Source organism: Rhineura floridana, chromosome 3 (genome assembly GCF_030035675.1).
Source record: "Rhineura floridana isolate rRhiFlo1 chromosome 3, rRhiFlo1.hap2, whole genome shotgun sequence".
Classification (NCBI taxonomy): domain Eukaryota; kingdom Metazoa; phylum Chordata; class Lepidosauria; order Squamata; family Rhineuridae; genus Rhineura; species Rhineura floridana.
In genome coordinates this window covers 226,632,772-226,736,725 of record NC_084482.1, presented here as the reverse complement: position 1 = coordinate 226,736,725, position 103,954 = coordinate 226,632,772, and the positions used below count along the sequence as shown (strand labels likewise).

Here is a 103,954-nt window from a genome sequence, read left to right as displayed (position 1 = left end):
ATAGTGAGACCGCTCCTAAAAAAGCCCTCCTTGGACCCTGATAACTTTAACAACTATAGGCCGGTAGCAAATGTTCCATTTCTGGGCAAGGTTCTAGAGCGCGTGGTTGCTCGCCAACTCCAGGCTCTCTTGGATGAAACTGATTATCTGGATCCATTTCAATCCAGCTTTCGGCCGGGGTTTGGTACAGAAACAGCCTTGGTTGCCCTGTATGATGACCTCTGTCGGGAGAATGACAGAGGGAGTGTAACTCTGTTGGTTCTCCTTGATCTCTCGGCGGCTTTTGATACCATCGACCATGGTATCCTTCTGGGGCGACTCGCAGATTTAGGAGTTGGAGGCACTGCTTGGCGGTGGCTGTGCTCCTATCTTGGGAATCGTCTCCAGAAGGTGATGCTTGGGGAACATTACTCGAGTCCCTGGGTGCTCCAGTATGGGGTCCCGCAGGGCTCAGTTCTGTCCCCCATGCTTTTTAATATCTATATGAAGCCGCTGGGTGAGGTCATCAGGAGTTATGGAGTGCGTTTCCAGCAATATGCTGATGATACGCAGCTCTATTTCTCCTTTTCATCTTCTTCAGGTGAGGCTGTTGCTGTACTGAACCGCTGCCTGGCTGCGATAATGGACTGGATGAGAGCGAACAAACTAAAACTCAATCCTGACAAGACTGAGATGCTGTTAGTTGGAGGGCCCTCTGCTCAGATGGTTGATGTCAGACCTGCCCTAGATGGGGTTACACTCCCCCTAAAGGAACAGGTCCATAGTTTGGGGATCTTATTAGATCCGCTTCTGTCACTTGAGGCTCAGGTAGCCTCGGTGGCACGAAATGCGTTTTACCAGCTTCGGCTGGTAGCCCAACTACGACCCTATCTGGACAGGGAGAACCTAGCCTCAGTTATTCATGCTCTGGTAACCTCTAGATTGGATTACTGTAATGCTCTCTACATAGGGTTACCTTTGAAAATGATTCGGAAACTTCAGCTAGTGCAGAATACTGCGGCCAGAGTTCTTACTGGGATGAAGAAATTCGACCACATAACACCTATTCTGGCCCAACTGCACTGGCTTCCAATATGTTTCCGGGCCAGATTCAAAGTGTTGGTCCTTACCTATAAAGCCCTTAATGGCACTGGACCGCAATATCTGATGGAACGCCTCTCTCGCTATGTTCCTACCCGTTCACTCCGCTCGACGTCTAAGGCCCTTCTCCGGGTCCCAACCCATACAGAGGCCCGGAGAACAGTAACAAGATCTAGGGCCTTTTCGGTGGTGGCCCCCGAATTATGGAATGCCCTCCCAGATGAGATACGCCTGGCGCCTTCCCTGTCATCTTTCTGGCGCCAGGTAAAAACCCACCTCTTCACCCAGGCATTTTAATGTATTTTATGCTTTTAATCTTACTTATTTTATTTCTAGTTTTCTTTTACTTTGTTTATATAATGTTTTATATTGTTTGCGCAATACACACTTGCTGTATTTTAAATATTGTGGTTTTATCATGTTGTACACCGCCCTGGGAGCTGCTAGCTATAGGGCGGTTTAGAAATGCAACTAAATTAATTAATTAATTAATTAACATTGCAATGCTGTATTTAGTGTGAGACCAAGGATGGCATTGCAGATGGAGGAGGTCAAAGTGATTTAAGATTTACTGCATTGTTTTGATGATGATTTATTTCTTTATTATTATTTTTCCTGCATTGGATTCCTGCACTGAGCAGGTGGTTGGACTCAATGGGCCTATAAGGTGATTGTATGATTTATTCCACAGCCTACCCTACCTCCCACGGGAAGATCAGAGCAGCAAACAAGTGATAAAAACACTAACAACATATTCTTTAAAAACATCTTTTTGAAAATAATTTTTAAATTAAAACAAAATAATTCCAACACAGATGCAGAGTGGTATGAGATCTTTCGTTAAGAAGGCTTGTTAAAAAAGGAAGGTCTTCAGTAAGGGCCAAAAAGACAACAGAGATGGCAACCTGACTTATATTTAAAAATGTAAACGTACTGCCTTCAAGTCGATTCTGACTTATGGTGACCCTATGAAGAGGGTTTTCATGAGGCTGAGAGGCAGTGACTGGCCCAAGGTCACCCAGTGAGCTTCATGGCTGTGTGGGGATTCGAACCCTGGTCTCCCAGGTCGTAGTCCAACACCTTAACTGACTCTCCTATATACTATATTTAAGGAGAGTGAATTCCAAAGGGTACGTGCCATCTTCCTTTCATCCAAAAACCTTCTGTTAGCTTGTGGGTGCCTGGTAAATGAGAACAATTGGAAATTGACTCTCCTCAAAGCCCACGTTGGGAAAACAAATACTTGCATAATCAAGCAAACCATGAGTACCCAGGCCTTCAAACACAGCCTTACTTTGCCCTCAGGTCCTGCTTGCCGGCTTCCCGTTGAGGCGTCTGGGTGGCCACTGTGAGAAAAGACAGCTGGACTAGATGGGCCTGATCCACCAGGGGTCTTCTTTTGGTCTTACTTCATTGCAACATGACTGAGGGAAAAGCTCCTCCTGGTAGCGAGAAATGGAAGAGAACAGGAGCCAAATCGGGCCCAAAAGCACTAACTTAACCCATTGGCATAAACAACAACGCCATGGTCTCATTTCTAGTCAGTCATTGCCAGTTCAGGCCCCTATTTCGGTATATGTGAAAGTAGGATTCTATTTCTTTATTTTGCTTCAGTGTGCATTGCTTCACACTTGATTATGGCGAACCAGATTTTGATGCCCATTTACCCACTTTGAAGAGATCCATGTTTCTGTCTGGTTCATTGATCTGAAAGTATTCTGCCTTATTGCATCTGGTCCTAAGCCACCCACAGCCACTGGAATAATATTCCTTTGAACTGCTTCGGGCCTTTAAGAACATAGGAATATGGCCTGACAACAAATCAGACCATGGGTCCATCTAGCTTGGCATGTGGTCAAAATGGCCACCTGGATAGAGTTTGGGGAACGGAGTTTAGAGGAAGGGGTGGAGCCCAGTGGTAGAGCATCTGTGCTGATAGATAGGAAAATGGAAATGTATGGGGCTAGCTCCACCCACCAGATGATGCTGTGTGTGTGCCTCCCATGTTCCCCAGCCAATACATGATTGATATTAGTCTGAAGGGAGCAACTTTCCATGTGCATAAGTAGGTTTTCCACCCTTGCTTGGTCAGGGCTCTCTTCCCCACGTGTGAAATTGCCCTTTTTCAAACTAAGACCAATGATAGTCAGGACCATGGCCAATGCATATGGTGCCACAGAGTGGTAGGGCAAGACCCCATGGCCTCAAAGAGAATCCCCAAGCAGGGGGGCAGCTATCAAAAGAGCATCATGGAGACCACGTTGCTATGGTTCTCCCCAGTCGCATCCCCTCCTGGTCTGGAAAAGACACAATATTCTCCCACATATTTTCCAATACAAGAGGTCAACTTGAAGTGACCTTGGAAGTGGTCCAGAGGTGTGGGGAGGAATCCAGCTATGGATGTTCAAGAGCTCCTGCCTCAGGGCTTTTTAACTGAGCTTGTTGTACTACCCAATCCAGATGCTGTACACCATCAGGAGAAACTTAGACGAAAGGTGGGACAAAATAATGATGATGACCTAGCTTTGTATGGACCCAGTGTTAATTGTGCTATAAATGCAAAGAAAGGAATCTCTGCCCACCTTACAAACTCGGCAGAATTGTTGCACCATTATCAATGCTCTGTTAAAGTCTTGGTTGGACCAGAGCATTAGTGGGTAAACCTCAGGGGTGGCGGCCAAATTTGGCCCTTGAGACTCTGCCTAGGCCACTCTCCCTTCCCAGCTGCACCCCTTCTCCACAGGACATGCCCCTCGCTGGCCTTACTCTGAGGGCCCCCCTAGTGATTTTTGCCTGCCTGAAATGTGTCCTGGAACTGTCTTAATTCCTCTGGCTTGCCCGGATGGGGGATGGAGAGAGAGAGTGTGTGTTTTTGCCACCTCTGTCATTGGAAGATGTCCCCAGATTGCTCATGAGGTAATCTGGCCCTCCAGATGAAAAAGGTCCTCACTCCTGGACAACAGCAACATGTTGTGCATGGGGTCACCCTTGAAGACAGGTTGGAAACTACAGCGAGTACTGGATGTGGCTACAAGACTGTTAACTAGGACAGATGGCAAGAAATACCTGTCAGCGAGACTGAAATGTCCTGTGGTTTCTGAGACCAATACATGTTGCTGGTGCTGCTGCTCAGGGCCCTAGATGGTTTGAACCCAAGGCCAAAAGCAGTGGTGCCATTAGAGATAGACTATGGGGCAGGAAAGGGGACAAGGGGTATTCAGCCTTTACAGGTACAGACCACAAGAGCCTCCACCCATGCAAGTTTGTTGGCCCATTAAGCCTTAGACAATATGAACCAAGACCTTGGGAGGGGGCAGCCTTGTTTGACCCCTTTGCCCATCCATGTGGCAGAGGGGAACATGTGCTGTTTCCTGCACTGGGCCAAGGAAGCATGAGCAAAGCTGGTGATTAATTATGTGGAAACAACCAGGAGACAACACTCTTAGCAAAGCCATGGAAAGATTGTTTTTCTATGTCACCCTCCTCTTGAGGGAGACAGAGAGAAAGAGCATTTTCTGAAAGGGCTACAAGATTGACAACAGGCCTCCGCCACAGCAAGTGCAGGTGTGCAACAGTTCAGATATATCTTAAAACAGGCAGAAAATGGGATCCAGCTGGTGGGCCTGATCCTTGTCTCCCATGGGCCATGTGTGACGAGTGAGCAAGGTCAACAACCTATCAATCACATGAGGGCACAATGGCACAATGGAACGATGCAATTCCCAGTCCGAGCCCTGTCAATCATCCGGTTGTGGGTGCATGCAAAACGGTGCGGATATCAGTTTGAAAATGTGAGAAATCAGCTTCTTGGTGGTGCCTGCAAACCCCTTTCTGCCCAAGTGCATCTTTACCTGATCCACACCTATATATGGCATCAGATGTAGGATACACGAGCTTTGGTTGGCCAAAACAGCCCTGTGGGCCAAATAGAAAGATCTGGTGGGCCTAATTTGACCCAAGGGCCAGAGATGCCCCACTACTGTCCTTAAAGGAAATCTTGATCCTGTGAAGATGTTTTTCCACTAAGTTTAGAGATGCTCAGCTGCCCCCTCCATTCTTCATCTCAGAGCTCAGAGCCACATCTGGAGCTTTTTGCAAACATGTTTTTCTCCAGCTGAGCACCTGAGTATGGAGCCAAGTGAAGAGTTCAGGATGTTGCAAAGGCAATGCTATCTCTTATAATTATCCAAATCACAGTGATTTTTCCCCATCTTTTTTTACCAAAGCTCCAGGGATTTGTCCAAAGATTGCCTTTAAACCCACCAAAATAAACATGAGAATGAAGAATAACATAATGCAACATCTTGCATTTGAGCCCCAAAAGACTCGCCTCCTGTGCCAATGAGAGTTTGGGCTGAGATTTAGGCCAGGCGAAGAGGACAGTGTGAGGTTGACTTCCATCCCCTTCAGCAGTGAAGTCTTGGCTGGGCTCCATCAACTTCAGGAAAGCCACTGAACCTTGCAAAATGGTCAGGTGTCATCGAATGATTGTTCTGATTAGTTGAGTGGAGCAGCCTCAAGGTACGTGGCTCTTCCAGCCAGAGAATGGCCTTGCTGCTCCTTTTCCTGCTTCTGTTATTGCTTCTGCTGCCATATGCGGGCTGTGGGATGCTCAAGGCGAAATGCCCCTTGACTCTGGTGAGGGATCGGATAGACCCTTTCAACTACTACACGCCAGGAGACCACCTCCTCGGTGGGGTCATCTCTGCCACAAGAGCTTTATTTCATCCACACATCTTCAACGAGCCCCCCTCTACCAGCTTTTCCCAGTAAGTCCTTGTTGTGAGGATGGAGTTATCCCAACTGGCCAGGCTCTCTCCTGCTCCTGATAAATCCCTGCCCTTCTCTGCCTTTGTGGAGTGATTTTAGGGATTCATCGGTGCTAAGGCAACATCAACTACGTAATCTGTGCTTTCAGATGCTGAACCTGGTGACGCCCCTTTTCAAGTGTCAAGGATAGTAACATGGGACAATGACATGATTCTATGATTCTATGACATAACGTTTACAGAACAAATGTTGACTTTTCTTTTACGTTCTATGAACACACACAGGCCTGTGGCTAAAGAGCTCCTTTCCTGGTTTTGTAAGTGGAGAAGGCCAAATCACCCTCCCCTTTGATGTCGCTACTTGATTCCCCCCCCCCCAGAGCTGCCTATTAAGTCACTAAATATTGCCAAAATGAAGCTTTTCTGTTGTAAAGCTGGACTAAATCCAGTATGAAATTCAGCATCCTACCAGCTGTTCACAAGTTTTCAAAGAAATAAACTATTACAGACCACTTGTAGTCAGGCTTCCTGTTAATTCAGCATTCATTCTAATTTGTTTGCATTATATGACATCACATTAAGCAATTGTTACCCTACATTTCCAGTGCATTTTCACATCACTTTCCTTTGCAGTTTTGATGTGTCTTTTTGTTCAAGAGACCACATTCACATCAATTTTGCAGCTTGTGGGAAATGAATCACTTGAGAAATAATCAGCCAGCGAAAATAGCAAAAGGGGAGGCAGCCCAGAGAAGCAGCAAACCTTGGTTGGAGAATTGGGGGGGGGGGGTTAGATATAATTTCAACTATTGGAGATGGGAGGCCTCTGATTTCAGTCTCTCTCTGTATTCGCAGGTGAAGTGCATCTGCATGTGAGTATAGCTGCAATAACATCACTTGATCTCTACTCTGTGATACCAGATTGCATTTAAAGCCCCACTTACCCAATTTGCACTATATGCAAACAAAAACACAGCCATCTTTCAAAATTTACACCTCTTGGATTTTTTGCAGTGCAGTTTTCCTGCCAAATAATGTGTACAGAAATGCATATACTAGGGTAAAGTGCATAGGCTCATAAAAACAACATGCAGAGGTCCATCCGTCGTAGAAGGGAAAGAGCTTTGCAGAAGTGTGGGTATATAATTTGGCCTGCCACGCCATCTTCCCTGAACCACATCCACCCTCATGAGCTGACATCACTAGTGAACATAGGTAGGTTCAGCAGTGAGGGATGGAGAAATCTTTCAATTTCCATTTCTCTCAGTTTTCATTTTTCCAATCTAAAATTCAGTTCTCTGTGTCTCCAAGTAATCTGCACATGCTCTCTCCCCCTCTGTCTCGCACACACACACACACACACACACACACAAATACATCAAGGAGGACTTGTAGCTTTGGCTCTTGATCAGAGTTAGCATACATAAATTAAATCCAGAGCTCATATTGTTAAAGAAACAAGAATTGAATCTATTTATCTTGATTGAAGGTAGGATGATGCTGATGATGCGATATGTGTATTTTTTTGCAGGAAATTACTGACAAAGTACTGGCAGCTCCTCTCCTTCTTGTTTGGCATTCAGGAGATCAACAGGAATCCCAGGCTCTTGCCCAACATCACCTTGGGCTACAGCATCCATGAGAACCTTTTAAATGGAAGGGTTACTTATGATGCTTTGTTAGACTTGCTGTCTACTTGGGAAGTAAGTGTTCCAAACTACAACTGCAGAGGACAGAATAACTTACTGGCTGTTCTTGAAGGATCCGACTCTGAAATCTCCATCCAAATTTCAGACTTATTAGGCATCTATAAGAACCCACAGGTAGGAATGGAGAGGTTTGGGGCATTTGCTGGCTGAGCTTAATTTCTCTTTGCAACCTCTCCCGGGAATTTGAAAAAATGGTTGGGTGGATGTCCAAAATGAGACTGGACTAGGGTTGCCAGGTTTCTGGCCTGAGACTGATCCTCTATCTTTAGGAGAAGAGAAAGTGATTATCCAGACAATGTCACAAGGGACACACTGTCCCCAGCAGAGATGCTTGCAATAGAAGGGACTTAGGCAGGTCCGGATTAAGCTGAGGAGGGCCCCTAGGCTGATTCTGAGCCGCCCGCCATCCCGTCCCATTTCATCCCATCCCATCCCCCCCGATTCACCTACCTTCCCTGGTATTTTGCAGCTGCGCGCACTGCGCGCACAGGTTTGCCATCAATCAAAATGGCAGCCGAGGTTTCCCTAAGGGGCTGAAGCCTCTGCCACCATCTTGGTTGATGGCAGCAATGTGCACGCGTGCCATCAACCAAGATGGTGGCAGAGGCTTCAGCCCCTTAGGGAAATCTCGGCCGCCATCTTGATTGATGGCAAACCGCAAAAAACAGCGGCGAAAAAGGTAAGTGAAGCGGGGGGATGGCGGTTCAGAAGCTCTTGTCCCGCGATCCGCGGCTCCTGTCCTGCTTCTGCAGATCGCAGGCCCCCAAGAGCTCCGGGCCCCTAGGCTTCAGCCTACTAAGCCTAATGTATGATCCAGCCCTGGACTTAGGGATGGACACTTTCTCATTCTTCCAATCTAGAATTCAGTTTTCCACACTCTGTAGTAATTTGTGATTATTATTTTTTAAAAGCCTCAAGACAATTCATCAGCATCTTAGCGAGCCTTACTCCTAATATACACATTTTTGCAAGCAATTTTCTCTGTTACGATATATAGCACATGTTGCATGTTGTCTTCACACTTGTGTGCATTTGTGTCTGCATCTTCCCCTAATACACATTGTACACATATTCATGTACATTGTTCATAGAACTGCATCACAAGATTTGGAGAAGGGTAATTGTGTTTTTCTTCAAAAAGGGTATATTAGGTTGTTTCTTATTCCCCTGTCCCTAATAGGACCGCCATCCTTCATAATGGTCAGAATCTTTCCCATCCTCATTCATCATAATGGGATAAGGAATATTTGTGCTTTGATCCAAAGGAAACCACCACAAACTTTCTTTTCCTCACTCAGGTCAGTTATGCTTTTGTTTCTCCTGTTCTGAGCGACAAGGAGCAGTTCCCTTTTTTTTACCGGATGGTCCCCAAAGAAGAATCCCAGTACCCAGGGATTGTCAAGCTGCTCCTGCACTTCAGGTGGACGTTCATTGGCCTTGTCACTCCAGACACTGAGAACGGAGCAAGGTTCATGAAGACCTTGACGCCTGCCCTCCTCAGGAGTGGCATTTGTGTTGCCATTTCAAAAAGCATACGGGGACTGAGTACATATGAAATAAAGATCAGTCTTCTTCCATTCTTCAAGTGGCGACAGGTCCATGTGTTTATTTACTATGCAGAGACTACTTATGTCTTAGAGGGAATGATAATTATGCAACTATTACTTGACAAGGTGATCAAACCCACTATAGGGAAAGTCTGGATTACAACGGTTATGTGGGACATCACCATTGAATTAAAGTATGGCAGCTTACCTTTCCAACACATCCATGGATTATTTTCCTTCTTTATTGAGACAAATAAAAGGAAAACATATAATGATTTTTGGCCCTTTTTCTCTGCTATCGAGCAGTTGGCAGAGAATGCTTTTCTTTGTTCCTATTCAAAGGACGTTATGTCAGTAAAAGGCTGGACAAGGTGCAGAAAGAGGGAGAATCTGGAGGTGCTGCCCCAAGAAGATCTAGAAATAATGCTCTCTCTAGACAGCTACACGATTTACAACACTGTCCAAGCTGTGGCAGGGGCCTTACATGCTGCGTATTCATCTAGATCTAAGCAGAGGGTGACGGACCAGCTGGAAGTTCAAAGGCTACAGCCATGGCAGGTACTTCTTAGAAAGCCATGCTGGTTTCATTTCTTTTTTGCCCACTTACACTCGTCTTGGAGGACAAAGCCCCTCTGGCAACAGCCCCCATCACTGGCCTAACTCCTCCTTTGCCTGCAGTGCCCCAATTGGAGGCAGACCCTCTGCCCTCTAAATTGGAGTTCCCTTCGGCAGAGGGGATTGAGTTGCACCACCTCTCCATACGCCTTCTCCCCTCCTGATGGGGGTGCTACTTGGGCACCTGCCTAGGTCCACTAAGCGCCAGCCTTGATCCAAAAGAGTGTGTGTGTGTTGGGAGAGCCTGTGTTAAGGGTCTGGGTAGCCCATGAAGTTAACCTTTGATATACACGCACATTTCTCATATTTCTGGTATCTTAATATAGTCATTAACAGTGTTATAGTATTGCGGGGCTGGGAGGTGGCGTTGCACAGGCTCTCCCTAATCCATCTTCCCCCATGCTACTTTGGTAGAGAGAGAGGAGAGTTGGGCTGGGACAGTTCCCATGTTTGAAACCTTGCAGAGCTACTGCCAGTCAGTGCTGACTATTTGAAGCTCAATGGACCAATGAGTGTAGAAGAGTTCAGTCCCCAATGGCAGCATCTTCAGCTTGGGCTGGGAGAGATCCCATGTTTGAAACCTTGCAGAGCTGCTTCCAGTCAGTGTTGACTATATGAAGCTCAATGGACCAATGGTCTAACTCGGCGTAAGCCAGCTTCCCATGTTCCTGTGAGCCTGGGCTAAGCGCCTGGGTGGCTCCTGTGCTTGTTATGATAAAGTTGGGCATTTGGAATATTGGTGGTGTCTTAATATAGTTGCCCTGTTTAGAGGCATTAAAAGTATCATTTGACTTTTTATGTAGCAAAGCTATATAGCAAAGTTTCTTGCATTAATTTTCATAGAGAGCAAAACAGTTGAATGACAAGAACACTTTTAATCATGTTGCACAATTAGATGCTATGGGAAGAAAGCCAGACGTCTCTCCCAAATACATCATAAAAATATATTTTGCAATACTGCTCTCTGCATTGCTAGCCGGAAGTCCAATGAAATTCATACTCTCCCATATGTGTGTTCAGGATGGCAGCCGTAGGCTTACTTCCCTGGGAGTCAGTCCCACCGGGAGCAAGTCTCAACGTACCAAACATTTTAAAAGACCGACGGCTACTTGGGTCTGCAGCCAGTCCTGAGTCAGAGGAGAGATCCAAGCATGAAATGGACAGAGTTGGATAGCTAGTGTGGTGACCCATATTATAATGATGCTGTTTTCTCTGCCAATCTAGCTCCACCCTTTCCTACAAAGCCCCCAGTTTTATAATTCTTCCATGGACGGAGTATATTTAGATGAGAAGGGGGAACTAGCTGCTGACTTGGACATTGTGAACTGGGTGAAGTTTCCCAATAAGTCCCTCCTTAGGGTGAAGTTTGGGAGTTTACGCAGACAGGGATCCCCAGACCTACAGCTCACCATTAACCAGGATGCCATTGTTTGGCTCAAATGGCTCAACCAGGTGGGGAGAATCAAGTCTTTCATTTCATTGCATTTCCCAGAATTTAAGCTCTTATAAGGGTATCACAGTCTGGGTGGGGCTGCCTTCAAATGCCTTTCAGCTACAACATTCAGCATTCCTTCGAGATCTGGTAGTAGGTCCCTCAGAAAGTGCTCTTCAGCTGTTTTGGAGGGGTCATATTTCCCCTTTTCAAAGCAGTTGCTTATTTGATAGCAGCTTGTTTTGTAAAGTACTTAGAGGTTTTATTATGATCAATCTGTACATTAATTCTGATCTTAAAAATTAAACTAATAACTTAGATGAGGTGGCCAGGAACTTCCCCACCACCTGTCATATTTAAACTGTTTTTAAAAAAATCCTCATATCTGCGATATGAACCTTCCAGGAGCCTCCTCCTGGCTGGGAATATTTTCTGAAGTTGTCCTGAAAATAAATATTGTAGGAAGTTATTTCCCAGCAACATTCCAAGAACAGCGGGAACAGTTTTATGTGTTTGGATGGAGGTTGGCCCTCCTCAGCAAACCCCTTCAAGGAAATTAAACCGCCCACCAAACTTTGAGGATATTTCATCTCTGGAATGCCCTCCCCAGTGAGGTCTGCCTGGTACCTTCATAGACATCCTTTCAGCACCAAGTAAAGACTTATCTTTTTTTCCCCAGGCATTTGATTGATTGCTATGGTGTTGTTTGTATTATCGCGCTGACAAAACTTTCAGTGGCTGGATGGGTTATTATTGTTTTATAGTTTTTATGGCATGGTATGGTTTCAAAATAAGAAAATACTATTTTATTAATAGAAATACACACTTGATAGGAAGGCGCTAGTTCTAGCTAGCTGACTTAGTTGACCCTCCGTGGCACAGAGTGGTAAGTGGCGGTAACACAACCGAAGCTCTGCTCATGGCCGGAGTTTGATTCCAACGGAAGGAGGAAGTCGAATCTCCGGTGAAAGGGGTCGAGGTCCACTCAGCCTTCCATCCATCCGTGGTCGGTAAAATGAGTACCCGGCACATGCTGGGGGATAAAGAAAGGCCGGGGAAGGAACTGGCAATCCCACCCCATATAAACGGTCTGCCTAGTAAACGTCGCAAGAAGCCACCCTGAGTCGGAAACGACTCGCACTGTAAATGCAGGGACATCTTTACCTTTAACTTAGTTGGAGGCACAATGGCCCGGCTTGGACATCGCCCTCATGCTTCAGGGGAGAGAGACAAAAGGAAGATGCCTGCTCTCCCTCAGCTGGTCCAAGAAGAAGAAGGAAGGAGGGGATGGAAGTGAGGCCAGCTTCCTGAGAGTGTCAGTTTACAATGGAAGGAAGACAGGCAGCGGAGCACAGGAAAGATGAGGCAGTCTAGCCAGCTGGAGGACCCGCTCTCTATCTCCCCTTAGGAATGCAAAGAGAACCAAACAAGAGTTGCTCTTGACACACTGCTAACAGGAAACATCCTCCCATTTCGGTTCTCTCAGTTTCTCGTTTTTCCAGTCTTAAAATTAGTTCTCCACATTTCTGAAGCAATTTGTGATTTTTTAAAAAAACTATCCTCATGAAAATTCTCCATCATTTCCGTGCAAATTTCTCCTAAGAAATACATTTTTTGTAGGCAGGTTTGACTACTGTGCACATTTCTGCCAGCAATATCTTGACATATAAGTGCATTTGTAATGTTATTTTTATTCATATATTCATTTTAATGCACAATTTCTCCTGGCATGTGCATTTTTGTAATTATTGTTTGGGTTGGTTGCATTGCAAAATTCAAATATCTGCACATTTTAAAGGATGTCTGTTTCAGTTCTCGTATGGCTTCAAAAGATGGAAATTTCTCACCCATTCCTAATCCATAGTGATATGTGATCTATTTGGCTGCCCCACACCGAATAGCCTGGCACTTGCATTTTGAACCAGTTGCAGCTTCTGGACAGTCTTAAAGGGTAGCCCTATGCAGATCATGTTGCAAAACTGTAATCATAAGCTTACTGGAGCATGGATAAGTGAGGCCAGGCTAACTCTGTTCAGGAACAGCCACAGCTGGTGAATCTGCCAGAGCTGGAAAGAGGCACTCCAAGCCATTCAGGCCACCTAGGGCCCAAGCTACAATGTGGTTGTTTCAGGTTTGCAGATTAGATACAAGCTTCAAATAAACCTGAGGCTAGAGGTCCCTTTGGGTTTTTTCAAACCCTGTCCCTCATTTCCATAGATAAATTAGCCCTAACACATTTTCCTTGATGCTCCTGTCTTTATGCTTAGACCCTGCCTTCTTCCAGATGTGTGGAAAGCTGCCGGCCCGGATCCTTCAAGGTGGTTCAGGAAGGAAACCCCCTTTGCTGCTATGACTGCGTTCCCTGTGTGGAAGGGGCCGTCTCCACTCAGGAAGGTGGGTGACTCCAGCAGAAAAGGGAGCTCTTGGGGAAGAGGGCAGAGATTCACACAGATATTCAGGGCTTTTTAAAAGGGAAATTTAGAACTGATAATAATTCATATCCAATGTGCATGCCGTTGCAATGCTCCTGTGCGTTTTCAGATAGTGTGCTCACAAACTTTATTGCTTAGAGTCACATTCCATGGCATTTAAAAGCCTTCACGTTGTAGTTGAAAATCTTCAGAGCTGGGAATTTGACAGGCTATAAGTAAATGAATAAACACCTATCAAGATACTAGCAGGAATGACTACACTATCATAAATCATCATCATGATGACAATGTAAAATATGGAACAATTATGAAATAAATGAAAATTACAACTCATGTCTCCTGAGTTGCAGTTTGACACTTCAGCTACTAGTCAAAAGGGATCTCACGCGACAGCCAGTTCTATTTCCTGCAAAAACAAAGGAACAACCCCCCCCCAAAAAACCCCCGAAGAGTTCTATGTGAATTGTTCCAGCTTTATCCAGCTTTACTGGTTCAGGAATGATTTTGGAAATTGTTTTAAAAGATGTCTGCAGGCCTTTATTTAATGGGCAGCCAGACCTAAAATGGGCAGTTTAAGACCTCGTCATGAAAAGTTGTGTTATATTAGGTAATATAAAAAGTGACTGATAACAATATGAAAAGTAACTTAAGTACTCCAGGGTGCTCTAGAACCTCACAACACGAAGAATCATTCCTATTTCTCCTCCCTCTGCAGATTCCAATGCTACTCTTCACAGCATATTCACCAATGTTTCTAATATGCAGGAGAAAATTCTAGAACATCGTCTAACCCCTTATATACCAAGTCAATCACTGTGCTGTGGTGATATGAGCACCCCAGACTTTCCCTGACCTGTAATGTTGTTGCGTGCCACCCCAATCTCTGAGCTGTGAGATTTTCAGGGGTCCCTGCAGTTGCCCTACATTCGGTTTCCTTGGGAAGAAGGTCAGCGGAGACTGTGGTGTCTTTATGAAATATGGTTTATTTATTTACACACATTCCAACCTGAGCTTAGGATGGAGGGGTTCAAGGCATCAGCAGTCCAATATCCAACTTTTCCATCAGGGTTACAGGAGGCATCCCAAGCCATGGTGCAGAGAGACAGTCTCTGCCTGCCTCCAGTTCCCAGCCATTCTCAGACACAACTCAAAGCACCAGCCTCTCCTAGGCCCCAGGCGGGGGTGAGGCTCTCCTGAAGAGTTCAAATGATGAAAGGGCCTTCCTGGCCCATTCACCAGTTGTTGAGCACCTGATAGACACATTAACAAACCCGGCCACTCTATTAGCTTATCAAAAGAAACTCATCTGACCAGCAGAGCAAGTTTCTCACCCCAAGGCACAGGATTCCAAATTGGAGGCTTGAAGGGGACTCATAGAAATTATCCATTTCAACCCCCAAACTGACAACAATATCATTCATATCAATTCCTGATTTCCTTGGTCAGATTTTTTAGTTGTAATTGTGGTTTGGAATTGTTTTTAACCATTTTTAGTATTGTTTTAGACCTTGATTTTAAGTGTTCATGTGTCTTTGGTTATTGGCCAAGGAATAGGTTCTCCACGATAGATTTTAGTATGTTTTTCACATTAAATTGTTCTGTTTATGTTTGCTACCTTGGGTTCCTTTGGAAGGAAGGGGGAGATATAAATTAATATGGAATGATTTTACCAATCTTATGGATTTTTATTGAATATAGTTATGTTTTCTTACACTATGAACCACTTTGGTATTCCTTTTTGACAATTAAAATTGGTACAGATGGATATAAGATAGATATTACTCTTGTTCTTTGCAGATGCAGAGCATTGCAATAAATGTCCAGAACAGCAACATCCAAACAACAACCAAGATCAGTGTATTCCCAAGATCATAAATTTTCTGGCTTATGAAGAACATTTGGGGATCATCCTGGCTTCCTCTGCCCTTTTCTTGTCCTTATCCACAGGTTTTATTTTAGGAATCTTCATTAAATTCCTTGAAACTCCCATAGTCAAAGCCAACAACCGGGACCTCTCCTTCGTCCTCCTCAGCTCCCTCCTGCTCTCCTTTTTGTCCTCCTTCCTCTTCATCGGCCGGCCAAGGAAAGCCACCTGTCTTCTCCAACAAACAGCCTTCGGTGTCATCTTCTCAGTTGCCATCTCTTCTGTGTTGGCAAAAACCATCACTGTGGTGCTGGCCTTCCTGGCCACAAAGCCAGGGAACAGGATGAGAAGATGGCTGGGAAAGAATCTGGCCAATTCCATTGTCATTTACTGTTCCATTGTCCAAGTTGTCATCTGCACCAACTGGCTGGGGATCTCTCCACCCTTCCCAGAGTCCGACATGCAGTCTCAGCCTGGAGAGATTATCCTGCAATGCAATGAAGGGTCTGTTGCCATGTTTTATGGTGCCCTTGGCTACATGGGCTTCCTGGCTGCCATCTGCTTCACGGTGGCTTTCCTAGCCAGGAAGCTGCCTGGGGCCTTCAATGAAGCCAAGCTGATCACCTTCAGCATGCTGGTCTTCTGCAGTGTTTGGGTCTCCTTTGTGCCCACCTACCTGAGCACGAAGGGGAAATACATGGTAGCCGTGCAGGTCTTCTCTATTTTGGCCTCCAGTGCTGGGCTTCTGGGCTGCATCTTCATTCCCAAGTGCTACATTATTGTACTGAGGCCTGATCTGAATACAAAGGCATATTTAACAACAAAAATAAAGGTATAAATCTGATTCTTCTGAAATGGTTTTTAAGAGGTGTCATTTATCAACTGCAAGGGGAAACATCCTTCCTTTTGAAGTTTCCAGTTAGGTGAGATGATTCTGCAGAAGAAACTATATCTGGTTACTTTCCTGCTTCCTGTCACTGAGTGTCAGACACTTCCAACTTAAAAGTGTACCCAGAACAACTTGTTTTGAAAAGTTTTTCTAAAGTAACAAAAGAAATCAGGCAAGCACTCTTTAGTAAACTACTGTTTAACATCTATATGAACAAACAATAAATAATAGATTAATAAACTTTACTAAAGGCACAACTAGACAAGCTACAGTTTCTCAGAGTTCTCTGAGAGGAGAGACTGATTGTTAAACCAACTGGGAATCTGCAGCTCTGTGGGGAGAATAGGAGTTTCCTAGCAACTCTGAGCACCCGTCACAAATTACACTTCCCAGGATTCTTTGGAGGAAACCACAATTGTGAATAATAGTGGCATAAAGGTCTGGTGTGAATTTGGCCTTAGAACTGCAATGCTACCTTCAGTGCGAGACCAAAGATGGTATTTCAGATGGAGGGGGTCAAAGGGCACTCAGGTCCTGCTTGCAGACTTCCCGTTGAGGCATCAGGTTGGCCACCATGAGAAAAGATGGCTGGACTAGATGGGCCTGATCCACCAGGGCTATTCTTATGTTCTTGCTTTATTTGCAACATAACTAGACTGAGGGGAAAGTTCAGCACAGCAGCGAGAAATGGAAGAATCATAGAAATATAGCAAGAGTTATGTGATTGTACGTCATCTGCTGGTCTTAGACTGGCAATGCTACATTCAGTCTGAAACCAAGCGCTGCATTTCAGATGGAGAGGGTCAAAGTGATTTAAGATTTACAGCATATCAGCTTTGATGCTTATTTACTTATTTATTGAATTTATATCCCACACTTCCTCCCAAAGGGAGCCCATGGCGGCAAACAAGAAGTGATAAAGCACTTGTTATAATGTTGTTCATTATTTAATTTAATTTTTGTAAATTGTATTGCTTTTATTGTATTTCTATTGTATCTTTAATATTGTATTTTTATACCTGTGTTTATTTTTCTTTGTAAGCCGCCTTGAGGGACTTTGGCCGAAAGGCGGGGTATAAATAAATTTTAATAATAATAATAAAATAATAAAAACATCTTTTTTAAAAAAAAAAAAATTAAACCATTTAAAAGCATCTTAAAAACAATTCCAACACAGATGCGGAATGGGATAAAGCCTCTACTGACAGGGTTGTTGGAAGAGGAAGGTTAAATAGGTACCAAAACGATAGCAGAGATGGCACCTGCCTAATATTTCAGAGGGGTGGAATACCAAAGAGAAGGTAAAAGTCCACTTCCCATGTTGCGTGGAATGGACCTCCTGATGAGATGGTATCTGCAAGAGGTCCTCACCTGAACAGCATAGTGATTGACTGGGTATATAAGAGGTGAGATGATCTTTCGGGTATCCTTGTCCCAAACCATACAAGGCTTTATGCATCTAAACCAGAACCTTGAATTTAGCCCGATAGCTAATAGACAACCAGTACAATTATTTCAGCAGCGGGATAACAAGCTGTCAATAACTTGCCTCAGTGAGCAGTCAAGCTGCCATGTTTTGCACCAGCTGCAGCTTCTCAAACAACCTCAAGGGCAGCCCCACAAACAGGGCATTACAATAATCCAGCCTGGAGGTTACCAGTGCATGGACAGCAATGGTCAGGCTATCCCAGTCCAGAAACGGCCACAGCTGTCTTACCAGCCAAAGCTGGTAAAAGGCACTCCTAACCATGGAGGTCACCTGGGCCTCTAGTGACAAAGATGGATCCAGGAGCACCCCCAGACTATGGACTTGCTCTTTCAGAGGGAGTATGACCCCATCCAAAGCAGGCAACTGACCAATTAGCTGAACTTGGGAACCACCAACCCACAGTGCCTCCGTCTTGCTAGGATTCAGACTCAATTTATTGGCCCTCATCCAGCCCACCACCAAGTCCAGGCACCAGTCCAGGGCTTGCATGATTCAGATGTTACAGAGAAATAGAGCTGGGTATCACCAGCATACTGCTAACACTTGGCCCCAAATCTCCTGATGACCACTCCCAAGGGCTTCATGTAAATGTTATACAGCATGGGGGGAAAGATGGTACTCCATGGCACTCTATAGCACAACTACCAGAAGACCAAACTCTGGAGATAGTGCTTCCCACTATCTCAGAAGGATACCATGGTCAATGATTTCAACATTATTGTTGTAAACCGCCCAGAGATCTTTGGCTATGGGGCAGGATACAAATGCAATCAATCAATCAATCAATCAATCAATGCTGCTGGGAGATGAAATAATAGCAGTTATCACACTCCCCCTGTCCTTCTGCCAATAAATGTCATTCATCAGGGCAACAAATGCTGATTCACTCCCATAACCAGGCCTAAATCCAGACTGGAATGGGTCAAGATAATCTGTTTAATCCAAAAATCCTTGCAATTGTTGTGCCACAACCATCTTGATCACCTCCCCTAACAAGGGGGTATTTGTAACCAGGCTGTACTGCTGAGCCAAGTATCCCCCATCTTATAACTGTGCATTTGGTTTCTTTTTCCTAAGTGTAGAACTTTGCACTTATCCCTGTTAAATTTCATTCTGTGGTTTTCAGCCCAGTGCTTCAGCCTATCAAGATCCCTTTGAATTTTGTTTCTGTTTTCCAAGGTATTAACTATCCCTCCCAATTTTGTATCATCTGCAAATTTGATAAGTAAATTTGATATCTGGATCCATTTCAGTCTGGTTTCAGGCCTGGCTATGGGACAGAGATGGCTTTGGTCGCCTTGGTGGATGACCTACGCAGAGAACTGAACAGGGCAAGTGTGTCCCTGTTGGTTCTACTGGACCTCTCAGCGGCTTTCAATACCATCGACCATGGTATCCTTTTGGGCCGCCTTGCTGGGATGGGACTTGGGGGCACTGTTTTACAGTGGCTGCATTCCTTCCTGGAGGGGCGAACCCAGAAGGTGGTGCTGGGGGATTCCTGTTCGACTCAGTGGCCATTGGTCTGTGGGGTCCCTCAGGGTTCAGTTTTGTCCCCCATGCTCTTTAACATCTACATGAAACCACTGGGGTGCCATAAGTATGCAGATGACACCCAACTCTATTTCTCCTTTCCACCTAATACCAAGCAGGCTGTCTTGGCCCTAAACCGGTGCCTGGCATCAGTGATGGATTGGATGAGGGTGAACAGATTGAAGCTTAATCCAGACAAGACAGAAGTACTCTTGGTCAGTCAAAAGGCAGATCAGGGAATAGGGTGTCAGCCTGTGCTGGACGGGGTTACACTCCCCTTGAAGACACAGGTTCGCAGTCTGGGTGTGCTCCTGGACTCGGCTTTAAATTTGGAGTCTCAGGTCTCTGCGGTGTCCAGGAGTGCTTTTGCACAGCTAACACTAGTGTGCCAACTGCACCTGTTCCTGGAGACGCCTGATTTGGCTATGGTGATACATGCCTTAGTTACATCCCATTTGGAATACTGTAACGTGCTCTATGTGGGGCTACCTTTGAAGACTGTTCAGAAACTTCAATTGGTACAGCAAGTTGCAGCCAGAATGCTTACTGGGACTGGCTACAGGGAGCATACAACCCCCCTGTTACAACAACTCCACTGGCTGCCAGTTTGTTTCCGGGCACAATTCAAAGTGTTGGTTGTGACCTATAAAGCCCTATACGGCCTAGGTCCAGGCTATCTTGTAGACCGTATCTCCCTATATGATCCTGCCCAGGCCCTGAGATCCTCGGGAGAGGCCTTTCTCTCAGTCCCACCACCCTCACAAGCACGATTGGTGGGGACACGAGAGAGGGCCTTTTCGGTGGCTGCCCCTAGGCTTTGGAATTCCCTTCCTAAGGAGGCAAGGATGGCCTCCTCTTTATTGTCCTTCCGTCAGCAGGCAAAGACTTTTTTATTCCAACAGGCTTTTAGAATAAAAGGTGGTTAGGACAGTCCGTTGAGAGGTTGCTGCATTGTTTATTGCTTAATTGCACTATTTTAATGTGTTTTTATTTATTTTAAGTGGATGTTAAATGTTCTAATCATGCTAATGGTTTATTCTTATTTTAATGTAGAATTTTAAATGTTTTAATCATATGTATTTATGTTTGTTGTAAGCCGCCGTGAGTTCCACTTGGAAAAAGGGTGGGGTATAAATAAAGATAATAAATAAATAAATAAATAATATAAGTATTCTCTGCACCTCATCCAAGGCGTTAATAAAAATGTTGAAGAGTACTGGGCCCAGGACCGGGCCCTGTGGTACCCCCCTTGTTTTCTCCCCCCAGTTTGAGAAGGAACCATTGATAAGCACTCTTTGAGCCAAGTGTGGATCCATCTGATAGTTGTTCCATCCAGCCCACGTTTAGCCAGCTTGCTACTCAGAATATAATGGGGCACTTTGTCAAAAGCTTTGCTGAAGTCGAGATATATTATGTCCACAGCATTCCCACAGTCTACAAGTGAGGTTACCCAATCAAAAAATGAGATAAGTCTGGCAGGATTAGTTCTTGATAAATCCATGTTGGTGTCTAGTAATCACTGCATTGTTTTGAAGGTGCCTACAGATTGACTGCTTTATAATCTCTTGCATAATTTTCCCAGGAATTGATGTCAGTCTGACTGGTCTGTAGTTCCCAGGTTCCTCCTTTTTGCCCTTTTTGAACATTGGGACAATATTAGCTCTCCTCCAGTCATCTGACACTTCACCGGTCCACCATGATTTCGCAAAGATAATAGGCAGAGGTTCTCAGATTTCTTCAGCCGGTTCCTTCAATACTCTAGGATGCAGTTTATCAGGCCCTGCCGATTTGAACTCATTCAAAGTGATTAGGTATTCCTTGACCATTTGTCTATAAATCTCAAGCTCCAATCCTGCCCCTTCAACTTCATGTTTCTTAGGAGGGTCATAGACCATTTTTTGGGAGAAGACTGAGCCAAAGTAGGAATTGAGCACTCCTGCCTTTTCTTTGTCATCATTTTGCCATCCTCATTGGGTAGCTGTGCCACCATTTCCTTTCTCTGTCTTTTACTATGGAGATACCTGAAGAAAGCTTTTTTGTTGCCATCCCTGCAATTCTGTGCTACCTTTCAGTACTCTTCTTTTGTGGCTGGCCTTCCTTCCACTTCCTATATGTGTGTGTTTTTGTTTTCAAGTCATCTCTAAGCTTCCTGTGAAGCCACATTGGCGTCTTCTGCTGTTTTCCCCCTTTTTTCCTTGTTGGAATTGCTTGCCATTGTGCCTTTAGAGTTTCCTTTTTTAGAAACCCCACCCACTTTGGACTCCTTTTCTCAATAGGGTCGTTCGCCACAGAACCTTACTTACCATTGTTCTGGGTTTATTAAAATTGACTTTCCTGAAGTCCAGGGTGTGTGTATGGTTACTCTCCACTTTTGCTTCCTTTACAATCAAGAATTCAAGTATAGAGTGGTCACTGGGGGAAGTTCCCGTAACTGCCACTTCATCCACCTAGTCACCTCTGTTGTTTAGAATCAAGTCAAGGATAGCTGATCCTCTGGTTGCTTCATCCACTTTCTGTAGGAGAAAGTTATCTCCATCACCAGTGTGGAATTTCTTGGACGGGCAGTGTTTGACAGAATTTGTCTCCCAACAGATATCAAGGTAGTTGCAGTCCCCCATTAGTACTACATCATGTCTTCTTGAAAGATTGGCTATTTGTTTTGCAAAAGTTTCATCCTTGTCTTCTCCTTGATTGGGTGGTTGATAGCAGACTTCAACTACCATGTTCCTTGTATTACTTGCCCCATTTATTTTAATCCAGATACTCTAAGTGGAGCTACCAAGCTCATCTTCCTGCATTTCTGTGCAGGGATATATATTTTTAACATATAGTATGACTCCTCCCTTTCTATTCCTTCTGTTCTTTTTGAACGAGTTATATCCATCAAGTTGTATATAATAAATAATAATAAACTTTTATTTCTTAGTTGCCTATCTGGCCGAATTAACAGCCACTCTAGGCGACGTGCATCAATACAATAAAATACAATGTAAAACAGTGAGGGCCACAATCAATAATTAGACTAAACACTACAATTCTGATTAATAACAGTATTAAAAGCTAATCCACCCCAGGGATCCCATAGGCCTGCCTGAACAGCCAGGTCGTCAAGGCTCGGCGGAAACCTATCAGGGAGGGGGCATGGCAAAGGTCGAAAGGAATGGAATTCCAGAGGGTGGGGGCCGCAATCGAAAATGCCCTCTCTCTAGTCCGCACCAGCCTCGCTATTTTAACTGGTGGGACTGAGAGAAGGTCTTGTGTGGCTGATCTTGTCCGGCAGCATAATTGGTGATGCTGGAGGCGCTCCTTCAGATAAACTGGGCCGAAACCGTATAGGGCTTTATAGGTCAACACCAACACCTTGAATTGGGCCCGGTATACAACTGGTAGCCAGTGTAGATCTACTAACACCGGAGTGATATGATCACGGCGACGGCTGTTCTTAATCAATCGTGCCGCCGCATTCTGTATTAGTTGTAATTTCCGGACCGTTTTCAAGGGTAACCCCACGTAGAGTGCATTACAGTAGTCTAAGCGAGAGGAGACCAGGGCATGTATCACCCGTGGGAGCAGATGGACAGGAAGGTAGGGTTGCAGCCTCCTTATCAGATGTAATTGATACCAAGCTGCCCAGCTCACTGCTGAAACCTGAGCCTCCATGGACAGTTGGGAGTCAAGAATGACCCCGAGGCTGCGGACCTGGTCTTTCAGGGGTCATCTTACCCATTAAACACCAGGTCTATTTCTCCTAACCTTCTCTTGTCTCCCACGAGCAACACCTCGGTCTTGTCGGGGTTTAGTTTCAGCCTATTCCTTCCCATCCATCCACTTACGGATTCCAGGCACTTGGACATGGTGTTCACAGCCAACTCTGGTGAGGACTTAAATGAGAGATAGAGCTGAGTGTCATCCGCATATTGGTGGCACTGCAGTCCAAATCTCCTGATGATGGCACCCAGCAGCTTCACATAGATGTTGAATAGCATGGGGGAGAGGATAGAACCCTGTGGCACTCCACAGTTGAGAGGCCAAGGGTCTGAAACCTCATCCCCCAATGCCACCCGTTGGTGCCTGTCTGAGAGATAGGAATGGAGCCACCGTAAAATGGTGCCCCCTATTCCCAATCCCACCAGGCGATCTAAAAGGATACCATGGTCAACGGTATCGAAAGCCGTTGAGAGATCCAGGAGGACAAGGAAGGTATATTCTCCCCTATCCAACGCCCTCCTCATATCATCCACCAGGGCGACCAAGGCTGTTTCAGTTCCATGTCCAGTCCTGAAACCCAATTGGAATGGATCTAGATAATCTGCTTCATCCAAGTGTGTCTGTAACTGTTTGGCCACCACTCGTTCAATCACCTTGCCCAAGAATGGTAAATTAGAGACTGGGCGGAAGTTATTTAACTCTTGGGGATCCAAGGAGGACTTTTTCAAGATGGGATTGATTATTGCCTCCTTGAGGGCTGATGGCATTGCACCCTCTTCCAAGGATGCATTTACCACTGCCTTGATCCCTTCACTCAGTCTCTCTTTACAGCTCATAATGAGCCATGATGGGCAAGGATCTAGTAGACAGGTGGTTGGTTTCACAGTAGAGAGCACCTTGTTTACTTCCTCAGAGAGAAGAGGCTGAAACCAATCCCACCGGACCGGGATGCAACTGGTCAACTCTGGCTCACTTCCTGTGTCCACGGCATATGGAATTGTGCTCTTCAGGTGCTCGATTTTATCGGCAAAGTGTTTAGCAAATACGTCACAGGAGGCTTTAGAGTGCTCCATGGGTTCCTGAACAACTGGACCGACCAGGTTTCGGACCACTTGGAACAATCTCCTGGGACAACACTCTGCGGACGCAATAGAGGCAGCAAAAAATTCCCTCTTTGTTGCCTTTGTTGCCACCTGGTAGGCAGCTATTGCTGCTCTAACCAGTGTCCGATCGTCTTCAGAACGAGATTTCCGCCACCGGTGCTCTAGTTGTCTCACCTCCTGTCTCAGACCCCGGAGCTGTGGTGTATACCAGGGTGCTATCTGAGTTCTATTCAGGGGGAGAGGACGTTTTGGAGCCACCCGGTCTACTGCCCTAGTGATCTCCCTATTCCACTCCATCACCAGGGTTTCGACCGGGCACCCTTCAGCCGGCTCCAAATCTCCCAGTGCATTCAGGAATCCTTTAGGATCCATCAGGCGTCTGGGGCGGACCATCCTAATCGGTCCTTGTCCCTTGCGGAGGGTGTGTGGCATTGAGAGGTCTATATTCACCAGGTAGTGATCTGACCATGACACGGGGTAAGAGAAAACAGGCCCCATTTTCAGAGCACTTTCCTCCCCTCTCGAGATAAACACAAGGTCTAGAGCATGACCGGCTACGTGGGTGGGCCCTATAGTACTGAGGTGAAGTTCCCAGGAAGTCATGGTTTCCATGAAATCCCGAGGGGCTCCAGTGAGGACAGTCTCAGCATGCACATTGAAGTCCCCCATAACCGAAAGATTGGGGGAGAGCATCCGTACATCCGCAACCACCTCCAGCACCTCGGCCAGGGAGTCTGCTGTGCAGCGGGGTGGGCGGTACACAAGCAGGATCCCTAAACTGCCCTTTGGGCCCAACCTCCAGTACATGCAATCAACAAACGTGGTTCCATGGAGAGGAGATCTGGCAAAAACTAAGGACTCCCGATAGATGACAGCCACTCCCCCTCCCCGCCTACCAACCCTCGGCTGGTGTGCGTATTGGAAACCGTCTGGACACATGGCCCCCAGCGTGGGGGCTGAGGTCTCATCCAGCCAGGTCTCCGTAATACATACCAGGTCTGCGCCCTCATCCAGGATCATATCATGGATGAGCGTTGTCTTTTGCGCCACAGACCTGGCATTACACAACAGCAGTCGAAGGTCGGATGGAGTCCTGCATCCCACAGTTATCTTCTGGTTATGGACAGGCCCAGAACAAGGGATGGATATTATGCATCTATCCCTTGTTCCCCTAAACTGGTACGGCCTGCCACCCACACCTTTCCAGGATCTGCCGCCTAGCCTTTTAATATCCTGGCTCCCCCTCCCCCTGTACCCCCCTCCGGTCTGCACATGCCCCACTCCTAGTCCGCCAATCAGGCAGGCCCCCCTCCCCTTAAACTACTATCCTCTACGATTCCTGGGTGGCTCCGGGAAGAGGGGGCCGCCGCTCCCCCACGCTAACCACCGGAGCTCTCTGTGGGGTGACCGTAGCCTTTATGGCTCCTCACTGAGCAACGGAGTACTCACGAGTACTCCACCGGCAACGTTCGTGGGCTCTAGTCCTCACCACCATAGCTCAGGCTGCAACTCAACAATTGCGGCCTCGCAAGGCCTTGGATTTTAGGCCAGCCGGTGACATGGGCTATCTCTCCCGGCAGACGACACTCTGCCCCAAAGAGAACCACCAAAACAAGGGGTCCCAAATCTGTCCTCCCGGACCGCATAAAGTGGAAGTATATTTCATATAGTGTTGGACCTTGCTGAAATCCGTCCTCTGTATGTGTGTGATCCACCTCTGCAGATTCTGCTGTTCTTGTCCAGGGCTTAGGAATACTTTATTAAACAACCCATCATTCTGCAGGATGTAGTTTGACTGATCTTGTTGATGTTTGCAGGTTGATGTTGGCCATCATTGTCAGCACCAGACCTTCTTTTCCTATCACTTCACCAGCACAAACTGCATGGTAGGAGTCTGGAAGTGTTGCTCTGTTGCTACTTAGAGGTAGTTGATGGTAAGTCTCATCTCTCAGAGAGAATAGCATCAGGTAAGAAGCAGTGGAACCCCACATAGGTAACCACCCATCAAGATGGAATCCCAGGGGAACCTTGCTTACTCTAGAGACATCAAAGACCATGTGATTTAAGGCCTGGCTTCCTTCGTACATTTTTATGAAGACTATCCTCCATGGTGCAGAGTAGTAAGCAGCGGTAACGCAGCCGAAGCTCTGCTCATGGCCGGAGTTCGATTCCAATGGAAGGAGGAAGTCGAATCTCCGGTAAAAGGGGTCAAGGTCCACTGAGCCTTCCATCCATCCGTGGTCAGTAAAATGAGTACCCGGCATATGCTGGGGGGTAAAGAAAGGCCGGGGAAGGAACTGGCAATCCCACCCCATATATACGGTCTGCCTAGTAAACATCACAAGACATCACCCTAAGAGTCGGAAACGACTCGCACTACAAGTGCAGGGACACCTTTACCTTTTATGACTGAACCGCATTACAGCCATTCCCTCAGTTCCTCTTACAATTCACAAGCCATCGTTAGTTGTTACCACCAAGTTTATGTCTCCTTCCCCCTTAGGATTCAGTTTAAAGCCCTCCTGATGAACTTCTCCATGCTGTGGCTAAACACATTCTTTCCAGTCCTTGTGAGGTGCAACCCATCACTTGCCAGCAGTCCTTTTTCCAGGAAGCATAGCCCGTGGTCCTAGAATCCAAATCTGTCATGTCAGCACCACCTTCATAGCCAGTTATTCACCCAAAGTATTTTTCTTTCCCTTTGCATTCCTCAATGTTAACAGAATTGATCGTGCTTGGATAAATTCAGGACTTCAATAGTTTAAAAGTAACCAGTGTATTAATTTGTTGCAATGATTTATTGATACCTGAGTGTGGTTAGGAGGTCCCTCTTCCCCTCAGAGCTACAGGTCCCAGAGCTCCTTAGGAAGAGGGATTGTTTGTTAACCCACTCTAAGAACTGTAGCGCTGTGAGCTCTGTAAGCAGGCTTGGCACCCTTGATGGGCTCTGAAAGGGGCTGGGAAAGAGTGCATTTGCAAGGTGTGGTGGATGGCTGAAGACTGGCATGAATCCACTTCCGGCTCACAGTGGACATGTGCACCAGCTCAGGTGAGAAGCAGATGGAGGCTTTATAAACGTTTTCCACCTGCCTCCTCTTCCGTACTCTTCAGGCGGCGTGGCACCCAGTTTGTAGTGTGAGATGGCAGAGAGTATGATTTTTTTTTTACCGTGAATCAGGAAAGCCTCCCTCCACACCTGAAGGGGTGTGGAAGGAGGAGCGAGCCAGAATTAAGACCAGCTTGACTCTCTGCAGGGTAGGCCCTCCCAGTCACAACAGGCTTAGGAGCCTGAGAGAGGACTGGCATATTTCTCTCATATAGTCTCATTTCCCCTATGCCAGTTATATGTTCCTAAGTTCTGAACTTCGTAAGTTAAGTTCTTGAGTTGTATCTAATAAAGCAGCCTCAATGTCTTGCCTCTCAGTCTGCTAATGCAATTGAGGCAGGGGGTCTCCTAACAACTCTCAGAACTTTTAAGAAACTATAGGAATCTTTGCAGCAAACCACAACTGTTGAAGAGGTATATTGTTGTTGTTGTTATTTATTAGAATTAGAATTAATTATCTGCTCTTCACCCAGAGATCCCAAGGTGGGTTACAACAATGTTAAAATACATAATTGCCACTCTGGGCTCCTACTGGGAGTAACAGTGGGATATAAATCTAATAAATGAATAATAAATGAATGAAAAATGAAAAATAGGGCTTCTTTGTTTCTTTGTTTCTTGCATTCAAATGTATGGTGCTGATGTGGCCCTAATGACAGTGTTCTGCATTAAAGTGAAAATTATCTGAGAGTTTTCACTTTGGCATTGTTCTTGTGGCAGAGAATAAAGTATTCAGTTCTGATTCAGCATCCAAACCATGATAAATCATAAGTAAAGTGATCAGCAGCTTGCAGCTAATATTTCTTCTTGGTCTCTGGAAATTCATGACACAGTTTTATCCTCATTATTCCAACTCATTTTATTTGTAGGCACAACTGTGAAAGGAAACAAAGGGGGCAACTCCTCCCTAAAGCCAGAGCTACATAGTCCATTATAAAGCTTCCTCAAGTATTGTTTAGGCGTCGTTCCTCAATTTCTACTATTTTTAAACAGCCAAAATCCAACTTGTAGAGTGAGCATTGAATTTAATCCATACCGCTGTCAAAACTGGCCACTGGTCTTCGCCTGGAGATGGCTGAATACAAGCACTTCATTCTGACGTCATGCATGATGTCCCAGTCTCAGCAAAGTGAGAGACAGTTAACAGTCAGGCCAAAGATTAATAGCCTCAAGGTGGATATTCATGACAGATGATGAAAAGAGGCAGCTGGACAGTTATCTGTCAGGAATGCTTTGATTTGGATTCCTGCAATGAGCAGGGGGTTGGACTTGATGGCCTTACAGGCCCCTTCCAACTCTACTATTCTATGATTCTATGAAAAGATAAAATGGTCTGATTCTATATAAGGCAGCTTCTTGTGTTTTATCCTGATGATTATAGATGCTTTTCTCTCCAAATAGGCAGACTTATATCCTGTATCTGGCTGTGGTAGGGCATCAGTGGAGGAGCCTCAGCGCCAAAGATTCACACCCTAAACAGTTCTGTTTGGCTGAGAGATCTGTTTGCCCAGAGAATTGTTGCTGAACCTACATGCATCACTCATTCGATTAGACCAGTGGTTCCCAAATGTTTCCTCTCACAGACCACTTGAAAATTGCTGATGGTCCTGGTGGAGCGCTTAATGTTTTTTTCCCCTGCCTGTTGTAGCAGTTCTAACATGCTGTGAAAGATGCTGTATGAACTTTAAATTGCATTTTTATTGCTGCTGTAGTTTCTTATATATTGTATTTTATTGTATTATAACTTGTATTTCATAGAATTCAAATTGTAATACAATAAAAAGCAATATAATTAAAAGGTGCCATAATAATACAATTTAAAAAATCTATATGAATGTTGACACGCTACGGATCATCTGGTGGTTCACGGACAACAGTCTGGGGACCCCTGGATTAAACCAAATATCTGGATATTAAATATAATATCTTAACATTAAATATCTTAATGTTAATTAGAGATAAATGTACTGGCGTATACTGATTGACCCATTTTTGGCTCATTGAAGTCTTACTCATGTCATTCTTCATCCCAGTTTAGCTTTATAATTTGTTCATTCTTCCAGTTAACCTTCCATCTGGAAACTTATGTCCTCACTGTAGGAGGCTGTGTGGATCCAGAATTGGCCTCCACAGTCACTTACAGACCCACCGTTAAAGACCTTATCTTGGAAGGCAATCTTACTCGGCCACGAGTGATTACCAATGAATGATCGTGTTATATATCTGAATACTTGGTGTTAGTCTCTGTCCATAGGCAGTTAGTGACAGTTTCTGCATTAAAGTAAAAGTTATCTGAGAGTTGTTGGTTCGTCATTGTTCTTTCGGAGGAGAATAGTGTTCAGTTCTTCCAAAACTGAACACCATCTGCCAACTAATATTTCCTTGGAATTGCATCATATAGTTTGATTCACACTATCCCCACTCATTTTATTTCTGAGCACAACTGTGAAAGGAAAAAAAGAAGGGGACAGCCAAGCCTCCACGCCCCCCCCCCAAGACCCAGAGCTACACAGTCCTTTATAAATCTTCCTCAAGTATTGTTCAGGCATCATTTCCGTCTCAGCATGGAGATGGCTGAATACAAGGACATGAAATTGCAAGGTAACAAAAGGAGAAGGGGGTGATTATGGTTCATAGGATCCAAGTCATTTAGGGCTCAAAGCAGAACTTCAAAGGAATCATTGCACCTGGTAGGAAGGAAACGGACGTTCTAAAACCAGAACTTGGAAAAGTTACTTTTTTGAACTACAACGCCCATCAGCCCAACCCAGTGGCCATGCTGGCTGGGGCTGATGGGAGTTGTAGTTCCAAAAAGTAACTTTTCCAAGCTCTGTCTAGAGCATACTAGGGCAATTTGCTTCTGATGACAAAAAGGTGAGATGCAGCTATGCATTTTGTAGCAGCCAAAGGTTCTAAATGCTCCCAGGAGCACCCCATCCTACACAAAGGCCATCACAGCCATCAGCTTATGAGTGCCGATGGTCGGGAACTCCACTGTAATTGAATTTGTTACCCATCTCTTTTATAGTTGGGAAGTTTGCTATCTATGTGGATTGACTTTGTACAGTGCTAGTTTCCGCAGCTGCTCCTGACACCGGATTCTTTTTTTAAAAATCTGCTTTGATAATATCAATGATGTGAACGATATTTCTGTTGATGTCTACTTCTATCTGAACGGCGGGATTTTGTATTCTCCCCGTTAACTTCTCTCAATGAGGCGCTGATGGTTCACTTTGAGCAGCACATCCGTATGATAACATATTATGGGGCGATTTGTGGCCTGCATCACGTGTCCCGAGACGATAGGAAGACAGGAAGCTGCCTTTGTGTGTTTTTGCGGGATGGGATTTCATGGCGATCAGTGTCCCGAGAAGCAGCAGGCTTTTTTCTGTTTTGCTTCAGTTTTCTATCTCTGCTCTTATGTTATGTTAATGTTTATTTATACCCTGCCTTTTGGCCAAATGGCCCTCAAGGCAGCTTACAGAAAAAGTAAACACAAATATAAAAATACAGCAATACATTGTACAAAAAATTAAATTAAATGAATTAAAAAATTAAAATAAACCCATCGTGTTGTGTTTTTTTAAGTACTCCTGGAGCTGGAGTTGAGGGCAGGCCCAGCTGGCCTAATTTCCTTAGAAGAACAGAGCACAGAATTTCAGTTTCTGCAGGATGTCAAAAACATGGAGTCCTTCATAAGCACAGATCCAGAAAGCAGAATATACCAGCATCTTGCAATAGTGTCTTTTCTCTTGTTGAACACATCTGCGAATACAACCAGGTTCTCCAGGTAACTCTCCCCAGTTAACTCTTCTCCCTCTTTAACTAGGAACAGGAAAAGGTACCTTTCACTGAGACAAACCATTGGTCCATTTAGCTCACCATTGTCTACACTGACAATAGTTTCAGGCAGGAGTCTTTTTCCAGCCCTACCCAGAGGTGCCACCACTGGGGATTGAACGTGGGACCTTCTCTGTGCAAAGCAGGTGGTCTACACCCACGGAGCTACTGCCCTTCTCTGACGCCCACAATCTCTTCATACTAGGCAGCTGCCCCTGCAGGGATGTTGAGCACGTTCCTGCTTGTGTTAATTAAGGTTCCTCAGGTTCACGAGGCTCAAATTGACCAAGTGTAAGAAAAGAACCCAACCCTTTCTAGGAGTGATGGGAGGAGATGGATCCCGATGCTCCCTAATGGGTCAATCTGCACACACAACTCTTGTACTGGTAGCTGGAGATGGAATGTGGAATGAGAATGTTGGTTTTGTCAGACATCACAATGCAAAGGTGGTTTTTACAGCAATGGGGGGGACAACTGGGGAAAGCATCAGGGCTGGCGGTGGGGGGAACTCTGCTTGGGAGTTCCTGCCTGTGGGGATAGACTATGCTAGGCTAGATGTATCAACAACAGTCAGATTGGCATGGGCAGCAATAAAGGAGGTGCCACTATTCTGTACTGCACGACCCTTCCTCATGCCGGTCCGGCAGCGGCCTTGGCTCTGCCTCCAGCATGCAGGCGGGCCGGTGGCAGCGGAGGTGGCCCCGCCAGCTAGGTGAAGGAGGAGGAGGTGGTGATAGCAACAGCAGCAGGTCTGTTTCTTCAGGAGCCTTGCCTGCGTGTTCCTTCAGGACTAGTCTAACTTTTGCCTTCCTGAGCCACTTCAAGAAGCAAGTTAGCTACCGGGAAGGGCTTACCGTAGGCACCAAGCTTCCTTCCATCATGGGAGTCAAGGCAGCATATGTGAGGTTTCTCTGCAGATATCCATCCAGGCCTGACATACCCAGACCTGCTTAGTTCCAGCTAGGTAGTGGATTCATGGACTTAGGTGCTTTTAGATGGTACCTTGGGGCCAATTTTAGTGCTGCAAGTGTTAAGCTGGAAATGTAGATTGTGATGGTTATTGTTATTTAACTCTTATAACTCTTGTAAATTGGGTTTTGTAAATTGCATTGCTTTATTGTTTTATTGATGTATTCTTATCTTGTATTATTTTGATATTTGTGTCTTCTGTAAGCCACCTTGAGGGCCTTGGGCCGAAAGGCAAGGTATAAATAAATATAAATATAACAACAACAACAATAATTCACAGGAAGGCAACTTCAGATGTGCAGATTTTTTCAGAAGTAATGACTCCACGTTGTGCGGTTGCTAATCTTCATCTGCCCCCGCCCCTTGCTGGCCCATGTCAAACGATGGAGTTGCATTGGTGAGTTCTCCACAACATGTTTTTCCTCGCCTCTGCACCTTGAGCCAGGCAGAGAGTCCAGGAGGTTGCAGATGCTTATAATCGTTTAAATTATATGTGATTTTGCCTTTCTTCTCTTCAGAACTCCAGGGATTTCCCCCAAATAGTAAAAAGAACCCTTTGAGACCTATTACATAAACACAAGAAATAAGGGCAACATGATTTCTTGTATTAAAGCTGATGGAGGAATTGGCACATAAACATCTCCTGTACCACTGAGATTTGCATCAGGGAGGCACCCCTGCCAGCCAGAGGGCAACGTTTCCTATCCGTGTCTTTGGATCTGAAGCCCTGGGTGGACCCTAGCTGTGCATGACTAATGACACTGCCGTCACAAAGGAGGTGACTGTTGCAGGCAGACCCAGAATGATGTTGCTGCTGCTGTTTCTGCTGTTTCTGCCACAGGTAGTCTATGGGACGCTGAAAGCAAAATGCCCCTTGAATCTGATCAGGGACCAGAGTGATCCAAGGAATTATTACAGGCCAGGAGACTACCTCATTGGCGCTGTCATATCTCCAAAAGGTGCTGAATTTCAACCATACGTCTTCTCCAGACCCCCCTTAACTAGGCTTTATGAGTAAGTAACTGAGCGCTGAGTGATTTAATGCTGCCTCACCTGCACTCTAACTCCCAGAGACAGACCCCAGATTCTGTTCCCTGCTCTTCAAATGCTTTCCCTGCTTGAGGGGAGGTGCTGAGTTGCCTTTTGAGGAAGATTGAAGGGCTTTGTGCACGACTGCTGTCTTCTGCAGCCAGGGAGGTTCATTTTGAACAGCTCGACAGCAGGATGATGTTTTATTGATCGATTCTTTGCTTTCTACTGACATATTTCTTTGTAAAATGTTGTATGTATATTCCTTTTGATGACATTGTATTTTATATAAACTGCTTATGGATTTTGCATATTAAGTGGTATATAAATATTATTGATGATGATATTATAGGTCAATTTGTTTGGGGTTTTTTTTCCCCTTAGCATAATTTGTGGCAAGTCACAGGGTGCAGCTAGGATGGGACTCTCTTGGAGGTCTAAACATATCCCTTATATACCCAGCCGATCGCTGCGCTCTGCAGGTGAGGGCCTCCTGCAGATACCATCTTATCAGGAGGTCCGTTCTGCACAGTGTAGGAAACGGACCTTTAGTGTGGTGGCACCTACCCTGTGGAATTCCCTCCCCTTGAATATTAGGCAGGCGCCCTCTCTGCTATCTTTTCAGCGCCTTTTGAAGACTTTCCTCTTTCAACAAGCCTTTTAAGTCGAGACCTATCCCAGTCTGCGTCTGTGTCGGAATTGCTTTTTAATATGTTCTTGAAGCTTTTTTTAAAAAGATATTTCTAAAAGCTTTTGTTTTAAAGATGTTTTAAGATGTTTTTAGTGTGTTGTCCCTTGTTTGCCACCCTGAGCTCCTGCCGGGAGGAAGGGCAGGATATCAATCAAATAAATTATTATTGTTAAAACGTTTTTAATCTTAATCTGATGGATCTTAATCTGCCCCAGAGGGTAGGACTAGGTCTAATGGTTTTAAGTTGCAGGAGCGTAGATTCAGATTGGACATTAGAAGGAACTTCTTGACAGTAAGGGCAGTTTGGCAATGGAACCGACTGCCTAGGGAGGTGGTGGGATCCCCTTCGCTGGATGTCTTCAAACAGAGGCTGGACAGCTATCTGTTCTTATGTTCTTAAAGGAACTTGGCATGTTCAGTCTGGTGAAGAGAAGGCTGAGGGGTGACATGATTGCACTCTTTAAGTACCTGAAGGGCTGTCACATAAAGGAGGGTACAGATTTGTTCTCTGCTGCCCCAGAGGGTAGGACTAGGTCTAATGGTTTTAAGTTGCAGGAGCGTAGATTCAGATTGGACATTAGACGGAACTTCTTGACAGTGAGGGCAGTTCGGCAATGCCCTTCAGGTTGAGGGAAGAAATAGTCCCACTATATTCTGCATTAGTCAGGCCTCATCTGCAATACTGCGTTCAGTTCTGGGCACCTCATTTTAAGAAAGATATAGACAAGTTAGAGCGGGTTCAGATGAGGGCGACGAGGATGATAGCCGGTATCGAGAACAAGTCTTATGAGGAAAGGTTGAAGGAACTTGGCATGTTCAGTCTGGTGGAGAGAAGGCTGAGGGGTGACATGATTGCACTCTTTAAGTACCTGAAGGGCTGTCACATAGAGGAGGGTACAGATTTGTTCTCTGCTGCCCCAGAGGGTAGGACTAGGTCTAATGGTTTTAAGTTGCAGGAGCGTAGATTCAGATTGGACATTAGAAGGAACTTCTTGACAGTAAGGGCAGTTCGGCAATGGAACCAACTGCCTAGGGAGGTGGTGGGATCCCCTTCGCTGGATGTCTTCAAGCAGAGGCTGGACAGCTATCTGCGGGAGATGCTCTAGCTGTGGATTTCCTGCTGTGAGCAGGGGGTTGGACTCGATGGCCTACAAGGCCCCTTCCAACTCTATGATTCTATGATTTGATGTTTTGAAAGCTTTTTTTAGAAACATTTTTGAAGATGTTTTGTTTTAATGTGTTTTACAGTTTGTTTTTATGATGCTTTAAAGTGTTTTTAGTGCTTTTGTTTGCCGCCCTGGGCTCCTGCTGGGAGGAAGCAGCAGAATGGCATGGGGGTATGCTAGCTACATTACACAGCCACCCTCGTGGCTATATAATTTCAATAAGTAAAACAATTAGGGGGGTTTCTCCCCTTTAAAACAAACCAATATTTGTGGATCAACTCTTATGGGATTTATATTGCCTGGAAAGGGCTTTTTCTTAAAAAAAAGTAATGTTTTCATTGAATGCTGAATGGCAACATGACACAATCTTCTTCTTCCTCTTCTCCTCCTTGTAGGTTTGAATTCAGAAGGTACTGGCATATCTTGTCCTTCTTGTTCGCCATTCACGAGATCAATCAGGATCCTAAGATCTTACCCAACATCACCCTGGGTTACAAAATCTATGAGAACTATTGCGATAGTAGAATGACCTCTGATGCCATGCTAGACCTGCTGGCTGGTGGGGAAATCAACATTCCAAACTATAGCTGTGGAGGTCAGAATAACATGTTGGCAGTTCTTGAAGGGGTCAATTCTGACATCTCCAACCAGGTTTCAACTATGTCGGGTATCTACAAAATCCCGCAGGTATGGATGGGAATGGGGGAGAGAATCAACTGCAGATCATTCTACTTTGCCATTTCTTCAGGGACTTCTTGTTCTCATCTTTTGGCCAAGGCTTCCATTTTTCTCAAAGAAACCTCACTGATAACCACTTCATTGAAACTGCTTATTAACCAGATTGGTATCCTCTTGGATAATAATAATAATAATAATAATAATAATAATACATATATCCTGCCCTTCCTCCCAGAAGGAGCCCAGAGTGCATACAAAAACACTAAAAGCATTTTAAAACATCTTTAAAAAATATCTTAAAAAGGAATTCCAGCACAGGCACAGACTGGGATCAGGCCTCTACTTCATAAGGCTTGTCGAAAGAGGAAGGTCTTCAGCAGGAGCTGAAAATATAACAGAGATTAACAGAAGATTAAGAACACAAGAAAAGCCCTGTGCCTGGACCAGGCCAGAGGGGGCCCATCAAGTCCAGCATCCTGTTCTGGCCATCCGGGTGCCCCAAAGGGAAGTCTGCAAGCAGAACTCTCCTCACTTGTGATTCCCACTGGGGATGCTCAACAGAGTGTACCAGTGATTGTTGTTTGTTGTTCTGTGCCTCCAAATCAACCACGACTTATGGCGACCCTATGAATCAGTGACCTCCAGTAGTGTCTGTCATGAAACACCCTGTTCAGATCTGGTAAGTTCAGGTCTGTGGCTTCCTTTATGGAACCAATCCATCTCTTGTTTGGCCTTCCTCTTTTTCTACTCCCTGCTGTTTTTCCCAGCATTACGTTCTAATGAATCATGTCTTCTCATTATGTGTCCAACGTATGATAACCTCAGTGTCCTCATTTTAGGTTCTAGTGATAGTTCTGGTTTAATTTGTTTCAACACCCAATTATTGGTCTTTTTTGCAGTCCATGGTATGTGCAAAGCTCTTCTCCAACACCACATTTCAAATGAGTTGATTTTTCTCTTATCAGCTTTTTTCACTGCCCAACTTTCACATCCATACATAGAGATCGGGAATACCATGGTCTGAATGATCCTGACTTTAATGTTCAGTGATACATCTTTGCATTTGAGGACCTTTTCTAGTTCTCTCACAGCTGCCCTCCCCAGTCCTAGCCTTCTTCTGATTTCTTGACTATTGTCTCCATTTTGGTTAATGATTGTGCCAAGATATTGATAATCCTTGACAAGTTCATTGTCCTCATTGTCAACTGTAAAGTTGCATAAATCTTCTGTTGTCATTACTTTAGTCTTCTTGACGTTCAGCTGTAGTCCTGCTTTTGTGCTTTCCTCTTGAGCTTTCATCAGCATTCATTCCAAATCGTTACTGGTTTCTGCTAAGAGTATGGTATTGTCTGCATATCTATATTTCTCCCTCCAATTTTCACACCTCCTTCATCTTGGTCCAATCCTGCTTTCTGTATGATAGGTTCTGCATATAGATTAAAACAAATAGGGTGATAAAATGCACCCCTGTCTCACAACCTTTCCAATGGGGAACAAATCAGCAGCTTTGCAGAGAAGGGGTAAAATGACTTGGTGGAAGTATTGATTTGCTTAAGGGATTTTAATTGTTTCTTTGTCAAAAGAGCCATTTGAAGGCATCCAATGAGGATTGCTGCATTATACATGTCTCTCAATTGCAGTCTGGAGAGACAACATACCATGAATATTGAAGGTTAGTAACAAAAAGGGTCTTCCCATGGATAATAAATGTAAATGTACTGCCTTCAAGTCGATTCCGACTTATGGTGACCCTATAAATAGGGTTTTCATGAGGCTGAGAGGCAGTGACTGGCCTAAGGTCACCCAGTGAGCTTCATGGCTGTGTGGGGATTCGAACCTTGTCTCCCAGGTCGTAGTCCAACACCTTAACCACTATGCCACACTGGCCCATGGATAATAGTCATGAGGGTTTTCAAATGTTTATCAAGTAACCACACCCATCCTTGTGGACAGCAGGATCTAGAATCAATCTAGGTTGAAAGCAGCATGTTGAGGGTGAGTATGAACAATTCCAGATTGAGGAAAAACTGCATTTATCCCCTACAAACAGGTTAGCTTAGGTTCACGCCGTATCTTTTCACTTCCTTGCTAGGTCAGTTATGGCTTTGTTCTGAATGATAAAACCCAGGTCCCTTTTGTCTACCGTATGGTCCCAAGAGAAGAAACTCAGTGCCCAGCGATTGTCCAACTCCTCCTGCATTTTGGATGGACATGGATTGGTCTTATTGCTCCAGACACAGACAACAGTGAAAAGTTCATGAGTGCCTTGACACCTCTGCTGATCCACAATGGAATTTGTGTTGCCTTTTCAAAAAGAGTCCTGCGGAAAACTCCAGCCCACATGTTGATCCAGAGAGAAGGACTTGCCCTGTGGAGGCAAGTCAGTGTACTTGTATACTATGCAGACTCTCAACATGAATTTGATGTAATTGCAATTGTACAAACCAAAGTTGAAATAATACATGCTGGGGCAAAAGTCTGGATCACAACAGCTTTTTGGGACATCAACGTCTATTGTGATTTCAGTTACATCCGTGGTTCCTTGTCCTTTGTAATGAAAACCCAAAAAAGGATGAAATATGACTACTATAACCCACTGTCACCTGCTCTTGAAGAGTTTTGGAAAAGAGCATTTCGTTGTTCCTATTCAAAGCATGTGCTGGCCGTAAGAGGTCGGACAAGATGCAGAGAGGAAGAGAAGCTGGAGTCTTTGCCCCAAGAGGAGCTGCAGAGAGCCCAGTCTCAAGACAACTACAGCACTTACAACAGCGTCCAGGCTGTGGCTCAGGCCTTAAATGCAGCATATTCATCTAGGTCCAAGCGGATCCTGAAGCCGGGTGCAGGACGCAGGCTACAACATCTGCAGCCATGGCAGGTATGTCCTTCAATGATGCCCTAAACCTGTTGCTTCATGTGGTCCACTTCATTTTCCCTAAGAAGAGTCTATCTGATGGATCAGGCCAAAAGCCCACCTAGGGACCTGAATGCAACAGAGCTCTCCCAGCCCTCTCTCTTCCCAGCAAAGGCACACTGTCTCCAATGGCACTCAAGTTGGTGGCCACCACTGCCTCTTGTGGGAATGAATTTCATAGCTTCATTGTGCTCTGTGTGAAGTATTTCCTTTTGCCCGCCCGAGTCTTCCAACTTTCAGCTTCATTCGATGGCCTTATTCCATACATAATGATGGTAAGCATCACCAGGAAGAGCATCTCAGTTGTGATCTGTCAGTTCAGGTTCTCTCCATTTCTTATTTTTCCTGTCTTAAATTCAGTTCTCTGCATTTTTGCAGCAATTTGCGATGAATTTCTAAAAAAAACAATCTTCATAAAATTCACCAGCATTTTAGTGCAAATTTATCCTAATAAAACAGTTTTGACTGTAGTTTAAACTAGTGCACACACTTTTGCAAGCAATTTCTCCTAATAAGGTGCATTTTAGTACATTAATATTTATGCACAGTTTCCGCTAATGCATGCATTTTTTGCAAACAATGGTTGGGGCTTTTTAGTTTAGAGAAAAGACGGGTCAGAGGAAACATGGTAGAAGTGTATAAAATTATGCATGGCATTGAGAAAGTGGATAGAGAAAAGTTCTTCTCCCTCTCTCATAATACTAGAACTCGTGGACATTCAAAGAAGCTGAATGTTGGAAGATTCAGGACAGACAAAAGGAAGTACTTCTTTACTCAGCGCATAGTTCAACTATGGAATTTGCTCCCACAAGATGCAGTAATGGCCACCAGCTTGGATGGCTTTAAAAGAAGATTAGACATATTCATGGAGGACAGGGCTATCAATGGCTACTAGCCATGATGGCTGTGCTCTGCCACCCTAGTCAGAGGCAGCATGCTTCTGAAAACCAGTTGCCGGAAGCCTCAGGAGGGGAGAGTGTTCTTGCACCCGGGTCCTGCTTGCGGGCTTCCCCCAGGCACCTGGTTGGCCACTGTGAGAACAGGATGCTGGACTAGATGGGCCACTGGCCTGATCCAGCAGGCTCTTCTTATGTTCTTATGAGAACTGCATTGCCAAATTCAGGTAAGTGTGAATTTTGAAAGGATGGCTATGTCAGTTTTATTGTTTTGAAACGTGCAGATTTGATCGATTCTACTTTAAATGAGAACTGAATCCAGTTTCTCCCCCATCACTGAACTCAACAGGGCTCCTGCTATGAGGGAAGGCAGGATATAAATAAAAATAAATAGATAAAATGAGTAGAGATATATAGGATTGTTCTATATGGGTCCAGAAGGGATGTGCATTGGCCCCAATTGGCAGAAAAGTAGAGCGCTCACAGTGAGCAGGGCTGACACTTGATCCTTGCTGGAGGGCCCATCTAGTCCAGAATTCTGTTCTCACATTGGCCAACCAGATGGCTCTCTTGGGAAGGAGGACCTGAGCATCCTGAGCACTTCTGATTCACAGCAACTGGCATTCAGAGTTATACAGCCTCCAACAGGGGAAGTAGAGCATAGCCATTGTGGCAAGTAGCCATGAATCTGTCTGATACTCTTTTAAAGCCATCTATGCTGGTGTTTCTTCTCTCATTCCAGATCCACCTTTTCTTAAGAGAAGTCCAGCTTAATACCTCCATCGGCGGGCAGCGTCTGGATGAGGCTGGGGAGCTGCCAGGCAGCTTTGATCTCGTGAATTGGGTGCAGTTTCCCAATAAGTCTCATGGTAGAGTGAAAATTGGTAGCATGGAGGGATACGCACCCTCAGACCTGAAGTTCACCATTAACCCAGACACCATTGCATGGCCCTGGAGGTTTAACAAGGTTGGGGGAAAAGTTTTGTTTCATTTTATTGCCTGTGACATCTGTTCAGCTCTAACTGAGACTTCGCAATCCTCTGCACACTGATCAGGGAGGAAGCCCCATTAGGGCTGAGTGATTATGTACAGCAGGAATCGGTCTCTCCCGCTCCCCCCAAAAGTGAAGGGTTTTGCACCAGGGCTACAGCAGCACAGCCCTCACAAGGAGAATGTGAAACATTTTTTTAAAGAATTCCATCTCAAATCTCAAAGCCACACACTCTTTCCTGTGCTATTATTACATTCCTATACACACTTCCATCTAAACTCACAGAAACTCCTGGAGACATTCCTGTCAATCTCCTCTTCTCTGGCCAATCAGATCTCTGCACCACTTGGCCAATCCTAACCCCAAAGTATTGTTGTGGCAAAAAGGTTCCTCCCATAAGTTCAAGGTCCTGGTTTTGGTGTACATAGACCTATACAGCTCGGGACCAGGATACCTGAATGACTGTCTTACCCCTTATATACCCAGTCGATCACTGCACTCTGCAGGTGAGGGCCTCCTGCAGATACCATCTTCTCAGGAGGTTCGTTCTGCACCACATACGAAGCGGACCTTTAGGGTGGCAGCACCTGCCCTGTGGAACTCCCTACCTTTAAATATTAGACAGGCACCATCTCTGTTAGCTTTTCGGCACCTATTAAAGACCTTCATCTTTCAATAACCCTTTTAAATTGAGACCTTATCCCAGTCTCTGTGCTGGAAATGCTTTTTAAGATGTTTTTAAAGCTTTTTAAAAAAATATATTTCTAAAAGCTTTTGTTTTTAAGATGTTTCAAGATGTTTTTAGTGTGTTGTCCCTTGTTTCCCACCCTGGGCTCCTGCCGGGAGGAAGGGTGGGATATAGATCAAATAAATTATTATTATTATTATTATTATTATTATTATTATTATTATTTGTACCCCACCTTTTACCAAAACCCTCAAGGCAGCTTACAAAGAAAAATAAACACCAGTATAAAATACATCAATGAAAGCAATACAATTTATAAAAATTAAACTAAATAACAAATAACATTATTAAGAAAAAAATGTCCAAGAAAGAAACTCAGAGCTGAAAAAGGCAGCGAGGTTTACTTAAATAAATAAATTTAATTAATTAATGGTGATCATGATGACTACAAGGTTCTTGCTCTGGCCGGACGTATGGTTTTGACAGACTACAGATTGTCCAGGGTACTGATGGGTTGAGCAACCCATCTGAATTACCTCATGGATTTTTACATCAAGCTGAACTCCTGGGTGTCTGGACAAGCACACATGCTGTCCTGGGAGCAAATCATTAAGGACTTGGCTTCTGGAGGGGACAGACTGCACTCAATGCACCATCACCTCTACAGCAAAGCTTATAGAATCATAGGATAGTAGAGTTGGAAGGGGCCTATAAGGATCGAAGGAGCTAAGGGCATGCTCAGGGGACAGGTAGAAAAAACCACTTCAGTAACACAATCTAGGCCCAGAGAAATACCAAAACTGAATGACGTCTTCATATATCTCCTCCTTTATTTACATATACTCTTACAACAGTTCTCACCCCACATGGTGCTCTCCAGGTAGGCACAGCCTTATACTGATTCAGACTCTTGGTCCATCTAGTCTGGTATTGTCTACAATGACTGGCAGTGACTCTGCAGGGTATCAGGTAGGCAGTCCTTCCCAGCCCTACATGGAGATTGAATCGGGGATCGCCTGCATGCAAAGCAGATGCGATGGGATTTGTGGTCAACACCTTGTGGAGAGCACCAGGTTGGTGCAGGCTGCATTAGTTTTCCACCTGCCTTGCTGCACCCCTCTGCTTGGACCTTATCAGGAGGAGCTGCAGACTGAGAAGTACTGCTGCAGGGGTGAGACAGTGCGGGGACCATCAAGGGGCAAGCTTTTCCATCTGCCTTGCTCCCTCACCCCTTCTCTTAGTGACTTTTTTCTGGGGACTGTCCTTCATCAGGAAGATGAGCACTTTTGGTTTTTAGCTGTTGTCGCTTTTTAGAAATGCTAGATTTTGTTGGTTTGGATTTTTGAAAATTGTATTGTTTTTATTTGTATTTGTGTTTGTCTCTTTGTGTGTAAGCCGCCTTGGGGACCTTTTTGGCCAAAAGGTGGCCTAGAAATAAAGCACAACATAACATTAGAACATCTGATGGGGGCTTGCTCTGAGTGACCATTTGATGTTACCGGTACAGCTCTCAGCCGATGTGTTAGACTGCATTTTTTTTCTTTAATGGTGTCATTCTAGAACTGCATTTGTTTGTTGTGCCGCCTCAGAGGAAGCTTCTGAATTCTAGTTGCTGCAGTCCACAGGAGGCAAGAGTGCTCCTCCGCTCAGATCCTGCTTGCAGGCTTCCCAGAGGCATCTGGCTGGGCACTGTGAGCACAAGCTGCAGCACTTAACGGCTGTACATATGTGCTGAAAGGATGTTGGGGTATAAAATGCTGAAGCAACCACATACATCCAAGACGTTTCCCTGCCATACTACGGTGCGGGGAAAAAATGCTCCTCTTGAAATACAGCCTGGGGCGATTTGGGATCTGTGAGACCTGAGGTCCTGTAGGATTCTTTCCATAGACGTTCCTAACTTTTCCCCCTTGATGCTCCTTCTTATCTGCTCAGACCGTGCCTCGTTCCAGGTGCACAAAGAGCTGTCGCCCCGGTTACATGAAGGAGATTCAAGAAGGGAAGCCGGTTTGCTGCTATGTGTGTGCTCCATGTGCGGAAAGGACAATCTCCACTCGGGCAGGTATTTCATTTATTTGTAAAAAAATCCTGCACCAGCAAGATTAAGAAAAAAAAACTGTATCATGGCAGTGAAGTCAACAATAAAATTACACTCATGAAATGACAATCTGGATTCAGACCCGAAATGGGTCAGAATCAGCCTTGGTCTGAACAGAATCAGCCTTGGTCGCCCTGATGGATGACCTTTATCATGAGAGTGATGGGAAGAGTGTGACCAGTTATTTCTGCACCATCTCTTTGTGGCGTTTTATACCACTGACCACAGTATCCTCCAGGACCGAGTTAGTAGGATTGGTATTGGGGCACTGTATTATGGTGGTTCCTCTCTTACTTTCAGGGTTGCATTCAGAGAGTAACACTGGGTGAGTGTTCCTTGGCCCCCTGGCACTTGTGCTATGGGGTTCTTCCAGGTACCGTTCTCTCCCCAGTGCTATTCAACATCTACATGAAGCCATTGGGAGTTTTGGAGCATGCTGATGACACGCAGCTCTATTTCTCCATAACATCGGAATCCGGAGAGGCAATGAATGCTCTGGATCAGTGTCTGAAAGCTTCAGTGGACTGGTTGAGGGCCAAGAAACTGTTCTTGAATCCTGGGAAGGGGGAGGCTCATTGGGTAGGTGGTTCCCATGTCCGGAAAATAGGCAGGTTACCTGTTATGGATGGGGTCACGCTCCCTCTGAAGGCCTAGGGGTACTTCTGGATTCATCTTTGTCACTAGAGGCCCAAGTATCCTCTGTGGCTAGGAGTGCCTTTTACCAGCTTTGTCTGGTTGGTCAGCTATGGCCATTCTGGACAGGGATAGCCTGACCTCTGTGGTCCATGTGTTGGTATCCTTGAGGCTCGATTACTGCAATGAGCTCTATGTGGGGCTGCCCTTGGCCCTGGTTCAGAAACTCCTGCTGGCGCAAAATGCAGCAGCCATATTGATGTTGAGAGCATGTGGCTGACAACATATGACACCACTTTTAAAACATCTGCACTGCCTGTCCATCTCTGACCGAGCGAGGTTCGAGGTCCTTCTATTAATTTACAGAGACCTGTATAACTTATACAGTTATAGGTCCAGGGTATCTTAGGAATCCCTTGTATTCTCATATCCCAGCTCGATCACTGAGATCATCTGCAGGAGTGCCCTTGGTCATCCCCATATCAGTGAGGTTCATTTAACATTGACAAGAAATTGAACCTTCCATGTCATCGGCTCAGTTCTCTGGGATGCTTTGCCAACAGAGATTCGGCAGGATCATGATGAAAACCTTGCTGTTTCACCAGGCTTATGCAGGCAATTAAGAACATGCTCTTTTCTTGCAACAATTGACCTTTGTTTTTATTGTATTTTAATTTTTTAAAAATTCTATAGTTGCTTTATATGTGTTGTAAACCACTTTGATGTTTTATAGTGGTATACAAATATTTTTATAAATTATAAATAATATTCATAAAACCTCTCAAGGAAAGGCTGTGTGAACAGAGTTGGGTGATCTTTGAGCAAAGGCATTCCTTTGGGAAAAGGGGAAAATATTAAAGGCTGTCTTCCAGATACCCATCATCTGAAAATAGGTGGGTGGTGACCAAAGAGAGGTTGGAAAAATGGACTGCCTTCAATAATAATAATAATAATAATAAATTTAATTTCTTCGTCACCTATCTGGCCAATGGCCACTCTAGGCGACTTACAAAATTGTTAAAATACAATTAATAAAATACAGTAATACAATAAAAACAATAGATCTACAACAACAATATTAAAACTGGGTAGGAGGCATTACAATTATATCGATTAACCCTCCCCGGATACCCCGAAGGCCTGCTGAAAAAGCCAGGTCTTTAAGGCTTTCCGAAATACATTTAGGGAAGAGGCATGCCGGAGATCTTGTGGGAGGGAGTTCCAAAGAGTGGGGGCTGCCACTGAGAATGCCCTCTCTCTTGTACCCGCCAATCTGGCTGTTTTTGTTGGCGGGATTGAGAGAAGGCCCTGTGTGGCCGATCTTGTCGGGAGGCATAATTGGTGGCGTTGAAGGCGCTCCGTGAGATAAACTGGGCTGAAACCGTATAGGGATTTAAAGGTCAATACCAATACCTTGAATTGGGCTCGGAAAACAACTGGAAGCCAGTGTAGGTCGAACAACACTGGTGTGATGTGATCTCGGCGGCGACTATTCGTAAGTATTCATGGTAAGCAGTATTCAGAGGTTGTTTCCCATTGCCTCCCTCTGAGGCTGAGAGGCAGTGACTGGCCCAAGGTCATCCAGGGAGCTTCCTAGCTGTGTGGGGATTTGAACCCTGGTCTCCCAGGACCTAGTCCAAGACTCTAACCACTACACAACACTGGCTCTCTTTCGAGGCTGCTGCTTTGATGCTGCTGCTGTTGATTTTATTACCCGCCCCTTCATCCTGAGGTCCCAGGGTGGGTTACATCAGTTTAAAAATGTATCCTTAAAGACATTTTTTTAAAACAACTTACAACCATAGACATCACAAATATATATATATACCGCCCTTTCCTCCAATATATATATGAAATGAAATGAACTGCCTTCAAGTCAATTCTGACTTATGGGCGACCCTACGAATAGGATTTTCGTGGTAAGTGGTATTCAGAAGGGGTTTACCATTGCCTTCCTCTGAGGCTGAGAGGCAGTGACTGTCCCAGGGTCACCCAGTGAGCTTCATGGCTGTGTGGGGATTTGAACCCAGGTCTCCTAGGTCATAGTCCAGCACCTTAATCACTACACCACACTGGCTCTCAAAGAGAGGTTATGGCACTCCATAAATAGAATGCTCTCAGGGAGCCTCACCTACACTCAACTGTGATATCATTCCAGCACCAAGGAAACACATCTTTGTTTGCTCAGCCATTTTAGCACACAGAGTGAATCTGGCTGTGATGTTTTTCTCCACTACGCTGAAAGTTGATGCTGCTGTTTTGTGCTTTTGTTTTAATTGTAGCTTTCATAGTTAGATTTTATGAGCTTCTGTATTCTGTTGATAGTTTTCTTGATGAACAGAATTTAAAAGAAAACGTCTCCTCGCCACAAATGTAGTAGAACACAGGCAATTATAGATGCAAGATTGATAGTAATACCAAAATCATTTCCATTCTTCTCAGATGCAGACCTTTGCACCAAATGTCCAGAAGATCAGTATCCAAACAAGGACCAAGATCAATGTGTCCCCAGGATTATCACCTTCCTTTCCTATCAACACATTTTGGGGAACATCCTGGCTCTCTTTGCCCTCTTCTTGTGCTTAACCACAGGCTTTGTGTTAGGAATCTTCATTAAATTCCTTGAAACTCCAATAGTCAAAGCCAACAACCGTGACCTCTCCTACATCCTCCTCGTCTCCCTCCTGCTCTCCTTTTTGTCCTGCTTCCTGTTCATTGGTCAACCGAACAAAGCAACCTGCCTTCTTCGACAAATAACCTTGAGTGTCATCTTCTCAGTTGCCATCTCTTCTGTGTTGGCAAAAACCATCATTGTAGTGTTGGCCTTCCTGGCCACAAAGCCAGGAAACAGAGTGAGGAGATGGCTGGGGAAGAGTCTGGCCAATGCCACTGTCACTTCCTGTTCCACTGTCCAAGTTGTCATCTGCACCATTTGGCTGGGCATCTCTCCTCCATTCCCAGAGTCTGACATGCACTCCCAGCCTGGAGAGATCATTCTGCAATGCAACGAAGGGTCTGTTGCCATGTTTTATGGTGCCCTGGGCTACATGGGCTTCCTGGCTGCTATATGCTTCACAGTGGCTTTCCTGGCCAGGAAGCTGCCTGGGGCCTTCAATGAAGCCAAGCTGATCACCTTCAGCATGCTGGTCTTCTGCAGTGTTTGGGTCTCCTTTGTGCCCACCTACCTGAGCACAAAGGGGAAATACATGGTAGCCGTGCAGGTCTTCTCTATCTTGGCCTCTAGTGCTGGGCTCCTGGGCTGCATCTTCATGCCCAAGTGCTACATTATTCTACTGAGGCCTGATTTGAATACAAAGGAGTATCTAACAACAAAAAACTAAAGATGGCATCTGATTCTCAGCACATTATGGATAGGGAAGAATTTCCCACCAGAATCTAGCCTGGAACCATGGCTTCTAGTAGGGATTTTTAATATATACATATTCTGGAGTGGGCTCCACACTGATCCAGAAATACATGGAAGGCGAAGCGCACATGCACACATGCATGCACATGCGCACGCGCACAGACACACACACATTGCAATGCGCAGACCGAGGGATGAAGTGAGGCAAAGATCGAACAGGACTTCATCTTGTCCCGTAAAGCTGCTGGAGACAGCAAGCCCTTCCTTCAAGTATGCGTCACTTGGAGACAGCAAGCCCTTCCTTCAAGTATGTGTCTCTAACAAATCTGTTTCTCACAGAGGAATTCTTCTTTGCTTTAATTCTCCTCCTGCTGGAATTAGACACATCACATTCATTGCTATATCAAAATGACAGACATTAAGCAATTCTCTGAATCTGCTTTCCTCAACCTCGTGTTCTCCAGAAGCTTTATTTATTTATTTTTGTGTGTTGAAGAAGCTGAGGGCAATGCCGTCAGGAGTCTAGACTGAGAGCCTAGACTCTTAGCAGGAGCACCCAAGGCAGAATGGTCAAAACTGAGACACCAGACTAAGATGCATCCAGACCTCCGAATACCTCATACCACGAAAACCCTATGAACAGAGTATCCAAAATGCAATGTGGTTCATGACAGATGCTCTGGGCGGTCACCGATTCATAGGGTGGTCATAAGTCATAATCGACTTGAAAGCACATAGACTGTGCTCGGACCATCAAGGGGCAAGCTTTTCCACCTGCTTTGCCCCCTCACCCCTGCTCTTAGTGACATTTTTCTGGGGACTGTCCTTCATCAGGAAGATGAGCGCTTTTGGTTTCTAGCTGTTGTCGCTTTTTGGAAATGCTAGGATATTGTTGGCTTGAATTTTTGTAAAATGCATTGTTTTTATTTGTATTTGTGTTTCTCTCCTTGTGTGTAAGCTGCCTTGGGGGCCTTTTTGGCCAAAAGGCGGCCTAGAAATAAACCATAACATATTGATATATCACTATTTCATTTCAAAAAAATATCAAGGCAGTTTACAACAAATAAACACCTTATAATAAACACCTTTAAAAATACAGCAAAAACAAGGTCAACTATTGCGAAGAGACGTCTTCTTTAACTACCTGCATAAGCCTGATGGAACAGAAAAGGTTTCAGCAGGCATTTAAACGTTAAAACAGAAGGTGCCTGCTGAATCTTGTTGGCAAAGCATTCCAGAGAACGGGGCCAATGACACTGAACATGTTCATGTTAAATGAGCCTCACCAACTTGAGATTGTTGAGACTCCAACTCTGATCAGTCCCAGCCAGCACTTCCATGTCAGGAATGATGGGAACTCTAATCAAGCAATATCTGAAGGGCACTAGGGTTGGAGCAGGCTGCATTGTAGGGCTTTGAGGAATGTTTTGTAGATCCCTGAAGAGTGTGTATGAATTGAAATGTGACCAGTTTACAAAAATAAATACATTTATAGCACACTTTTCCCCTTTTGAGATATCCAGTATGATTCTTATACACATATTTGTATTCATCATTAAAATAATACACTAAGCTGCTCTACACACTGGTGTTGTGTGGTTGTCTTTGTTCTGTGGAATAACATTTTTTTCAAGGTGTGACAGGTGTCCCCTAATTGTATTTTCTGGAAGCAAAAAACTTGTTTTGTTCTGACAGGCTTTCCCAGCTGGATCAATGTGTTTCTGTCATAGGGGTCTGTGATGTTCCTATATTAATGTATACATGGTAAGTGGAGTGAAAGAGGAGGGGGAGTGAATGGGCAGTAGAATGCGAGATGATTGGCTGAGTGTTTAAAATGGCTGAATGTATAAAAGGAAGAGGGAGAGTGGAATCGGGGGGGAGAAGAGAACTGAGTGGGTTGCTTGGTGGGGTTTGAGAGTTGTTTGCCAGGAGGGAGGTGGAGTTCGGATTAGTATTGAGTAAAACCATATGTGCCTTAAGAAGAAATCTTGTTAATCTTGTTAATCTTGTTAGCTTTGTTATCTGTAATAAATACTTAATTTGGTTTACCAAAGGCCTGATCCTTGGCTGGGGTTTCACAGACCAGAAGGGAGGGTAAGGTAATGACCAAGGCTGAAGGGGAACTGTAACAAATGGTGGCTGTAACAAATGGTGAAGAGAATAACAATACCAGTATTCAGAGTCTCTGGGAATACTAGTATTGGGACGTTACTGGTGGTTGCCTAGCAGGGAGATCTGTTGAGATCTGTGCTAGAGCGGATAGGTAAACCATAAGAGAGTGCGGTCCGGACTGGTGGAGTCCCTGGTGGTGCCTAGAGACAGGCAGTAACCACGCGCAGGTAGGAACCTGACAGGGAGAGCCAGGGAAGGACGCCTCACAGGTGGTGGCAGTAGCGGCGGGATACGAACAACAGAGAATCCAGATACGAACCAAAGAGAGTCCCAAAGACACGTGGTGACAAAGGAGACTACGTCACAGGTGTTGGCTGTAGCAGTGAGATACAAATACTAGAGAATCCAGAACAGTGGTGTGGCAAACAGAAATAACAAAACAAGATTACTTGTGAGAGTGACTGGCAAAGAGTGTGTGGCAAAGAGTGAGTGAACTCAAACACCATGGCTGAATATATAAAAATGAAAAGAGAGGAGCTGGTGGAGAAGTGCATAACATTCAATTTACCTCACGAGGGTAAAGGGGTAGATGAATTGAGGGTAGCACTTATAGGATTTGCTACTGCCCAGCAAAAACAACCTGTCAGGGAAGAGATCCCAGAAGGATACTTAAGCAATCCCGCTTATATAGAGTATTTGAGAGAGAAGTTGAGGAGGGAGACTGAGGAAAAAGACAAGCAGAGGGTCTTTGAAACGGAAGAAAAAGATAAGCAGAGGGAGCTGGAAATTGAGAAGTTGAAGATGGAAACAGAGATTGAGGATGGAAGGTGCAGAGAAGGAAAAACAGAGGGAGTTGGAAATTGAGAGAATGAGATTGGGGTTTGAGGAGAGGGAGAAGCAACGAGCATTGGATGCTGAATTACAAGTAGAAAAGTTAAAATTTGATAGAGAGAAATTTCACTCTGAGGAGACAAGGAAAGACAGAGATGGAGCAAAAATAAAAATTACTCCAAAGGACTTTGCTGTCTATGAGCCTGGTCAAGATCCTCAAATTTACCTCAGCACCTTTGAAAAAGCAGCTCAGTTGTGGGGGCTACCTGAAGATAAATACATGCAGTATTTATCAAACCTGATTAAAGGGGAATTGGCTGACGTATACCAATATTTCCCCTCAGACAGGCCCGTCACCTATGCTGAATTCAAAGAAGCAGTGTTTAAAAGATTCAGACTGGGGCCTGATTATTTTAGAAAGCTTTTCAGAAACTGCCAGATATAGACAGGGAGGTCTTTTGTGGAACTGGGAGCAAAATTGATGGATATATTTGGAAAGTAGATGAGTAGTGCCAAAGCTCAGTCTGTGGAGGAGGTGAAAAACCTCATGATATTGGATCAATTATACCATCAGTTACCACCAGAAATAAGGCTCCTGGTCAAAGACCGTTCCCCTACATCGGTGCAGGAGGCCGCAGAGCTGGCGGATCACTTCGCCTCCAACAGAACTGGCTGGGTGGGGAAAACATCGAGAGAGTTTAAACCCAGACCATATAATGCTGGCAGAAGGGATGTGGTACCACAGCGAGTGAGTCCTCCAGTAAAATCTGAAGGGCACAGGACACCCCAGAGTGGATCTGTGTACCCTAAAAGTGAGGAGAAATTATGCTACAAATGTGGTAGACCGGGGCACCTACGATTTCAATGTGAGGTTGCCAACCCCATTAGTAATCCTGCTCAGACAAGGGCAGTGAAAACAGAGTCCAAGGCTTTAGAAACAGCGAAAAAGGTTCAGTTCTGCCAGATAAACTGGACAGACGTAACAGACCTTGATTCAAGTCTGAGAGAGGAAGTGAGTGTACAAGGGGCAAATTATTGGGCATTGCTTGATACTGGTGCCGCTCAGACATTACTGAAGCCAGATTTAATAAAATCTGAGGTAATATTACCTCAGGAAACTGTGACTATCCAAGGAGTGAGGGGTCAACCAGAAAGTTTGCCTGTGGCCCTGGTGGAAATGACTTGGAGAGGCCGAGAGGGCCGATATAAAGTAGGCATTAATGCCCAGCAACAAGAACCAGTAATACTGGGAAGGAATGTAATGGGCACCCAAGAAAAGATCTATGTAGTGACCAGACAGCAAATTGGCAGAGAAAAAGAAGCCATATTAAGGGGGGCTGAAACAAACAGGGTGGAATCTGTTAACCAGCCTCAGGTCACCATAGCAACCACTAGCAGGCCTGCTGAAGAAGACAAACTGTATCAAGTGGTCTCTGGGGAAGAAGCAGATCAATTCAGGGAAGAGCTGCAAAAAGATATGTTTGAAGCAGATAAAGGAACAAGCTCTGACCCAACAGATTCCTTTCACTGACAAACTGAGGAATCAGTGTGAGAATGGGATTTTATATAGACTGTGGATGCCTGCTGAGAGAAAGGATGAATGTGAACCAGAGAAGCAATTGATAGTACCTAGCAAATACAGAACCAGATTTAATGGAGTTTTGAAGGGCATGATGGGATGCTTCTTATTTGCATATAGAAAAGTCCCTCAAGAGTCAACAGGCTTCTCACCCATTGAACTCATGTTCACTAGAAAAGTGAGGGGACCTTTGGAACTATTAAAAAATTCATGGGAAGGAACCCTGGGAGAGTACAAAACATCTGTAGTAGATTTTGTATTGGAATTCCACAATAAATTAACATCAATGATGGAGGTGGTGGAAAAGAATTTGAGTCAAGCACAGGAGAAGCAACGTTACTGGTATGACGGAACAGCCAGGGAACGTGTGTATGATGTGGGAGATATGGTTATGGCGTTCATACCCAGGAAACATGACAAATTACAGGCCAACTGGGAAGGACCATATACCATCAGAGAAAGGCTTGACACAGTGACGTATGTAATTACCACAGACCAATTAAACAAAAGCAAAGTGGTTCATGTAAATATGTTGAAGCCTTACCATACCAGGGATGCACAGGTGTTGCAAGTTACCTTATTCCCTGAGGGAAGTGGGCCTGAACTTCCAGATTTGGTACAGGAAAGCAAAGACAAAGGAGGGGTAGATCAAGTGGAATGGTCAGAGGAGGTGAAGGAGGAAGTAAAAGAGGAGATTCTGAGAGTTTTGAAAACCTATAGAAATCTCTTTAGCAACAAACCTGGCCGAACCAGTACAGTTATACATTCCATTGATACTGGAGATCATGCCCCAATCAGATCTGTTACGTACCATGTGAATGGGAAAGTTTTGAATGAGACAGATAGTTTAGATAGTTCGGTAGACAGTGCTGGGAAGGAGTCAGTGGTCGTGGTGCACGTTGGCAACAACGACATGGGGAAATGCAGCCGTGAGGTCCTGGAAGCAAAATTTAGGTTGCTAGGTAGGATGCTGAAAGCCAGGACCTCCAAGGTGGCTTTCTCTGAAATGCTACCGGTTCCACGCGCAGGACCAGCCAGACAGGCCCAGCTTCGCAGTCTCAATGCATGGATGAGACGATGGTGTCGGGTGGAAGGGTTTGGATTTGTTAGGCACTGGGGAACATTTTGGGACAAGCCGGGCCTGTACAAAAGGGACGGGCTCCACTTGAACCAGAATGGAACCAGACTGCTGGCACTTAAAATTAAAAAGGTGGCAGAGCAGCTTTTAAACTGACTGAGGGGGGAAACCCGACAGCAGCTGAGAAAGGTCCGGTTCGGAATAAACCTCCCCCCTGGGATAAAAACCAAAGAAATTATGAATTTTTAAAAGGGGTAGGCCTAGAAGTAGGCATTGTGAGAGCAGGGGCACAGGATATAAATTCAGAAGAGCAAAATTACCACAGGCCTAACCACAAGTGCCAAAGACACTTGAAGAGAGACACTGCTTACAAGTGCCTGTACGCTAATGCTAGGAGCCTGCGAACCAAGATGGGAGAACTGGAGTGCTTGGTCTTAGAGGTGAGCATTGATATAGTGAGCATAACGGAGACCTGGTGGAATGGAGAAAACCAGTGGGATACGGTTATCCCTGGATATAAACTATATCGGAAGGACAGGGAAGGACGTATTGGTGGCGGAGTCGCTCTATACGTGAAAGAAGGCATTGAATCCAGCAAGCTCGAAACCCCAAAAGAGGCAGACTCCTCCACAGAATCATTGTGGGTAGTGATACCATCCCCAGGAGGGACTTAATACTGGGAACGATCTATCGTCCCCCTGATCAAAATGCTCAGGGAGACCTGGAGATGAGATATGAAATTGAGGAAGCATCCAAACTAGGAAATGTGGTAGTAATGGGTGACTTCAACTACCCGGACATAGACTGGCTGCATATGTGTTCCAGTCATGACAAAGAAGCAAAGTTTCTAGATATTCTAAATGACTATTCCCTAGACCAGTTGGTCATGGAACCAACCAGAGGGACGGCAACCCTGGACTTAATCCTCAGTGGCGACCAGGACCTGGTGCGAGATGTAAGTGTTGTTGAACCGATTGGGAGCAGTGACCACAGTGCTATTAAATTAAACATACATGTAACTGGCCAATTGCCAAGAAAATCCAACACAGTCACATTTGACTTCAAAAGAGGAAACTTCACAAAAATGAGGGGATTGGTAAAAAGAAAGCTGAAAAACAAAGTCCAGAGGGTCACATCACTCGAAAATGCTTGGAAGTTGTTTAAAAACACTATATTAGATGCTCAACTGGAGTACATACCGCAGATCAGAAAAGGTACCGCCAGGGCCAAAAAGATGCCAGCATGGTTGAGCAAAGTCAAGGAAGCTCTTAGAGGCAAAAAGTCTTACTTCAAAAAATGGAAGTCTTGTCCGAATGAAGAAAATAAAAAAGAACACAAACTCTGGCAAAAGAAATGCAAGAAGACAATAAGGGATGCTAAAAAAGAATTTGAGGAGCACATTGCTAAGAACATAAAAACCAACAACAAAAAATTCTATAAATACACTCAAAGCAGGAGACCATCTAGGGAGACGATTGGACCCTTGGATGATAAGGGAGTCAAAGGTGTACTAAAGAACGATAAGGAGATTGCAGAGAAGCTAAATGAATTTTTTGCATCTGTCTTCACAGTGGAAGATATAGGGCAGATCCCTGAACCTGAACTAACATTTGCAGGAAGGGATTCTGAGGAACTGAGACAAATAGTGGTAACGAGAGAGGAAGTTCTAAGCTTAATGGACAATATAAAAACTGACAAATCACCGGGCCCAGATGGCATCCACCCGAGAGTTCTCAAAGAACTCAAAGGTGAAATTGCTGATCTGCTAACTAAAATATGTAACTTGTCCCTTGGGTCCTCCTCCGTGCCAGAGGACTGGAAAGTGGCAAATGTAATGCCAATCTTCAAAAAGGGATCCAGAGGGGATCCCGGAAATTACAGGCCAGTTAGCTTAACTTATGTCCCTGGAAAACTGGTAGAAAGTATGATTAAAGCTAGATTAACTAAGCACATAGAAGAACAAGCCTTGCTGAAGCAGAGCCAGCATGGCTTCTGCAAGGGGAAGTCCTGTCTCAGTAACCTATTAGAATTCTTTGAGAGTGTCAACAAGCATATAGATAGAGGTGATCCAGTGGACATAGTGTACTTAGACTTTCAAAAAGCGTTTGACAAGGTACCTCACCAAAGGCTTCTGAGGAAGCTTAGCAGTCATGGAATAAGAGGAGAGGTCCTCTTGTGGATAAGGAATTGGTTAAGAAGCAGAAAGCAGAGAGTAGGAATAAATGGACAGTTCTCCCAATGGAGGGCTGTAGAAAGTAGAGTCCCTCAAGGATCGGTATTGGGACCTGTACTTTTCAACTTGTTCATTAATGACCTAGAATTAGGAGTGAGCAGTGAAGTGGCCAAGTTTGCTGACGACACTAAATTGTTCAGGGTTGTTAAAACAAAAAGGGATTGCGAAGAGCTCCAAAAAGACCTCTCCAAACTGCGTGAATAGGCGGAAAAATGGCAAATGCAATTCAATATAAACAAGTGTAAAATTATGCATATTGGAGCAAAAAATCTTAATTTCACATATACGCTCATGGGGTCTGAACTGGCGGTGACCGACCAGGAGAGAGACCTCAGGGTTGTAGTGGACAGCACGATGAAAATGTCGACCCAGTGTGCAGCAGCTGTGAAAAAGGCAAATTCCATGCTAGCGATAATTAGGAAAGGTATTGAAAATAAAACAGCCGATATCATAATGCCGTTGTATAAATCTATGGTGCGGCCGCATTTGGAATACTGTGTACAGTTCTGGTCGCCTCATCTCAAAAAGGATATTATAGAGTTGGAAAAGGTTCAGAAGAGGGCAACCAGAATGATCAAGGGGATGGAGCGACTCCCTTACGAGGAAAGGTTGCAGCATTTGAGGCTTTTTAGTTTAGAGAAAAGGCGGGTCAGAGGAGACATGATAGAAGTGTATAAAATTATGCATGGCATTGAGAAAGTGGATAGAGAAAAGTTCTTCTCCCTCTCTCATAATACTAGAACTCGTGGACATTCAAAGAAGCTGAATGTTGGAAGATTCAGGACAGACAAAAGGAAGTACTTCTTTACTCAGCGCATAGTTAAACTATGGAATTTGCTCCCACAAGATGCAGTAATGGTCACCACCTTGGATGGCTTTAAAAGAAGATTAGACAAATTCATGGAGGACAGGGCTATCAATGGCTACTAGCTGTGATGGCTGTGCTCTGCCACCCTAGTCAGAGGCAGCATGCTTCTGAAAACCAGTTGCTGGAAGCCTCAGGAGGGGAGAGTGTTCTTGCACTCGGGTCCTGCTTGCGGGCTTCCCCCAGGCAACTGGTTGGCCACTGTGAGAACAGGATGCTGGACTAGATGGGCCACTGGCCTGATCCAGCAGGCTCTTCTTATGTTCTTATGTTCTTATGAGATCAAAAAGGAGGTGTAAGATATGCTGGAATTAGGAGTGATCAGGGAATCCATCAGTCCCTGGGCCTCAAGTATTGTCCTGGTTCCAAAAAAAGATGGAACGACAAGGTTTTGCATTGATTATCGGCTAATCAATAAAATTACTGTCCCAGATGTGTATCCTATGCCTAGGGTAGACGCAATGTTAGAGTTATTGGGGGCAGCAACCATTATCTCTACACTAGATCTCTGTAAAGGATTTTGGCAAATGGAACTAGACGAGCAATCCGGAGCCAAAACTGCCTTCAGTACACCAGATGGGTTATATGAGTTTGTGACCTTACCCATGGGACTAAGGAACTCACCAAGTTCATTTCAGAGGCTAATCAATACTGTGTTGCGAGGCATGTCAGATTTTGCAGTGGCCTATATCGATGACGTGGCCATTTTTAGCCAGTCGGTGCCTGAGCATGTCCAACACCTGACAACAGTATTGGAGGCCTTAAGAAAAGCAGGCCTCACAATAAAAGCTAAGAAATGCCAGTTTGGACTAAAGGAAGTAATCTATTTAGGACATAAGGTGGGGAGTGGGAAAATCACCCCCTTATGGAGCAAGGTGGAGGCAATACAAGCGTGGCCGATCCCCTTAACCAAAAAACAAGTAAGGGCATTTCTGGGTGTGGCTGGATTTTATAGGAAGTTTGTGAGAAATTTTGGGGAAATAGCAACCCCCTTGCATGAGTTGACAAAGAAGAAGTGTTCTGAGCGTGTGGTATGGACGGATGAATGTCAGAAGGCTTTTGATCTACTGAAGCAAGCCTTGTGCCAAGGACCCATATTAATAGCACCAGACTATGAGAAACCATTCATCGTGGCTACAGATGCGTCGGACCTGGTGCTGGGAGTCGTCTTGCTACAGGAGAGAGAAGGCACCAGACATCCAGTGGCGTACCTGAGTCGCAAGCTGACGCCGAGGGAGAAAAACTATTCGTCGGTCCAGAAGGAGTGCCTAGCGGTCGTGTGGGGACTGAACAAGTTGCGCCCATACGTGTGGGGACGAAGATTCACAGTGACTACGGATCATCGGGCCTTGTTATGGTTGCAGACTATGAAAAACCATAACACTATGCTGCAGAGGTGGTCCTGGGCCCTACAGGACTATCAAGTGGACTTCCAGTTCATCAAAGGCAAGGACAATGTACTGGCCGATGGACTTTCCAGGCAAGTGGCTGGGACTGCAGTGACGTGACCAGACAGAGGAACAAAGAAAGACATTTTCCCCATAGAGACTTTTATTTGTTAACGCGACGTATAAATCCTGGAACAGGAATAATACTCTGCCGTTGTTTAAGGGGGGGGAAATGTGATGTTCCTATATTAATGTATACATGGTAAGTGGAGTGAAAGAGGAGGGGGAGTGAATGGGCAGTAGAATGCGAGATGATTGGCTGAGTGTTTAAAATGGCTGAATGTATAAAAGGAAGAGGGAGAGTGGAATCAGGGGGGAGAAGAGAACTGAGTGGGTTGCTTGGTGGGGTTTAGAGAGTTGTTTGCCAGGAGGGAGGTGGAGTTCGGATTAGTATTGAGTAAAACCATATGCTTATGTGCCTTAAGAAGAAATCTTGTTAATCTTGTTAGCTTTGTTATCTGTAATAAATACTTAATTTGGTTTACCAAAGGCCTGATCCTTGGCTGGGGTTTCACAGACCAGAAGGGAGGGTAAGGTAATGACCAAGGCTGAAGGGGAACTGTAACAAATGGTGGCAGCGGTGAAGAGAATAACAATACCAGTATTCAGAGTCTCTGGGAATACTAGTATTGGGACATTACTGGTGGTTGCCTAGCAGGGGGATCTGTTGAGATCTGTGCTAGAGCGGATAGGTAAACCATAAGAGAGTGCGGTCCGGACTGGTGGAGTCCCTGGTGGTGCCTAGAGACAGGCAGTAACCACGAGCAGGTAGGAACCTGACAGGGAGAGCCAGGGAAGGACGCATCACAGTGTCTACTTTGTATTTTTTTAAAATTATCTGTTGTTTCTGTGTTTCAAACTTTTTTAGCTTTTTTTTTTTTGCATCTTTTATGTCGCCTTGAGATGCCTGTGCGGAAGGTGATTAATGAATAATGTTAATCTTTTTTATATATAACAACTTTTATTTTTATTAAAAAAGAATAAGGTGGTATCCCACCTGAAAGGTTACAGACAGAAAATCAAATATACAGTATTTATTTGTTCTTGGCAAACTCCTTCATATGATCTGATTCTAACCGGAAAAAAAAAATCTCTAGCTTGGCCATCAGCATTGTGGACAGGAGATAAAAATCTCTGGATAATTTGCATTAGAGCACTAAGGGAGTCTCTCCCAGCTCTTCAACAATAGCAACACAAAACAAGGCAACCCACCCCCCACTGATATAGGCTGCTTGAGGGGAAAACTAGAAGTGACATTTTGTGTGAAGTCAAGCCCAAATTCTGCTGCTGAAAATAAATCCCTGAACTGAGTATGTGGAAGATAAATTGTGATTTCAAGGAGATAGGTGGAATCCAGCAATTGCCCCACTGATGCCCTAAACTAGACCCTATACAGGGGTCTGAATCTGCTTAACAATATGCTGCAATATGTAGCATGTCCTAAAGTTCAGTATGTATAATCCTGTGGATATACGTGCAGCTCATAAATAACTGTTTGTTGAGGAATAAGTGATGGCACCATAAACCATTCCCAGAGGGGGCTGAGAGTGGAGGCTTAAGGGTGTACTGATGGATCTCTGGATAATTGGCATTAGATTACTATAGGTGCCCAACTCCCATTTCCTCAACAACAGCAACAACGAAAAAGCCTCCCAGACCTAAATTAGACTGCTGAGATGCATAACACGATAACCAGGAGTGGAATTTTGTGTGACAGGAAGGCCCAAGTTGTGCTGCTGAAAACAAACTCCAGAGAAGGTTAAGTGCTCAGAGGGCACCTGTTTCTTCATTCTGAATAAAATCAATTGCCAGGAATCACGTGGGGGGAGGGTGTTGTTGTTTCACTCAGGTCCTGATTGCACTGTTAGAACAAAATGGGGGGCTGATTCAGTTTCAGGGTCATCTCTTCTTACAAGGTTATCATAGGGTTGGAAGGGGCCTACAAGGTCATCAAATCCAACCCCCTGCTCAATGCAGGAATCCAAAGTAAAGCATACCCGACAGGTGGCTGTCCAGCTGCCTCTTGAAGGCCTCCAGTGTTGGACAGCCCACCTCCTCCCTAGGTCATTGGATCCATTGTTGTGCCACTCTAACAGGAAGTTTTTCCTTTTTTCAATCCAAATCTGGCTTCCTGCAACTTGAGCCCATTATTCTGTGTCCTCCACGCAGGGATGATTGAGAAGAGATCCCGGCCCTCCTCTGTGTGGCAACCTTTCATGTACTTGAAGAGTGCTATCATATCTCCCCTCAGTCTTCTCTTCTCAGGGCTAAGCATGCCCAGTTCTTTCAGTCTCTCCTCATAGGGCTTTATTTCCAGTCCCCTGATCATCCTCATTGCCCTCGTCTGAGCCTCTTCCAGTTTGTCTGCATCCTTCTTAAAGTGCAGTGTCCAGAATTGGACGCAGTACTCAAAATGAGGCCTAACCAGTGCTGAATACAGGGGGTTTGGAAACTATACTTCTGTTAATGCAGCCTAAAATAGCATTTGTCTTTTTTGCAGCCACATCACACTGTTGGCTCATATTCTGCTTGTGATCAACAACAATCCCAATATCCTTCTCGCACGTAGTATTGCTGAGCCAAGTAGTCCCCCATCTTATAACTGTGCATTTGGTTTCTTTTTACTAGGAGTAGAACTTTGCACTTATCCCTGTTAAATTTCATTGTTGTTTTCAGCCCCAGACATATCTCTGTGGAGAGCGAGTTCCATAGTTTAGGGCAAGGGTTCTTAACCTGTGAGATGGGCTTAAGGAGGTCTGTGAACCAGGTGCAAAGAAAAACAATTTCCCCCTTCCATTTTCTTCCTTTTACTCTACAAATTTTGTGTGTATGTGTTTATGTGCATTTTTCTGGGAAAGTGATCTGTAGCTTTCATTTTTTCTTCAGAACCTCAAAAAGGTTTAAGAACCACTGATTTAGGGGCTGGCCCACAGAAAGCACTCCTTCCACAAGCTCTCTTCTCCGAAAGGCTTTTACTGAATTATTTGAACACAACCAAGTTTTGCCAGGCTCTTTGGAGTCAATCATCTGCTATGCGCCAGTGCTAATCTTAAACAGTAAGACATCTGTCTTAACCTAACTTCTTGCTGAAATTGGCTTTAATGGGTGTGGCCTACCTCACCAGACCGTTGTGAACACTGCTCAGTTACTATGTGTGTGTACATATTTCCATGCCAGATAAGAGTCTGATTCAGTCCCTGTGCAGTGCCAGCCTGGAGCTGGCAAAACAATGAAAATGGGAGAGAAATGCCCCCTTCACACATACACACACAACCCTTCTGCCTTGTAGCTGGATGTCTGGTGCTTGACCGCTCTGTTCTGCCCTGTTGTTCTCCAGCCCAGGGTAGGAGTGCTCAGCCCAGTCATGCTGTAGCCTTCCTCATCATCATCTTTTAGGATTTATGGCATTGCAAGGCCAAGGAAAAGCCCTATTACTGTCACTTTCCGGCAACAGTTTCATCTCACTTCGCTCACAGCCTTTCATAAAGGCTTGCATCTTTCACATGCCTCCATAAAATCTCCAGCACTGAGCCCCAGCGGCTCTTGTCCTGAAGGGCAGTCCCCAGACAAATTAGTAAGATATCTCCAACAATCCCTTATAATATTATCAACCGTCTCCTCCACCTCACAAACATCACAGTCAATCCTCCCAACCCTGTGCAAACTACTCCGAAAAACTCTCTTGTCGCCCTTTCAGTTGAAAAATCCAAACATCCTCTAATGATACACAAAAGAACACCCCCCTAACCACAGAACACCTCCTGATTTATCTGCAACTCACCAAATCATTCTGTATCCTCCCTTTCCAAAAAGAAACGTCACCACATAACAAAAGGCATTCATTTCATCATAAAAACAATCCCCTAAGGCCATTTTGTGCCAAAGAAGAATGTGGTGGATTTGCAAGGACAAGTACTGAGTGAGTTCCAAAATACATCAAGCCAGGAAAAATTTATTGCAACAAAGACAACAAAGGGCCTTGTGGTGCAGGAAAGACCAAGAGATTTATTGCGGCATACAACTAACAAGTGCTTATCTCACAACAAACCTATTTCATGACTCTTTGTTGATTATAAGGTACAGAGGAATTCTACCTGCTCTTAAATCAGCAATTAGTTACACGAACATGGATCCCTGTTACAGCAAGCAAAGCAAATGAATCATTGCTAACCATGTTCATCAGCTCCCCAACTATTACCGAACAAAAGCAACGAATACTTTAAGAACTGTGTTGCAGGATCAGCTGCAAGGTGCATCCAAAACTACCACTGTGTGTCAATGAGCACCAGTCAGATGCCCCCCAGGGGATCATGGTAAGGGTGTGGTTCTGAAGGCCTCTTCCTGTTCCTTGAACTTCATAGCATATGGCTTTAAGAGCTACACTGCTCCTGTACATGGAAGCTTCATTCTCAATTACCATGACTAATACCCACAGACCGACCAGCCCTTCAGGAATCTGTCAAATCCTTGTTAAAAGCAGCTTACACTAGGGTTTATTACATCTTGTGGAATTCCTTAGGTTAACTACATGGTATGTGAAAATCAACTCATTTGAAATGTGGTGTTGGAGGAGAGCTTTGCGCATACGATGGACTGCAAAAAAGACAAATAATTGGGTGTTAGAACAAGTTAAACCAGAACTGTCTCTAGAAGCTAAAATGATGAAACTGAGCTTATCATACTTCATGAGTCACTAGAAAAGACAATAATGCTGGGAAAAACAGAAGGGGGTAGAAAAAGAGGAAGGCCAAACAAGAGATGGATTGATTTCATCAAGGAAGCCACAGACCTGAACTTACAAGATCTGGACAGGGCGGTTCACGACAGATGCTCTTGGAGGTCGCTGATTCATAGGGTCGCCATAAGTTGTTACATGCCTTCAAGTCAATTACAACAACGGTTCTTCAATGACTTACCACCCATCGCACATGCTCAGGTGAAGTGGATCCTACTTGTTTTAGTCAGGTTACCTGTTGGCGCTTACTGGAAGTACAGATATTTATATTTATTTTAGGCAGGGGGCCTCATAGCCTTCTGGAGCCCGCATACCAGTAGTGGGTGTGGCCAGTTGCAAGAGTGGGCAATTTACCTTTGTACAACAGGCTAGATTCTACATCCCACATACACACTATGCTATCCATCCAGGTACTCAAGAGGCATTATCAGAGTTCAGGGACGAATTGCAGCCAGGAAAAACACTCGAGGGTTGAAAGCAGGGCCAGTGAGGGGAGTGGTCTGTGGAGTCCTGAGGGTCTGAGTATTCCCCACTTCTAATTTAATTTAAGGGATCCCAGGGCAGGCTACATCAACATATAAAATCAAACTAACAATAAAACAATGCCAATTAAAACTCTGAAGCAACCCTAATGAAAACAATGTAACATCAATCCAGCCTACGGCCATACTGCCCTCGACACGCCCGATCTCGTCTGATCTCGTAAGCTAAGCAGGGTCAGGCCTGGTTAGTCCTTGGGTGGGAGACCGCCTGGGAATACTAAGTGCTGTAGCCTTAAACGAAGGCAATGGTAAACCACTTCTGAATATTTCTTACCATGAAAACCCTATGAATGTAAATAACAAAAGATTCATAGGGTTGCCGTAAATTGTAATTGACTTGAAGGCATATAACAACAAAACATTAATCCAGATAATCTGTATTCCTCCTTGCTACAAAAATAAGCAAGCTGTAGGTCAGTGCCCAGAGCTCCTCCCAACTCAGGCAACCAGACAGCCTGAAATATTATGCCATGAAGAGAGGAGGTAAAATGGCATGAAAAGATGGGACGTGTTTGAACAGTGGCAGATGTCTTTCTTTGCAATGGCACCTGGTCACATGGATCTTCCTCCATGACCGTGAGGACACAGATGGTCGCCTGGAAGGATTAGAAAAGTTTATTTGCCACACATGGCCAGAGGAAGATTTAATCACATGATGCTATGGAAGATGTCGGCTCCAGTGGATGTTTGCTTCTTATACTCAGTCATTCTGTCACCTGTAATAAGTCTAAAAGTCACAGATGTTTGCCGTCATATTTTGAGCATTTATAGAGTTTCTCTGTGCTCCCCGTTAGAGAACTTGGGACTTAAATTGACAGAAAAACTCTCATATGATTTATATCCCATATTCTATGTATGGATCCTCTAACTTGAATGTCTGTTCTGTTACTGAAGTTATTTCCACATTACAGGCATTTTCAGAATTCACAGGAATTACCCCTTTGTGAATTCTTTCATGTACATTAAGGTTTGACCTCTGACTGCAGGTCTTTCCACACACTGAACATTTATATGGTTTCTCCCCTGTGTGGATTCTTTGGTGTACATTAAGGCTTGAGCTCTGGCTAAATCTCTTTCCACACACTGAACATTTATATGGTTTCTCTCCTGTGTGGGTTCTTTGATGGCTTGTAAGGTGTAATCGCCGAATGAAACTCTTTCCACACTCTGAGCAAATATATGGCCTCACCCCCGTGTGGATTTTTTGATGTTCATTAAGGCTAGAGTTGTGGCTGAAACTTTTTCCACACTCTGAGCACGTATATGGTTTCTCTCCAGTGTGAACACTTTGATGTCTTATGCAGCTTATGTTGTTACGGAAGCTCTTTCCACACTCTGAGCACTTATACGGCTTCATCCCCATGTGGATTTTTTGATGCGTAGTAAAAGATGTCCTCCAACTGAAGCATTTTCCACACTCCAAGCACTCATAGGGTTTCTCCCCTGTATGGATTCTCTGATGTAACTTAAGATTCATGCTGTGATTGAAGCTCTTTCCACACTCCAGGCATTTATACGGCTTCTCGCCTATATGGATTGTTAATAGATGTCGCGTGAGGCTTTTGCAATGTGTGAAGCACTTTCCACACTCCGAGCACTGGTGTGGCTTCTCCCCCGAGTGAATTATCTGATGTGAGCTAAGGTGTATTCTCTGCCTGAAACTCTTTCCACACTCCAAACATTGGTAAGTTTTTTCTTCTGTGTGGATTCTTTCATGTGACCTAAGATGTGCACTGCTAACAAAGTTCTTTCCGCACTTCGAGCAGTTATATGGTCTCTCCTCCGTGTGGATTTTTTGATGTGAGGTAAGATACGCCCTCAGACGGAAGCTCTTTCCACACTCTGAGCAGCTATATGGTTTCACCCCTGTGTGGATTGTTAAATGCCGTGTAAAGCTTGTGCTATGTTGGAAGCTCTGTCCACACTCCCAGCATTGATATGGCTTCTCTGCTATGTGAATTGTTAGATGTGTCCTAACATGTGAGCTGCAACTGAAGCTCTTCCCACAAACTGGGCATTTATATGCCTTCTCCTCTGTGTGGATTCTCATATGAGTATTAAGACTCGATTCACAACTAAAGTTTTCCCCGCGCACTTTGCACTCATTGTCTGTCTTCTCTTGGTCTTGAACTGGGATTTCTTCTTGGACTGGGATTTCATGGAAGTCACTACACTGAGAATCAAAGGATGTATTATCATTATTATTCAGCCCACATTCCATTTTCTTCCTCTGATCTTTCTCATCTGTAAATCCAACTGTTTCCAAGGACACCCTGTGTAGCTCTCCTTTAGAATCATTCTCCCATCCAGCACCTGCTGTAATAAAGAGAGGAAAGAGTTAACAACCTCAGTGAGAAACAGAGCTGCAAATGAAGGAACAACAAGATTATCTAGATCCATTCTAGTCTGGTTTCAGACCTGGTTTTGGTACTGAAATAGCCTTGGTTGCCTTGTTGCTCAACTTTCTTAGGACCAAGACAGGGGAAGCGCACCCCTGTCGGTTCTCACTAATCTGCCAATGGCTTAAGACACAATTGACCGCAGTGTCTTTCTGGAGAGGCTCAAGGTAATGACACTTGGAAGTATTATTATTATTAATTAAATGCATATCGCACCCTTCCTCCCAGTAGGAGCCCTATAAAACATCACAAAAGCAAACATTAAAATATATTAAAACAAAACGCCTTTAAAACCAAGTACTGTACCACACTGGTTCTGCTCCTACCTGCATGGTAGCTACCAGGAAGTAGTATGAGGAGAATGTTACTTGGCTCCCTAGCTTTTGGGCTGTGGGGTCCCACAAGGACCCATTCGCTCTCCTATGCTGCTTAATATCTACATGAAACTGGCTGGAGCTGTCATCCAGGGATCTGTTGCACAGTGTCACAGCAACAAAGAAATAGAGCTCTATCTCTCCAGTTCATTATTATTATTTATTATATTATTATAATTCATTGCATTTATATACCTCCCCATAGCCAAAGGTCTCTGGGTGGTTTACAACAATTAAAAACATTAAAAACAAATATACAGATTTTTAAAAACACATTTTTAAAAAGCAATTTAAAAACACATGCTAAAATGCCTGGGAGAAGAGGAAAGTCTTGACCTGGTGCTGAAAAGTTAACAGTGTTGGTGCCAGGCACACCTCATCAATCAAATCATTCCATAACTTGGAGGTCACCACTGAGAAGGCCCTCTCCCTTGTTGCCAGACTCCCAGCTTCCCTCACAGTAGGCACCCAGAGGAGGGCCTTTGATGTTGAGCGTAAAGTACGGGTGCATTCGTGTCGGGAGAGGAGTTACATCAGGTATTGTGGTCCCAAGCTGTGTAAGGCTTTATAGGTTAAAACCAGCACCTTGAATTGGGCTCGGAAACATACAGGCAGTCAATGCAAGCGGGCCAGAATCGGTTTTATATGTTCTAACTGTCTGGTCCCTGTTACCAATCTGGCCACTGCATTTTCCACAAGCTGCAGTTTCTGAACAGTCTTCAAAGGCAGCCCCACGTAGAGCGCATTGCAGTAATCTAACTCGGAGGTTATTCATCAGAATAAGGAGCAGCCATGAAGGTGTTGGAGAGGTGCCTGGGGGCAGTGATGGGCTGGATGGCGGCCACTAAAACTGAAGCTGAATCCTGGTAAGACAGAAGTGGTGTGGGCGGATGTTTCCCATGTCGCAAATTAGGTGTGCAACGTGATCTGGGAAGGGTTGCACTTCCATCTGAAAGAACACATTTATAGTCAGGGAGTACTCCTGCATTCTAACTTGTCACTGGAGTCTCAAGCGGGCTTCTGTGGCTACGAGTGCCTATGCCTAGCTTTGGCTGACTAGGCAGCTATTGTTCCTGGATCAGGGTAGACTGGTCGTCTGGTGGCATCTTGTCTAGATTGCTGTAATACACCATGGGGGGGGCTGCCCTCCTAAGGCAGTCTGGAGGCTGCAGCTAGCGCAGAATATGACTGCAAGACCAAGTGGAACAGCCTGATGGGACCATGTGTCTGGTGCTGAAAGCACTGCATTGACTTCCGGGCATTCAAGGCACTACTACCATATAAAGCCCTAAATGGCTTGGGAACCAAGTACGTAAAGGAGAACTATAATGTTCCTCCCACTGGCACCACCTGTGATACTCCCACCTGTGGCTACCACCAGGGAGAAATGTAGTTTTTATTTTTCTTTAGCTCACCCTTTCACAGACCTCACAAGATCCCACTGCTAGGCAGCACCACCAGCCACTCCCTGTAAACAATACTGCTAGAGACTTCGCCTAGTCTCCCTATGGCTTGTTACTTTGTGTCTGGGTGCCCTTGCTGTCCACAACCCCCCTGTATCTTTGTCTATAAAGCATACAATCCTGGGTTGCTCTGGACACTTGACGATGTTACAATTTTTTCCTTCACCGCTGCCACCATTAGATATAGTTTCCCTTCAGCCTTGGTATTTACCCTGCCCTCCCTTCTGGTCTGTATATCCCCAGCCAAGGATCAGGCTTTTGGTAAACCAATAAAAGTATTTCATAGAATCATAGAGTTGGAAGGGGCCTTGTAGGCCATCGAGTCCAACCCCCTGCTCACAGCAGGAAATCCACAGCTAGAGCATCTCCCGCAGATAGCTGTCCAGCCTCTGCTTGAAGACATCCAGCGAAGGGGATCCCACCACCTCCCTAGGCAGTTGGTTCCATTGCCGAACTGCCCTTACTGTCAAGAAGTTCCTTCTAATGTCCAATCTGAATCTACGCTCCTGCAACTTAAAACCATTAGACCTAGTCCTACCCTCTGGGGCAGCAGAGAACAAATCTGTACCCTCCTCTATGTGACAGCCCTTCAGGTACTTAAAGAGTGCAATCATGTCACCCCTCAGCCTTCTCTCCACCAGACTGAACATGCCAAGTTCCTTCAACCTTTCCTCATAAGACTTGTTCTCGATACCGGCTATCATCCTCGTCGCCCTCATCTGAACCCGCTCTAACTTGTCTATATCTTTCTTAAAATGAGGTGCCCAGAACTGAACGCAGTATTCCAGATGAGGCCTGACTAATGCAGAATATAGTGGGACTATTACTTCCCTCAACCTGAAGGGCATTGCCGAACTGCCCTCACTGTCAAGAAGTTCCGTCTAATGTCCAATCTGAATCTACGCTCCTGCAACTTAAAACCATTAGACCTAGTCCTACCCTCTGGGGCAGCAGAGAACAAATCTGTACCCTCCTTTATGTGACAGCCCTTCAGGTACTTAAAGAGTGCAATCATGTCACCCCTCAGCCTTCTCTTCACCAGACTGAACATGCCAAGTTCCTTTAAGAATATAAGAACATAAGAAGAGCCTGCTGGATCAGGCCAGTGGCCCATCTAGTCCAGCATCCTGTTCTCACAGTGGCCAACCAGGTGCCTGGGGGAAGACCGCAAGCAGGACCTGAGTGCAAGAACACTCTCCCCTCCTGAGGCTTCCGGCAACTGGTTTTCAGAAGCATGCTGCCTCTGACTAGGGTGGCAGAGCACAGCCATCATGGCTAGTAGCCATTGATAGCCCTGTCCTCCATGAATTTGTCTAATCTTCTTTTAAAGCCATCCAAGCTGGTGGCCATTACTGCATCTTGTGGGAGCAAATTCCATAGTTTAACTATGCGCTGAGTAAAGAAGTACTTCCTTTTGTCTGTCCTGAATCTTCCAACATTCAGCTTCTTTGAATGTCCACGAGTTCTAGTATTATGAGAGAGGGAGCAGAACTTTTGTCTATCCACTTTCTCAAGGCCATGCATAATTTTATACACTTCTATCATGTCTCCTCTGTCCCGCCTTTTCTCTAAACTAAAAAGCCCCAAATGCTGCAACCTTTCCTCGTAAGGGAGTCGCTCCATCCCCTTGATCATTCTGGTTGCCCTCTTCTGAACCTTTTCCAACTCTATAATATCCTTTTTGAGATGAGGCGACCAGAACTGTACACAGTATTCCAAATGCGGCCGCACCATAGATTTATACAACGGCATTATGATATCGGCTGTTTTATTTTCAATACCTTTCCTAATTATTGCTAGCATGGAATTTGCCTTTTTCACAGCTGCCGCACACTGGGTCGACATTTTCATCGTGCTGTCCACTACAACCCCGAGGTCTCTCTCCTGGTCGGTCACCGCCAGTTCAGACCCCATGAGCGTATATGTGAAATTAAGATTTTTTGCTCCAATATGCATAATTTTACACTTGTTTATATTGAATTGCATTTGCCATTTTTCTGCCCATTCACTCAGTTTGGAGAGGTCTTTTTGGAGCTCTTCGCAATCCCTTTTTGTTTTAACAACCCTGAACAATTTAGTGTCGTCAGCAAACTTGGCCACTTCACTGCTCACTCCTAATTCTAGGTCATTAATGAACAAGTTGAAAAGTACAGGTCCCAATACCGATCCTTGAGGGACTCCACTTTCTACAGCCCTCCATTGGGAGAACTGTCCGTTGATTCCTACTCTCTGCTTTAACTTTTCCTCATAAGACTTGTTTTTTTGATAACACCAGGAAATAACAAGATTACTTTAGGAATGTTCAACAAGCGTATGGTTTCATATAGTGTCACTCTTTATGTTTCCAGTCTTATATATTCTGCCTAAATACCAGCCAAATATAATCCAACCCACAACCAACTCCAATCCACACTCCACAACCAACCGTCAACAACTCCCCCACAAAACAGAACCCTGAACCGACTGTCATCCTCTCATTTACACCTTCAGCCACTCAAACGCTCAGCCAATCATCATACAGCATTCTCCAGCATTCTAGCCCGTGTACTCCCCCCTCTCCCTCAGTCACTTACCATACATCACTTAATAAACCCACACTTACCTTATTTACAGATATTAAAATACAGGGAAATCACAAGAACCTTCCCCCAATACCAATAATCTCAGACCCTACAGTCAGGAGGTAAACTGGATACCTACTGATGGAGATCCAAAAGCAGGATCTCAGTGCGACAGCCATCTCCCTGCTGGAGGCACAGTGCAGCCATCGTGGCTAGTAGATGATAGCTTTATCCTCCATAAATCTGTCTAATCCTCTCTAAAAACTGCCAGCTGCCTGTCCTGCTCCGGGCTTCTGATAATGGGCACCAGGTTGGAAACTGTGAGGATGCCGGAGTAGATCCACCTGCTGCAAGGCTCTTCCTGAAGTTCCATTAACACACTATCTATCGATTGATTGATTGATTGATTGATATCCCGCCCTTCTTCCCAGCAGGAGCCCAGGGAGGCAAAAAGCATCACTGTCCTAAGTGTATTTTTGGGTCTGTTCGTTGACCATCTGGACCCCAAAGCAGATTTACATTTTAAAAGGAAAAAATTAGCCTCTCCTCCCATTATTTTTTTTATTAAAGTTCACATCCTGCCCTTCCTCCCAGAGGAGCCCACATGCAAGTTGATAAAACAAGTTGATAAAACATGGGCTCCTGCTGGGAGGAAGGGCATGATATAAATCAAATAATCAATAATCAATAATAAACAATAAAATAAATCTTAAGGACAATTCCAATGCAAACACAGACTGGGACAACAGTCTCCAATTAAAAGGCTTGCCGAAAGAGGAAGGTTCTTCAGCAGGCCCCCCAAAAAACAGAGATGGCACCTGTCTAGTATTTAAGGGGAAGCAATTCCAAAGAGCAGGTGCCCCCACCCTGAAGGTCTGCTCTCTCAATTGGGTGGAACAGACCTCCTGGTGAGATGGGTATCTGAAAGAGGCCCTCACCTGCAGAGCGCAGTGGTCGACTGGGAATATATAAGGGGCGAGATGATCTTTCAAGTAATCCTGGTGCCACGCTGGATAGGGCTTTATTTGCCAGAACCAGCACCTTGGTTTTTGCTCGGCGACGGGGGTGGGCTGGTTCTGCTCTAGCCCATTTCTTCCACCAACCAGGCCCAAAGCAGCACTCACAAAGCAGGGAGACATTTAGCTCATTACTGGAGTGCCTGTTGTGTATGCACACAGCCCACACCCAAATCCCGGACATATCTGAGCTCCAAAGCAACATTCCCAAGCATAGTTGCTTGCTTCCAAACACTATCCTAAGATCCAGCAAGTTGGGCGACTGCTTAGACCTGGCACTAATTGGTCAGCTAGCTCTTTGCTGGACTTTGAAAATTGCATTGCAAAAGTTATCACAACAATTAAAAACTTTTTTTTTTAAAGGAAGTAGCAGCATCCTTCTTGGTCATGATCCAGCACAGGGGAACCAAGACTCTGCCCCCCCCTCGAGAAAAAGACCACCTTGGAACATCCTAACTTCCGCCACAGGTAAGCTAAGACGGATCTCTTGCCCACTACCAAGCGATCAAACAACAGCAATCACAATTTTGCTCTTCAGCATCTATCAGCTCAGGCAAAGAGGGAGACTCACCAAGAGCGGCCAGATTCCCATAATTCTCCTCCGTGACTTCCCTGTGCAGAGCCCTCTGGCCCGGATCCAACAGAGCCCACTCCTCCTCCGTGAAGTACACGGCCACCTCCTCGAAGGTCACCAGAGCCTGGTGGAAGGAGAAAGTTTCTCTTACCAGGTAATGTGAGAATCCAAACATACACACACACACACACACACACCCCACAAACACACCCCACAAACACACCCACCCCACAAACACACCCACCCCACAAACACACCCACCCCACAAACACACCCACCCCACAAACACACCCACCCCACAAACACACCCCACAAAAGGTGGGGTGGCTGAGAGTTCTCCTGCAGCAGCCAATGCTTCATCAGTGGCCTTCAAAGCCTTCCTAACTAGCCGCTTTGATCAGAACATAAGCAGAGCCCAACTGGATCAGACCAGTGGCCCATTCAGTCCAACATCCTGCTCTCAGGGGCAGCTGGCTGGCCACTACCTCTCCCTGCTCGTGCTCCCCAGCAAGCTGCCTCCAACAGTGGCGGCAGAACATAGCCACTGTAGCAAGTAGCCACTGACAGCCTTATCCTCCATGGATTTGTCGAATTCCCTTTGGTGGCCATCGCTACTCCTTGTGGGAGCGAATTCGACAGCTAAACTGTGCACTGTGCAACGAAGTACCTTCTTTGGTCTGCCCTGAATCTCCCACCATTCAGCTTTTATTACCTGATCTGGCTTCACAGCAAACACGGGAGAAATGGCCAGGCCTGTTCCACTTCCTGAGGAGGAAAAGGGGGTGAGATGTTTAAATCCTGTTTTCTTAGGTTAGCTATTGAGAGGCATGCATTTGGCAACTTCAGAACTGGATTACTCTAACACACTTTGCGTGCGGGGGGGTGTCTTGGTTTCCAGAACTTTCACCATCCTGGCCACCCTCCTCTGAACAAACTCCACCTTAAAAGTTTTTGTACAACTGGCTCTAGGTTACAATGTGAGGTTGGACCTGGAATGTCTTAAAAGTGCCTTAATTAAGCTTCCCCTCCCCCCCAAAAAATCTGCTCACCCCAGGCTCAAGGGCAATATGCATGTTTGTAAGTCGCTTGGAGTTATTGGGGGGGAGTGACTAATAAATGATAACATTAATAAATATTTTATGCTTTAATTTGCATTCCTGCACTGATTAATTAAAAATGTTTTAATTTGCATTGAGCAGGGAGTTGGACTTGATGGCCTTGTAGGCCCCTTCCAACTCTACTATTCTATAATTCTGTGAAGGAGGCCAAGTTTGAAACGTCCAACACACACACAAAATACATTGACCCAGAGCTTGGAAAAGTTACTTTTTTGAACTACAGCTCCCATCAGCCCGATCCGATGGCCATGCTGGCTGGGGCTGATGGGAGTCAAAGTTCAAAAAAAGTAACTTTTCCAAGCTCTGCACTGACCTCAACATACAAGGCTGGACCCAAGAACTAAGTTGGGTAAGAACAAAAGATTTTAATTGCTTCTAAATCAGTGGTTCCCAAACTCTTTCCCACCCCCCAGCCATTTGAAAATTGCTGAAGATCTTAGCGAACCACTTAATGATTTTTTCCCTGCCTGTTTTATTTATTTATTTATTAAATTTCTATCCCACCCTTCCTCTCAGAAGGAGCCCAGGGCGACAAACACGCAATAAAACACTAAAAACATCTATAAAACAAAACATTTTTTAAAAGTCATAGAACAGTAGAGTTGAAAGGGGCCTATAAGGCCATCAAGTCCAACCCCAGTCTTTAAAAACATCTTAAAAAGCAATTCCAGTACAGATGCAGACTGGGAAAAGTTCTCTACTTAAAAGGCTTGTTGAAAGAGGAAGGTCTTCAATAGGCACCGAAAAGATAACAGAGGTGGAGCCTGTCTAATATTTAAGGGGAGGGAATTCCACAGGGTAGGTGCCGCCACACTAAAGGTCCGCTTCATATGTTGTGCGGAACACATCTCCTGATAAGGTGGTATCTGCAGGAGCACGGTGATTGACTGGGTATATAAGGGATAAGATATATGTTTAGACCTCCAAGAGAGACCCATCCTAGCTACACCCTGTGACATCTCACAAATTATGCTGGGAGGGGAAGCCCCAAAACAAATTGTCCTATATCATCGTCATCTGCTGGAGGCCCTCAACTGCAGAACGCAGTGAGCGACTGGGCATCTAAGGGGTAAGACACTCTCGTAGCAATTGTAATGCACGGTCCCAGATGCTGTGTGATTTTGAATTCTATTTTTTTTCTTTTTCTTTTATATCTTCTAAGAACATAAGAACATAAGAAGAGCCTGCTGGATCAGGCCAGTGGCCCATCTAGTCCAGCATCCTGTTCTCACAGTGGCCAACCAGGTGTTTTGTTGTATTACAATCTGAATTCCATAGAATTCAAACTGTAACTGTCCTCCATAGACACGCCGTTGAGCACCCGAATGAAGCTCATGGACCACTCGTGGTCCACAGACCACAGAAACGTAAAATGCACCTTTAGGCCAACATAACAATATGAAAATACAGACGAAACTACTAAAAAGTAATGACAAATTGAGTTATCTATTCAGGTCAATGCCTGATCAAGAACTAGTATAAATAGCAATGGGTGGTATTCAAAGAGTGCGTCCCATCAGTGCAAGGATTTCTGCTTGTGCAACGGGACTTGCACCCCCCCTCCTGATGTGCACCATGCATCCTCCCCAAATCTGCTCTAGAGTGTTAGGGGGAACCCCTAGAACATATTGAGGGGGTGCAAAGGGGGAGGACAGGGGCAAGTGTTCCATTGTACAAGCAGAAATCCTTGCGCTGATTTCTGGATGGAGCACCACATTGGAGTCAACCCGTTTTGGGTCATCTTCCAAAGCTTTTTTATCCTATTTATTTATTTGGTTATTATTTGATTTATATTCCGCCCTTTCTCCCAGCAGAAGCCCAGGGCGGCAAACAAAAGCACTAAAAACACTTTAAAATATCATGAAAACAGACTTTAAAATACAACCCAAACAAAACATCTTTAAAAACTTTTTTAAAAAAAAGTTTTCAAAACATTTTTTTAAAAGTTAAAAACATGTATTTTTTTAAAAAAAGAAAGGTTTAAAGACATATTAAGAAGCAACTCCAACATAGACGCAGACCGATCCTAATTGCCATCTCCCCACCAAAGGTGGAAGCAAGCGAGCATCTCCCCAACCTAGGCTCAAGGGCGATATAAAAACAGGTCAAGAGAAGGAGGCCAAGTCGGAAGGGTGGTGGCACAGTGGCAGAGCCACTCAACTAGATTACGGGTCCGGCTCTGAATAGGGCAGCATCCTGTGCTCCTAAACGAGCCCCTTTATGATCCTTACCCAGTAACATGGCGCCTCCGTCGCCCTCTTGCACGATCCATCTGGATGGTGGCAACTGGGTGGAGACGGCTGGCGGAGAGTTCTCTGCCGTGCGGAAATCAGTAGCCGCTTCCACTGCCAATTCCTCCGCCTGAAAGAGAAGTTAAGCATGCCAGACAAGGGTCAGAGAGGGATCAGAAGAGGGTTTACATCAAGGGCCACTGTCCGCAATGAATTGATCCATACGTTAACGACAGCCTTCCCCATCCCAGTGCCCCCCAGCCCACTCAGCACAGGGCAAAGCCTTCTGGGGGATACCAGGCTGCACTCCAGGATCTTCCTCTGGGACACTGCTCTGTCAAAGGTGCCAGTGCAGGGCCTTCTTCACAGTGGCACAATTACAGAACACCAATTCCAAGGAAGATCTCTTCTTCTCCACCTTATATTGAGTCAGCATACTGGTCCACCTAGTGCAGCGTAGCCAACATGGCGGCTGCAGATGTTTTTAACAACATCATCCATCAGCCCCAGCCAACATGGCCAATGGTAGTAGATGATGACAGCTGCAACATCTGCAGGGCACCACGTTGGCTACTCCTGGTCTACCTGGAGATGCCGGGGATTGAACCTGGGACCTTTTGATGCAAGGCAGGAGTTCTACCACTGAACTACAGCCCACCCACTAAGGATGGTCCGTCTTTATTGGCTTTCAGGGACAAGGACGGGCAGTTTGATTTCAGATTATCTTTTATTCTTTTGGAGGATGCATCAAGGTTTACATTTATTTATTTATTTATTATTTGATTTATATCCCGCCCTTCCTCCCAGCAGGAGTCCAAATTTCTGACTGTTGGTTTTAGTTTTTGCATCTTGGGAAGCTGTGGTTGCTCCGATTTTTTTTATCTAGATTTATATTTTTAGCTTATTCTGATTTCCAGAGAGTTTGCAGGCACGTTCGACTCTTCCAGGAAAAACAACAAGGACACGGGAAGCTGCTTCATACTGAACAAGACTACTGGTCTATCTAGTTTAGCATTCTCTGCACTGACTGGGATCTTCTGCATGCAAAACCGACGCTCTACCATTGAGCTACGGCCCGTCCCCTTGTGGCACCTTACAGACTCACCTTAAGTATTATAAACTTGGTTGGCTGCCTTGTGGTTTCTGAATAAGGGCTATGGCCCCAGGCTATGGTCTGAAGGCACATGAGGCCAGCTCCCTGCTGAAGCTAAGCAGGGCCCGGTCTGGTCAGTGCCTGGATAGGAGACCGCCTGGGAACCAGATGTAAGCCGCCTGGGGTTTCTATCATGAAAAGAAAGGTGGGGTATAAATGTAATAAATAAATAAATAGGTGAAATATCATAATAAGGAAATGGTGCAAAGAGGCATCCCTTGCTGGGATATTGGGGGGGGGGGAACAGGGCAAGTGGCAAAGAATTTTAGAATACCATTCCATACATTCTTAGCTTTTGGGAAGAACAGCTTTCTTTAAGATACCAGGATGAAAACACACTCTCTCTCTCTCTCTCACCTGCTTCTCCTCTTCCTGCCTCTTCCCCTCGGCCTGGCTCAGGAGGAAACCTTCCGCCAGGGCCACCGCCTGGGAACTGGTCTCCGCTCCACACTCCCTGACCCAGCTCTCCATCTCCGGAGGGAGGACAGCCAGGAACTGCTCCAGGATCACCAGGTCCAGCATCTGAGCTTTTGTGTGCCTTTCCGGCTTCAACCACCGACGGCAAAGGTCGTGAAGTCGGCTGCAAAACTTTCGGGGGCCCTCGGGCTCACGGTAGTGGAAACCCCTGAAGCGCTGGCGCTGTGTATCTGAGCTGGTATCAACCGCAACCAGGATCTCCTCCGCGGCTCCCTCCCAGAACCCCGCACAGCTCCCGACTTCAATGGCCTGGTGTCCTCTTTCTATGGCAGGGCCAGTCAATTTCTCCTTTTCCATCTTTGAGCGGAGGTGCTGTAAAAAGCAAAGAGAATTGGAGAGAGACAAAACAAAGAGGAGGGACACTCGAAGCATTAGAGTGTTTGCAACAGTACGGACTTTCAAATCCACTTTTCCCCCTCTCAGTATTTTGTTATATTCTGGTACTACTGATTACAATACCTGACATTTCATGATTTTACCTTTTTTAAAAAATAGGCTCCCTCGTAAGGTAGTATTCCAAAAAATTGCGATATAAAAATATATGAAATTATTATTGTTAATTTGGAAATGAAAATGGACTGCCTTCAAGTCGATCCCAACTTATGGCTACCGTATGAATAGGGCTTTCCTGGTAAGCGGTATTCAGAGGGGGTTTCCCATTGCCTCCCTCTGAGGCTAGTTCTCCCCAGCTGGTTAGGGCCTGCTCAGCTTGCCACAGCTGCACAAGCCAGCCCCTTCCTTGTCCACAACTGCCAGCTGGGGGGCAACTGGGCTCCTTGGGACTCTGCAGCTTGCCCACGGCTGCACAGGTGGCAGGGCACGTAACCCCTGAGCCACTCCCTGTGGGGTGATCTTTAGCCACCCAGGAGACACGAGCGGGGATTTGAACTCACAGACTCTGGACTCCCAGCCAAGCTCTCCTCCCCACTGAGCTATACCAGCTTTCTCATTGTTAATTTAGATTTGTCAAAATATGCTTCTAAGCACTTAACAAATTATTATTCATTCTTATAATCTCAAAATGGCCTTCTAAACAGCTGTTAATAATAAACTAATTAGTAATCATTTATATACTATCAAAATAGGCTTCTAAGCAGTTTACAAGCTATGAAACGCTATTGCACAGACACTAAAATACACTGAAGGTAGAGTCTGTCGCTGATTTTAGTTCCCTCCCCTGTCGAGTTTTTTACCTCTTTGGTACCTTTTAATACCACTCCCCTATATTTCTTAATTGTATTTTGTGTATTTTTATCTGTTTTAAGGTTTTTGCGATTTTATTGTGAGCCACCCTGACTGCCCCACTGCAGGGTAGAAGGGCAGAACAGAAATACTTTAAACAAACATAAGTACATTAAGGGATTGCATTGAACGAACTTTTACACAGAGTAGACCCGTTAAAATCAACGGACCTAAATAAGCCACAGCTTATTTATCAACGGGCCTAACTCTTGCACAAAAGTTTGTTGCGACCCTAAAATATAAATAATCATAAATAAATGCCAGGGCATTTGCAACCTACTCCCCACTTTCCTGCCTGGCATCCCCTCCTCCCATTGCACCCTCTTGAGGCTCCCCTCCCAATGCCCCACCAAATCCCTCCCCCCAGATTCCATTGATGCTACAAGTGGGAATTATAGAATAGTAGACTTGGAAGGGGCCTATAAGGCCATCAAGTCCAACCCCCTGCTCAATGCAGAAATCCACGCAGGAAGATCCCACGCTCCTCTCCAAGGTGGTCCAGGAAGCCATTTCCTTCCTAGGAATGGGGGCGCTGTCAGTTTAACTTGGGGGGGGACCTCACAGAGGGACATGAAGATGCATACACAGGACCCCAAAACTGCCCCCACCTACCCACCCCCTTTCTGCATCACGCCAAGGCCATACATGCAAATTGGGGTGGGGGTGGAGGAGAAGGAAGGGGGCTGCCTCCTTCCAGCCAAGACGTCGTGGGCAGTTCCCACGGCAAAACATCGCAGCCACTTTGCATGCGGGACCCTGCAGGGGCATCCTGGCGGGGAAAGGCCCGGCGAGGTGGGGGGGGGGCTCAGCCTTGCAAACTGGGGGGCACAGCTCCCAAGGCTGCTCCCCAGATCCGCCAGGAGCCAGAGCTACCACCCCATCCCGCAAAAAAACGTGCATCTCTCCGCATCCATCGACTCACCTGCGCAGAGAGGTCAAGGATGGGACCACCCAGGAGACACCGAACAGCTAGGGAACCTTCCACCAATGGGAAAAAGGCGTCCCTCCCCCCGCCTGCGTCAGCAGTTGCTGGGCAGGGCCAGTCTCCGGTGAGGAAGGGAAGGAGGAAGAGGGGGTTGCAAGGGGAAGGGGGGAGAGAGCCACGTGTCCGCCTCTCCGGCAGCCTAAAATACCTCCGGCGGCCGCCCCGTGAGCTCATGGGAGTTGTAGTCCAAAGACAGCTGGAGGGCACCACGTTGGCGAAGAAGGGCCTTCTGCAAAGGGTCTCACCCCCCCTTTGCAAGAGCCCTTGGAGGACGGAGGAAGCGTCCCGTATGGACGGCCAGAGTTTGCTCCCTCCAGCACCGCAGAGGCGCTTTCCCCCCCCTTCTTTTTGCCAGAAGAGCCTCCCCCGCACCAATTGCATCATCCTGGCGGGGACCGATCCCTCCTCTCTGGGACTCTCCAGCCCCTCATCCACTTTAGGGGGGGCTGGTCAGCGCTGGGATAAAGGGCTGCCTTGGATGGACCCCCCCAACTCCGGATCAATGAATGCAGCGGTGGGGGGCGCAATGAAGAGGGATCGGAGCAAACACAGGGAGGGACAGAGCGAGAGAGGGGGAGCTGTGGCTGCCTCCACACACTAGCCAGTAGCGCAGTGGCAAATCCAGAAGCACAGGGTCCTTTTAGGGTAGTCACAGCCATCTCTTTTTTGTTTTTTTGCTGCTGGGTTGAGAATGAGATCCTTGTTAATGTTGTCTCCCGCAACAGCAGATACCCATAAAAGCCAATCAGCGTGAAAGGGGAGAGTGTTAGCTACTGAGAAGAGTATTCTCAGTGGCTAACTCGCCTCCTTTCACCCCGATTGGCTCCAGTCGCCAGGAAAGGACCAGGAAGCATGTTAGAAGACTCTTGGCAGTGGCTAACACACTCCCCTTTCAGGCTGATTGGAGACATAGAGACCCTGCTCCCAAAAAAGTAAAGGGTCTAAGATCACCACTTCCTAAGACCCTAGGCCACTAAACCCTTGCACCCTACGTTCAAAGCATATGCATCCCCCCCTCCAAAGAATCCTGCCACTTGTAGTTTACCCCTTACACAGCTAAAATTCCCAACACCCTTTACAAACTACAGCTTCCAGGGAGGGGGGTTAGTATGTGCATGGGGGGGTATGGGTATGCTTTAAATATTCTTTCAATGTATAGTGTGTATGCAGCCTAAGTCCTAAGGTGGCTCACCTGTCTCTTTGTGTGTTTGAACAGGGAGGGGGATTGCCCCAACCTCCCTCAACTAAGGAGAGGAGAGCAAACGTTTCTCCTCTTTAACACCCGCCCCCCACAACAATGGGCTCCTGGGGCCCTTTGGAGGAGAAAGAGGAGGCTCCTGTCCGGCCAACTTTAGCAATAACTTTGGCTACATGAACAAGTTTTTTGTAGTGGGGGGGAGGAAGCACGCTAAAACTAGGGGGTCATCTGCAGATGCTGGGTGGGTCTCCTCACTCTTTATATATGAACTTCTTTTAATTGTTTTTATATATGAAATTTGTTTTCATTGTTGATGGTTTCATTCCTACATCACTTCCAGGTGTTTCATGGGGCATGGAAATAACAAGTAAAAATACTCAGCAATCCAATGATTGGGTTAACTTTGCCTGGGCTTACTTTGGGGACGGGAGTCCTTAGAAAGGCAATCAAATTTACTGGCCCTCCCCCTTCCATAGACCAGAGGACGGGTTAACCTTCAACCCTCTCCCTTCCATCTCTCCTATGGTGAAAATGCAGACTGTAAGCACCTCAGGGCAGGGAGTTCTTTCCCCCCCCCCGCCACTGCACCTCTTTTAAAAAAAAATGTGCAGCAGAGGTTTCCAAACTGTGGTCTGCAGACCGCCAGTCGGCCCGCAAGCTTCATCCACGTGGCCCACGGCATGGCTGTGAAGAACCCTTTCAGTCTAAGCCTTTTTAGAGAGTTTCTTTTTAATACTATTGCATTTACACCCCACCTTTCTTCCAAGGAGCTCAAGATGATATGATAGCACTCTTGTCACACAGAGGAAGGCCGGGATCTCTTCTCGATCGTCCCAGAGTGCAGGACACGGAATAACGGGCTCAAGTTGCAGGAAGCCAGATTTCGACTGGACATCAGGAAAAACTTCCTAACTATTAGAGCCATATGACAATGGAACCGATTACCTAGAGAGGTAGTGGGCTCTCCGACACTGGAGGCCTTCAAGAGGCAGCTGGACAGCCACCTGTTGGGAATGCTTTGATTTGGATTCCTGCATTGAGCAGCGGGTTGGACTTGATGGCCTTACAGGCCCCTTCCAACTCTACTATTCTATGATTCTATGAATTCTATAGAATGCAAATTGTAAAATACAACCAAAGAAATACAAGAAGCAAGAAAATGCAATAAAAAAATCACACAGCATCTAGCACCGCGCATTACAATGGCTACAACAGGCGGGGGGGGGGCATTCAGTGCTCCACCAAGACCCCCAGAGATTTTCAAACATCTACCAGGAAACCTGAGAGTCCAACTTTCCTACAAGGAAAGTTCCACTCTGCAGAAGCCTCTCAATAAATGCCTCCTCCACAGCAACAAGGTGTTTATTGTTGTGGTGGTGGTGGTGGTTACATTTCTACCATGTTCAGGGCAGGAAGGGTGGGATATAAATCTAATAAATAAATAAATTAATAATCATCTTGGGAAAAGGCTGCAGTTCAGTGTCCAGAACATCTGCCTTGGCATGCAGAAGGTCCCTAGGCTCAATCTCCAGTGGCAGTATCTCTAGACAGGGCTGGGAAAAGGCTCCCTGTGAGGAGGCAGCTGCTGTCAATCAGTGAAGACGACACTGGGCTAGATGTACCAGTGGTCTGACTCAGTAAAAGGCAGCTTCCTACATTCCTACCTCAGGGCCCGTCGCTGTCTCTCCAGACAGCTTGCCTCACAGGGTTGTTGTGAGTGTAAAATGTTCAGGGGGGGAGCATGCACGCCGTCGTGAGCTCTTTCCCAGGAAGGGAGAGATGAGGCTGCCTTCCACTGCGCCGGACCTTGGGTCCATGTAGCTCAGTACTGTCTACACTGACAGGCAGCAGCTGCTACAGGGCTTGCAGGCAGGGAGTCGTCTGTCAACTGGGAACCGAACTGGGGCCTTCCTGCAGGCGCGGCAAGGGCTCCGCACTGCGCTGCGGCCTTTCCCCAGTGAGGTTCAGCGTGGCTGGGTGGGAGATTCGAACCCGGGTCTCCCAGCTCCTAGTCTGCCACTCCAACCACTGCGCCACACTGCCTCTCCAGTGGAGAGGCATTGATCTTCCTTCTCCAGGTTCTGGCTAGGCAGATCCTGGCCTGCCGGGGGGGGGGGTAGATCGTGCAATGCAAACCCAGGCTCGCTGTGCAGCCCCGGTGCATGCACCAGCCCCGCGCAGGAGGAGGCAGAATTCCCACCCAGCACCCCTTATTATTATTATTTTTTAAAAAATTAAATTTATTTTTGCACCTTGAGCTCTCGCCTCCTTCCTCCCGGTCCTCGCCAGGCGAACTCGCAGGGCGCTCACTCGCCAAAAGGGCATTCGCGGCGGAGCATAGAGGTAAATCAGCAACAATAGGAGTGCAACGGCACAAGCCACACCGCACGGAGGCATCACTTCCGGTTCCCATCCGAACTGGAGCTTGGGGGTGGAGATGATGGGAGGAGCTGCTCCACCCACCGACCCACCCCCGCCATAGCTCTATGGTGGAACCCGCATTTCCGGCCGCCTGTTTGCATTGGGCTCTCCCTCTCCTAAACTGGCCCCCGCGTTCGCAAAGGAACCCGAAGTGTCGCAGCGGTGTCGCTAGAGGCGCAATGAGTGTCGTCCCATTTGCAAGGCAAGCAGGCAGCCAGCTGGCTGTTCCTGCCACTCTCCGGCTCCTAGAGAGGAAGATTTATTGAAAGACAGTAAATAAAGGCTCCTCCCTTTCTTATTCCGGGAAGGGAAGTCTAGGAAGGTTCCCCCACCAGGTCCCCTCTCGAAATTGGGGTGAGGGGAAAGGCTCCACTGCACAACCCCCCTGCAAAGTTGGAGTGCCAGCAGCTGGGTGGTTTCTATTGGGTGATTCTCTTGGCTAGGGAAGGGGGCGGGAATGCTTTGGCGCAGATAGAAATCTGGCTTATCCCGAGGCACGCCGTTGGTCCACCCGGCTCAGTATTACTTCCACTGACCGGCAGCAGCCCTGCAAGGTTTCAGGCAGGGGTATTTTCGAGTGATGTGACCCTCTGGACTGTGTTTTTCAGCTTTCTTTTTACCAATCCCCTCATTTTTGTGAAGTTTCCTCTTTTGAAGTCAAATGTGACCGTGTTGGGTTTTCTCGGCAATTGGCCATTTACATGTATGTTTAATTTAATAGCACTATGGTCACTGCTCCCAATCGGTTCGACAACACTTACATCTCGCACCAGGTCCCGGTCCCCACTGAGGATTAAGTCAAGGGTTGCCATCCCCCTGGTCGGTTCCACGACCAACTGGTCTAGGGAATAATCATTTAGAATATCTAGAAATGTTGCTTCTTTGTCATGACTGGAACACACACACCCCGTTTCGGGATTGGGACACCTCCCCCCCGGCCATCGCGTTTCCTGAAAACACGCACCCCTTGCAGCATGCCTCGACCAGCCACATGAAGCTGTGGAGGTTGTGGCATCAAACGTCCCTTGGAAAAGAGCTTCCTGTCACTCGGACTGCCAGATTTTTGCAAAGGGGCATCTGAGAGAACCAGGCAATCTCTGCCACTATTTCCAGAGGGGTCTGGAGCAGAAGACCTGACTGGCCTCTGCTGGGACGGTTCCGGCTTTCCCAAACAGAGCTGTGGCACAATTGTGAGTGTGGCTGCGGCAGCTATGCCCAACATGATACTCCTGTGGCTGCCCTGGGCAGGCTGTGGGATGCACTGCCCGTTTAAGTTAATGAGTGCTCACTATAGTCCTTGGAATCATCGCAGACCAGGAAACCGCCTTACCAGCAGAATCCTACCTTACAGCTCAACGCTCTAATCCTGAAAGATTGAAATGGAAATGGCCTGCCTTCAAGTTGATCCCAACTTATGGTGACCCCATGAATAGGGTGTTAATGGTAAGCGGTATTCAGAGGTGCTTTACCGTTGTCCGCAACTGCAGCCCCTTCCTTCTCCACAACTGCCAGCTGGGGAGCAACTGGGCTCCTTGGGACTGTGCAGCTTGCCCATGGCTGCACAGGTGGCAGGGCACGTAACCCCGAGCCACTTACTGTGGGGTGATCTTTAGCTGGCCCTTGACACCCAGGAGACACGAGCGGGGATTTGAATTCAGACTCTGGACACTGCAAGAATTGGGCATGTTTAGCCTTTGAGACTGAGGGGAGATATAGCACCCTACAAGTACATGAAAGGTTGTCAACACAGAGGAAGGTCGGGATCTCTTCTACTCAGCCCAAATCCAATTTCTTAGGCCTATTAAAAGGGACAGATGCCTGTTCTATCCAACCTCTTGTTACATTGACTCTCTTTTGCCATTTGCAGGGAAGCTAAATGATACCAGGTTGAGGACATTTTCACTGCGTCTTCCTGTCACTTTCCTTATTGCAAAAAGTCTTGACCTTTGGGGAACGCCAGTTTCTTTTGCAAATCCTCGAAATCAACTTTAGCTGCCAACCTGAATTTGCCCACCCATCATCTCCAGGAACTGGTATTCAGAGGAATGCCACCTCTGACCCTGGAACTGGCTCATAGCCACCATGACTAGGAGCCATTGATACCTTTAACCTCCATGGACACGTCCAATCCCCTTGTAAAGCCATCTATGTTGGAAGCCATCAATGGCCACAGGGAGTGCACCAGCAAAGCAGCACCCAGAAGGACTGAACCGCACCCTCCCACCCAATCACATCACACCGTTACACAGGTTATGTCCGAACCTTCATACACATCCATCCTGCATGAGAACATCAATGTATCCTTAAGTGAGTGCATGGAATCAAATCTGTTGCTCTGAATGTGTGTATATCTTAACCCTAACCGCAATAAAAGACTCACACACAGAGATCTAAACAAAGGATTGTTTTATTACAAGGAAAGCAAGCATGGTGTAAAACTTACTGTATGTATCACAATTAACACAATCGCACACTTGATCTAAAAGAGAGTATCCTTTATCTACCCAGACACCTAAAAAGAGAGAGAGATTTGCCGGGGGGGGGGGGGCAAGAGTTATACCTGATCCTGAAGGCAGTCAAGGATCAAGTCCAGATAAATATTTCTATGATTGTGAGAGTTAACCTCTCCCATCAAAAATCGTTAACTGTCAAAACAATCAAGATCTCACCCGTTCCTTGGTCTGATGCCCAGCGAGACACGTTCAGTGATCCTTGTGAACAATGTTGTGTACCTCCAGGTTGTTTTGGGTTACCAGAGATGAGATGCAGACAAGAGATTTGCTTACAAAGAGTTAAAATTTATTGAGTAACTTACAAGCATACAGCCAAGTAGCCCAATAAAAGTGGAACAGTCCACAGCTCTGCAGTAGCTGGGTCAGACTGAACACCCCATTGGGCACACGCAACACTTTTATAGTATTGAAGCTAGCATGTGGCATTGGCATGATTACATAGAATATTGGCAGGTTTACATACACAAATGATATTTTTTACGCTTTGAACATTACAGCATAACACTGATAATTGGGTTGTTGACCTTCTCACAAGACATCTTCAAAAGCCAACTAATTGCTAGAAAACTATATGGAAACTCCCTGGCACTTCTTTGGCAAGCTATATGTTGGCCATATATCTCTGCTAACAAGCAACTCTCATCATTGACCGTCCTTTGACTCGTCCACTTGGCTGTACTAACAAGCACCTGCTCATTAACCTACCCTTTGGAATATCACCTAGGCTTAAATCATCTATAAAACACCTTACTGATAACATATTCTTGAATATATGCCTAATTGGGCTCCTTTGATGCCTCTCTACTAACAAGGTACATTCCCAGCATTATACTGGGCAGGTCATCATGCCCTTTCCTAGCTTAGGTTTTCAGATGATTATGGAATGCAGGGGCCTGAAAGGGGAATACAAGCCTTCAGGTTCACTAGCAAATACATATTGAATCTATGCTTAACATAAGGCTATAATATCTTGCTATAGGCCTCTACTTGCTTGCTGGACATAACAAATTGGTACAGGGTATACAAATGTGAACTGGAATGGGTTCAGAGAAGGGCAACAAGGATGATCAGGGGGCTGGAAACAAAGCCCTGTGAGGAGAGACTGAAAGAACTGGGCATGTTTAGCCTGGAGAAGAGAAGACTGAGGGAAGATATGATAACACTCTTCAAGGACATTTACTTATTTATTTGATTTATTAGTCGCCCATCTGGCTGGTTGTCCAGCCACTCTGGACGACATACAGAATAAAAACATGCAAATACATTAAAACGTTAAAATCTCAACAATATAAAAAACCTAACCCACCCCAAAAGCCTGTCTGAAGAGCCAGGTCTTCAAGGCCCGGTGGAAGCTCATCATAGCGGGGGCGTGACAGAGATCGTTTGGAGGGAATTCCAGAGAGTGGAAAGGTTGCCACACACAGGAGGGATGGGATCTCTTCTCAATCATCCCAGAGTGCAGGACACGGAATAATGGGCTCAAGTTGCAGGAAGCCAGATTTCGACTGGACACCAGGAAAAACTGAAAGTCACTGTATTGTTGCATTTAGGGTTCTGACCGTGTTTCTATCTCCTTTTGCTTTCCTCCTCTCTTTAACCATTTGAAGAGTTTCTTCAGTCACCCACTGAGGTCTTTCTCTCTTTTTAACTAGAAGTATTGTCTTTTTGCATTCTTCCCTGATAATGTCTCTGACCTCCATCCATAGTTCTTCTGGTTCTTTATCAACTAAGTTTAAAGCTTCAAATCTGTTCCTTATTTGATCTTTATATTCTTCTGGGATGTTATTTAAATTGTACTTTGGCATGATGATTGCAAGGTAGAAGGGCAGACAACATAGTGGAACCTCCTGTCCTTCCAGATTGCCATTCATGAGATCATTTGAGATCCCACGCTGCAGGCGAACCTCACCCTGGGGCTGTGACATCTATGAGAATTACTTTGGTGCAGGAATGAATTGTTATTACTACCGCTACACACAGAGATCTCCAAATGTCTTACAACATATTCAAAACCATAAACATCATTATAATATTTGTACATTCCTACAACACCTGCAATTCAGAAAAATATACAAAACATACAAACATCCCACTGACATCATTCTTGTCTATCGAAAGCCTGGGAAACAATTTTTACCCGGCACTTATGATTCCACGACAGATCCGCCATCAATGGGCAGACAAACGTTCCAAACTACAACCGTGCAAGGCAGAATAAGCTGCTCATTTTCACTGGAGGAGCTGACTTCCTTTCAGATTTCAGCCGTGTTGGGCATCTACGAATTCATACACCCAGGTATGAATGCACAAACCCTGGCAGCCTGCAAACAACTGCCGCTTTGCCAGAGAAAACGCCAGGGGCCGTACGGAGAAGGGCTGCGCTTCCAACCTTTTAAGTAAGAACTGTTTTTCTTTTTTACACGTGTTGTTGTTTTTAATGTTGACTGGCTTTAGCTGTTTTTCACTGCAATGTTTCATGTGTTTCCCACCCCGGGCTTTGGGATGGTGGGTAGGAAATAATAGTCACCCAGCCCCTTATTGCAGCAGACAGGAGACACATGTGGAGAACCTGTGAGATCCTCTATAGAAGAGATCCTGCTAAGGGAACACAGACCCCACAGAGAGTCATCAGACTACCCTGTGGGATCCAGCTGCCTATATGAAGTGACTAAACTTTTTGGGAGGAGCGAAGCCTCTTGAAACCTACAATTGCAAGCTCACAATGGACCGTGCTGTGACTTGCCTGGTAACTTGCTGGAAAGGGATGCTGTGGAGGGGAGATGGGGTGGGAGCTGAAATTCTACCGGCCTCTGAGGAACCTGTTTGGCAAGAATAATTTTGGATGGGAAGAGGGGGAAGGCTGCTGGAATTAAACTCATGCTGTCTGCTTAGTGGAGCAGTTCTCTAACTACACACAGCCATAGGAGGCGGCAGAAGAAACGCTCTTGCAGTGTCTTCTGAACCACAACATGCCCCTTCCCTCCCAGTCCCATGCATAGGATGATCACGGCAACTAGATAAAGGCACCCAGGTTCATTCCTTGGCCACAGACTCTGGAGAAACCTGGGTCACGCAGAGACACATTCTCACTCAAACAGCGTGATTTAAAAAAAAAATAACAACAGAGAACCATAGGAAGTCCTGGCATCTAAATCACACATAGTAAGAATACAGCAGAATATCTACTCTGACGTTGCTAAAAAAAAAAATTTTTTTTTTAAAAGATCTTTACCAATCCTGAATTATCACAGCTTTACCACACTGTGAGCATGTCTCCTTGTGAATTCTCTAGTAAAATTGCCAAGCATTTAAATGGTTTCTCTCCTCTGTGGGTTTTGAGTGAAGCACTTTCCATACTCTGTGACTGTAAATGGTTTTTCCACTGTGGGTACTTTGGTTTGAAGTAAGACTTTGAACAACCGGAAGGACTTTCTACATTACATACACTTAGATAAGTTCTCCCTTGTGTGGATTCTTTGATGTTTAGTAAGTGCTCCACTTTCAATGAAGCTGTTTCCACACTCAATGCATTTATATGGTTTCTCCCCTGTGTGGATACGTTGATGAATATTACGATGTGCTGTCTGTCGGAAACTCTTTCCACATTCCATACATTTATATGGTTTCTCCCCTGTATGGGTTCTTTGATGTGAAGTAAGGTGACCACTCTCACTGAAGCTCTTTCCACATTCCATACATTTATATGGTTTCTCCCCTGTGTGGATTCTTTGATGTTTAGTAAGTGATCCACTGATGCTCTTTCCACATAGCATGCATTTATATGGTTTCTCCCCTGTGTGGGTCCTTTTGTGGCTATTAAGATGTGAGCTTAAATTGAAGCACTTTCCACACTCCATACATTTATATGGTTTCTCCCCTGTGTGGGTCCTTTTGTGGCTATTAAGATGTGAACTTACACTGAAGTACTTCCCACACTCCATACATTTATATGGTTTCTCCCCTGTGTGGGTCCTTTTGTGGCTATTAAGATGTGAGTTTAAATTGAAGCACTTTCCACACTCCATACATTTATATGGCTTCTCCCCTGTATGGGTTCGTTGATGTACAGTAAGAGCACCCCCATGGCAGAAGCTCTTTCCACACTCCATACATTTATATGGTTTTATGCCTGTGTGACTTTGTTGATGTAAAACAAGATGGTGACTCCGATTGAAGCACTTTCCACAATCCATGCATATATATGGTTTTTCCCCCGTATGGATTCTTTGATGAACTGTAAGTTTTGTCCTCTGGCTGAAACTCTTTCCACACTCCTTACATTGATATGGTTTCTCCCCTGTGTGGGTTCTTTGATGTATAGTAAACGTTCCCCTATGTCTAAAACTCTTTCCACACTGCATACATTTATATGGTTTCTCCCCTGTGTGCATTCTTTGATGTATAGTAAACGTTCCCCTATGTCTAAAACTCTTTCCACACTGCATACATTTATATGGTTTCTCCCCTGTGTGCATTCTTTGATGCGAAGTAAGTTCTTGATTCAGACTGAAGCTCTTTCCACACCTGATGCATCCATATGGTTTCTCCCCTGTATGGGTTCTTTTATGCTTAGTAAAGGTTGACATTTGTCTGAAGCTCTTTCCACACTCGACGCATTCATAGGGTTTCTCCCCTGTGTGGATTCTTTGATGTATTCTAAGCTTTGTCCTCTGGCTGAAACTCTTTCCACACTCCTTACAGTGATATGGTTTTTCCCCTGTGTGGGGTCTTTGATGTACAGTAAGGTACTCCATATGACTAATGATCTTTCCACACTCCATGTATTGAATTTTTTTCTCCCGTGTGAATTCTTTGATCTGATGTAAGACCTCAGCTATCACTGAAGCTCTTTCCACACCATGCATTTACGGAAGCTCTTTCCACACCATGCATTTAAGGGGGTTTCTGCTCTATGTGGGTACTGCAATGACTATTTGATTTTCTTCTATTCTTTAGTACATTCCCACCTATTGTAACCTTTTCCCTTGTTGGATTAACAGTTAATGGACGCCAGTACCCAAAGAAGCCGAAGAGTACATCCTCTTCTTCATCGAGTGGTTCCCCTCTTGCCTTTTTGGTCCTCTGAATGCCAGACTTCTCTTTGCCTGCTTCCAGCTTGGTTGTTTCTAATTACAGTAGAGACTGCACCTTGTAATTCTCATTACCAGGACCATCACATGCTGGGGGCAGGAGAGAAAAAGAAAACCATTTTAGGATTACAAGGCACATACTAAGGATCTCAAGACAAATTAGGCCCAATTATTTCCACATCTCCAAGTTTCTCCCTTTTCTTCTCTGTGACCCTGTGACTTCTAAGTATACCACTGTGTCAGAAAGGAACATCATCTCCCTTCTGATGCTTTTCCCATTTAATTCCCCCCTTGTGATACAACTGCGGTGTCAATGACTGCAGGACTGTTGAATCAGAAGAACCGGGTTTTCTGCAGGCATCGGCTGCAAGAGGGACTTCTCCCATTTGCAAACAATGCTTGCAAGCACTGACAAGAAAGCTGCATTTTGCAAGGACCAGTGAGTGAGGCTTGCAGAATGCAGGCTTGTTTCTCCCCTCCCTGTCATCTGATGAAGAGGGAAGTAGTGCTTTGCCAGCCCCATGCACAAAGCTTCCCAAACTGCCCAGCACAGGGCTGGCAACGCCCCCTGCTGCATAGTTCAAAAGCACCAGACAGCCACCTAGCTGCTTGGGAACCCGGCACAAGGAATTTTGACAGCTGGGTGGGAGAACACACCTGTCAATCCTTTAACTTTATAAAGAAAAAGATCTGGCCCTCGAAGCTAACAAGGTTCCCATCCCTGCAATACTGGGTAAAGAATCATTGTGCAGGCTGCCTGGTCTTGTGCTCATCTTCTGACAGAGGCCTATCCTAGTGAAAGTTCTCTGTCCAGGTCGTTCTCCCTGCCCTTTCGCCCTTGGGGTGGGCAGGCCACAGAATCCTCCCTGTGCTAGCAGGGAGTATCTGGGATATCCCAGATACAGAAAAGGGTCAAAGGAAAAAGTGAATCTCTCTGTAAACTTGTGCTCGTCTGTCACCATGCTGGCAATGGAGTGCACCCGTGCACCCAATGGAAGCAGACCGAGGGAAGCCCAAGCCAGCGTCAGGCCCCACAGTGCCTGGGGCTCACTGGCTTTCAGACTAGGGTTGCCAGGTTCCTGGCCTGAGACTGATCCTGTATCTTTAGGAGAAGAGAAAGTCAGCCAAGTGCAGGTGTTCTTGCAACCCTGTAATGGGAAAAGCACAAGGTGGGATTCTCCCTTCCCTCTGCACAACTTTTAAAGATACAAAAGACCTCTTGGTTGCCAGAAGGAAGAACTCCACCTTGAGATTTTTCCCATTACAGGGTTGCAAGAACACCTGCACTTGGTTTACTTTCTCTTCTCCTAAAGGTACACGATCAGTCTCAGGCCAGGAACCTGGCAACCCTACTTCAGACAGAGGCGACATCGTGTACCTGGCTTCTGAACAGTAAGCCCTCCTGCTGCTGCATGTTGACACCATGTTAAGGTCCCCATGCCTTGCCCCTCCCTCTCTTGGTCAGCAGCAGCAGGGCTTGCTGTTTGTCTTGGAATATGTGGTTCAACTCCAACTTGTGGGTTGAGGCTGCATGGGGTTAAAAAGGGTAGCTAGAGAGGAGACCTCTTGGTTGCTAAGCTATCCCTATCCCTTTGATCTCCTGCTGTCTCTCCCTTCCTGCTAGACTGATACTCATAGGTTGTTGAACCACATCTCCTTCCTGCTTCTTCTTTCTCTTGAGAGGGAGAGCAGACATCTTCTCTTTGTCTCTCCCTCTCCTCCCAGCATGAGGGCAAACACTAGGCTTAGTGTTTGCGTCTCCAACTCAGCTAGTTAGCTAGATGTAGAACTCTTTCCTATCAAGTAGGTACTTCCAGAATAAAGTAGTTATTTCTTATTTTTAAAGCTTAAAGTCTGACTAATTTGCAGAGAAGGTGTAATCTTTAGGAAAGATTCAAATACATAAAGGCTCACTCAGTCTCTCCATTCCCAATTTCGCCACTCTGCAAGAGTTTGGAAGTCAGGTGCACAGATCCGCCCAGCCTTTGCCGCCCATCAAACTCTACCAGCAGAGTTCTATGCAGCTGGCGACGAGGAGGAGGAAGCGGCAACAGCATCACCTTACATCCCCCACGGCTGTGGCTGCTCTGGGTGGCCATAATTCACCCATCAACTAGTCAGACCTTCCCTGGGGCCGGGGACCACCCCAGCGACAGCAGCTGGGCACCTTTCTCCTCTTCCTTCCCAGCAGGTCTTTTCCTCAAGATGGAGAAATGCTCAGCATTGAGATGGGCTGCTGGCCTGAGGGAAAGGAAGAAGGACTGGGGAGGGAAGAGTGACAACCACTCAATAAAGGGATGGGGAAAGAGAAGCCAGCCTGACTTGGGTGAGTGGGAGAAGGCAGGCAGGTAGGTGGGCAGGCGGCTAGCTGTCCAAAGGAAAACAGGAAGCTTGACTATTGTTGTTGTTGTCATTATCATTACCCGCCCTTCACCCAGAGGTCCCAGGGTGGTTTATGACAATTTTAAAACACATAATTAAAAACAGTCAAAAACAACCTAAACAACATCACAGAACAAAGGGTGGGTCCTAAAAATATGCATCTCAGATCTCCAAGGCCAGGGTAAAGAGGTGAGTCTGCAGCATTCTCCAAAAGTAGGGGCTGCCACAGAGAAGGCCCTTTCCCAGGCCACCACCACCCCGAAATTCCGAGGGGGGCAGAACTACCAAAAGGGCCCCCTCTGCTGATCTCAACACCCTAGAGGGTCTGTAGGGAAGGAGGGGCTCTTTCAGATATTTGGGACCGAAGTCGTTTAGGGCTTTAAACCCTAACGTGAGCACCTTGAACCGGGCCCAGAAACCAACTGGCAACCAGGCCACTGGCCTGATCCAGGTTTTGGGCTCTTCCATGCCTGATGAGCTTGGCAAGGGGTGGAGATTCCCTGTCTCTGGTGTGTACATTTAAGCACCGTGTAGAGAAAGCAGAGAATGAATGCTGGAGGATTCTGGGCAGATACAGCGCACAGTTAAACCGTGGAATTCACTCCCACAAAACGTAAGTGATGGCCACCAACTTGGATAGCTTTAAAAAGAAGATTCGACAACTTCATGGAGGATAAGGCTAACAATGGCTACCAGCCATGATGGTTTCACTTAGGCCCTGTTTGCAGGCTTCATACCACAGCATCTGGTTGGCCACTGTGAGAATATTGGACTATGATGGGCTGTTGGCCTGATCCAACACGAGTTTTCTTGCGTTCCTGCAGACTGGACTGAGAAACACATACATACGGTCTCACTGTATATTTGAAGGACGTACCTCTCCGTTTCTCCTGGACAAATATCTTCCTCTTCAGGCCAGGAGGTGAGGTTAGATTTGGGCTTCAGAGGCTCATCTTTGTGGGAAAGAAAAAAAACAGCTGTAATTTACAGCCCTTGAGACTGCAAAAATGAATTCCACTCTTGCAGCAAAAACAAGGAAGAGCCTTGTGGCCCCTCAAAGGGCTGACAAATGTATTATGGAAGATCTTCATCTTCCAACAAGCCTTTAAAGTAGAAACCTTATCCCAGTCTGTATCTGTGTTGGAGTTGCTTTTAAAGATTTTAAAGATTTTGTTTTAAAAGATGTTTTTAAAGACATTTCGTTTCAATAGGTTTATCAAGCTTTTTTGTTCCAATATGTTTTAAAGTCTTTTGTTTCTAAGATGTTTTAAGGGTTCTTGTTTGCTGCCCTGGGCTCCTTCCAGGAGGAAGGGTAGGATATACATTAAATAAATAAATAATAAGTATTGTGACATAAGCTGTTGTGGGCCACAGTCTGATGAAGTGGACGGTAGCACAGGAAAGAAGATGCCACAATTAATTTGCCAAGTCTCTTTGTAGGGTTTATGTAGCATATTTTGGAAGACGTACCAAGAATGTCCCACAACATTAATTTGCAAAAAAAAACGACAAGATTACGGGGTTGTTGCAAACTATTCTCTCACAGTCCGATCCCACACACAACCCCGGTCTGTGATACTGGCAACCTTACACGCCTTGCCGGTAATATTGGCAATCCTGGGCCAATGTTGCAATATTACAACTCTCACCCCTGTGTTTAGAATCTCCAGCCACAGGACCTGTTCACCATGAAAAAGGCCCTGAACCTCACTAGACAAGCAAGATAAATTCAACTCTATTTCTGGGGTGGTTTATATAATAGGAAAACAGCTGGTATAGCACAGTGGGGAGGAGAGCCTGGCTGGGAGTCCAGGGTCTGGGAGTTCAAATCCCCGCTCGTATCCCCTGGGCATCAAGGGCCAGCTAAAGATCACCCCCACAGTGAGTGGCTCAGGGGTTATGTGCCCGTGGACAAGCTGCAGAGTCCCAAGGAGCCCAGTTGCCCCCCAGCTGGCAGTTGCGGACCAGGAAGGTGCTGGCTTGTGCAGCTGTAGCAAGCTGAGCAGGCCCTAGCCATCTGGGAAGCACTAGCCTCAGAGGGAGGCAATGGTAACGCCCTCTGAATACCGCTTACCATGAAATCCCTACTCATAGGGTCGCCATAAGTCGGGATCGACTTGAAGGCAGTCCATTTCCATTTTGAGAGCCAGTGTGGTGTAGTGGTTAGAGTGTTGTACTACGACCTGGGAGAGCAGGGTTTGAATCCCCACACAGCCATGAAGCTCCCTGGGTGACCTTGGGCCAGTCACTGCCTCTCAGCCTCAGAGGGAGGCAATGGTAAACCCCCTCTGAATACCGCTTACCATGAATACCCTATTCATAAAAATGTAAATGTACTGCCTTCAAGTCGATTCCGACTTATGGCAACCCTATGAATAGGGTTTTCATGAGGCTGAGAGGCAGTGACTGGCCCAAGGTCACCCAGTGCGCTTCATGGCTGTGTAGAGATTTGAACCCTGGTCTCCCAGGTTGGGATCGACTTGAAGGTAGTCCATTTACATTTTTATATATATAAAATAGTAGGTAAAGCAGTAAAAAAATAACAGTTAAACCTAAAACTTTGAAAGCCAGGGACAATTAAACAAAAGTTTTCAATCACATTTAGGAAAAGGGGGTTTCCAGACACGGAGAGCTACGTGTTATTTACTTGCCTCGCCAAAGGAGCCCGGGATGGCCGACTAACACACAAGGGACACCACGCTTAGAACATTTAAAAAGATCCCCAATCCAGATGCGGACTGAGAAAGATCTCTGCGCGGAAAAGGCAGCAGAGGCGGCGCCTGGCTAACGTTCACTTTTGAAGAAGCCCTAATCCGGCTGTAGCAGCAAGTCTGCGGGAGGGGGGGGGCGCTGATAGGAAATGGCCTGCGCAGTTCCCCCAGCCTCCTCCCAAGATGCTCTCTCGGATTCCTCCGTAACCCTTTTCGAGAAGCTCGCCTGGTTAAACGAACGGCTTTGTGGCCTGAGGGGCAGCCCAAATTGCACACACGCCCCCTTTCCATCGGGGCCATCCTTTCAAACGGTCTTTGTTCCTTCATTTCCCCCTCCCTTCCCACAGGCTGGCAGACTGTGCATGCGCCGGGGACCGCCGTGTGGCTTGCTCCGGAGTAAACCTGCGGCGCGCCTCGGCTGCGCGCTCCTCCATCGCCGGCGCGCCCCCCCCCCGCAGACACCCCCCGCGTGCCCAGCCCCCCCCACCGCCAACCGCGGAAGTGGGGCGCGTCCCTCCCGGAGCCCGCCAAGCGAGCAAGGTCCAGCCACCCAGTCCCAGGACCCTCCTGCCAGCCTTCCAATCGGCCCGTGGCTGCTTCTCTCGGCCTCCCCCACGCCCACATTTCCCCTTCTCTCCCCCCTGCAATCCCCGACGCTGCAGCGGGGACATTCGTGGGGGGGGCTTCTGCTTCCGGGGGCATGTGGGGGGGAGCTGCACCCCCCTTCTTCCTAGATCCCACTCTGGGGCTAAGGATTCTGCCCCTTCCACCAGCTGGGGGGTCCTAGGAGAGAGAAGCCAAGACTGCCCCGGAGCCCCTCCGGAGATTTCCCCGCCAGCAAGCCCCCCCCAATAAAGCCCACGTGGCCTGACTCCCTCTGCCCCCCCTTGAACCAGTGGGGCAGAGATTCATTTCATTGACCCTTCGCCGGCCCCTCTGCCTTCTCTGCTTCACGGAGGGGGGGCTCCCGGAGCGGCCCCGCACCCCTTTGCCACGCCCCTTGCAACCCGCCCCCTCCTTTGCACCCACCTGATCCTCGGGGTGGGGGAACCCGCCCCCCCGGCTCCTTTGAAGTAATGCACAGCTCCACCCCTCCCTCGCAGCGCGCTCTGCACCCGAGTCCGATCCCCTTGGATGAAGGAGGGGGGAGGCTGGAGCTTTGCTGGGGAGGGGGGGCATGTCTTTCCAGGCCTCTCTAGGCCTCCGGCCTCTCTCGCTTTCTTTAACCCTGAGATGGACCACCCGTCCCTTCCCCCGCACGCGGCACGTGTGAAAAAGGCAAACCCAGGCTGAGGATCACCTGCTGATATCATGCCCTTACGCGAGTTTGTAGGGCGGCCACGCTGGGGATGCTGTGTACAGTTCTGGTCTCCTCACCTGGGAAAGGACATAGAGAAGGGCAACCGAAACAATCGGGGGAATGGTCCGAGCGACTCCCCTCCGGAGAAAGCTTGCAGCGTTCGAGGCTTTTTAGCTATGAGAAAAGGCGAGTCAGGCCCAACATGATAGAAGGGCATAAAATTGTGCATGGCGTGGAGAACGTGGACAGAGAAAAGTTTTTCTCCCTCTCTCATAACCCTAGAACTCCTGGACATTCAAAGAAGCTGAAGGTTGGAAGATTTGGGACAGGCCAAAGAAAGGACTTCTTCACACAGTCTTTAAGTTAAATTAATTGTTGTTGTTATGTGCCCCCAAGTCGACTACGACTTGTGGCGACCCTATGAATCAGTGACCTCCAGTAGCGTCTCTCATGAAACACTGTTCAGATCTTGTAAGTTCAGGTCTCTGGCTTCCTTGATGGAATCAGTCCATCTCTTGTTTGGCCTTCCTCTTTTTCTACTCCATTCTCTTTTTCCCAGCATTATGGTCTTTTCTAGTGAATCATGCCTTCTCATTATATGTCAGGAGTCTAGACCAAGAGGCTAGACTCCCAGCAGGGGCACCCAAGGCGGAATGGTCAAAGCTGAGACACCAGACTAAGATGCATCCAGACTCAGAGGAAGGCAATGGTAAACCACCTCTGAATACATCTTACCACGAAAACCCTATGAACAGAGTATCCAAAATAAATAAATAAATAGATAAGATAATTAAATAAATAAAAATATACTGGCTGGCAGTGGCATCCCAGTGTTTCAGGAAGGAGACATTTCCAGCTTTTTCTGGTGATACCAGTGGGGATTCAGCCTCAGACTTGGATGGTAATTAAAAGTGTTTTCAACACCCCATACATTTAAATGGTTTCCCCCTGTATGGGTACCTTGATGAACCTGTGGCAGGTTTGCTCGGTTGAGGGTGGAAGTCTAAGCTTGATGTCTGTGTAGACCTTAGTTTCCTGGAAATCTTAGCCACATCAAAGGGGAGAGAGTTAGCCGCTGCTCCTTGCATTAGCACAAAGGAAATTCAGGATTCCGGAACGAGTGTTCAGACAGATAAGATTAGTTTATACATTTCCTTCAATTATAAAACTTAATCAAACACTACATAAGACAGAATAAAAGTTAATCAGAATGAAATAAAAATAAAAGGCAGGTGAAGGTATTACGTATCTTCAAGCGGTCTCTACAGATGTGAAAGTTGGACAGTGAAAAAAGTAGATAAGAGAAAAATCAACTCATTTGAAATGTGGTGTTGGAGGAGAGCTTTGCGCATACCATGGACTGTGAAAAAGACCAATAACTGGGTGTTAGAACAAATTACACCAGAACTGTCACTAGAAGCTAAAATAATGAAACTGAGGTTCTCATAAGAACATAAGAAGAGCCTGCTGGAACAGGCCAGTGGCCCATCTAGTCCAGCATCCTGTTCTCACAGTGGCCAACCAGGTGCCTGGGGGAAGCCCGCAAGCAGGACCCGAGTGCAAGAACACTCTCACCTCCTGAGGCTTCCGGCAACTGGTTTTCAGAAGCATGCTGCCTCTGACTAGGGTGGCAGAGCACGGCCATCACAACTAGTAGCCATTGATAGCCCCGTCCTCCATAAATTTGTCTAATCTTTTAAAGCCATCCAAGCTGGTGGCCATTACTGCATCTTGTGGGAGCAAATTCCATAGTTTAACTATGCGCTGAGTAAAGAAGTACTTCCTTTTGTGTGTCCTGAATCTTCCAACATTCAGCTTCTTTGAATGTCCACGAGTTCTTGTATTATGAGAGAGGGAGAAGAACTTTTCTCTATCCACTTTCTCAAGGCCATGCATAATTTTATACACTTCTATCATGTCTCCTCTGACCCGCCTTTTCTCTAAACTAAAAAGCCCCAAATGCTGCAACCTTTCCTCGTAAGGGAGTCGCTCCATCCCCTTGATCATTCTGGTTGCCCTCTTCTGAACCTTTTCCAACTCTAGAATATCCTTTCTGAGATGAGGCGACCAGAACTGTACACAGTATTCCAAATGCGGCCGCACCATAGACTTATACAACGGCATTATGATATCGGCTGTTTTATTTTCAATACCTTTCCTAATTATTGCTAGCATGGAATTTGCCTTTTTCACAGCTGCCGCACACTGGGTCGACATTTTCATCTTGCTGTCCACCACAACCCCGAGGTCTCTCTCCTGGTCGGTCACTGCCAGTTCAGACCCCATGAGCGTATATGTGAAATTCAGATTTTTTGTTCCAATATGCATAATTTTACACTTGTTTATATTGAATTGCATTTGCCATTTTTCCGCCCATTCACTCAGTTTGGAGAGGTCTTTTTGGAGCTCTTCGCAATCCCTTTTTGTTTTAACAACCCTGAACAATTTAGTGTCATCAGCAAACTTGGCCACTTCACTGCTCACTCCTAATTCTTGGTCATTAATGAACAAGTTGAAAAGTACAGGTCCCAATACCGATCCTTGAGGGACTCCACTTTCTACAGCCCTCCATTGGGAGAACTGTCTGTTTATTCCTACTCTCTGCTTTCTGCTACTCAACCAATTCCTCATCCACAAGAGGACCTCTCCTCTTATTCCATGACTGCTAAGCTTCCTCAGAAGCCTTTGGTGAGGTACCTTGTCAAACGCTTTTTGAAAGTCTAAGTACACTATGTCCACTGGATCACCTCTATCTATATGCTTGTTGACACTCTCAAAGAATTCTAATAGGTTACTGAGACAGGACTTTCCCTTGCAGAAGCCATGCTGGCTCTGCTTCAGCAGGGCTTGTTCTTCTATGTGCTTAGTTAATCTAGCTTTAATAATACTTTCTACCAGTTTCCCAGGGACAGAAGTTAAGCTAACTGGTAATTTCCGGGATCCCCTCTGGATCCCTTTTTGAAGATTGGCGTTACATTTGCCACTTTCCAGTCCTCAGGCACGGAGGAGGACCCAAGGGACAAGTTACATATTTTAGTTAGCAGATCAGCAATTTCACCTTTGAGTTCTTTGAGAACTCTCGGATGGATGCCATCCGGGCCCGGTGATTTGTCAGTTTTTATATTATCCATTAAGCTTAGAACTTCCTCTCTCGTTACCACTATTTGTCTTAGTTCCTCAGAATCCCTTCCTGCAAATGTTAGTTCAGGTTCAGGGATCTGCCCTATATCTTCCACTGTGAAGACAGATGCAAAGAATTCATTTAGCTTCTCTGCAATCTCCTTGGCCCTTTCCACTGCCAAGAGGGCAGCTCACATCCCCTCCCTCCCAAAAAGGTTAGCCCCCTGTTACTTGCAACACGAGACAGTGCTGGAAGATGAGACCCCCCAGGTCAGATGGCACTCTGTGAGCTACTGGAGAAGAACAATGGACAAGTACGAGTAGCGCTGTGACTAATGACGCAGCTGGGTCAAACCCGAAAGGAAGCCCAGAGGCTGATGTGCACAGATGCGAAAGGAGAGTCCGGAGTTTTGTGACATACACAATAGGAACATGGCATGTGAGAAGCATGAACCAGGGAAAGTTAGAAATTGTCAAGCAAGAAGTGGAACGTATCAACATTACAATACTTGGCGTGAGTGAATTAAAATGGATGGGAATAGGACATTTTCAGGCAAGTACAAAATATTTTTATTATTATTATTATTATTATTTATTAAATTTATATACCGCCCGACTAGCAATAGCTCTCTGGGCGGTGAACATAAAACAACATAAAAATACAATAAATAACAAAACAATACTAAAATACAAGCAACAATCCAACACAGTAAACATTTTTAAAATTAAATCAGTATAACTTAAAATGCTTCAGAGAATAGGAAGGTTTTGACCTGGCGCCGGAAGGAGAGCAGAGTCGGCGCCAGGCGTACTTCCTCAGGGAGACTGTTCCATAGTTCGGGGGCCACCACTGAGAAGGCCCTAGATCTTGTCATCACCCTCCGGGCCTCCCTGTGAGTTGGAACCCGGAGGAGGGCCTTCGTAGCAGAACGTAGTGCACGGGCCGGTTCATATCGGAAGAGGCGTTCCGCAAGGTATCATGGTCCCGCACCGTATAAGGCTTTATAGGTTAATACCAACACTTTGAATCTAGCCCGGAAACATATTGGCAACCAGTGCAAGCTGGCCAGAACAGGTGTTATATGCTCGGACCGCTTGGTCCTTGTCAGCAATCTGGCCGCCGCATTTTGCACTAGTTGTAGCTTCCGAACTGTCTTCAAAGGTAGCCCTACGTAAAGCGCATTACAGTAGTCCAAACGTGAGGTTACCAGAGCATGTACCACTGATGTAAGGTCCTCTTTACTCAAATAGGGACGTAGCTGGGCTACCAACCGAAGTTGGTAAAACGCATTCCTAACCACCGAGGCTACTTGAGCCTCAAGTGAGAGGGAAGAGTCTAAAAAGACTCCCAGACTACGAACCCGGTCCTTTAGGGGGAGTGTAACCCCGTCCAGGACAGGGTATATATCCACCATCCGATCAGAGAACCCGTCCACCAACAGCATCTCAGTCTTGTCTGGATTGAGCTTCAGTTTGTTAACTCTCATCCAGTCCATTGTCGAGGCCAGGCAACGGTTCAGCAAATCGACAGCCTCACCTGAAGAAGATGAAAAGGAGAAGTAGAGCTGCGTGTCATCAGCATACTGATGACAACGCACTCCAAAACTCCTGATGACCTCTCCCAACGGCTTCATGTAGATATTAAAAAGCAGGGGGGACAAAACTAACCCCTGCGGGACCCCATATTGGAGAGCCCGCGGTGTCGAGCAAAGTTCCCCAAGCACTACCTTCTGGAGACGACCCGCCAAGTAGGAGCGGAACCACTGCCAAGCAGTACCTCCAACTCCCAATTCCGCGAGCCTCTCCAGAAGGATACCATGGTCGATGGTATCAAAAGCCGCTGAGAGATCAAGGAGAATCAACAGAGTTACACTCCCTCTGTCTCTTTCCCGACATAGGTCATCGTACAGGGCGACCAAGGCTGTCTCAGTGCCAAAACCGGGCCTAAAACCCGATTGAAATGGATCTAGATAATCGGTTTCATCCAATAGCGCCTGGAGCTGGCCAGCAACCACCCGTTCCAAGACCTTGCCCAGGAATGGAACATTCGCCACTGGCCTGTAGCTGTTAAAATTGTCTGGGTCCAAGGAAGGCTTTTTCAGGAGTGGTCTCACCACTGCCTCTTTCAGACAGCCCGGGACCACTCCCTCTCGTAAAGAGGCATTTATCACTTCCTTGGCCCAGCTACCTGTTCCATTCCTGCTAGTTTTTATCAGCCAGGAGGGGCAAGGATCCAGTACCGAAGTGGTTGCACGTACCTGTCCAAGCACCTTGTCCACGTCCTCGAGTTTATGCAGGAAATGAGAAATTAAGAATAAATGGGGTTGCTGTAATAGTGAGAAATGACATAGCAAAAACAATTAGGAGCTATAATGCAAAGTCTGAGTGCGTGACATCAATGAGATTTCATGGGAAACCTATCAACATAACCATCATCTAAGTCTATGCTCCAACGGCAAACACAGAAGAGGAAATTGAGAGATTTTATGCAGAAGTACAGGAAGAAATTAAAGGGAAATTTAGACCAAGAGTAGGGATGTTGAAAATCAACAGGAGAACACACTGACTGACCAATATGAAATAAAAGGAAGATGGAAGCAATACACTGAAGAACTCTATAAAACAGATGCAAGGATGACAGATTCATTCACGGAGGAACCATATGATGAAGAACCAGAAATTTGAGAATGTGAGGTGAAAGCTGCTCTTAAAATACTTGGAAGAAAAAAATCACCAGGAACAGATGGCATACCAATAAAGTTGCTACAAGCTACAGGAATACCCTGCTATATGGACCTTCACTTAACATACACTCGCTTTTATGGACATACTCCATACTCCACCATGCCCCTGTTTATGTACAATCGCTTCACACTTAAGGACACTTAACTGTGCATGGGTGTGGAAATAGTCACGATCAGCTGAGAGGCACAGCAGCGCAGCAGCAGAGGATTTAGCGCGGGGCTTTGAGGCTCTGCATGAAGGAGAAATAAAAAAAGTTTTAAAAGGTAGTGCTTCACTTTAAGGACATTTTCGGTTTATGTACTAGCTCTGGTCCCATTGAGTACATTAATGCAAGGTATTCCTGTACTGAGACTGAATCTGTCCAAATTTTGACAAAACTTTGTCAACAAATATGGAAAAGAAAACAATGGCCCACAGACTGGAAGCATTCATTATACATCCCAACTCCAAAGAAAGGGGATCCCAGGGAATTCAGTAATTTTGAAACAATTGCCTTAATATGCCATGCACGTAAAGTAAAGGTTCTTACCATATATGGAGCGAGAAGTGCCAGATGTCCAAGCTGGTTTTAGAAAGGGAAGATGTACTAGAGATCGTATTGCAAACCTAAGTTGGATAATGGAACGGACAAAGGAATTTAAGAAGGAAATCACCCTGTGCTTTATAGATTATAGCAAAGCCTTTGACTGTGTAGATCATGAAAATTATGGAATGCTTTAAAAGAAATGGGGGTGCCACAGCATCTGATTGTCCGGATGCGCAACCTATACTCTGGACTGTAAGGACAGAATATGGAGAAACCGATTTGTTCCCCATTGGAAAGGGTGTGAGACAGGGGTGTATTTTATCACCCTATTTGTTTAATCAGAACGTATTATACAGAAAACAGGATTGGACCAAGATGACTGAAGTGTGAAAATTGAAGGGAGACGATACCATACCACTAGCAGAAATCAGTAATGATTTGAAACAAATGCTGATGAAAGTTAAAGAGGAAAGCACAAAAGCAGGACTACAGTCGAACGTCAAGAAGACTAAAGTAATGACAACAGAAGATTTACGCAACTTTAAAGTTGACAATGAGGACATTGAACTTGTCAAGGATTATCAATACCTTCACACAATCATTAACCAAACTGGAGACAATAGTCAAGAAAGTAGAAGAAGTCTTGGACTGGGGAAGGTTGCTATGAGAAAAGATCCTCAAATGCAAAGATGCCTCACTGAACACCAAAGTCAAGATCTTTCAGATCATGGTATTCCCGATCTCTATGTATGGATGTGAAAGTTGGACAGTGAAAAGAAAAATCAACTCATTTGAAATGTGGTGTTGGAGGACAGCTTTGCGCATACCATGGACTACAAAAAAGACAAATAATTGGGTGTTAGAACAAATTAAACCAGAACTGTCACTAGAGGCTAAAATGATGAAACTGAGGTTATCATACTTTGGACACAGAATGAGAAGACCTGATTCACTAGAAAAGACAATAATGCGGGGAAAAACAGAAGGGAGTAGAAAAAGAGGAAGGCCAAACAAGAGATGGATTGATTCCAAAAAGGAAGCCACAGACCTGAACTTACAAGATCTGAACAGGGTGGTTCATGACAGATGCTGTTGAATACCACTGATTCATAAGCGCCATAAGTCGTAATCGACTTGAAGGCACATAACAACAACAACAAAGTTGGGCCTCTGATTACCCACAGCTGGAAAATAAAACTGCCAACTCAGAGCTCTAATACAGAAACCAAAAGTTAACCTGTTAAGATCCCACATTAACAAATGAAACCCCACAATTCTTTACTACACGGCCATCTTGAATTCAGGTTTTCATGACAGTTTGGACACGTAATGAGAAGACATGACTCACTAGAAAAGACAAGAAAGTTAGGAAAAACAGAAGGGAGTACAAAAAGAGGAAGACCAAACAAGAGAGAGACTGATTCCATCAAGGAAGCCATAGACCTGAACTTACAGGATCTGAACAGGGTGGTTTATGACACATGCTGTTGGAGGTCGCTGATTCTGATGGTCATAGAATCATAGAATAGTAGAGTTGAAAGGAGCCTATAAGGCCATCAATTCCAACCCCCTGCGCAATGCAGGAATCCAAATCAAAGCATTCCCAACAGATGCCTGTTCAGATGGCTCTTGAATGCCTCCAGTGTCGGAGAGCCCACTACCTCCCTAGTAATTGGTTCCATTGTTGTATGGCTCTAACAGT

General features: G+C 45.7%; 2 protein-coding genes and 1 pseudogene across 2 annotated transcripts; 2 read left to right on the top strand and 1 right to left on the bottom strand.

Moving 5' to 3' along the window:
- Positions 1–10,986: 10,986 nt before the first annotated feature.
- LOC133379088 (vomeronasal type-2 receptor 26-like) lies at positions 10,987–43,213 on the top strand. The gene is made up of 8 exons (XM_061613698.1): positions 10,987–11,172; positions 13,420–13,546; positions 15,382–16,280; positions 32,924–33,096; positions 35,364–35,655; positions 38,300–38,521; positions 40,196–40,322; positions 43,068–43,213. The coding sequence occupies exons 1-8, from the start codon at positions 10,987–10,989 to the stop codon at positions 43,211–43,213; spliced, it is 2,172 nt and encodes a 723-aa protein (XP_061469682.1).
- Positions 43,214–58,378: 15,165 nt separating this feature from the next.
- LOC133379087 (zinc finger protein 420-like) lies at positions 58,379–95,713 on the bottom strand. Its single transcript, XM_061613697.1, has 9 exons — positions 95,591–95,713; positions 92,728–92,803; positions 87,824–89,558; positions 78,184–78,305; positions 75,900–76,331; positions 74,390–74,519; positions 71,753–71,805; positions 71,038–71,164; positions 58,379–64,969 (listed from the first exon to the last, which is right to left on the bottom strand). The coding sequence occupies exons 3-9, from the start codon at positions 89,241–89,243 to the stop codon at positions 63,489–63,491; spliced, it is 3,765 nt and encodes a 1,254-aa protein (XP_061469681.1). The 5' UTR covers positions 89,244–89,558; positions 92,728–92,803; positions 95,591–95,713; the 3' UTR covers positions 58,379–63,488.
- Positions 62,768–62,886, top strand: LOC133382487 (5S ribosomal RNA; annotated as a pseudogene).
- Positions 95,714–103,954: the final 8,241 nt, after the last annotated feature.

Coding starts and splice junctions, on each gene's coding strand:
- LOC133379088 (XM_061613698.1), top strand. CDS start 10,987: ATGGACGGAGTATATTTAGATGAGAAGGGGGAACTAGCTGCTGACTTG. Junction 13,547..15,381: donor GGCCGTCTCCACTCAGGAAG/GTGGGTGACTCC, acceptor TGTTCTTTGCAG/ATGCAGAGCATTGCAATAAA. Junction 35,656..38,299: donor GTATCTACAAAATCCCGCAG/GTATGGATGGGA, acceptor TCCTATTCAAAG/CATGTGCTGGCCGTAAGAGG.
- LOC133379087 (XM_061613697.1), bottom strand. CDS start 89,243: ATGCATGGTGTGGAAAGAGCTTCAGTGATAGCTGAGGTCTTACATCAG. Junction 76,332..78,183: donor TCCTTGACCTCTCTGCGCAG/GTGAGTCGATGG, acceptor TGCTTTTTACAG/CACCTCCGCTCAAAGATGGA. Junction 71,165..71,752: donor TTGCTGTGAAGCCAGATCAG/GTAATAAAAGCT, acceptor TCCTTCCACCAG/GCTCTGGTGACCTTCGAGGA.